The sequence below is a fragment of the Dromaius novaehollandiae genome, chromosome 1 (assembly GCF_036370855.1).
Source record: "Dromaius novaehollandiae isolate bDroNov1 chromosome 1, bDroNov1.hap1, whole genome shotgun sequence".
NCBI classification, from domain to species: Eukaryota; Metazoa; Chordata; class Aves; order Casuariiformes; family Dromaiidae; genus Dromaius; species Dromaius novaehollandiae.
Window position 1 is genome coordinate 111598954 of NC_088098.1, and position 144179 is coordinate 111743132.

Here is a 144179-nt window from a genome sequence, read left to right on the forward strand (position 1 = left end):
GTGAATTTTCTGCAAGAAGCTGAGAAGTCTAGGTGTCTATCTCTGTTTCACATTGGTTCAAATTTTGCTGTTGTTCCTTGAAGACTGAGAAGCTGTGTTTGTCTCCTCCACTTTTGCTTGGAAAAACTCATTAATGGAACATATTTAACATATTCAGGCAACTTCAACAATTTACAGCCTCATCCTACTCCGTATAAGGTATATTAGGGTTTTTTTATGCTATACATTTAGATTTTATCCTTTTGTATTTTATGCCCTGACTTGTGGACAGCAGTGTAGAGATTTTTCCCTTTAACTGTTCTAAAACAGGAGATTGCTGTAATAGTTCTAAAATATTTTGAACTAAGCTCTGAAGAAAGAATAAGTGATCTTTCAGCAGCTTGTCTCCTCCATTTCATGTAACAGTAAGGTGATCATGTAAATACAAACTTGATAAGTTTTTATTTTTCTTTTGAAGATGTTAAGTTTCATCTCAGCCCAGGTTTGGATTTGGAATGCAAAATATCATTTTTCTTTTAAGAAGTAATGCTTCTGTACATACTGTATGATAATCTGAGATCTCTTCGGTATCTTTTTTTCTGGTTTATTTGTTGCAAAAAAAAATGTTTTGTTTTGTCTTTGAGTCATTTTTAGAAACCCTTAATAATGAAATGTCATTGTATTCCAATTGTTTTTCAGCTGTACCACTTATAGTAAATATGTTTTATTTTTAAAAACATTTATTTTATTTAATCTAATTTATTTTTTCTCTCTCTGTTTTCTCTTCTAGACTTCTAATGGTTTCTTTCTGAAGCTTAGATTCACTTGAGATAAGCTGAGTTTTCTAACATTTTAGAGAACTAGTGACCAACCTAAAAAAATCTCAAACATTTGCCATGACTATCTTCTAACCATTTCAAGGAAACAATAAATACCTGGAGATGGTAGCAATGTGCTGAATTACTTTAAAAGATTGTCTTTTATTATTTAAAGTGCTCAATGAATTTTATTTCATGCTGCATTTAAAGACTATGGCACAGAGTCCTTAGTCATCTTTGAGGATAATTTCAGAAAGGAGGAATGACTCTTTCTCTTTCTTTTATTGTTACTTTGTATGTTTTAAAGTATGATCATAGTAGAGTTTGCAGAGGGTGTTTTTTAATTATTTTAAAGTGAACAAATAGCAAATGTCAGCAAAGGTAAGAGTAGACATCCAATATCATAAAAGTCATCCAAAACAGGAGCTGCTTATATAATGTCCACTATATTACAGTGAGAAAAATGTAAATTGCCCAAGTGGAAATATCTTCCTTCAGGGGAAAGCATGGCTTGGAAGGAATCATGCTTCTAACAATGGAATGATTTGTCCTTGCTTGTAATAACAGTCTTTAACCTGACTGCATCGATAGATACCTCAGCATCTAACTTTTTTGTATTCTACATGATGGTTTAGTGTATCTCACATGAGACTTTTTCCTAGTGAACTGAGATTATTCATTCACTTTTTCATCTTCCTGACTCTGTTTTGACACTTTTTTCCTTTATTCCATATCTTTTTATTATTTTGAGAACAAATCCCTTGGAAATAGAGTACACAGTTCTTCTTTTCTATTTCTCCAATATAAATTGTTCATTTGAAACAAGTTTTTCCTAGAGAGCGCCATCATTACTGATCCTGATGTTATTACTTGCTGCTGTCTGGCTTGCTGCAACTACTTATGCATCCCAAAAAGCTTTCCTCCACTTTCTTATAGCAGTGGGTGAAAACATCCTACTGTGTGACAGAAGGAAAGTGCAGCAGGAGGAAATCAATTCAGGCGTTTCTGATTACTGGAGAAAAAAAGCAGGGAGCCATAGATCATGACCTCAGCTTTTGCCTGGAAAGGAAAGCTTCAGTGACAAGAATGGAAATAAGTGGTGTGTAGAAGGTGAGAATGCAACTGAAGATGAGGTGATAAGGCAGAGTAGGGAAGAGATTAGCAGAGTTTAGTTTTCTTTAATAGACAGCAAAATCTTAAAAACTTTGCTTTGATTTCCAAAAAAAAAGCCATCTTTTTTCAGTTGGTACTATCCATTCTTCTCATCAATCATAAAGGATCTAACTGTGAAAGGAAACAAAGAGAAGAAAAAGATTAGTAGAAAAAGCGATTCTGCCAAGAAAATTCTGCAACAGGTATTTCCATGGTTTAATGATTATTTCCTTGTTTTATTCCTTCCCATTGCACTCTCACAAAATGCAGATGTTTTGATGTTTCACTTGTTATTGTTGACAAAAGGACAAGACACATTTATGATAACTTTTCCTGTTTTGATCAACAAAAAATGGGCACATGTAAAAACAGCTGTAACAGATGTAGCTACCCTGCCACTTCCCCAGCCAACTGTGCCATGCTCAGGAGCTAACGAGGGCAAAGTTCTAGTGTTAGCCTTCTAATAATTAGGTGAATATACACTTGAGGTTACATTAAGACCATCCATTTGCATCAATATCTCAAATTTAATAGTACACTCTCTATGTCCCATACCTGCTTGGAAGGCAATTATTTTGACAGTTATTAGAAGAGATTATAAATAATTCAGGGCATAATAATGCCAAATAAATCCACTAAGACCAAAGCAGTAGGGCAGAAAGCCTGGCTTTTGTGAAGTCTTGAACAAAACACTGTTCCTGGAGGCCGAGTTTCCTATCACGTGACTACATATGAGAAGAATGGCCACAAAAATAACAAGTTATAATCCTACATAGTAAATCCTATGTTTAACATTTTGCTAATATACATAGGGGATCTGTGATTCCAACATGCTCTGTAAGCAGAAGTATTCTCTTGGAAAACATCAGGTAAAGTAGGTAATGTTACTGAATCAAACCTGGAGACTCAACAGAGATAGGAGAGAAGGCTGAAGGAAGTGCCTGTTACACTATTGGAAGTCAGATGTGACTGTAGTTCAGCGTGCTGGAGACAAGATGGTCTGGAGTCCGCAGTCAGCTCTGTAACAGCTAGTGGAGATGATGGTTTACTGAATATATCTGGAGTGATCATTTCAACACTCTTTCAAGTGGCTTTAGGCTGCTGATTATAAAATGCTTGAATCAAGACAGTGAAACTTAGAAGGAAAAACAGCACCTACAGAACTACCCACAGCATAGTGCAGGGTTTTATTTGGAAGCGTTCTGTGTGGTGACCAAGTCAGGCTCTGTTTAGTTCGTATCTTGCAAGGCTTCAGTGTAAAATAGTATTACTGTTGACAGCACACAACAGAGGAAGACAATACTCGCTGGCATCTGATTTACCAATAATTTAGAGTATGGTTATTTGTGTGTTTTAGGAAGCCTTTATTTGATATAGTAAGGATCAGTAATAAAATAAGTTTTAATTGTTTAAGGAATAGTCTGATTAATGTAATAGCTGAAACGATTTGTATAAGATAGACAGTTGTTTCCATGTTGCCTGCAAAATCATTACAACCAAATATTGTCACATGCTTTTCTTTTGAATTGCTAAGAAACTTCACTCCTATTTTTAAAAGCTTCATGAAAAGCTTTGTGGTTGGAATCAGTCTGTGCCTCTTGGCCCTTATTCATATGGCACCCATACTTCATTTCCAGTACCTTTATGTTCTATGATAGCTTAGGTTCTGGGATACAATAAGTGGACACATATGGATGCTGATGAATATAGGGCATGTTTCCATTAAAAAATGTATATTGGAGAGACTGTTCATCAACAACTGACAGAGTATGGTTTCTAAAAAAAAAAAAAAATGAAAGGATTTGTGTTTCTCTAAGGCATGAAGAGAAACAATGCTACACTTTCTAGAGAGGAATTTTAAAAGATGACTTTATTTCAATTTGTCCCTTCCGTATTGTCAAAAATAGAAGAGGACATGTGGTCAAATCTTAATTAAGAATGATTAATTAAGTAGTATTTAGTATTTAGATGTACTTTGAGAATCTAGTTGCTGATTGTATTATTTGCCTTTTTTTGATTCACGAAATGTTGAATTCTAAACGCTGTATGTTAAGTATATGATAAATCATTGGTTCCTCTATACCCCAAAAAGGTGAAAATTATTATTTTTAAATTGTATGTCTCCATTAGTGTGAAAGAAAGGTGCTACTTTGCTCATAATTGCTACTACTTAACATATCTTAAATGGCTATACTTTTTTCCAGTGCATCTCCAGGCACTGGAGGTGATGGGCATGGAGGTGACTGGGAACAGCTCTGAGGGCAAGGGAAGAGCAGCAAATGTTATGTGCCTTGACTTTAGCAAGGTCTCCTATAGTATCCTTACCGCTGAATTGGTGAAGTGGACAATAAGGTGGGTGGAAAAGTGACTGACTGGATGGTCAGGTTCAAAGGATTGTAAGTGATACAAAGTCCAACTGGTAGTCATTAACAAGTGCTGTCCCTCAGGTAAGAATACTGGGACCAGTACCGTTTAATGTCTTTATTAACAATCTGGATGATGGGACAGAGCGCACCCTCGGCAAGTCTGCATGTGTTGCCAAATTGGGGAAGGGCTGCTATATAGGTGGACCTTGAGAGGCTGGAAAAATGAGCTGACAGGAATCTCATTAAGCTCAAAAAAGGGAAATATGAAGCCCTATATCAGGGATGGACTAAGCCCATGCGGCAGTACAAGCAGGGTGCCAACTGGATGGAAAACAGGGAAGTGATTATTCACCTCTAATTGGTACTTGTGAGGCCACATCTGGAGTATTGTGGCCAGTTTTGGGCTCCCCAGTACAAGAAAAAAATGGAGCAAGTTCTCTGGAGGACCGCTAAGGTTGTTAGAGGGCTAGAGCACATGGCATATGAGAAGATACTGAGATAGTTGACTTTGTTCATTCTTAAGTGGAGACTAAGGTGGGGAGGGTGAGTCTAATTGCTGTCTTCAGGCTGCCTAATGGGAAGACTGTCCATGGATTCAATTTATTTAAAGAGGAACTTGTTCGTACTTTGAAGAAAGACACATTACAAAACAAGCTAAGGAATCTTGTATCTTTGGAAAATGTTTGTCTTCTGACAAATACCTGAATGAGTGGTGCAAGATCGGTTGAAATTTACTAGAGTTCCTCTAATGACCCTTTGTTCATTTAAATTGGAATCAATCCAAATTAGACTTCATTCTGAGGACATTATAAAAGGAAATAAAATATCTCAGTGTCATTTTCCTGCAACCTTTGAAGTGGGTTTATCATATGGCCCTGACTTAGATTAAGCTTTATATGGGTTACATTTGATTTCTCATCATAACAGCTAAATTATAAGCAAAAATAAATATAAAAAACAAATAGTTTCTAATACTGAGATCAGGAGAATTAAAACAAGTAGTTTCCAATTTAATTTAACTACTATAGTTAAAGAAACACTGGACTGAAGGAAAAATGTCTAAGTGAAAATGTCTTACTCAATTGTTTAAAAGAGTTTCAGGATAATTTTGTCTTTGGCTCAGGTACTACATCCAGGATTTATACATGAGTTCTTTATTTGCTATTGACTTTTACAAGCCAGAGATAACCTCCTACTTTACATTAAAATGAGAGCAAACTGTGTTAGGCAAAACTAATGATAAATTCATCATCATACTTTGAACTACTTAAAGTCTGTGCTGGCTTGAGAAAGAATGATAAAGGAACATTAAAAAGGCATGTTCTATAAACAGTGAGTTTTCCAAACATGGGGAAAGTAGAAGTGTAAGTTCAAAATGTAGAGAAGAGAAACATACAGTTATGTAATGCAGTTATGAGTGAGCATTAAAAGTTCCCTTCTTTGTCAATCCTGAGAAGGTATGAGTTATTACACACTCCAGTGTTATGAAGGGAGAACAAGTACACCTGAACATGATGCTAGATTCAAGGGATCTCCATTCCCCCCCCCCCGCCCCCCCAGATTCAAATACTCTGTTTTTTATCAGAGGTGTGAAGCAGAGGCACACAACTGTTCTGCTGATCTGGAAGAGTTAACTTAGAAGCACTAAGCAAATGCTTTAATTTAAATTAATTACCTGTGTGTACTCAGGTTTGCCGGTTCTAGAGCATTTGGTCATTGACCTTATCAGAATTTTCTGTAGGGACACTTTCTCAGTTGGTTGACTTTAGCTAACGGAAAATACTTTTTTAACTACAAGGGGAAACACTTCATGGGCTGAAAAAAAAAAACTTCAAAGAACTTATATTTTTAAAGCGAAACACAAATATTTTTAAGACATATTTTTAACTACTTTTTAAAGAAAAACTTTTGAAAGAAAGAGTTCCTTTTCTTACTGTCTCCACATCAATGCCTTTTTCTGCCTCGTGGATAGGATTAATAATAAAACTAAGAGTTTTGAGCATTTCTCTCAAATTGAGCTGAAAAGTGAGTAGGGTTACAGTTTTAAATTGCTTCACAAAAAAGTGTAATGGAAAACTCTGAATGAAAATAATTTCTTGGACTGATTTTGAAAGTGGAGTGTGTGTGTGAGTATGTGTGTGTATTCAAATACAGACACAGGTTTTTATAGCTGTATGCTATTCAGATGCTAAGATAGGCTCTTATATTTGTGATAGGATGATAAGCTGTAGGTGATCCTGACTCCCCTTCCAGTGCAAATGATGTTGTATCTACTTAATTCTGCAGTGGAAAAGTCCCTTTAATTTCCATGGGCATCCAGTGGAGAACTTATGCGTTCAAACTAACTTTAAATAAAGCTTGAAGCATTACTTTATTTATTGACAGTGATAAAGTATTTAAGCAAGAGACATGTCTCTTAGCAGCATGAACAAGTTCTAAAATCATGGATTAAAATTCAAGTCATCTTGTATTCATGCATTGCAAAAGATTAAGGGGAAAACATATTCAAATTTGGCTAGACTAGGTCAAGTACTGAACTAAGTGTGTGTAATGTCATTTGCATTGCACAGTGATAAATAGGTACTGGAACTTGAAAAAAATCAGGTATGCCTATAAAGTTTCTATTTGCATTTCTGATTAAAAATGATCTATATTTTCTGGTGTCTAGAATGGGAGAATTGAATATTATGCCAAAAAGAATCTTGTAATCACCTAGCTAGAATCTTCGTGAATTTTATCTGAAGTATTTCATTTCCATACTAAAACCTCCTACAAGAACATTAACTTCTTAGCAATTAATTACAATGAGGAGAGTGGGCTCCATCTATATGAGTAATGTAAATGATCCTTGGTACCTGGGATGATTTTCTGCTGCTGAAGGCAATTGGCACAGTTACTGTCTAGTCTGTGGTACTGAATTTACTGTTGCCCATAATAAGTTGACCGTGTCCCAGCAGCAAGCTGGTGGCCTTGGCCTAAGCACAGAAAATATCCTACAGGCCTTTTCTCCTGTCAGCAACATACCTCTGGCACTGCAGACACACCATACCCTTCTCTCATCTGCCCTATGCAGGGCATGTTGTCCTGTCTGCAGCTGCTTAAAGTGGTTCAGCTCCATATGCTGCCAGACTGCAGCACTGACTGCTTGACAATCTGCCACTGTGCCTCTTACATCTGCCTTCATTGCATCTTAGGATTCTCAGTCTTCTGAGATTACTGCTATTTTGCTTATGTTTATGCTGTGATATTTCTCAGGTAATGTGATGTCTACCCCATTTCCCCAGCTTGATGCCAGCAAAGCCTTCAGTCTTGAGGCTCAGCATCATGATGGATCCGAGCATTTGCCTCTGGTACTAGTGGTACTGGTGAGCCTACTCTCAGAGCCCTCCCTGGCTGCTCCAGCACGGATATGGTAGGTAACGGGGTTCACAAACTGTTCCTCAGGTTATGTGCTCTTTCTGGTATGGAGAGGAGATTGCTGAAGAAACTGTATGTTTCTGATAGTATGGCACTGCACAATGAATGTGGCATTCCGCAGGAGCTAGTGCTGAACCTCAAATGCAAGAAAACCTTTTTTCCCTGGCATCACTTCCATGACCCCTTTATTGTGTGGAAAAGGAGTTGCCATTGTTCTTTTGAGCTTTTTTAGTCGGGGGCAATCAGTTTTGGGTCTTCAGCACCATGACAGGAGGACACAGAGGTGATCAGCCAGACCATTGACCCATAATTAGTGTCAGCAGTATTAATGAGGACTGCAGTCCTCTTTGCCTATTGCAGCCCCTGTAAATCTGTAGGACATTTGGTGGAATTCTAATTCTTCTTTCAGTGTTCTCTCATCAACTGTAGCGGCTATCAGTCCCTCCTGTGAACCCTCATGGGCACAGAACACCAACTAGCTGTACACTCTTTGAGTATGTCTGCTCTTTATGAGCAATCCAGAGGGGCATCCTCTTCATAATCTTTGGTGTCAGCTTGTATCAGGGGTGGAGTGCCTTATAGAAGATACCACTTCCCAGTTACAATTCTGATTTTGGCCAGTCTCTGGCAACAACCAGAAGCACCATGCTCACTTCAGTTGGGCCTTTCAGGATCTCATAAATTTGCATTCAGTTGTCTGTCAGGAAACATGCTGACACTCCCCTCCAGGTGTCAAACCTTGTGTGTGATCTCCTGCAGTGCTTTGCATAACCTGTGCAAGAACACTGGTGAGCAATTTGAAGTGAGACATCACAGCAGAGTTGAGTCCTTTGGCTCCTATATGCCAGGCTGCCCTTACAGCTATTTCCAGACCTGGTGGCAGAGAAATACATAAGGATATCTGTTCTTATGTGGCTTGGAACTGGTTTCAGCCCAGCACTCATGCATGTAGTAGCAGCAAGTGAAGAAATCCTTTCAGAGTTTGTATACTGATAGAAAGGGGAAAAAAAAAAAAAAAAAAAAAAAAAAAGATTTGGCTTCTCTCCCTCTAAACTTCTCATGGATGTAGCCTTTGCCAGCTCCCCAGCGCTCTCTTGTTCCATTTGTGCTCTCTCCTTAAGAGCTTCATGCTTCAGTTTATTCCTTTCTTTTTAGTTACAGATATCCCAGCTGAAACTCTCAGGGTGCATATAGGTCTCTGTTTCTTCTCTTGTTTCTTTTTGATCTTTCTTCATGTCTGTAATTTAGACAGATAGGTAGTCTTACAAGATGCCGTCTGTCCTATATAATGCTTTGTTTGCCATTCCTCCACAGTCAAAACATTCTCACCCCAAGTTTTTGGTTATTCTGACCTCCTTTCCTCCTCCTGCAATCCTATTTTGATGTCTGTAGCAGAAGTATTCCTAGGACATACAAACACCCGTAGGTTCTCTATCACACCTGCCAACAGCCTTTGCAACTTTCTTGACAGAAGCTAAGAAAAAAGGTGTGGCACTGTGGTGAGTTGCTCAGTCCCATAAGGAAAGAAGGCCTAATTGGAAAGGAACTCTGAACTGGACAGGTTGCCAAAATCTGGTGAACATGACAAGGAGTGGTGAGGATGGCAGTACAAGATGTGGAAGAGGAGTTCCTAGTGAGTGCCAGCAGGTCTTGCAGAAGTTGATTACTGCATCAACAGAGAAGGTGCAAGGCAGGTGCAGGAATACCATCTTTAGGCCCCTGGACAGCAAGGGGTTCCCTGGCACCTGAAGGTCTGTGTAGGCTGGTGGCTGGCATACAGCTGCAACTGTGCTGCAGTACAGGGGAATGATGATATGTATCCTTCCCTCTTAGTCATCCCATTTTGAGTTCTCGTTCTTGTTTGAGTTGCAGAACACAGTTACACTCTTCCTTCCATGTACATCCAAATGCCAGGCAGGTTGGGCATGTGGAGTGAGGGAGATCCAGCCAAAGCTGAGTTTACTCTGCTTCTGACCCCCTCCCACTCCAATGGCAATGACAGACATTCTCTTCTGAAGACACCCTGTTGTGAGTTGCACATATTTGTGGCAGTACATCATGAGATTGAATGCAAATTTTCTGTCTTCCAAGAGTGACGGTTCTGTAGCATGATGCCAGTGTGTGTGTGGCATGGCAGAGGGACATAGTTGTGAGCAGATGTGACACCTGCTGTGATACTGCTGGAGGACTAAGCCAAATGACTTCACATTAATAATTAACATTAATTTACATTAATAATGAGGAACTTTGCCTGGCATGTGCCAATTCCCTAACTATGTGCAAGACTTGTCTAAGAAACTGCTAGTTGACATAGGACAAAAGTCCTATGGCAGAAGCTACTTAAAAATTTAGTTTTATATAAAGTATCAGTGCCTGAGAATGCTTGAGTATTATCTAATTTACTAATACAGATATACTTTGTGATGCCTCCTGAACTTGGGTGTGAAGTGCTTTATTATATCTATATGGCCTTTAGAGGTATCTGGGCCTAGATGTTTGGGTTTCTTATTAGAGCTCTTGTTGATTAAAACTCCTGATTCAAGTATTTAAATTGTGCCTCAAATTAGTGTGAGAACATCCCCTATAATTTGCATTCCTCAAAGTATTAAAAAAAAGAAAACCAAATAAGTGAGCTATTGTAGAAGTACACAGAGAAGGAATAAGCTATATGTTAATTTCTGTATCAGAATATTGCTGCTCCAAATTAAGGGCTCCAGTTCTTTTTCTGCTATAAGTCAATTCTAATACACTTCTAAATGTTTCAGATAAAAAGGATTTGATCTTTTTTTAATGTGACTACTGAAGCAGACAATGATTCTAGCAATGATATATCTTACACCATATGAATAATTAATCCGTATTTCTATTTGGTATTCTCTTGCATATACTTCCAAAGACTGAGCTATTCCTCTTTACTAGCATTTGTAAAAGGAATGCTCTTTATTACAAGTCACTCGTAGCAGCATTCAGAGTTTGCAATCAGCTTGGTCCCTAAATCCTTTTCAGGATCATTTCATTCGAGAGTCCTATCTTTTATCTCCTATGATGTGTACACGCTTTGTTCCTAAATATGATTTGCATTTAACTGTATTAAAAATGCATATTGAAGTCTTTAATTTGAAACTTAATATATTTTGAAAAAAAATATGCTATGCTTTAAGCAATTGTTAGAGGCTTGTTGAAGAAACTGGATGATGTTATGGAACATTAAATTAGATTTTTATCTAGTACTTTCTGGCATAAGTATATTCATTGTGCTTTGTCATAACTGCACTTTATTTTCCCAAGAAACCTAATTTTTCTATCACTTGTTTTTTATCCTTTAACAGAAAATTCAAAAACAAAATCACTTTTTAGTTATTTTGGTTGTAAAAGCAATTTATAACTTTAAAATATTAACATTATTAGCCCACATCATTTCTTCTGTCATTGCATTTGTTTTTATTTACAAATTATTTATTTTTAGAGTAATGAATTCTGTGGCTTGTTTTCCTTAACACTCCTTCTATTTTTTCCCTCGACATAAAAGCATTATAAATTTTCACTTTCACAAAAATAAAAATGGAAGTATACCTTTTCCTTTTTCCACCATGACATTTTTTGTAGTATTCTAACTGCTCCAAATTTAGAGGAAAAAAACAAATCTGGTGTGTGTAAAGAAGATGCAGACATGGAAAGGAGATCATGAAACATCTTTTGATCATTAACCATCTAGGGTTAGAGTACAGAAAATAGAGTGAAAAACAGGTGGCATGAAATTTCCATTTTTTTTAATTACAGTAGAAAAATATTTAGCATATATATTCCATAAAATCATTGCATTAATGAATTAACATAATTTAAGAGCCCATTATGGATTGGGAATTTAGAAAAAATATTTTTTTCCTATTCATTTGTCATTTTAGTTACCACTTAGTGAGATCTTCAGATTAAAAAAGAGAATAAATTCTTGTCTTAGAGGACGAACCCGAAAAAATTAAACTTACTGAAAGCCTTTTATCAATGTGACATTCTAGATTTCCTTTTAAAACTGTAGGATGGCATAAAATCTGATGGGAAAAATCAGGCAATAGGCTGGTATAGCTATTTTCTATGAGGACCCTTGTAATTTCTGCAGAACGATTTTTCTTCACTAAATTAGACTTTACAGCTCTCATTTTACTTACTGAATTAATTCACTTCTTAGCATTCTTTTCTTTAAAATAAGCAGTCCTAATCTTTTCCGACCACAGGGAACATTTTCAGTGATTTCTAAGGTTCAGCTTTGAAAGAGTGGGCATTTGGTCCCCATTTAGTCATATTAAATATTCAATATACTTTGAGGTATTTGAGAACTTGAAAGACAGGTACTATTCTGGCTAGGCTACAAAACCAAAAATCCGAAGATGTAACTCAGCCTTTGTGAATGACTTTATATATTATAAAACACTCTTAGGAAATTATCACTTTAAATCATCCGTACATTTAGCAGGTTGTATTTCCTTGTGTGCTTATAGCATATATATTTTTTTAAAAAAATGTGCCAATTGCAGTTTAAAATAAATGTTAGAAACCTATGGGAGTGCTAAGACCGAGCAAGAATACACAAGCATTTGGAAGGGGCAAAAAGAATTTTTTATTTTCAATTTTATTGTGAGTCATTTTGTAAAAAAATACTCTTTTGGCAGCAAAACTGTTAAATTAAACAAAAAAAATCACAAATTGATCTATCTTAGACTTAAAGGGGAATTTATATCCTCTCTGGGTTCTTCTACAAAGTTTCACTGAAATAGCTGGAAAAAAAGATGAGGCTATTGTTTAAAATAGCTGCTAAGGAATAACAGATTCAGAACCTTAAAGAAAACAGACACCAATCAGTGATTCCAGTTATTGATAGTTTTTGGTCTGTGTGCATCTGTTCTTCATGGATGGTGAGCTTTACAGCAGAATTCTGCATATTTCACTCTTAATGATCCCAGAAAATAGCATGTTGCAATGAAGTAGTTTACGATTTGAATGGACAGCTGTTAAATTCATGACATATGGTACGAGGTGGCTTTTTTTAAAAAAGATATTTCTTATGTGTATTTACAAGTCATAAAACTCATAAAATGTGAAAAAAATCAAAGCAGATATTTATCTTTAACTGTGAGATGAAAAATTGCACATGCAGTGTTTGGGGAGGACCTGGCTTTCTGAAGCTGTGGTAAGGCAGCAATGTTTTTTTAATGGATTCTAAATTTATTTTTGAATTTTATAGTATTAAAATGTAGATAAACTTAGCCTTTCTAGCAGAGATAGAAATCCATATAAAGGAAAGTAAAGAAAAAAACCCCATAAAAATAGTCAGCAAGCAGACTGGCCAGGTTTGGCCAGTTTATGTTACAGTGACAGAATGAAGCATGTATTAGGAAGATACGAATATATTAAGACCAGTATATGTAGGAAATGTATGGCTGGTTGAAAATTTTACAGTGACATTCTTCTTTCAAAAATGGAAACCTTCCCTTTGGGCATGTCCCTTTTGAAAGATCTGAATATGAAAAATGTTTTGAAAACATTCAGTTTCTGCTTATTCAGGACTGGTGTGTTCCTTACCTCCCTCTTTTTTTTATGTAACTTGTTCAATATTTTTATTTTATTCTTTAGTTAGAAATATAAAAATAATATTTTATTAAAATAAAACCAAAAATGTTTCAGAATTTTAATTTAATAGAAGTATATTTTTAATTATGTTTTTTCCTGTTTGGAATGAAAATGCATCTGAAGCATCAGAAAATAGAAATTTTGTGTTCTGACAAAAAAAAGTTTCACTGGATCAATTGTTACTGTGTGCATATACATATACACATATATATATGTGTTTGCGGGGGTGTTTTGTAAAAATAATTAAAATAAACTTTACACAGATGAGGGTGGGGGAAAGTAATACCTTCTTTTTCTCAATAATTGAGGCTTCTTCCTGAAGCTGGAAGATGAGATTCTGATTTATCTCTATAGCTTAGCAGATGTAAATGCCCAGCCATATTTCCAATGTGAAAGATTGGGAGTGCACAGTTCTCAGCTTCTCACCATTTTTTTCATGTTGTGATGAACTGTTCACCAAAGCAGGGATTGAGACACTATTTTTTCCTAACCATCAGACCAAAATATCACTCTGACTGAGAGCCCTGAGCTTTGAAAGTAATATGTCTTTCCCCCAAAGCCCATTCCCCTAATCCCCAATTGTACTTTGGAAAGCAATTTTCATCATATAGTTAAGTGCAGAACATTATGATGTGTTATTTATATACCATTTCTATGAAAAAATATGTCACTAAATAAAGCACCTCAATGCTTATATTGCTAAATTAAAGTTGCATCTTCTGACATCTGATCAGGAACACTATAATGCTTTATGCTATTTAGCTTATTTGGTTTTCAGGAGCTGCATAAAATGCTTCCAACCTGGATTTTTTTTTTTTTACAATTTGTGTATCAGATTCTAAAATGTTCTTTTTCATCATTCAAATATTTTTGTGTAATTCGCTGCTCATATGAGACTTTTGGTTTTTTAGTACGTGATCTCTTCGTCACACATTCAGCTAATCCTTCATTTTAGATGTCTGTATTTCTTTCATTTTGTTAGCCAGCTTCAATGCAAGCCTTAATAGGCCAGTCAAAAAGTTCCATCAAAATTGGGAATACAATTTCTACGGAAAATCTTGTTTTCAATATAATGAACAATTTTAATGAGTAGTACATGCACTCCTCAGAAAACATCTCTTTGCTGGTGTTAGGAAGAAGAAAGTCTCCAAATTAAAATGTTTTGACAGATTAAGTACATTTTGATTTGCATATGTTTCCATGGGAATTGTAATTCATTTCCCTTTGCCTACTTGTTTTTCTTGGGCAAGCTTCCCAAAGAAGTGGGACAACACTTCCTGTAATGCATCATGCTGATGATTCACCATTATGCTTTTTCTAAGAGAAAATACAACAGTACCCTTTGGGAAATAGAATAAAATCAGATAACATGGCCTGAAGAGGAGTTTGAGAGCAAAACTAATCAAACTGCAATTCTCATAAGGCATAGCATTTTTTTTTTAATTGGAGTATTTTTGTATTTGGCATTTAGCCAAAAATAACAGGGTTTTCTGGGGCAAAATTAGACAAAAACATAATTCTATTAAAAAAAAAAGTTATTTTTATTTGTCTGCTGACACTTTTTTCACAAAAACAAATTGTACAGTGAATCCTAACTGAGTTTCACTGTAAAGCTCAGAAACCTTTTTATTCTAGATTTCTGAAAAAAAACAAAGGAGCAGTCCTCATGTCTACCTAAGTTTTCCTCAGTGGACAGCGCGAGGAGGGCTTACATCAGTCACAGACATCCCCAGCAGAGCATGTGAGACTGGATAGCACAAAACCTGCTAGGCTAGCTCATGGGCATTTCTGTGCCATAAGAATACTTAATGCTTCCAGTTTTTCCAGTACATTAGACTGCCAGATGTTTAACTGATTTAAATAATTATTACTTTTTTTTCTCATTTATTTGTCGTCTTTGAAGGATGAAAGGAAGCTAAGCATCCATTCTTTTTTCTTTTATATGTTTTTTCTGGTTAAAAGTTTCCTTTCAAATCAAATGTAGATGCATTGTTATTTGCCAGTTGGTATTAAAATTATTTCAAAAAAACCCTATTCTTGTTGATTATATTTACCAGAATAGTTTAAATTTGAGATATAGTCTTGCTGTGAATTACATAGCACTTTGTTCCAAAATTCTACTATCATATATGGAATAGACTTAGCCACATCTGCCAACTGCTGACTTTTTTCTGTTCTTGATCTTTAAATCAATGAAAAACTGTAAGTATTCAAGTCTATGCTATTCCATGCTGTTAAAAAAATGCACTTTTCCAAATCAGAAACTTACTTCAAGAAGTTTGTAAACTTAGGTCATATTTTATTAGCCTGAAAATAGTATTGCATTTTAAATAGGAATAAAACTGTTACATCTCTGTATGAGGTAATTTACTATACCAATTCTATCTGATTCCTCACTGAGAATTTCTAAAGGGAAATGTATTAATAAGATAAGCGTCGATGAGCCACTGTCTGGGTTACTACACTTGATGTTCCACTAACTTAGATTTAATAAGAGCGAACAAGGAAAGAAGTTAAGCATGGCAATCAGGATTTCAGTAAAATAAGTCTATCTATGTAATTCAGCAGCTGGCTTTCAGAAGTGAGGTGCTATTTTTATAAGCTTACATGTTCTGAAGTTTATTTGTTGGTGTCTGGCCTTCAGACTGCTAATGGTATAAGTCTTCTAAGTATATCACATAAGCACATTTCATTGAACCTTTATCGGTGGCTGGCAGATGTTTTTGCAGGATTGCTTTTGAGCATCTGTACTCTCACCATGCTTTCACCATGCCATACCATTTTTTCCCCTTCTTTTAGTGTTATAAAAGTTTTATAAATAGCAGGATAGGTAATATATAATATATTTTGTTTAGTAACTACTAGGATTAATGACAAGCTGTGTTATATTGGGAATTTCTTGGGACTTTCTTGAGAAAGAAACATCCTGCATTTACAGAGTGGGTGTTTCTTTGTCCTCTGTGCTCTGTTTGGACTACCAGTCTTGCAAAGAAGGCTGTTAAAAATGATCCAAGTGCGCACAGAAGATACCACCTAAATAAATGGCTGAACTGACATTTGACATAGAATCGTCCAAATCCCAGAAAGAATGTGTTTTTAAACAATACATTGTGTTGTCTAAAAGAAATGAAATTCCTTTGTTGAGGAAACTGAGATACTTTTAAGGAAACTGAGATCCTACTTTTCAAGAAAACCAGGATTGGCATCTTTTACAAGGAGATACTATCTGTGAATAAAACAGGGGCATTACATAAACATAATTCTTATGCACATATGAAATCCACACTCTGTACAGTCTTACGCAACAGGTTCCTATGTTTCATTAGAATGTGTACATACTTGAAGTAAACTTCAAGTTTATTCACTAAATTTAGAATAATAAAGCAAAATTCAGACAAAGTAATATGTGTTAGAGAATGCACTTTGTCCCTAAAATGATTATAAAAATATGCTCAGAATTTCTTAAAAGTTAGTTCCTAGCCAGGTTTTACACAGCAATTGCAAATAGCTGATTATATCAAAATTTCCTTTTAAAACCTGAGCAGCTTTTTATGAATCTGTCCAGAAATCATTTTGAGATTTTAGAAACAATAATCCTGAATTGGAATTAAAAGGCAAAAAGGTGGAAAAGTTACAAAAAAAAATATTTTGCATGTCTCAAGTCTTGATGCTTCTAGTTTTTATATACAAATTCAAATTGAAAGAGCTATGCAAAAGTAAATTAGAATGTCTTCTAATCTTTTTATAAATGAAAATCTGTTAGAATTGATATTTCTTAATTTCATAAATTTAAAAATGTATTTTCCTCTGGAAGATTGTCTTGATAATTTTTCAACTAGTTTTAACCAATTGTAAACTGTCAGCCCATTTTACACTTCCTCTATAAATGTTTCCTAACCTGTTTGAGTTTTAAATTCATTTGCTATTATGGCATTTAAAATCCATGTTACTCTGTTAGTTTTGAATATTTCTTTGGCTTGTTGGTCCCACACTCTTAAGTCATTTCTGTCCAAAGGTATGTTATTTACTTTTTGCGGTTAGATGGTCTATTCAATCTTTTGTTTCCATGAGTGAACAGAGATCTCTAACGCTCCCTTATAAGATCAACAGGCATAAATGAATTTCAAACTCATGATAAATAAAGGTAGAATTGCTCAGCTGTCCTGTCACTGCAAGATGGCAAAATGTTGTTTGGGACCAATATTTTTCATATTATGTCTGTAGTCTATGCCTTTCTGTTCCTCTCTCCACTTGGAATACCAGAAAACAAATAAGGAGGTGATAAATAAATTGTGTTGCTGGTAGATGCCTCTTACTTGATGTAAGCTGACTTAATATCTGACATTCTCAACTGAACTCAAACACAGATTAGAAACCACAGAAAACTTTTACTTATTTACTTTTAACAGAGAGGAAAAATGTCCAATAATTAGAGCACTAGTTGTGAATTTAGGAAAATAGGATTCAATTAAATATGTTGCCATTTCTATATGACCTTAGATAAATTACTTAGGTTAAAATTTTCAACAGTATTTTGGTAGTCAGTGTGGAATTCATCTCACTTAACTTTAACTATCAAAAATTAAAGCATTTAACCTAAGTGGTTGTATCAGATCTCTTTATAATCAATAATAAGGGAGACATATCCCTCCAGAGCAAATGTCATCCCACTTATCTCTTTCTGGTGTAGAGAGAGCCTATATAATTAGCTAAAACTAAATACGTTGCTCTTATAACTTTGTCCAGGATGAACTGATGATTTCTGTGACTTAGTTCTCTAATGAGTAGTACATTCCCTATTTCAGCGATCATGTGAAAAAAAGTGTGAGATGATACAATGAAATGGGAATGGGTGATGTAGTGTCTGTAAATGGAAACTTTAGATTCTTAAAATTTTCAAATGCCTGAGGAATCTACAACATTTAGAAACTGGGTAAATGGCAAGTTACTTAAAATACTCAGAATCTCCTTTGAGGATAGATGGTTATGTATGTAAGGGGTGTGTGTGTGTGTGTGTGTGTGTGTGTATGTGAGATGCATGCAGGCATATATACATGCACACACAAGAATGCAAATGAATATGGCTAACACATACACATTGATTTTTCTCTTGAACATGTGCTGCACTTGATTGCATATTTGTCACCTCAACAGAAGGACAACCCTGGATGGTTTTTTAACGACCAAAGGGAGAAAGTCTGAATTTTGAGTATGAACCTATGCTGAAAAGCTTGCAAATATTTTAGATATTCAATATAGTCAAAATAAAGCTAATGACTGAGTCAGGGGAAGAGGAAGAATGAGGCTGATGGGGCCTTATATAGCATAATGTGGCATCTGAAAAATTATATGTTGTGTACTTAATTACACAAATAAAAACTCTGCAAGATTATGATCACATGATTCCCCCATGTTTAAATTAGAAAATGAATAAAAGGACAAATAGAAATGCAATATATACACTGTTTACTAGCAGAAGTGGATATCTTTTCTCAACCATTTAATCATATTTTGTGTTTCACACTCAGTACAATTAATTTTATGAACATATTGCAAATTAATGTTATCTGGTTATTGATCTGCAAGTCCTAATGCTGTTTTGACATTGCAGTCCCCCCTTTGTGTTCTGCCTTTTTGGTTTTGTTTGCTTGTTTGCTTCGTAAGTGACTTTGACTTTGGTTCACTCTCTTCAGCCTAATTAAAAACTTACAATGGAAAAATTAGAACTATAACAGGAAAACAAGCTGGTGATTTTTTTCTTACAAATTTTTTTGGACTATCAAAAATCAGTATTTTGAACTGCATTTGATTTTGGCAAATAGAATTTTCAGCTTTTATTTGAGTATGCATGTAAGCAAAATAAAACCCTGCTCATATTTCATAAAATGCAATTCAGATATTTTGTAAGTTATGATTTTTTTCTGCAAACACTCCAGAAAATCTGTAGTTGGCTAAATGTTATTCATTAAATAAATCTGCCATTGAATAATAAGGAGTTCAGTCAATTTATTCACTAAATATTTTTGGCCTTTAACTGCATCTCCAGAGGTATCTTCCATGATTATATGATTCTGAATAAGAATAAATTAAATTCACCTCCGATTGGTCTGGGGGATAAATTTGAATGAGCTGCTAATTTGGATTTATAAAACCACATATTGCATTTCCTTTTTGTTGCTTCAATAAAGCACATATAATTTTCTAATTATCTTATGTATTAGAAAGAAGAAAGTATTAACATTAAATCAGAACTGGAATCAGAGAAGTTTCATTTGTGATTCTGCCAGTCTTGCAGAAGAGTTCATCAGCTGTACTTGAATGGGTGTTTACAGTGTAGTGCAAAATATGCTCATTTTTTTAAGTTTCAGTGGGAGTGGGATTCTCCCCTCTGAAAGTCCTGTAGTAAAAGTGACTGATAACATGCCTGAGAGAGGCAGTTTCTTTATTTCCTCATCTATTCAGTGGGGAAAATGCTACTCAAATTGTGTCTAGGATCTCTGACTAATTCTTTTTAATCATTTCGAGATTCTTTAACTGGCCTATGCAGCTGAATATATATCTGCTCTGAAGTTCAGTTTAACTTATTATACTTATGTAACTTATTATACATCACAGTGAGTGTGCATACCCTTTCCCTTTTCTCTTAAAGTGCAAGGAAGATGAACAGGCAGAAGGTCGTCTTTGGTATAATCAAGTAACAGCATGAAAAGGGTTTTGAATTGACAAGTGTTCATGCTTAATGCTTTATTCAAATAGTTGAATAGAAAGAGGAAGTCAAGAATGCAAGAGCTTTAAACAGCTGGCAATTGTGTTGTAACCCAGTAAACATGTTTTTTGCCATTACTGGGGGAGGCAGCAGGCTCTGGGGGTGCTCTGCCTGTGCAGGATCTCCGGTGGTGGCTGGGCTTGCCACGTCCCGAGCTGAGCTGGGCTGGGCTGACCAGGCGCCTCGTGGCCGAGTGCTGATTGCCCAGCCTGTCTGAGCTGCAGCTCAGTGAGTGCCGCTGGGGAAAGGTCTGACAGCCCCAGGCAGCCACTGTCCTGCAAACAGCCCCTGGGTCTGGGTCTGCAGGGCAGCTTCACCCCTTCACTGGCAACAGGGGGAAGGGAGCAAGCAAGAATAAGAAAATGTATCCAAGCAGACCCGAGACCAAGGAGGAAGAACATCTGCCTTCTACCCACCATGAGCATCACACTCCTGGAAAAGACATGAGCATGCTTAACATCTACTCTTGTTTTTCTTGAGGAAGACTAAAACAGTCAATGAAATGTGTCCTAAAGGTGTGCTGGAAGGGTGAGCATAAAACTAGTGGAAGATACTATGAAGGCTTTTTCTATAACAATTTTAACTCTATTATCAGTGAAGGTTTTCCCTACTAATTAGGTAATTTTGGCTATAAGATTGGTACATTAGTTGGACTGAGAGTAAATTCATGGTTTCATGACTTGTTACCATCTTCCCATAGGAAGACCTTCAGTATAATAATATTTCAATGCAAATGTGAATGCAAGCAATGTTGCTGTATGTTCTTATTTTGGTTGCACTTCCTATTACTTCTCTTTCTGCATTTATCTTTAGTATTGGTAGAAAATGGGCATTTCTGTGGTAAAATCCAAATTAATCAGCTTTCCAATGTCATGAATGTAAGACAGCTCTAGAAAGTATGCAAGCAGTAGTTGGGTTCTCCTGTGTTGCTGCCCACTTTGCAACATAAATGGGTAAGCCTACTTCACGTGTTAAAAGGTAGTGATGTGCACATCCTCCAACACATACTGTATTCAGATATCAGTGTTATGAAGCTGGTTATTACCCATGTGTTGATGCCATTTTCTAAATACCAAGATAGTAGATTGAATATAAGACATTAATTTTTCCTCTAAAATAAAATCTTTCTCAATTTCTAAGTTCAGAAGTTCACAAAAAAAAAATCAATTTTCAATACTGAGTCCTGCAGGTGCTGGGGTCAAAATACAGCTTTTTTAAAAGTATTTTTGAATTCAACCCATGTATTAAAATTTCTGCAGAGTAAATGTTACCCTCAATTATAGTATATCTAGTGGGTTTCACTAGAAATACTACAGTAAGTTTTGCTGAAGTATAACAGACAGATATCTTAATGGGCTCTGCAGGCATAAAAAGAAGAAGAGTGTTGTGATTTTTGTTAAATGATATGCTAGAAGTATTGTTTCTTTCAGTATTTCAAATACTAAATATTTTCAAGTTTAAGAAAAGAAGGTCCAAAGATTGCAATTCTTTAGGTAGTGCTTTCAAATAAATGGGATTTCAAGGAATTAATACAATGCTTACTAGCCTGACTCTTTTTCCAAGTTTGCCTGTAATTTTCATGTTTGTTATTCATCATTCCTTTCTCTTAAAGGTTTGAACTTATCATTAGCTTGCTGATCAAACCAGTAAGGTTTTAGGATATGCCCTTAAAAAATCACGGAATTTTGGTATTGTTGACACATGCTGTTTCAGTTGATAGAACTGCAAGATTTTTTTATTATTATTAGCTAAAATTCAGCTATTAAACAACAGGCTTTGTTAAAATGACTGAAATAGTCTCTTTTTTATCTTTTACTTGTTAGTGTCTATTACTCTAACTCATTCTGGCTTAATGAGTGTCCCATCAATAGGCACAAGATGATGCACTGAGGAAGCTTTGGGATGACTTTGAATTGAACTCCATAGGAATAATACAAATGGTTTATAACCACAGTCTTTTACAGAGTTTATAAGTACAGTCTTTTACTACATTATTACTTATATAGGAGCGTATGTATATAGACAGTGTATTTCCTGTACTAGAAAAGAGAATAGTACAAGAAAAAAGGACTTTTCTGAACCAACTGGTCTAATCTAGAAAATAATAGGACGCCAGAAGAATCTTCATGAGAACAAGTGCTTTCTGTGGTAGAAGGCAACACCCTGCGCAGGAAGAGAGAACAGCAGTTTGATAAGCAAACCTGAAATATGGCAGTGAATTGGTATGAGAAAAGACAAAGCACTCAGTGCTACCTGACTGTCGTTCTCAACTGGTATGAAATCATGAAATGGATCTGATTTAGTTGCAGCTTGCATCTGCTCCCTGTCTGCAATCTTCACTTCTTTTGTTTAACATCGTCATCCAAATTCTAGTTATATCATATTTGGACTGCTATGAAACCCTCCTCTTTATTCTTGGTCTGTCTTATGTCGTGCCCTGTGTCAGCAACATTTCTATGCTGTGGTCATGCCCGTTCCCAAGAGGTACCAACATTAAGCTAGGTTTTGTCAGCTGTTAGTCTCTTGGAGAAGTTCTGAAAAACAAAAAGATGATTAAGTTATCCTATTTATGATCATTACAGGCATTTTGAGTCTAGATGGTACCATGCAAAAATTAATGCATTTCTGAGGACAAGTCTGTACTCACCCTATTTGCCAAGGAGGCTGTAAGTAAATAAGAATATAGGCGAAGGTCCAGAGACCAGCTCCAGATGTTGTGTAAGTGTCATGACAGCATGTTAGCCTACTGAAACAGAGTTGCTTCTGGAGCTGAACAATATGAAAAGTTGCAATGAGTCAGATCATAAGTCGCCTTAGCCCTTGTCCTGTTCTGTGGTGTTTTGGTGCCTTCAGGGAGAAAGTTTTGTTTGTGTGTGTGCTTCACAATAATACCCTTTGATACCCTGTGGTACCATTTTTAACCAATTGATCACCACTCTCCCTTTTTTCCTTCATTTGTCATTCCCCCTTATTTGTTTGTTTTCTTCCCCATTTCTTCTCCAGCTTATTCATCCCCCTTCTTGAGGAGGATACCTAGGGAGGGAAACTGGATACCTAGGCAGAGTAAGATCACAGAGCATACGCCTTAGCAGTCTCCTAGCCTCCAACAACCTCTGGATAAGGAGGTCCCTGACCCAGGTGTGATTTCTATATATTAGCTAACCCCCAAATTATCTCTCTGTTTTGATCCCCTGTAAACCCTATCTAAAGTATTCTTTGACAATAGATTTCTGAGATTCACTTTCCATTGTCTGAAACTTGCCTCTTTGCTTTCTGAACCTGACTTAGACTAATGTTTATGTCCCTTACTTACTGTATTAAGTATCAGTCATTTACTTACTCCTGACAACACTCCCCATGCCACTAATGATTTTGTAGACCTCTATCTTACTCTGCCTAAGGTTTGTTTGGGTTTTTTTTCTTTTTTCCTAGGCTGAAGAGACATAACTTATACTGTCTTTCTCCAAGCAGAAGCCATTTTACTTCTTGGATCAACCTTGTTTCTCTCATCTGAATCTTTTCAAATGCTACTAGTCTCTTTTTGAGATGAGAGTGACTATACTATCTATAGGTGTAGGTAAACCATGCACTTGCAGTGGTGTGATGATGTCTTCAGTTTTGTTCTCTATCCATTTCTTAATAATTCCTAATATTTTGCTCACTATTTTCTTCCTGCTGCTACACTATGAGATGATGTTTACATCTGTCATAACCCCAAGGTCTCAGGCTTGAATGTTAATGGTCAGCTCAGAACCCATCGCTTTATATAGGAAATGAAGGCATGCTTTGTCCTACTTTCATCACTTATGTTTATCTACATCAAATTTCATCTGCCTTTTTATTGCTCAAGCACTCAGTCCTGTAAGTCCCTCTTTTGCAATTCTTCACAGTCATGATTTAACTCCCTGGATAACAATAACACCAGCAAACTTTCTCACCTCAGGTAACGAATACGTTGTGGATATTCAGATCTTATTTCAGCAGAGAGGCTGAAATTTGCATTCTCACAGGTTCCATCACAAATCTCCATGGTTTTCCACTCATGACCCCTCTATACTGCAAAAAATAGCCATTTATTCAAATTCTCTGTGTCCCATTTTGGCCAAGTCCTTATTCATGCACTGACCTTGCCTCCTATGCCATGGCTTTTTGGATTTCTTAACAAGACTTTTGGAAATCTAAGTATCAATCAGATTACATTATAAAGCTTAATCACATGCTTGCTGACTTCCTCAAATATCTCTAATGTTGTTGGAACTAAAGTGTGGGGAAATAGGAAGTTTTCCTCAATTTTCCTCAATTTTTTTACATATCTATGATTAAATTGGTAGCTATAAGTGAATGTCTCTATGTTCCTTCTTTTCTTTCTCTTCAAGTAATGTACTTCTGTGTGACTCTGCCTTCAGTCTTGCATTCTTTTGCTGTTGTTTTTAAACACCCTGTTTCCAGTGAGAGCTAGAGAAAAGATATTCAGGTAATGACTTATTAACAGTAGGTGGAAAAATACCTGTGGGTATATGAATGTTTGAAGGCTTCTGAGCTAGTTGGAGCCATTCTGAGAGCCTGCCTGTTCTTTTGGGGTCATTTTTTCTGATATTAGAAAGAATTCTAAAGAGCTCCTATCATCTTAACTATAGGAACATTATTTTTCATAGCAAAAGCAATCCCTCTGATCCACTGATGTCTTTCAGCTTGCCAGTCAATTGCTTTACACATTCTTCTTTCTTTTTTTTTCTTTTTCTTTTTTTGATTATTTAACTATTATTTTACCTGGTCGGACTTCATTTAAGTGGTGGTTTTGTTGTGACCAGTAATTCTATTACAATCTTAGTTAATGATGCTGAAGTATTATATAATGCCTGTCTTCTTAAGCCTGCTCAATGATCTCACTTCACTCAAAGGCTGTTATTCCTCACCGTTGTCCTTGTTGCAAGAAGCTGTTGAGAACAACAAGGTGAAAAAAAAAAAAAGGTCAGGGATCTGAAACTTGACAAAGTGACTCTGGAATGGTGCCTATCAATCAGGCCAGCATTGGCAAAGTGGGAGCACTTAAAAAGGCTTGGCACTCTCCAGAACTAACTACTTTGCTGCTACACAAACTACTAACAGAAGTTAGCTCTCTTTTCCAAATAATTCCTTAGAATTTAAATCTGATAATGTCAATGAAAAATATGCATGATTTTTATAGCTCATCATGATGACACACGACGAATCCATGCCACTTAAATTTCTCCATTTATTGTACTTTTCTCAGGACAAAAGAATGCCCTATCTTCCCTTTCAGCCACCTCAAGTATATCTGATTCCTAAGGTGGTACAAATTGATTTTGGATCCATGTAGCTATATGCAATGATCGGTAAATAAAAATTAAGTTTCATGGTAGCTAGGAAGAAGCATGTTAGTTTTAGAAGCTTTGTTAGGTCAGAAAAACGCAACATAAAAAGATGACTGAGGAGAGAATTTGTAACTTCAGTTTTGTACTGGTTTTACACTGGCTGAGCATATATAGTCATGAATCAGTAACTTTTCCAATATGTCACTACATATTTTAATATTTAAATTATTTTTATTCAATTATTAGCTAGTGAAAGAAATGCAATCATATTCTGACCGTATATTAAGAATTATTAAAGAATATCTTTTTTTTTACAAATTTAGTCTTGGCAATTAAATAAGTAGCTGGAGTGATAGAGAAGAAAAAGGTACCAAGTGTGGTATACTTCAAGGAGAGAAAGTAATCTTCCTGCAATGAGCAAAATCAATGAGTAGATGATACTCTGAAGATTGCTTTTATATACTCTCCGAGTCTGGTTATATGTATTGTTCTTTAAAGCATGCCTTTACTATTCTTTAGAATGATCCACACATTTTGCCTTCCAGGCAAATAATATCTGAGTTTTTTAGATGGAATACAGGTAATTTCTCACTTTTCCTGCAGTTTTCCTACTTCCTACTTCCTATGTAGCTCATCACATCAGCTATCACCATCAGAGATTCATTCATTTGGTATCAGAGATTTCATACTGCATACTTTAATCTTGTGTCCTTATCTAGCATCAAATCTAGCTAGACAGGTAATCTTTAAACATTTTCCCTTTTGTTTCATGATATCTTATTTATCCAAGAGTGACTAAGATGTTCTGTGCCACTTTACCTACTTAAAATCATAGAATATTTGTTGGACTATGGAAATTGCAGTAAATATTTACTTTGAGCTAATAAATTGCTCATTTTAGCAATATGGAAGGCAGAGATTGAGTGTAAGGGTATATTCTACCTATATAAAGTTGGATTTACTGCTAAATGGGAGAAAGGGTGCATAAAAGAGAAAGAGAGAGCAAAAGAAATAAATCTTTAGTGGCAATGTTGTGCTGACTGAAAAATTTTTAAAGGCTACTTTTGAGGTAAATCAGCGGTGACATCTTCACCTTAGAATTATTATTAACTTCTACTATTTATGGCATCTTCGTGTTTTCATTAATAGACACATTTTAATTGATTTATTTTTAATAGCTTTTAAATATTTTTCAATTTGGGATACAGGACAGACCAAATAGTTTTTGTAATAATACATGATTCTAGTGAGCTATCAGCAGTATCTGAGTTTAATTTTAGAGTATTACTGGACTACTGTAATTAAATTTTTATGCTTGGGAAAAATATATATATTTTTTATTTTTATGAGCACATATGTAGTGAGAAACACTAGAGTCTCTAAACTCAGTGTCATGCAGACATTTTAATATGTGGTACCAGGTCTATTAATAGCTTTTGGCTTATCCTGGTAAATGAGTATATCTTGTTTCCAAATTTCTTTCTTGTGGCTTCTGGTTTTTTGACTTTTTTATTTTAATCAATTTGCTCTTCTTTCAACTAGAATAATCAAACATTATTTAATATGATTCTCCAAATAGCAAATCAGTTATGCAGTGTATGGCTAAATTGTTCTCCTATCCTTTGTGTAAGATTACTAAATGGTTCTCTGTTTATAACTGTCTTAATCAGATCAAGATCAGTGTTTTTATTACCTCAAAGATGCACTGATGGAAACACTGAAGAAAAAACACAAATTAATACAAATCTCTATTGGTTTCATTACCTGATAGAACTTTTCATAATTCACATAGGCACACGTCCTGAAAATTTAATGACTAGAATACATTCACCTATTCTTTAAATGTTGGTAAATTATGTGCTTGCTTAAAAACCTGATTTCCAGAATAACTCTTTGACATCCTGTTCTTCATGAATGATTTGCCAGATTGTACCTTAGTGAGGTTCCTATTAAGCAAAATTCTCTTGCAGATTTGTTGGTGCATTCCACTGAAGCCACTGGAATTGCACTAGAATAAAGACAACAACAAAGCGTGTCTATAGATGTAGTATAATAATCTTATAATCAAGTAGCTTACTTATTATGTCTCTATTTACATTTACAATACATTAATAGCAAGAGTGGGTTTGCTCACTCACAGTTCGAATATCAGTTAAATTAGAAAATAGTGTTTACTTCCTCCAAAAATTTTGAGATTTTTAAAAAGCGCATTAGAATAGTGGAAAGATTCTGAATAGGCAGACAGCTTTATGAATCATCCTAAATATGCATGCACAAAAATGTAAGCCACTGATTTCCCTACTGTTTGTAAAATCTCCCTACTGTCGTAGGTAAGGGGCTGTTCATGTTTTTAACAGCCAAACTATTCAGATGTATGTGCACATGGGAAAATGTGTGGATTCTGTGGAAGGAAAAGGAGACCTATTATCCGGGTGTTTTCAGTATAGTGTCTCATTCTATGTATTCTGCTTGTGCTCACAGCTGGTGACCCGCAGTATTTTTAAGTGTCAAATTAGTTAGGAACAAATTAAGCAGACTTGTGAAACTGACTTTTAGAATGATGAATCCTTAAGTTAAATAAATATTATGTAACTTTCAAATTATTGATGATGAAAAATACTAATTGCCTGTGCTTTTCTAATCAATAAGGTTTATCATAAAGTGCTGGCTAACTCTTAAAGCTGTTCAGACCTTGCCTAAAACAGTTCATGAGCAATTTAACTGTAATATCTTTTTCTTTGAACATCTTAATCACAATAAGTTTGGCTTTCCTTTATGTACTAAGTTCAGAGCCACAAAACCCAATGAATTAATGTTTAATTGGTTAGTGCATCGAGATGCTATATTAGTGATAATTTCTATTATGTAGAACATCTTGTAAAAGTATAGAGTATTGTAAAATTAGTGGATGCAACAACATAAATAATACAGTAATCAAAAATTTTAGTAGAGATATTCATACATATGGACTGCAAAGGATCCTCCTGCTTGTCCTGGAGTACCACAGCCTGCTCATAAGTTTTTGTCAGTTAACAGAAAAAATAATGCTGGATGTGCCTCTGATATGGATCTGCTTTTCTTTCTTTGTGATGTTTCTTTCCCTCTCTCTTTTTAAAAGTCAGAGTATAAAGCTTTCTACACTGATCATATTACTATGTGTATGCCCTACAAGCACTCTGAGACCAGAGAAAATGATAGTACATATAATTTAATTCAGTGTTTAAGTCACCTGATACAAAGAAACATGTAAATAACTGCATGAAAATGTTATTAAAATTAGTTGAAATAAAATGAAAGTCCAATTTAAAAGTTGTCCTTAAGAATGCTGAAATGTTTGATGCTTCAGTAAAAATTCCTAATTTAAATATTTTGCTCTATGAAGAGGCGTTTTGCTTAAAATGCTCTTTTTTAATTGGATGGGGTTTTTTTGCTTTGTTTTCTTTTTCTGATGAAAATCCAGGTATATTTTCCTTGGTAAAAATCTTATTTCTGGGCAGGCATATTTGCTGTATGCAAAACCAAATGCTGTGAAAGTTATTGGTAATGCAAGTTAATAATGAGTTAGAACAAGATTATGACAATTAGTATTAATTAATTAGCAATTAATGCATTAGTACATTAATTAGTAATTAATACATTAATTGCTAATGAATATATTATAGCAAGATTATGACAAGAAGCTCAGCGTGAATTATTTTATTTTATTTTTCTCTGCTTATTTTAGTGTCACTGATGTTTTTGAAGGAAATCGTTTACTAGTTGGGATTAATTCAGGAAAAAAACAGAATTCTTCACAAAATAAAAACTGAAATTTGGTTATTTTATAGGGTATAACCCTATCAGGCCTTATTTCACCAGACGCCTTACTGAACAGAAAAATCTATTTGCCCTTTCAAAAACTGGTACAGTGTTACAATATTGTTGCCCTTATGTCATAGTAATTTTTTATTTTTTTTAGTAAATTGCAAAATCTTTCAGGGTTTTCTTTTATATGTACTTAGAAGAAACTTATTTTCTGGGATTAGGTAGCAGTTGCTTTTAATGCCTCTTTGTGAACTGTTCTGGAAGCTGCTGTTTTCAGCATATTTTTGAAAGTTTGAGAGAAAGACAGCTTTCCTTTCCTGCCTCTCCTTCTGCATTCATTTACTGTCTCTCACAACACTGATTCAGCTCGTCTGTCATCTTCAGCAATAGTTGGAGTTATTTTAGGTTCTGTCTGTCAGTTGGGGACTCACAAGCAAGCAGTCTATGCTAGATTTTCTTGAGTGATTTCTAATGTAAGTGTGGATTTTATGCTTTCTGACCTATTTTTGCGCGTACCTGCTTCTGAGTTAATGCCCAAATATTAATCTTTATATCCTACTAATTTACATTGTAGGTAATGCTTTTTTTGCAATATATACTTTAGCTAATAGAAATTCTCTTTGAATTGCTATGTCAATATGACCATCAAACACTAATGGGTAAGAACAGTAGTAGATGGGCCAATTTTAAGATATAAGTTACTTTTGAAGGATCAGTTTGTACATAATTAGTCTAAATACTTAACTTTGATATTAACATCAAAGCTCTCTGTTCAGTTCACTTCTCTGTGCTCTATAATGCATTTAAAAATAAATAATGTTTAATATTTTTACAGATGTGCTTGAATAGCAACAACTTGTTTAGGGTTAAATTAACTGAAGAAAGCACAAGTGGAAAGTGCTAATTAACAACAAATGATATTAGAAATAATTAAATACTTCTAAATGAAATTATGATTAGTTCATTAGCAAAGAATACTAACAATAGGAATATAATTATATATTTAAAGAGTTTTAATGTGCTTCAGGTTCCCTTGTGGCTCAGAATAGCTGTAGTTAGAGCCTGGAGCAAACTTTCACAGCTAGGGCCTGATCTTGAGCTTGGGTTTCATCTGAGGCATACGGCTGCTTGGACCTCCCAGCTTGGACTGACTGTCATCTTATTCAAGTAGATGTGTTTGTTTTCACAGCCAGCAGGAAGCCAGACAACCATTTTGTCACCATCATGAAGTTTCAGGAACCCAGGATTCTCCAGAAAAATACACAGTAAAAACAACTGTGAGGAAATAGGGCAAGTGCTTAGATAAAATGATAGATACTACACCAGTATTCATCAGTTGCTCTCTTGATTCCTGGGTGCCTTTTCTCCCAGTTTACCCGGTATAACAAGTTTTTTAACAACGGCTATGACATTTAGTCAGGATTACCTTCTACGGTCTTCTATTGTTAGGAGATGATTAATTCATTCTTCTTACTTGCAATGTATAATAATGGATAGTGCATCTTCTTCGTCAAAGCATTCTACTTGGGAGTAACCATAAACGTTATGCAGAAATCCTGATGAATGAACATATGGCAATCCTCCCTCTAGAGAACACAGGAAAAATAAAAGTTACTGCTCACTGCAGGTATCAAATAGGTTTCTAATCAACATGCATGGAAAGCTTTGATTTAAGATTTTTATTTCTAATTTCTCTAGTATAGAGGTCAGCTATCCTGGGAAATACTTAGTTCTTCACATCTCAGCAGGAGGACATACTTACCTGAGGAGTATTTTTGTCAGTGAAAACTCTTGTGGAGACTCTTATATAAAGAGTTCTTACTAATGAGGCTGGGATGATCCACAGTCTTGACATCTGTGAAGCAACATGCAAAACATATCTCCAATATTTTCTCAACCATGGAAGCCACAGACTTTGACAGAAAAAAAGAGAAAGATCTGATTAGGAAGTCCATTGCTCAGGTAAAAGAGGAAAAATATGATACTGTTCCTGCTGCTTAGTAGTATAATTCACAGATACTTTGGGTATTGACACCTTTGTAAACACATAGATAAATGACTGTTCCTTAAAAAAACCTGCCATGTGTAAACACATAGATAAATGACTGTTCCTTAAAAAAACCTGCCATGTGTAAATAAATTCTTTTATTTTATTGATAAGGTAGAAGGTGTTTTCATACCCGTGTTTCTGTATGGAGCAGGAAGAAACACCTTGGGAGAAGATGAGCATATAGTAATACGATGATTCTTCTCTGCACAGTATCTTGTGTAGGTTAACTTGACAAATGCTACTGCCACTGCCAGTAGTGATAACAGATTCAATACACTGCACCACTAAATTAAAATAAATGCTACATTTTCCAATTGCTGTAGTGAGGTACTGAGACTGAGATGCAGAGTCATGCCTTACTGGATACCTTTTACTATTGCAGTTCACCTTCCCTCTGTCCTTCAGAAGTAACAAACAAAAACTATACTTTGAGTATTTGCTCAGTTTGATTTTGCAAAGATAAAAATCTCAACAGGTTGAAATGCAGAAAATCAGTGGAAAATTATCATGTAAAATAGATTTTTTCTAAGAGCTGTAACAGAGTCTAAAAGGTGAAAGAGCTGGATAACCATCTTGGTTTCCCTGCCTGTTTTTATAGCCAACATTCCAAGAGCATTAAAATTTCATTAAGAATTTAAAATTATTTAAAATTAAATTAGAAACAACATGAATAATTATATTGTGCAGACTGTTCTAATTACCAAAGTTCTGATAGGAGGTAAATCAATTGACTCTTTATTTCAACATTATTCAAAGTTACATTTTTCACTAAATTAGCACCAGAAGGGGATTATGCCTATAATAATTGGTGTCACTGCAGCTGGCAGGAAAATAGCTGGTTTGAGAGTTTGGTGGAAGGCTGTGAACTTCTTGGATAATTTCCTCCCTGCTGTTCACTTTAAAGAAGAGTGGGAGGAAAGAAAGATGGAAAATATTCTCTTCACTCTAATGTCCACCAGTGTCAGAGTCTTGAACCTGTAATGAGGAGGTAATGTAAGCCACTGGGCTCCCAGTCAGGGTACAAAAATTACTCCCTGGACTTACTGTCAAAACTGCTTTGTTAACATTGGTACTCCTAGTGTATGATGAAAAAAGAAACACTGAGATAGGACAAAAAAGTAGAGAGGAAAGGAGAATAAAGGGTTTGTTAGCTTTCTTCTTTTACCACTTCATTTTTGTATTTACTCTGTCCTGACAGTATATACCAACATTTGCCTTTCTACTGTCTATCACATGATAACATAGGTGTCACCAGTTCTACAAAAGGTAGATATAGAAAGTCTTGTTTTCGTGTATGTATGACACACAGCATTTGATGCCCATAATCATGCATCTCATTGTGCAATAACTTATTTTGACAAATGGATCTCTTGAAAGAAGATACAGTAGTAGGATGGTGACTGAGGACAGACTAAATAGCATTGCTCTCATATTTTGATCATGAGTGCATGTTAATGCTACATATCTAAGTACTTTTTTGCCCATGCAAGGATAGCTTGATTACAAGAAAGAGCAGCATTCTCCAGTAACAAATGGGGAAAGGTAAACAGCTGTCTAAACATCTAATAGTGTCTGCAAAGAGTTGGTCAGAATTTTCAGCTCAGAAAGAACATGCTGACCTGTTTTGTTTTCTTTTTCCCACATAATTTGGGCAGTGAGCAATAGTTCTTTTTTAAAAGGATGATAAAGTGGAAAAAAAAAAGCCAAACAAACCCATCTCTTTTAGAACATGAATGTTTTCATTAAGAGCTTTAAAACAGCCAAACTTGCAGAGAATTTTTTTTTCATTCAGTGAGTAAAGAAAATAAAAGCAAAACCTGGATTTCTGTGTGATACACATCAATATGTTTGTCAGTTGTGGAAGAAGAGAGCAACACATAAAATCCATGCTGGATCTTTTCATAACTGTCATGTTTCAGATCCATTTTAGAAATACTTTCAATCAAGCACACCTGACATTGTCTAGCAGGTGGGTTTCTTGTAACTACTGATCAGGGTTATTCTATATCCTTCTCCCAAAATCCACAGTTACGGATACATCTCCTTTGCAGAAGGTGTATGGACATGAAGCATGCCTTAAACTTTTTCTGTTTGTTTTTCCGATTCTTACTCTTTTTGATTTACTGCTCTCAAATAGATTTAAAAATAAAATAGAAAGATTGCATTTTTTTTAAGTGTCTCTAGATTTTGGATAACAGTAGCAATGATAACTGTATCAATGCAGACATGAATGGAACTGTGGTGTTGGGAGACACTTTTCTGTTCTTTTCCTTCAGTACTTGCTTGTTTATTCAATCTGCTGACCTTTTGTCTTGAGAAAAAGCATGAATTATAGCTGTTACTTACATCCACGTAGGGTCAGACTCTTACATCTGTCATGAATAGTTAATATCATATAATTTAAAAGATAGCTTTCTCTTAGGCTGTTATATATTGCACCTAGCTCTAAGCAGGTCATGTTGAATTTTGCCAATAGTAATAACAAAATTAGTGAAGCAGACTTCTTTACTTTTCTGTGTCAGAAACTTCAAGTGACAATCCCCAATATATTCAGCTGTCCTTAGAAGCAAAATAAGAAAAAGAATAGGAGACAGGGGTATACACAGTTCAACACAGTTACCATCTTCATTACAAAACTAAGAATAGATGTACTAGCTCAGACACCTAGCTCTGTATCTTCTTTCTGATAGTGACCTACAACAAATGCTTAGGAAATGAACAAAAGAACGAGGTAAGTAGAGCATGATCCTTTCTCTGGCAATCCTCAAGTTCTGATAATCTTCAGCATATCATTACCTGAGCTGGATGTTATCGCACATAAGTCTTCTGTGAATTATTATTTTTTACTCCATTTGCAAGTTCCATGCCCAAAAAATCCTTCTATAAGGAGTTCAAGCTATTATATATAGTGTGGGGGAAAAAAAAGACTTCCTTGACTTTCTCTTAATTATATGTAATACCCCCTAGCTCTTCTATTATGAACAATAATAAATAATGATGTCCTATTAATGTTTTTCTATGGTCATAATTACTGTCATGGGCCCTTCCAGTTTCCACTTCTCTAAATTGAAGAGTCCTCATCTCTTTAACTTAACACCATATGAAATCCTGTCATCTTTGTGCTCCTTGCACCTTCTCAGTTCCACAATGCCCTTTTAGAGGACGAGGTTGATAGGTACTCTGTGCAGTTTTCAAGAAAACCGGTTATTTACTAGGATCATTATGTTTCTTAGTGCTGTTCTTTATTCCTTGCTGCCTAGCATTTCTACTTAACTTTCTGACTATTTCTGAGAATTCAGTTGCCATTTTCAGAGAATCATCCTCAATGACTTTTGTTCTGTAATTCTGTAATTGTGTTATTTAACTGAGTGGGGGAGGGGATAGCTTGTATACTTTTTTCCCCCCCCTTAATGTCCTGGGAAGGTCACCCCCTTGTATTGCTGCTGTTTTATTTCTGTTCTTCCCTCAGGAAATAGAGAGAAGATCAATATTCAGCTTGACTACTTTATTTGGATCCCATTTATCTGACATTTTTAGTCATTCTAGTCATTTTTTAGTCATTTAGGCATTTTAGTCATTTAGGCGTTCTAGTCATTTTAGTCATTTTTAATGAAAAAAAGGTCATTTATTATTCTTTACTTTGATTTCTGATTTCTTGTTTGTGCATCAAAACTATTTTCTTATTTTTAGTTAGTATTTCTACGGACGGTTAAAGCGTTGGATAGGCTACTAGTCCAGCCAGATGTAAGGAGAATGTTTGCACATTGTGTTCTGGAGTATACCTAGTTCCATTAAAGGAGCGTAGAGAAATCAAGATGGCCTTGTCCAAAACCCACTAAGGTCCAGTGTAGCTTGTTTACTCAAACTCTACTTAAAAGTAGCTGAACTACAGTCTGGCTGAGTAGTTTCACCAAGCAATGTAGCCATATTCACACAGAGTTGCCTGTACTAGTGTCCGTGGTATAGAAAATCTGCAACTTAGATGAACTGTTTGGTAATATATATTTTGCTAATAGATATTTCATGTAGGCTATTTTGTATAGCTAATAGTATGAGAATATTCCATGCTTGTAAGAAGTAATCTGGCTTTTGCTTTCTTTTTGAGGTATGTATTTAGAGATCCTACCAGTGAAGAAAGCACTATAGCAGTATATATAAAGAACTCTGATATTTTGTACCCATCCCCCCTATAAGTCATATGTCCTTTTTTCATGTTTCAAGTAGTTTTCTGCATGTTTATTTTTGGCAGTCTTTATTGTGATTCTTTATATAAAGAAAATCCTAGTCATGCACTTTGTTATTTTTTGACTTCTTAGGCTTCAAAGTTTTTAAGAATGTTGATCTCTCTATCAGTAGCATACTTCCAGCCTGTGTTACTGCTGATAGAGAACTTGTAAACAAAATGGAAGCCTTCACTTTGGTCCACTTAATTTCTGATTCTCTTATCTCAGGAAAATTGATGTCTGAAGGTTGCAAGCTTATTTGTCATTCACCTCAACAGTGTGAATGTTTTGCTGCTTGTTTTCATCTGTTTTTAGGGTTAAAGGACCTCACAAGACCATCTCCCACTACAGCTTTAGCTGGTGCTTTTTACCGTTACTTTGTGTGACTTCCCTTCAAAGCAATTGGAAGAAATAATTTTAACGATGTGATTCATTTCATTCTAAAGTAGATATCTGAAACAAATGAATCGTATCGTAGAAATATCTATTTCCCTCCATGTGTTATAAGGAAAGCCTTAGTGACTAGCTTATATGAGCCAAATCTCTCTCACCATCTGTATTTCATTGTTTTGGGGGGAGGAAAAGGTGAATTGCTTTCTCTCATAATTTGATAATAGCTGACTATGTTCAATTTTCTTAATAATAGAAACATGACCAAAGGCAATATCAGCAAGTTAGTGAGCACTGATGCATATTTCAGACTATATGCAAGTAGAGGACCATTCATTCTCCAGTCTTTATTTTTGTTTCTTTTTTTCATAGTGCTACTTAAATCTGTTCCTCAGATTACTGAAATTCTTTAGTAGAGAGCATTCCCTTTTTTGTTGTTGTGTTTTTTTTGTTTTTTGTTTTTTGGTTTTTTGTTTTTTTTTTTTTTTTTTACTTCTACTGCTTCTCATTCTTTCTTTCCCTTTCTGCTGTTACAAATGAAATCATAAGAAAGTGGAGGTGGAATGTTTTTTTAAGTGGTGACCTGTCAAGAAGGATTGAATAGACTGGGGTTAGTTAACTGAAGGAGCTGAAATATTGACAATCTTTAAACATGAAACATTGCTGGAAATATGTAATAAAAGCCTGTGCTCCCTGCTCATGATAATATGTGTGTTAAGTATTAAACTTAAATCACAACAAAAAAGATCCAATTTACAGAAATAAAAAATTCTGGTCAGGGACTAATTTCTGGTCAGGACTATGATGCTCAGGAATGTATTATCTAAGACTTCATTGATAGAGTTATTTTTAACACTGGCTTAAGGTCAAATATAGTTAATCCAGTCTTTGGGAAGACAGAGGGACTAAATAATTTCTTTAGATCTCTTCTAGTTCAGTTTTTATTTTTCTATAGCAATGATGCAGTTTTCATGTGGTTAATATATATAAAATGTATTTATACAAAACATTTAATGTATACTAAAAAGCATATGCCTAAAAAGCATATCCCGTACTTCATGGCCACATCATTTTTACTTTGCCTTTATTTTAAAGATGAGAACAGAGTTTTCCAGCTATCTCCGAGCTTAGTTTCTTCCTGTAGTGTTCAAAGGTTTGGGGTTTCCTGGAAGTGCAGAAGTACCTGTGAGGACTCTCATAACCTATGGATGATGTACTTTTCATTTGTTGGTCCTTTCTCTTTAGAGAAAAAGAAAACTCTTCAAGACCAGCATGACATATAATCACAGAAAAACAGAAGAAAATTGGTAAGTTGTCTAGTGTATTGCCTTGACACAAAACAGAATTAGCTCAATGTATGCCATGTCTTTCAGAAATTTATCTAGCCTGTGCTTAGTAATTTCCATTGATGTAACTCCAGCACCTCTCAACTCATCTTCTCCACTCCAGTCTTCTCTTCTTCTGGATAAATGACCTCTGATCTTCTAACCTTTAGCCTGTGGCTTCTTTTTTTCTACACCTCAGATGTAGAAAACCTCTTGTTGATGTTCTGTAGACTTTGGTGCTCGGTTTAATCCTTTGTCAACTTAGCTCAGTGCTGAGCAGAACAGAATAGAAAGATGTGTCCTCTACATCATATTCCGTTACTTAGTCATTAATATGATTGTGTTCATGCAACAGAATGATACAGTTGTGATTTCCAAGAAGCCTAGAACATTTTCTGAAGAAGTCTCACCCCTCTAATATCTGAGAAGCTGATTACTACTGCCTGTGTCCTAACTGAATTCCATACTATTTTCTGGCCTATTTTTGAAGTTCATAAAGCTAACTTTGAATTGCAATCCCATGCTCCAAGATATTTACTTCTCTTGCTTTGACTAGAACTGAAAACTACCATCATAGCAATCTGTCTTGTTCCCACAACTTTAAATCTATTACCACACAGTAATGAAATTTTCTTTCTTTTCCAAATCAGTTCCTCAATGCTTAGCTTATTTGCCTGTCTTACTGCAGTTGGTTGTCCAGCTCTCCATGCAGTCTGTTAATCTCTGTTCACTATTGATGCATTTCAAGATCTTAGTATTTTGCAAATTCAAGCTTAACATAATACCAGGCAGTTAGTTAGTCAGCCAGTCAGTTTGTCTCTCACTTTTTCTCTTGCTTGCTTGCTTGTTTTCACTTTCTTTTGCCTTTTCTCCATCCTTCCTTCCTTTCTTCCTTCCTCCCTCCATTTCTCTGTCCCTCCCTCCATTTCTCCCTTCCTCCTTCCCTGCCCCTTTGTTTTTTTAATGGTATGTTGTAATCTTGATAGTGGGTAATTACAGATTTCAAAGCAACAAGATAAATAGTCAAATCTCATTGGTGATACAATGTGTAACATTCTTCCAGTGGAATCTTAGGCAAGTAGAGAATCTTGTCATGCTTACCATCTAAGAATTAAATACAACTAAATTTATATTTAAGCTTTCCCTTCCCTTAAAAACAAATTTCCATTCCAGCTCTAACATATCTAGCTAAGGAAATTTCAGGAGTAAATAATTTCATCACTACAAACTTTTTTAATGACAAAGTAAGATATCTTTGATAGAACCAAGCTTCTAGCAGCTCATCGTTTATCTGTTAACTACCATCAAAATCATTAAAGGAAGTTTTTCTGTATATCTAGCAGTGAATTCTTTTCAAAAGCTTTTATTGTAATCCACACTCATGTGGAATAACAAAAACCCTACACAGTTAACTGCCTTTTCCTTCTAAGCCAACATATTTCAACTACTTATATAGGATAGGTAAATAACTTCTACCCACCTATTTGTATGAATAGTCTTTAACTTAAAAGGTGCAGTTAATGAAGATGTAGAGATACAATCTAGATAAGCAATGGCTAGTCATGAAAATAATGCTTCATGAGATGACAATTGTAAATATTATGTAGATGTACAGTTATAATTTACATTATTTACATTACAATTTACATTATTTATGTGTCAATATTTTGTAGGTGAAAGTTGCATTCAGATAGTTTTCTCACATTTTTATGTATCAGTTGGATAATGTAAGCCCAACTGTCTTTGCTAAGAGTCTGTCTTTGAATTTGTTACATAGTTTATTTCCCCTCTCTCTTTATTTCATAGTCAGCATAACCCTGTGTTTCACTGAAGCTCAGGGAAGTCTTCCATATGAATAAATTTTTCTTCCTAGGTGTATATAAGTAATAAGAACTCTGTAATCATTAGACATTACCAATCTTCACTGAAGATATTTCTGACTTTTGAGTCCTAAGGATCTGTTCTTTTGAGAAGTCTGATAAACATTAGGACAAGATTTACTGTTCATTGAGTATAAAATATTAAGGTATTCCATTTTTGCAAAAGAAAACTTTCTTGGCATATCTTTGTGAAAGATTGGTCACAATCTGAGAATGAGATAGCTAGCTGTGTCATATTGTTTTTTCTTTTTTTCCTCCTCTTTTAACGGTGACTATGCTGTGGAATTGAAAAGAAAAACAAAAAGAAGAAAAAAATGGTGGGAACTAAGGCTTTTGCATTGTACCATCACAAAACTGTCAACCTGAAAAATACGGTCAAAGAGCATTTATGGAAAATGACTGAAATCGCTGACTGCTAATAAAGTGTTTATTGGAATCATAATGCAGCCACATAGAGCAGCAGGTAGCAGGAGGCTAGAGAATGAAGTCATATTATGTTGCTCCAAGATCAAAATATGTGTAACTAATAGAGAGAGAAACTTCCAAACTGTACTTTATATTCTCCAAATGAAGCACTATAGAACCTGCAAAAGGACAGTGTTTGAAGAATACTATACTGTGTATGTCTCAGAATCTAAATCTTGGAAAGTAGGTCACTAGTACACTTATTCAGAAATGTAATGGTATAAATGTGAGTAGCTGTTCATCATGTCAATCAGCAGAGGTTTATTATTATTTATTATTATTTATAGCTTTAGATTTTGAATCAATATTCTTTAAATGTCTTTTGCAACTTTTAATTCTTTCTCTTTTTAAACATACATCAGAAAACATATCTCCAAAGATTTCAAAAAAAGCAATATTTTTCCCTGATAAAAACTGTTATTAAAAATTAATATCTTTACAGGTGAAAACAGGTGATGTTAAATTACTACTTACCAACTGCCAGATTCCTTAATTCTGTGTAACCAGAAAATCCCATCTAATTCATTAGATGCACAAGATGATGACAGCTCAGTAAGTTTAAGTTCAGCTAGTATTTCTGCAAGGTACAGAATACACCTAATTATTAGTACTTGATTAAATTATAGCAGAAGAAATGTGTGAGATAAACTCCTAGATAAAGGTTTCCATTAAGTTCATAATACTTTTATTATTATTATTATTATAAGTAGCTTTGAGGGGGAGAGTGGAGGGTGGGGGGGAATGAAAGGAATCATGGAGTATGCATAAAAGTCATAACCCAATAATTATTATGCAAACAGTATCTGAAGACCTCCTAAGGTATGAGGTTTGTGAAAACACTTCAAAAACTGAAAAATGATTTTTTATTATGTAGACTGAAAAATGATTTTTTTATTTAGGTAGGGAGTCCATGTTGCTAATTAGATTTCATTGAAAAAAAATTATACCTCTTACAAAATTATACTAGTAAAATGATTATCTAAAAATTGCAAACCTGAGACTAAGAGAAGATAATCCTATGTATCATATGTTAGCCTAAAAATGTGGCTATGAATGTACCTTTGTAGGCATAATATTTTAGCTATAAATCTGAAGACAAAGCTAGTTATAAAGGATTATAAAGTAATCTGTAATGCTAATCCTAGCATGAAGCACATACATTTAAACTGAATCCCTATAGGTTACTAATAAATTTTTCTTCTTAGAATTTTTCATTGCAGGCCTGCAGACACACATTTACAGATATTACTGAAATCAATTTTTAACTTATTACAGAACTGCAATTCCTATGAATAATCAAGTTTATTCACTCTAATTGTGTAAAATGTTGCTATTTGGGATATAGTGAGTATTTCTAAGAATCTGCAAGTAAATCTTCTGGTGAGCTTACAATAAAATTGATTTAGAAAATAATTCGTAATAAGCTGATTTTTTTTCCAAAGGTATTCCTACCATTCATTCGTACCATTAAAAAGATTCCTGTTCTACAGTAAGTAGTATTTGGGTTAAAAAGAGGAAAATACAGTATAGGAACTGTTTTCTAAAGATGATAAATAGAGCCTGTACAGCACTAAACACTATAACATCAGAGACATCTAATCATGCCTCATACTACTTAGTTACTTTGCATTCTACAATTTCTGGTTGAAATGAATCCACGGAATAAGCAGAGCACTATACCTACGGCAAGAGTGTTCTTCCTTGTAAGTCTACAAAACGTGTGCTAGGTAGATTTTGTAAGTGTAACCTATATGTAGCAGAGCAGCTACTGGTAACACAGAGGCATTTATTAATACTTCAGATATCCTCACCCAGTGACCATTGACTGTCCTCTCAGTCACTCTGTATATTTGACAATTTTAATTTTTCTTCACATATTAAATCACTTCCTCTCTCCACCATCACCTACATATTTATGTATAACCACATATGGAAGACATATTCTTTTCTTTCCCACATCTGTATTCCTATATCTCTGTTTAATACACAGTTCTGATTTCACACAGCAAATATTTCCCTTCTGCTCCAGTCTCATTGTTGACCATGTTTTTCTCTACACCTTCATGAATATTGCCTCTCATTTTCAGACTGGCCCCCTATCAGCCAGCCTGATCCTTCCTGGTCTTGAAGAGTCTACAGTACAAATCACAGAAAAGTGCAAACAGGCATTCAGTCAATCTGAAGTTTATCTGTAGCAATGCAATATTTGTATTGTTACTGGAAAAATGATTTAGCTTACATAAGCAGGAAAATAAGCTTCATGGGACTACTTCCAAAAATTACATATATTGTGATATTAAAATTCCATTCATCATAACTTGGTCCTCACTTTGGGGAGTGGAATTCAGACTATAATTCACCTTAACATCCCGTGCACAATGAATGAGAAAAGTTTGGAACCTAAGAATATGATTCACCACTGGCAGGCATGTTAATTGAGGTGGTATTTAAACTGACCAGCAGAAAACACTGAATAGAAATGTATGTTAGAAATCTCCCTCTCTATGTTTTTTTTTTTTCTCTCTCTCTCTAAATCAATCCCTGAGCCTCTGAGACACTTATAGACATGAGTCACAGGTTTTAGCAGCACTCTCTTGTATTTCAGTTGTAAATTTCAGCTAAGTTGTTCGAAGATTCCTTTGTCCTGTTTCACCCACACACATAAACAACCACCTCTTCCACCCTTGCCCCAACAGTTTTAGGATTGCAATTAAGAATTAGAAGATGCTATTCAAAAAGTCTTCAGTTCTTTGGGGAATCTATTCCAGAGCCTGTCTTTATACCTTTTAATTGATGTTTATTGTGCCAGAGAAGGAAACTGCTGATTACAGTCTTCGGTCCAGAGATTTAGTTTTTCTGAGACTAGATCTATCCTTTGAATATGTCAAAGTTCAGTGGTCTTCTTTGCTTCTTATCTGTTGGGTTTAGTGCATAGCTTCCCTATAAGTAGGAGTTGGAGCCTGGAACATGCTTTTGTTGCAGACAACAACTTGTAGCGTTTGATAACCTGTTCCCAAATTCTTTGGTCTCACTGAGAAAATTTCATCCATTGAGCCCAAAGAATGCTATAGGAAGAAAATGCAGTTCATGACAAGTGGGACTCTGACAGTAATATAAAATGTAATGTTAAGGCAGAGCGCTTTACCAGAAATTTCTACAAAGAGGCTGCTTGTGCTTCATTTGTTATTGTGATAATGAGATACAGGAATTCAAAGTCATGACATTTATTAGGAAGCTATGACAGAAGCAGAATTGAATTTTGCCCACCTTGAGGCTTGTTCCAAGAGTGATTTCAACAGTGAATTGGGGAGGGAATGCAGCTTTGTACCCAATGGCATTTATGACCATGTCATAGAATTAAAGAGCAGAGAATTTAAAGACTTGATAAATAGAGGGCATTGATGCTATTCTACTCGATAATTAGGCATGGGAGGATGAGGGTGAACAGGAAAATGATGACATGGCTGCACTTTGTATTTATTAGAATGTCCTTCCAATGATCTCTGCCTTGAGAAGGTGTGGTATTTACTTCGTCAAGTGAATTGATACTTGAGAGAATATCTTTCACACTGAAGGCATCATGAAGTACTGTACAATGAGTAGAGCATACTACAAAAATAGGGCAGCCACTATGTCCTCTGCATGTTTGTTGTTCTCTGTAAAGCTGCACAAATACACATCTTAAAATATTGAGCAATTTCTGATTTTTTTCACCAAACAAAGATTTCTTAAAACTTCAGTGTTCTGAAGGAAGCACTAGGAAGCCTGGAGTGGGTTTAAATGCATAAACTGTTGTTTCTAATACATATTTTTCTCTCTGTGGTCAAAATGCTGCAGTCCTTCAAAGTCAATAGAAAGCCTCTAAATGATTGGGATGTGCTTTGGATAAAGTGTAAAGAAATTTTCTTTCACCTAGCATCATATTGTTCTTAATTGATCTGGTTTAGCTAAATTAGCTGAAGTCTAGATTGAAAGGGGGTAGCTTGCCCTCTGGAAATTGATCCACTTCCTCTCCAGAAACCTAGGCCTTACTGATATACAAACTTTCAGGTGCAATTTTTGGTGTTGTGCAGTGTCTGGGAGTTTAGGGAAAGCAGCACAAAAAACAGGCAAATATTGTTTATCCTTCCTATTTCCAACAGTCGTCAGATGAAGAACCTTACAGGTTATTGCATTTACTGAGTTTCTTTTTCTAAATACTTTTTGAACACATATATTTTTGCTACTTCTATGAAAACCTCTAAAAGGTTTTAATTGTGTTATTGTGAAAAAGGACTTTCCTATTTTTAAACTCTTAATGCCCCCAAGTGCTTGGGTTGTTATGAAAAAGGAACAGTAATTCCCTACTTATTGTCTGTCTTCTATCTGTAACTTAAAATACTTTTTCTCTCTCCAGTGTGTCTTAAAGGAATTACTTTTCATACATGAAGAGAAGTAACACAATGGAAGAGCAAAAGAAATAATTTAGATCTGTAGTAACTACAGAGATAGTTAAGGATAGCCATTATTATGAAAAACTTTGAAGAACTGTCTCAAACTAAAATGTCAATAATTACAAGTAGTTTGTAAGCCTAATTTCCTATGGCACTTTGTCAGTGATAAGTCTGCAACTTGGTCCTCTCTTTCTTCAAACCCAGCTTTCCACGAGGCCCTAGGAGTTTTACACAGGAGGTTCTGGCAGTTGCCCTCCTGCTGCGGGTGACTCCGTGGTGTTTTTTCCTACCTGTGATCTCTATTATCACAGACGCTCAGATACCTTATGATGCTCTGTAAAGCATCTCTTCAATAGTTTTTGAGGCTTGCCCATCTCTGCATATGCCAGGCAAGTCATGAAGTGGTCCTCAACCAACAGTTCGTGCTCCAAATATTCAGTTTCCCTACTCAGACTATATAAAGATTCCCTATTGTCTGGACCTTAGAGTAGCTTTTTTATTGTTTTGTAAAGAGGTCATCATATTTAGGGAAAGTGGAAACCTGCCCTAACCACGAGACTAATCTAGACTGTCTCTTTTCTGCTTTGATCACGGTTTCTTCTGCAAACTTATTAAATTCTTCTTAACTCAGATTTTGAAAATTCAGCATATTTCTTTTATCAGTTTTCAACCCCCAAACTGGCATTTTCCAAAAATAATTTTGCCCTCAAATTTCCAGCCAATTACAATTTTGATTAATGAGGGGAATGAGGAAGAAAGATGATTAATTTCAGTGTTATCTAAATAGTCAGTAGTTTGATTGCACCTTAATGAATTGTGTTTATAGCACAATATATTTTTTATATTTGTCAAATGTTCTGAGGGTATTGCATAGGCACCTATGGGTTTGTTAGTATCAGAATAAGTAAGTAATGTTCAGGTGCTATCAATACAGTGGAAACATTTCCCTGCCCCACAGATCCAATCAATAGTCTAATTCTGGTCAAGTGAATGTTACAAATAATGAGAATGAACAGGAGTGATTGGTTAAAAAAATACAATGCTGGCAAATAAGAACAATCAATCAAAGGTTCATCAGAAGTGTGAAAGATGATCAACCTGTATTTTTTTTTGACAGCTGAAAAAGAAAGTAATATTTTAAGTACATATGAGGCATAATGATAGCATTGACAAAACATTTGATAAAATTCTCTTTCAGTAAATTCCTGAGGCTGTAGGATTTCTTCCCTGTAACACCTGGGCTTAGTTACTATTACTGTCTCCACAGTTCTTCTGGTTAGCATTGAAAAATAATTTCTCTTAACTTTCCAAGGTACAGTATAGTTCCAAATCAACATCATCATGGGACTAAAGGGCCTTTCTAGCCCTATAAGGACACAGATTTTTAAGATGCAGAATTTTATTCTTTTCTCATTCTAGAATAACTTTGCTGAAGTCCATGGAAGCCAGTGATAAACACGCTTGAGAATGAAGATGGTTTTAGGTTGGCCCACATGCTCATTATGCCATAGACTAATGTGACATAATCCAATATTCATAAATAATGAGCACTTGTGCTTAAAAAATCATTCTTAACAAAAAACACAGTGTTACTAGCAGCTACTAACTGGTTTTCACATAGTGGCCAAATTATTTGCAAATCTAGGGAAGTTGCTTAATTGCACATTTGTGCTACTTTGGTGTCACTTCAATAATGTGTACAACATCCCGTAATTTATTCTTAAATCACCAGAGATCATATTTCCTCTATGAGATTATTCTGCTGTCATAACCACAAAACTTTGCAATTTTGTAGTTTTCTTTTATCTGAACTTCACTGATACTTTGAAGTGAAAAATCTAATAGATGAATCCACTTCTTGCTTTAACCAGTTCTTTCAGTTTCTCTGCACTACTATGTTGCAGTACAATTGGTTGTTTTTTTTAATATAAGAAATCCCCACAGCATCTACATACAAAGGTATTCTACTGCACTTAAGACATAATACAGAAAGCTGTAATATGTCTGATTTGGGTCCTGTTTCTTCACTTTCCATGTATATCTGTATCTTGTCCAGCAACAAACCTCTCTCCCTAATAAAACCATTTTGCAATGACATGCTGCAAAGATGTCTTGCCTATTAAGATCTTATTGTGGCAATACAAGCTGTGTCATTGCACACAGCCAACTCCACTTCTTATCACTTTCAAATGTTTTCCTTGCAGAGAAACGTCCCCAAGGCATCCAGCTGAGCTTCCTCACTTTAGCTAAAGGATAGCTGAAAGTTTTCAGTCTGAGAATTATAGGGAAAAAAATTCACAGAAAGATTGCTATTTCCTGTTTGGGTTGCAGAGGTGAGATAGCAGAATGTTCCAAAACGGAAAGTGTAGAGTATTGCAAAGCAACAGACAATTTTTATCAGTCAAAATCAATGTAATATGCAGGTCACTCTTTTATTGTCAGAGACATTATTTGGCACAATAAGAGGCCTGTTGTGTCTTGTATTGCACTCTTGGTCAGAAGAATAAGGAAAGGCATTCTTTGGTATCCCTGGAATATTAAAGACTGTATTTCTGAATCCATGTTGGTAATTGTATGTACAACTGCAGGGGAGAAGTTTCCTTATTGTGAAGAATATCAGAGGCCTTTTGATAATATCTCACAATGATTCTATTAGCCACAGGAGGTAGAGTCAAAGGAAGAAACACACAAGAAATAAAGAATAGCAGCAATAAAATGCAGCTATAAAGAAATCCAAGGGCCTTTGAGGGCACAATGGAAATATATTGATTAGGAAACACCTCTGTTCATTTGCATTCCCTGTAATTAAAACCATGATAGCAGCTAAGTTTTCTGTCTTCAAAGGAATTAGATTGTCTAATAAATTCACATTTCACAGCTGGGATCACAGTACAGGCAATACAGTATTTGCATTTGTGCCTTATAGGAGATGTCAGCAGCAATTGACCTCATGGATGCATAGTTGCGGTGTAGAATGCCTGATCTCCTTGCTCATGTCAGGCATCAACAGGACCCCCCTGTGCTACTGGAAAGGTTGTAAATGGTAGAGAATGACAAATGGTTTCATATCATCCCTAGCATATGTCAATCACAGCTGGGGTAGAGACCATGGTCTGGTCAAATCTTTGGGCTTATTCTCCCTCACTACAGTTCACTAACAAAATAGATATAGTGAGAGTATGCAACTAACTTTATTGCAAGTCTAGTTTCTAAATTTCTTTGATTTCATTTCATTTCATTTTTATGCAGAGTCACATGTTAAAACTTTGAATAATATTTATAATGTTTTCAAGGCCTTTCAAACAAAACATGGAAATTAATGTTTGCTTCCCAGAACTAATCTGGTAATCCTAGTAGTGAAAGTGTTTACTAATCAATTGTTGACAGATACATAATGAACTCCTTCATGGTTTTATTGCTTTATTATCTTTTAAAACAAATGGAGCACACGAAGTAGTCATGCTGGAAGATACCTGATAAATTCCTGTGCAACACTAAGACCTGGGATCCACATCAATATTAGAATCTAGTAACAATAAAATGTGCTTCTCAGCTGGCCATACACATAGAATACAGTTTTACAAACTTGAATATATATTGCCAATAAGAATCACATCAGTCAGCTCACTGGAGGTTAAGACTTTGTCAAATAAACTTTTATAGGTTTGCCTTGAAAATATAAATTTAATTACTTTTTACTTCAACTTCTAGGTTTTGGCCTGGATAGACTAAATGAGACAGACTAAGATTAAGCTAGATTTCCTGTCTCTTGTGTGACTTCGAATGCAAAAGCAAACAGTAGATGCAGAGAAAAATTGGATACACAGCTCTGTCAAGCTAAAAAAAAAGATATTCTGGAAATACGGAATACTAGAAAAATGTAAACGTGGTTTATATAGAAACTGCATTACCAAATGCTTTAGAAGATAGCTACAATGGAATAGTAACTAACTTCAGATCCCTAGCTCAGAGCCAGAATCCAAAATTACCGCTTCCAATCTAATCATGCCTTACTTAATATGAAATAGAATAAAGGAATGGAGGAATAGAGTGGGTGGGAGGTGGAGGGGAGTGGTAGACATTGAGAAGAATGTCTTGTTTGAACCTCATGAATTATCTCTGTAAAAGCTGCAAGTCTTGGAAAAATAACCACAGTAAGCTGAAGAAAATAAGAACAGGAATTACTTTAGGGGCCAGTTGCAATGTCAAAGCATCCACAGTTCACAGAGTCTGAGTCCTTGGGTTGTTGGGAGATATTTTGACCAAACAGAAATAAGCAGAGGTATCTTAGGATATAAGTAAAGTAAATATTTTCAGTGAAAAATAGTCTGTTTTCTGCAGGGATGTACCAAGATCTGTGGAATAGACAGTATACTGGTATACTGCCTGTTCAGAATTTCAACTGGCTCAAGCAAATGCACATAAATGAACTTAAGTTAAAGTTCAAATTAAGTTTCAACTGTGTTTCAGATTAAAATTAACCACAGTAGTACCAAGGCCATTTTCTTATCTTGATGGAAATATCCATGTCAGCTATGATCAGAGGGCAATCAGAAAAGCCAACAATATTATAAAAATGAAATTTCAAATACCCAATAGCATCAGAAATTTAAAAGAATGTTTTCATATGAAATACTGTCAGATCTACTTATCACTCTATTTCTAAAAAGCTGACAGACTTATAGCTGCAACAGAATGAAGCTAGAAAACAATATGGGTCCAAAAAGGGTTGGAAATCAATTTATTAAAATGATTAACAGCATATGAAGTTAAATTGTATCATCCTATATATATTCTTTCTTCTACTACAAGAAAAAAAAATGGAGACATCAGTGAAATTAAAAGATAATAAATTAACAACTGAGAAACAAATGGGTAGTTTCATGGACAGAATATATTCCTGACGTTAAAGAACAGCAGCATTTCAAAATGAATTTAAAATCTGTGTGGCCAGTAACAGGGTTCACAGTTAAATATGATAACAACTTAACTCGAAGAAACTATTTCTGCATTTTCTTAACAAGAATGAATCTTTGTCAAAGTTTAAGAAGAAATTCGTGATACGGAGGTCATCATAGTTCTTTTTGTGGTCTTCTGGAGCAGCTGGTACTTGTTCAGTATGGGAGTCTGAACACCTGACAAATTTGTGGCAACTCTCATCAATCCTGGCAATTCTTATTACTTTAAGTGTTACTCTTAAAGATGTTTTCAAGAATCCACAACTCAATTATCAGAAGAGGGCACTGTAGGAATGTCTGCTAAAGAGTACCAAGATATTCTTCATCTGAAGCTTGTTGGTTACTTGTTCCTTTTTCATTTTCTTTTTCCATAAAAGTGGAATAAATAGTAAAAAAGCTAAGAGCATAGCAAGGTCTCACAGCTTCTGGTGAAGATGTTCAAGAATTTGTATAGCATAGTCAAAGCACTGTGTTATCACATTATAAATAGTTACCATCCTTTCCAAGCAGTATCTTTTTTTTCCAGCATGCTTTTTTCCCTGATACTGCTGGGCCAGTTCTCTGTTCTAAAGCTTATTTCTTCCACCCCCGTCTTGACCATATCATCTTTCTCATGACCAAATGTTTCTTTTACATGTTTAATAATATTTCTAAGGCTCTATATTTTGTTTATTAACACGAGCATAGCAGTGATGAATAGGAGCTGAAGTTCAAGTCTTGGCAGTAAAATGTTTCTGGCACAAACTTAAGATTTTTTTTTCTTTTATTATCACATTTCTAGAAAACAAATCTTTCCTTCTAGTTGCAACTAAAGCATCAACTTTTCAGATTTCACTGATCTAGGAGAGGAGAGAACTTCACTATTGCCTTCTGAAAGAAAAAAAAAGAGCTACAGAAATGACAACACAAAATATGATGGTTGGAACATCTGTTGGAAGGTGAGTCTGCAAATATTTTTTCATTTCCTGCAAAGATTTTTCTTTCAGCACCAACCTCTTTCAGTAAAAAACACAGCAAGATAACTGTCTTACAACCCACAAAGACTGAATGATGAAAGCCTTGTGATTTTCAGAAAATAATTCCTAATAATCTTTTCCCTCTTTCCACTCCTGCTCATGGGGATTCCTGCTGTTAAGACCTCACTTTTCCATAGAAAAGGCTGTGCATCTCAAAGTGTGCTTTGCAATGGATAATGTAACTATGTGAGTAATCATACTACATGCACACCTATATCTTAAAAAAAGATTCTCTCTACATTCTAAACATTCTATAGGACTTGGAGGATCTGTTTTTTTGAATGAGCAAGCTATGTTTAGGTTCCAAAGTTCAATCAGTTGGTTGGCTTTTAGTAGCAGAATAGAGTTATCATCTTTTTTCAGTTCCCCCACCCACCCACCCACTCCCTCTCTCTCTCTCAAATACATAACCTATAATATATATGTAATATATAAATATGTAATATATAAATATATATATATTTGTTTATGTCAACACTCAGACAAAAAATCCCAGCTAAAGCAGACAGTCAAAATTTACAATATTTTTTCTGAAATTCAAATGAAACCACAAGACCATCATTCTTTGCCTGAAATGTTTTGAAATGATATCATTCTGAAATTTCATAAGGTCCTGACATTCTGCATTTTTACTTTACTTTACTGTTCCAAAACCTTTATTACAATAATACTATTATTAGACACGATAAAGTAAAAATGAAAAATGTTCATCTCATAAGTATTAATTCTCCATGAAATTTTATTACATGTTTTGACTCCACCAAATTGACCTTTTTATAAAGGAAATCTGTTGCATCAGAAATATGTTGACTAGTTTTGATTACTAATGTAACCCAGCTAAAATTATTGAAAACTTCCTGAATCTTGTAAAAGGTAATGTTTTTTCTGGTTTGACTTTGCCTTACATCACCTTGTCTTTTGGACATACCCTAATTCAGTAGAGACTGTTTGCATGAGCAAGGATAGTTTTTACTTTTCTGTAGAAGAGCTGATGGCTTCCAGCTACTTTATTTTCTGCAAGAAATACAATCTCTATTCCTCTGTTCTAGATATCACAAGAATTCATAATATATCTTAACAATACCAACTAGCTAAAGAAAACAGAATTGCCCTTTTGTGAACATAAATTGAAATTTAATCTTCAATTTACAAATCCTATCTTATGTATTTTCACTTACACTCATAACTTCAGGGCTTCTTCAAAGCTGTAAGGGAAATGAAGACTTTGTAACTGGTTAATACTGCTCTCTTAAAATTAGGTGAAAGGCAGTTCTGTGTGCCTCCTCTTTCTTTGATGCTGCAAAAAAATTGCAGGGAAGTATAATTCGGGTTACACATGCCAATGCATCTTCTTTAATGCTACTTTTCAGTTTTTCTAAATGAGATAATTGAACATAGGTTTTAAAATGAAGCACGGTTTCTGCTAAGCTTCTTAAGAATAGTAAAATAGTGCTAGATTTAAGAAACTGCTGCAAACTCACATCATAAAAATAAACTTACGAAGGCAAGGAAACAGAAAGCCTGTGATTTCAAAATAGAATAAAAATCAATTTCCCAGTAGTACATATTCATGAACTGAGTTCAATCTTTTTGTTTTTCTGTCAGCTGCAAGAGATGCGTAATATACATTGTCTGTGCACATATTATTTTGCCAGATCAGTAGTTAAAAAATGGCTTACATTGTACTAACATTCATCACATTTCAAATGCATGTTTGTCTTCCAACTTTTAAGAGCCATATTATAAATCCTTTGATCAATTTGTGGCTTCAGCAAGTTTTACTTTCTACACAGGTCCTTTGATTGCAAGGGTCTTTCTCTGGCAAACTTTATTTGCTGTGTAGGGATTTTAGAATATGTGTTCCTCTCAAGCCACGGGCAATTTTGCAACTGCAAGTATGCAATAATTAAAAGGTTTGTATTAATACTGGGCAAATCTTGATCAGCTGTAATGGATAAAACCCTACTTTTGCAAATAAGCTGAGTCATTTACCAAAGTGGAACAGACTTCGGAATTGGGCGCTGTACTTTCAGTTCTTCATAAATGTTTGCACAGAAATATTTGTTATCCTGGCAGTCATAATTGATTTCCTCCATTAAAATCCATGTGAGAGGATTTGCCAGGTAAGCATTAACTGAGTGGGAGACTGGTGGTTGCTATAGTACCTTTCTACCTGTCTGAATTCTGCTACTGAAACACTTTTTCAGCTGCTGAGGTCTTTTCACTTATGTTTCAGTTCTCAAGAGTCTCCTAACAACACTCTAAAATGGAAGTTCTTTTATTCTTCTTAAGAACTTTACTTTTTCAAACATAGTTTCATTTCTGGGTCTTGAGTTTGAAAGAACATGGAAAAAGTCTGATAGCTTTTCATAAAATATACTTAATAATCTTGTACACTGAAAGCCAGCTGCTTTTTCCCACTACACGAAAGGAAATACACTGTAGTTCCAGAGACATGAGTTGCTGTAAAATGTATTGCAAATATGAGTATTCAGGTTGAAAGTTCTTGTGTACCAAGAGAAATTCTCTGATAAAGAGAGGAAAAAAAAGATTAATTAGAAGACCACTGAGGCAATTTTTGGTCATTAATTCGAATGTCCTAGGGCGGATTGCTTTAATAATAACAGTTTTTTATAACAAACGGTTCATAAGACAAGGCTTGCAAAAGTGGTTGGTTTCACACATGCAATAGTGTAAATAAACTATATCCTATAAACATACTGCTTCTTGTCTTGTCAGTGTTTCACTCACCAAACGATGACAATGAATCATTTCTATAATTACTAAATTTGAGGAAGGGCTTCCTCAGAAAGACTACAACAGTCTACTAACCCCAGGAAATATTAAAATTGAGGGCTGAATAACAGAGGCAGTGTTGTTACGTATTGATTTATGAAGTTTAATGTAGTAACAGAGAAAATATGTATGGGATATTAATCAGTATTGAACTCTTAAACTATGGAATATTGGAATTCCTGCTCTTGCGATAAAGAAAATAAGAAACAAGAACATAAGTTTAGTACAACTTACGCTTGGTAGCTTTGTAGCAAATGTATTGGAATATATGCATATATTGTTAGAATTGTTAGAAAGTAATTCTATGACCTTGGAAATGTCATTGCATTTTGGAATAATCAGGTGTAACAGCCAGTTGTTGATGTCTCACACATTGTTGCAAGACAAGTTTTTGTAAGCAAGTTCTGCACAGCAGTGGCAGGCCATGAAGGAGGAGTGCAAAAAACCATGGCACAGGGCTGCCCCTGCCTGGGAGAAGCTTCTGGAACCTGGCAGCTCAGCACAATTGGGCAATGCAGGACGCAGGGTGCCAGAGTGCACACAGTCCCACTTTCTGATTGGCCCTGGCATTGCAACGTTGGGGGCAGAGACCACCAGGGACCCTGAGAAGCCCCTAGACCATTTCTGGAAGGTTCCAGGAGGGCAGACTGCGCATGACACAACCACAAACACCAGCCACGTGCCCAGTGTTAAGGAAGCTATTGAACTGAAACTGTCTAGAGGTAGCCGCTTAGCACAACTTGTATAAAACTTGCTTAGCATGAGTAGCTAAATTTGCTGAAGGCTTAGGCTGTGCTCAGGGAACAGAAGGAACTTTCACCTAGTTCATTAAGAAAGGGCCCCAGAGCCAGTTCAAGCTGGAAAGGTAAGGGAGATGCAAGCAGTCTGCATTCCTGTGTCTCACACTCCAAAAGGGAGGATGTAAAAACTTTGAAATAAAGCCTGTGCACGGCATCAGGACCTTGGGAAACAAAGCCTCTTCTCACTGCTGGGGCAGCATTAATTGTGGTCTGGAATTACCACCTCCTTGTCAGGACCTTGAGAGACAACGGCAGGACCCAACAAGGAACGAAGACACATCAGTCAGCAGAAACCGCAACAGTAAAGATAAAGAGAGAAACAGCCTGCCTAGGGACAGTGATGAGACCCAATAAGGTGCAGGAGACCCCAAACCTGAATATTACTATTGGTCCGAACTACCGCGTGAAGGGTGAAGAACTTAGGTTGAAAACTTGTAATTACCCAGGGATTTCTTTGTCCGGGGTCCCTCGTCAGAAGCACCCAGCTAGAGCTGTAACTACTGCACGCCGGCCTAACACCAAAGGCCACCATGCCCATCATCAACACGGCAGGATCCAAGGGTGGTGGCTATCTCTTCCTCTCTTTTTGACTCCTTTTCTCTCTGTTTCTTCTTGTAAACATTTCAAGAGAACCCGTTGCCGACCAGGTTCAGGTTGCCTCCAAGTTAATGTTGTTTCTAAGTTCATGTTAATGAATAAAGCAGGTAACTGATCGTTTGGTGTCATTTCACCTTAATTTAGCCCAAGGGAATCATGAAACCTGGATCTCTATGACCTTGGGTCGTAATATCAGGGCATATGATATAACTTATGTAAAGAAACATAAGTTGGCAAGGCTCGCTGGAATCTTGAAGGCAACATGAAAACTGCTAGTACTGGCACAACACAGCACTAACAAATAGCATGGGCGGCTTGTATAAATCAGCTAGCTGCCATTGAGCTTGCTTTCCTTTCTGCAGATAGGCAAGTTGTATGTTTTTTCCTCAGCTGCAAAAAATAATGTTCTGCTATATTTTATTGTAATAGATATTTGAGGTTGAACAGGTGTGCAGCTTACTGCTGAGATTATAATACTCCTCATTATAAACTGCCACATACTTTCCCAAATTTTAACCACCTGGGCTAAATTTTTCTGTCAGATGTTTTAGTAAAGATTCTTATGTCAGTCACCCTTTCTCCAACCCGCCCCCCCACCACCACCCCACCAAACCCTTGAAATCATTTGAAACAACCCTGCATCTTCATACTTTGGAGTAGAGCCTTAAAATTTTGATTTAAAATAGCTTGCAGATGCTTGGTACAGATCTTTTAGAGCTTTGTTGCTTAATTCTTCAAAGATTCTCTTTCCATTGGCCCTACTCCAAGAATATTTCCTTTGCAATTACTGATCTTGAGTACTGAAGCAGTGTTAGTCTGGAGCTGGGCAGCAGAAAAAGGTTAAGTGACTTGTCCAGTCTGTGCTCCCTGTTCTCCCTTTTCCACACTTCCCTATGAAGGAGGAAGTAGGAGATAGAATATAAGTTTTATCCGCCAAGGTATGGATTACATAAAGGGGTGTGAAAGCGAGACACTGTATGCAGGAAGACAGGTAAGAATGGGGAACTGCAACAGAGACGTAGAGTGGCTTTGAAGGCTGAGGCTGTCTGGGAAGGTATATGAATATGGTGCAAGGAGTCTTTGACAGTTGGCAAGGCAAAAGAATTGAGAGTGTGTGGTGAGGTGAAGATGGCACACTTATAGAACAGTGTCATGGGTAAACAGTTTCAAGTTGGGGGATTTTATTTGGCTGCAAGTGGCTGGGTGAAAAGTCTGCTGCTGACAGGCTGAAGGAGGCTGAGACTGCGATAGAGAATCCAAAGGTATTAAATTTAAAATTCCTGGGAAAGACAGCAGTATATTTCACCAATACAGAACACAGTCATTCAATATCCTGTGTATGCTCTGCTCATCCTTTGTCAATCTCAGTAAATCTCTTCTATCATTCATATTTTGCTTGCTACATGTTATAAAGAGTATCAGCTTGTTACAAGCCTTGCACACATGTGCAGGGTGTCTACATAAACGCAGAAGTATATGTAAGGAGTGTTTCCCTAGCCTTGCAGTTGAATGGGGCACAATATACCTGGGCTATTCCTCAAACAAACAGGAGACACCATCGCAGTATGACTTACTCTGGTGAGCTGGACACAACAGAATAATGTCTACTCAGGCTAGTGAGAGAGATTTAGGTGCCATGAGTATATTTCAAGGTGTCTTACTCTGGCAGGTTTCTTCTTCCTTTCACCATATAGAGTACTCTTTTGCCTCCACCTTAGTATATTCCACATCCTTAAGACAATAGTGAGGCTTGATCTGCTCCTTGTGTTCCTCTGAGCCTTCAGGAAAAGTTGTAAGTGATTCAGATATGAATTCTACTGATTCAGTCTCACAGAGCAAAGATGCATGGTGCTGTGATTATATCAGCCAAAACTACCCTTCCCCCCCAAAAAAAACCCCAAAGACCATCAGATGATATACATCATGCTACTATCTTATCTTTAGGAGTTTCTCTGAAATAATCTTCTTAGGTATATAACCCTGTTACAATTTAGTATGGTAATATCTACTGATTTTTAGTTTTCAGAAGTGTTTTGTACAATGTGTTACATTAAAATAACACATAAATATTTGTCTGTATTTCTTTCACATGATTCCCATTTATATTGAGTTTTGGTCAGGGAACCACCATTTATATCAAGGACTGGATACACAGAGCAAGAAGAACAGCTGGATGGAAGTACTTCTGAGTCTGGAGCATGCAAAGATCTTCTAAAATGTATTTTCAAGTGTTTTCCAGAGGGCAGGATTTTAGCAGACTAAGTTCAGAGAGAACCATATGGTAAACTTTCTACCTTAATAAGAAAAATCTTGTTGTATTCGTCTACTCTCTGATTAATAACACATCAAAACAAATCCAGTAAAAGTTTTTCACAGAAATATTACGGTTTTTATGTTAGCAAACAGCATGTGAGAGTGCAGGAGATTCCCTTCTGGGTTTGCAAACGTCGTGCCATCTCCATTACTTGTTTCTGACAAGTAACACCCACTTCTCATGCAAAACTTGCCTTGAACTGCTTGCTCCAAAAAAAATCTTATTTTTCTAATACCATATCATAATTCTCTTTGTTGGCCTTGTCAGATTGCTTGAATGTCACTCTGGAGAAGTAATCATATAGTAATTAGCCCTGATTTCTTTAGAATGTTTGCTTTTTGTTGAGCTCGTCAGAGCAGCAATCCACTTACTTTTTAATTGGGGCACACCATTTCTTGTTCCCTTCCATAGTCCATGTTCTCTTCTTCTTCTTTTGCTTCCTCCCCACACAGGTGTGCATATGCACATCTGTCAGTGTATGCACACTCATAAACAGACAAGAATACATGCACAATTACTTTTCTTACTCACTGGTAGCTGTCACCAATCTAAATCCAGTATACACTGAGTGCAACATAACCACCACCTCAGCATAAGAGTTGTGCTCTTAGGAGTCAGCTAGCTCTGTCTAGCCCAACTGGTGCTCCACATCCTGCACTGCAGGTATTTTCTACACTGTCTCATGTTTAAATAATCCTAGGCCTGTTCTCCTTCCAAAATCCCTGCATTCTAGAGGTCGCTGTGGACTGCTCCCTTCCCTTTTGCTTAAAAATCTCTTTTCTAGCTGTAAATTTATTCTACAGAATATTTTAAAATGTCTTATTATGAACTGGAACCACCTATCGTGATTATTGGCTTTAACAAAGACAAAGATTATGATTTAAGGAATAAATGGTAAGCATCAACATGTTCTGACTAGAGCTGTTCACCTTTTAGTAACAGAGACAATAAAATAGGATAAAACTAAATATGGCTGCATTTTGTTATGAGACAAAAATTGCACTAGATAATTTAGCCATTTAGCATATTTAAAATAATTATCCTTAAATCTTAGACATGACTGAATGAAATCCAGATGGTGTAAGAAACAACAACATACTGTAACCACTGACTAGAAAAAAGACAAAATCCTCCATCAGAGGTATTACAGGTTATTTTTTGTCTGTTACATGAATTAGATGGGAAACAAGAATATTACCTGCTGTAATAAGGGGTCTTCCCAATGAAATCTATCTTTACATTTCATTCAAGTACAGCTAGTAAATATATAATTTTTTTATGAAAGATTTCAGAAAAAGATTTGAGGCTGTAAACCTGTAGATTGGTGGCCGCATCAGTCACATTTTCATCATTTTCAAGTGGTATATCACAAACACATTAGCAAAGAATTTCAATGAAGGAGATTCTTGTGGTAAATTCTCATATTTCAGAGTTTCAAAGGTCAAAGAAGACCTAACTGTAGGCTTACTAGCAGTTTAAGAACTAAAAAGGTATTTCACAGAGTTCCAAATAACAAACATCAGTTTTAACAGAAAGCAACAACGTAGATCAGGGCATGACACTTCTGTGCTTTGTTCTTTGGGCAGGAAGAGTGGTTCAAATAGTCACAAGTGAAAAATTCCTCTAATCAATATGAGAGAATATATTTTGATTTATTTTCAAATGCCATACTTCCTGCACTTTTTGTGATGTAGCACCATGCACAAAAATTAAATTCCTAATTTTTATTTTTCCATTTCCAGTTCTGAATTTAAATCTTACTAAAGATTCTCTTTTTCTTTTCATGTCAGTGCCACGCTCTGACCTTTTATTTTCCAAATTTCTGCTTGAAGCTCACTCTTTTCCTTACATTTTTTCCAGGATGTATCTATCTGGAACGTTTCATGAAACCCTTGTAGTATTGTACCATTTGGGTTTATATTAAAAAATCTACTCAATAGTTTGTGCATTGTGAAGGTCCAGCTCAGGTTGAAAATTTTGCAGATAATATGTATTACAGTGTTGCTTTTTGCTATTAGACTAAGAACATTGACTTACACATTCCTTTATAATCCATCCTCAAATCTGTTCTTTTTATGATAATTTCTGTCATACATGAGAGTATCTCTTTAGGGTTTAGTAGTTCCTATGGTTTGTGAATTAGGGGATTTGGCTTCTCTGAGATAAAGAGCATTTTAGCCTCCTGCTGTTTCTTACGGTCGTTCTAAATGGATTCCTTCGGTATTATTCTGTATGGAGGATTTCTATAGGGAATTATTTTCCTATAGAATAGCTCCATCACAGATTATTCCTATCCTTTACTGAGCCATTGCTATTTGATAACATGCTGTGTCATTTTCAGTTGGTTTGCCCTGTTCTGTCTACAGCACTTCTGCTCTAAGAAATGTATTTGGCTCAAACAGGTTGATAGCTCATAATGTCCTGAGTTCTCTTGCGGAACTACTCCAAAAGTTGGAGCTTGTTGGATTCTGAGTTTTTGATACATTTTGTATTGAAGTTATAAGATATGGATGTTGGTGCAAGAGGTTTTATCACCTTTCTCTAGAACAGAAATGAGCTGCTGCTGCCCTAGTGACCATAAACCTTCAGTGAAGGACTTGTTGAGGCTGTTACACATAGACAGGGCTTCACTAAGATTCTGCAACATCAGCTTGCAGCAGATTTCATGTAGAAATGTTGATGTAGCATTGAACAAACTCAAGTATAACTCTATCTTTGGAAAGCAAAAAATGACATTGTCTGCCATGGAACCATAATAAAGAGCTAAAGCATTAGTACAGCACAGACTGCATGTTGAACAGTCTTAGAACTATTAAATGCAGAGTCTGTGTCTTTAGTATGTCCATAAAGTTCACCAGAAAGCCATAACATCAGTGCGCCCTTGATGCTTTGTGTCAACAAAGTATTGCTTGAACACAAGAAGGTTTGATTTGACTGAGGTGTTACAGAGCCTACTCAGATCGTAAAAAGGGGTATAAGCTAATTCTTTCAGCCTTACAGTTATTCCTAGCATTAAAACTGGAAAAGTAATGCATTTTTCAGTTTAATGGCGGAGAAAAAACTCTATAGAGAAGAAGGACCAATGGCAATTGGTTTGAGCTGAAATGAAACAGAACTCTTCTGATGAAACCAAAAAATATTACCTTTTCAAAATTTGTCCTTCTTTCTCCTTTTTGGATAAAAACTTTTTGTGAAATACAGCCTGATTCTGTTGATAGTTTTGCTTCCTCTGTAACTGCTCTTAAATGATTTTCTCATATGTAAAGTAAACTGTAACTGACAGCAGGATCCTAGGCTTGTTATATCCTGAAGTCAAAACTCAAGACATAATGTCTTCAGCCTAAGATGCTGTTGCACTCTTCTGTGCGGTAGATTACTGTGCATAGCAGTCAGTTCATTGCAGCATAGCTGCAAGTCCATTTGTCATAAGGACAGCTGAGAGGATGACAAACATTACTCTATTGTCTCGGAGAGGCTGACTCAAAATTTGGTTGGTTTGGGGGGAATGAATTAAACAAAACTGCTGCCTAGAGCTTCAAGGCAAGTAATGCATCCTTCCATTCTCATAGTCCTAATAATATATTGTAGCTGAAAGAATATAATTAACACTGACTTATAAATCTGTTTTTGACATTAGCAAGCTTTAAAAATATTTCTTATTTTTATAAGAAATATTTACTACTTCTAATATTTTATTTTCTTATTTCTTATGTAAATGATTTTTTATGCTACCAATATAAAGAATCATCATAGTGTGACATCAGCACAAAAATTTTCATGCAGAAGTAAAGCGATGTTAGGGCAAGTTAGTGCTTTCGGTTCTGTATGCTGCTAATACACCTGAAGACCAATGCTTTTACAAACAGACAGTAGTGAGCAACCTTTTTATAGCCCTTTGGATGGCTTATGCTTCAGAACATTTAGAGTAGATCCTGATATATCCTTGGTCCTATCAAAGTTTTTCAACATCCAGGTTTTCGGTCTAGGTCCAGTGATAAATGTACTTACTCTGTAAAGCATCAGACAGTTCACAAGTCAATTACAGTCATCTCATGCATTAGGGAGTTTGCATGAGAGTCATAATGATCATGCATACATGCACAAATAGTACAGGTAGGTTAGTTGGTATGCTTTTATGGCAAAGTTTATGTAAATTCGTGGAGCTCCACTGATGCTATAGATATACAAGATGCAATTCTGTAGTATATGCTGAATTGAGCATATACTGTACACATTTGATTAAATATAATTAATTATGATAAATTCACACTTGAGTACATTTTTAATTGCTGAAGACACTAAAGAAATAGTGACTGAACATTTTTCTCACTTCCTACCTCCTCATCATGCTATATAGGAAGATGGAAATGGATATTTAGCAGAGTTCAAAATACTTTTCCCTTTTCAATCACAAGATTGACAAGCAAAGTCTTACTGTGATGGCACTGATTCTGTCTCATTCCATTCTGTAATATTCAAATTATATAATTGTTTGAAAGGAGTTAGTTGTATTACCCATTATCACAGGAATGTTAAGTTTTACCATGTAGAGCTTTATAAACCAAAATACTTCCAGTAACCTTTCTGAAACCTAGAATTTCTGTGTTTTCTCTGAGTGCAGTTACTTAAGATTCTAGCAGGAAAGTAGTTGTATGTTCTGATACCTTCTGTCCCTGAGGCTAAACTCTAAAATTGATTTTGGTAATCCATTTCTTTCAGATGACGCCTTGATGCATCTGATGTTACAGTACATAGTGTTCACTGTTACAATACTTTGTGTTAACCTGTACTGCTTTATCCACACAGACCATGGGTTCCCTCCACTGAGTAATCAGGGATATTTATATCATATACAGACTGATGGTAAAGGACAGTTCACTTTTATTGGAGGAGAAGGGAGATGAAGAAGAAATAGTAATTTTCTTAGAGTTAGGCACAGTCAAATAGAGATGATATTTTGATCTGTGGAAACTTCATTGGTTGTAAGTATGCACACATGTATGTTGAAAGCCTATCTGTTCTAAAATGGGGATTTACTTCTTTTCTAAAATCATTTAGACAGGTGAAAGCTGATATTTCCTAATCATACAAAATCATTAGAAGTATTAAAAGATACTCACATGAGAATAAGAACCTCTCATTTGACCTGTATATAAGATTCCCATGGACGAAAAGACAAATGAGCAATCAAAAAGTAGGGTTAGAAAACTCCTTGGACCTCACTAAAAGCTTATGCTAACATGACTGAAATTACTTCATTGAATTCAATGGTATAAACCAGCATAGACTTGATGGTACATGTGAGTGGGAGCAGAACCTTTTTTAAAACTTTTTTTGCTTAATCTATGGGAGCCAAAATATAAACAAATAGTATTGAGCACCTGAATTCATCTGCACATCAGAGGAACTGGATCTGTAGATGAATATGAAATACTGGCTAAAGACCTTTACCTAAGGAATTCTCTCACAGAACAGTCACCTCCTGCAACCACAGAAAAATTCAAGTTGTGAATAATTGATGGACACAATTTAGAGGAAGTACAGGCAAGAGGTTATTATTCAGATACTTATCAACAAATAAACAAGCCAAAAATTCAACATCTCTACACTTCAGTTAAGTATGTCAAATTGTAATTTGCCTGCATTAAACAGCAGAGAGATTATACTTTAATACCTGGCAGATTATATAATGTAATTGCATTAGCAATTTTTATGCAAGAAGTTACTATGCTAGAATAATCAAATATTTATTGTTTATAGCAAGATGTCAATAAAGCTTTGTTATTTTCCAAATATATTTGCTTAATGAATTTGATTGTGTGCTAAATATAATGTCACACAGTGAATATAGAAATGAAAGCAAGCTGCAAATATTTCTTTCCTTTCTTAGCCATCCATGTTACTCATATGCTTTTCCTTGGTTGAATTTTATATCTTTAAGTTAATTTAAACAAAGTTATTATTTAATAAATGAACTTTAAGTTCCCTTCCTCCTTCTATGAGTCTGGGTTTTTTTAAATCTTAGATATTCTCCCTGTTTATAATAGAATTAGCAAAGGTATTTCTCCTTCTAGTTAAGATTATAGCCTTCTTTTTCACTTTAAGAATGTTTTACAAGTTGTTTGTATAATTGTTTTTATGAAAACTTTCCAAGTTAAATCTGGCTTATGTTTTATTTGATTTTGTTTATTTAATTGTGGTTAATGATAATTCTAGTGTTTATGAAAATTAGACTGGGACTTTTATATATATATATATTTATTAAAGTAGTCTCATCTTGTGAAGAAGTTGCAGTAACTGTCTGTTTTGTAACAGGCAGTTGGCTTTGATGGAGGATGAAAGAGAAGAAGCTTCACACTCAAGGCAAGGAGATGCATTTGTTCATCTTTCCAAACTTTTAAAATATGTCCGTTTATGTATGTTTCCAAAGACTCTTGCTGTTTAACAATTAAATTTCTGCCCATATGAGGTTTGTTCTGTTCTCTCAGAGCCCCTTGACACAAAGGTAAGTGTGACTCTGTATCATCCTCGAAGAGTAAAACAGCTCAAATTCTTTCCTGCAACTGAAGAGGTTAGGTAGGTTTTACTGGTGATTATGCCCTCTAGCTGCCAAAGCAGAAGTGGTACAGAGCAGTAGGACTGAAGTCCAGGGAGCCTGTCTCCCATGTTTTCTGTACCTTACATAGGCAGTCAAATTTTGGCATGCTTTGTCTTTTGAGTAACATTTTCTTAATTTGTTTCCCCCACTCCTTTTGTATAAAACATTATTGAAAGATGTTACAATCTTACCCTTTTCTTCAGGATGCTGGAGGTGCTTTGGTTAAATTCAGCTAATGAATGAAGCATCAGCTTCTATATCTTCCTGCATAAGACAGATATACTTAATTGATAAGCATTTTTGTTCGGTTCTTTGTAAAGTTAAAAGTCTGATGAGTCAACAAGGAAAGATAAGTGTGCAACCATAAAAGCCGCCTTGTTTATGTGTACAGAAGAGATTTAGTATAAAAAGCTGATAATACACTTGTACTTTCAGTACCAAATTAATACATTGTAATTTAATATATTTCTGTAGTGTGTGTATATACACACAATATTCATCATATATAGGAATCCTGTTTGTTTTCATTTAACATTCTAGTCTACTAATTAAGAATCTTTTTGAAATTGAATTATTCTTCATAGTGATAATCTTTGTGGGGGAAAAAAATCCCCTTAACCAGTTTAACTTCATTCTGCCTTTGGGGAAAGAACAGCAGATGATGCCAACACCTACACATCAGTGCACAGATGCATGAAGGTTGTAAGGGTTGAATTCTGTTACCAAGGAAAAAATATCTTGTCCAAACTGCAGTAAGCTGATTATGGAAGGAATAGCCTGAGTAAAAATTACTGTCCCAGCAAATGCAATCTTTCTATGGGGCAGTTGCAGTCCCAAATCATTTGTGATTGAATAGCTTAAATCACAAGTAATCCTTGAATGTACTGAATAAGCTCTTTCCCACAAAATCTGTGATTGCCTTTTCTCCTAATTCTTCGGATATATTGACATAAATAAAGAGGAAGAAGTGTCAATATGTTTCATAGTTAAATGAGTGGACTCTGTTTCTTTTGTGATCTTGGTACAATCACTCCGAGTGAACTCTCTGCTCATCTGTTTAATTTCTATCTTCAGTACAATGAATTTCCTTCAGTTTGAAGAAAACTGAAACTCTCCATAGGTAAGCTGAGGAAGTGCAGGCTAGATGAGCAGACAGTGAGGTGAACTGAGAACTGGCTGAATGGCCAGTTGGCCAGAGGGTTGTGATTGGTGGCACAATGTCTAGTTGGAGGCCTGTAGCTAGTGGTGTCCCCCAAAGGGGGTCAATACTGGGTCCAATCCTGTACAACTTAATCATCAATGACGTGGATGAAGGGACAGAGTGCACCCTCAGCAAGTTTGCTGATGCTACAAAAGTGGGAGGAGCGGCTGATGCACGAGAGGGCTGTGCTGCCATTCAGAGGGACCTCGACAGGCTGAAGAGATAGGCAGAGAGGAACCTCGTGAAGTTTAACAAAGGGAAATGCAGGGTCATGCACCTCATGCGCCAGTACGGGCTGGGGGGTGACCTGTTGGAGAGCAGCTCTGCAGAGAAGGACCCGGGAGCCTTGGTGGACAGTGGACACCAAGTTGACCAGGAGCCAGCCATGTGCCTGTTTGGCCCAAAAGGCGAATGGTACCCTGGGCTGCATGAGAAAGAGCGTTGCCAGCAGGTCGAGGCAGGTGACCCTTCCCCTCTACTCAGCCTTGGTGAGGCCACACCTGGAGCAGTGTGTCCAGTTCTGGGCCCTCCACTACAAGAGAGACATGGAGCTACTGGAACGAGTCCAGTGAAGGGCTGCTAAGCTGATTAAGGGACTGGAGCATCTCTCCTATGAGGAAAGGCTGAGAGAGCTGGGCCTGTTCAGCCCAGAGAAGAGAAGACTGAGGGGGGACCTTATCAATGTGTATAAGTATCTGAAGGGAGGGTGTAAAAAGGATGGGGCCAGACTCTTTTCAGTGGTGCCCAGTGACAGGAAGAGAGGCAATGGGCACAAACTGAAACACAGGAAGTTTTGTCTGAGCATGAGGAGGAACTTTTTTACTGTGAGGGTGACTGAGCCCTGGAACAGGTTGCCCAGAGAGGTTGTGGATTTCCATCCTAGGAAATATTTGAAAGCCATCTGGACTCGATGCAGGGCAGCCTGCTCTAGGTGATGCTGCTTGGGAAGGGGACTAGATGACCTCCAGAGGTCCCTTCCAACCTCATCCATTCTCTAATTATGTGGTTTTTAAGTCTGTTGTTCTCTGTAAGTTTAAAATTGTGCTCTTGATTCTTCTTCTCAGCCAGTTGTTATATAACAGCTTGTAGTAGTTGATCACCCCTCTGCTCCAAAACACTTTCTCTGATCGGGTCAGGGTCTTCTGACTTCAAGTTTCTCAGCTTTGTTAGACATTCCTGCCTTCAGTGCTGCAGAAGTGAATTTCCCTTTTAAATTTTTAAGTGGTCTGATGTAAGAGGGAAAAATCCCTCTTTTACTTGATATTGAGTAACATGTATGAATTGTTTGAAATTGTTTCCCTCACAAGTGCTTGATGCTGTTAAAAATTAGATTTTTCTAGAAATGTAATTAAAATAGCATTTTGCCATTCAGTAAAAAGTACTGTTATAAGAGGTAGAAACATCAGTTTTCAAGCAATGCAGCAATCTGGAATCTGCATCTTAATTGAACACAAGTTCTTCTATTGTTCTTGTCTAGTCAGTTTTATGATTCTAAATTTGATGTACTTCCTTCACAATAAGACTACCAGAATAATTTAAAAGAAAAGCTGCACAGGGCAGAATAAAGTAGGATTTAAAAGAAGAGAGAGCTTACATAACAGGGACAGCATGCAAAGTGATAGAAAAGACTACATACAATATATTGATTCCAGTGGGGTGAAAATGCCACATCTTCACATATACAAAGTATGTGATTTTCCCAAGATGAAGAGGAATCCAGCTATATTGTAGCTTCACCTGTTCTATGCTCAAATACACACGTAGAACACAAATCAGTCATGAGTTTACAGTGCTTCAAATAGGAACGAACAGGAGGCCCAATCTAATGCTTGACATCTGTCTTGCAATAGCTCGGTGAAGTCTTATCAAAATACAGTATATCATTCCAAGGCTGTAAGTACTTTCTTGGCTTTTTCTTCCCTTTCTCTATCATTTCCATGCTACATTGATATTTTAATTTATTTTGCAACAATACCTATAACTTTTCCTTGAAAACTTTCACTGTTACCTTTTGTTCATTCCTTACTACAGCAGACTAGAGAACACTTGTTCCCTGATGTGGAACTAAATGAAAAGCAAATAGACAAGTTACTTTCTTATTTCCTTTTTTCTGAAAATGAATGTGGTTATTTCCTGACTATTCCTCCCATCATTCCTGTTTTATATTTTTTATCCTATTACTATTTTGAGATTTGTTAGGTTCCAAATACTTCATATTTACTTCTCTCACAGAGGTAAAGACCACTTCCACAAATAATCAAAAAAGCTTTTTTGTCTGTTTTCCTTTTCATTATCTTATTTCCACAATAATACCAATAGCAATGTAAAAGTCATGCTGTCTCAGTGTCTGTTCTTGCTTTTGGTTTCCACCTCTCTCTATAAATTTTAAGATGGCATGAGTTCCCAAATTCTGCTCTCTGTCAGCTAAAGTAGCTGGCTAGCTAGTATAGTGGGAAATTAATCTTGAGTTCCCTAACCTGTACAGTTAAGTATTATATGAACTGTACAGCACTGAATACTGAAAAAAAAATCTTTAAAAACATGTATTTCTTCTTTTGTCCAAGTTACTCTTCCCATAAGAAGAATATTCTAAGAAAAGCCTTTTAAGAAAGTGTACTAGAAAACAAAATTTGAAAACCAAAGCATTGTTTGCCTTGCATTAAATATATATATTGTTTTTGAAAGGTCAAAAGATTACATTTGTTACATAATATATTTTGTTTTCTGACTTGAAGTTTTATTTTTAATTAGTACCACTGCTGCTGGTCTTCACACATACAAAGTCTAAACAATAGAGCTGATATGTCCTGTTGTTTGTTCCTTTGCCTTGGGTTTCACCAGTGAACCAGCTGAGCCTCTGCAATGCACCATGGCTCCTTTACTCCATGCACATGTAAGGTTTCTTCCAGATAAAATCAAACCTAAATGTGCACAGGGAGATATCATACTTTCATTTCTCGTCCTAAAACTCACACGGATCTCATCTGACCAAGATCACCTTGACATAGATGCTGTAATGATTTTCTAAAGCCTTTTAGAAAATATGAAGCATGTCTATTAAGTTGTGTGTCTTCATACATAACACTATATTCTCATGTACATTTTTCTTTTTGCCACTAGCACCTTGGTGCTATTATGGTTGGGAAGAGAAGAGAGAGAAGGCTAAACAGCAAACAAGTATGCCTTGCGTAATAAAGCAAACAGCTTTAATTACATTAGAGTGTATACAAAGAAACACAATGCATTAGCATTCTGCTAGAATTATTCAGAACAATTATACCAATAGCTGAGAGAAATTTGTGAAAGAAAAATATTAATCAGTAGCTTCCCGATCTTAGACTCCAGTACTCTGCATGCCTGTGTTAATAATCCTGAAAATGAAGAGCTTCAAAATGAAGTGTGTTTTAAGTAAAAAAAAGACAAACACACAAAATCAAATAAAGATCAAACAGTAGGAACTAGTGTGTGAGCAGAACTGTACTAGAGGTGGCTTGGTCCAGTTCAGTAAGCTAACTGATAAAATCACAGCATTTTTCTGAAGAGCCTGTTTAAAACGTTCCTCTTCTTTCAGACTGTTTCTGAGGGACGACTACTAATGTGTCCAGGACCACTTCCCTGAATATAATATTCAACTGTACAGACAATAACTGTATCAGATTACTGTTGATGTGTTAATGGGTACATAAACTAAGTATATTTCCAATTTTGATTTTAAGTATTGGAGTGACCCACTGAAGTAAAGCAGTACTATTGTAGACAGTGAATGGATATGGAAGGTACATGAATGGATATAAAAATGGATAGGACAGATGCACAGTTAGTTGCTACATCAAGGCAAAAAGGAAGGAGAAATAGAAATTAAAAATTTGTTCGGGAATTGACTGCTGGGATGCTTTTATAATACATTTCCAATTATACTCTATTTTTCTACTCATTCTTTGGCATTTTCATTTTCCTAAAATAATAGAAAATATGTCAAAATAATACCTGTGTGAATGCTAAGCCATCTATTTCTAAAACTTCCATTGCTGATTTTGAGTGCCCCGAGCCTTGACTGCACAAATTTTTGCCCAGTGGGGTTGAATTAGAATTTTCCTAAATCTAACCAATGTTCTAGCTACATGCTTATTACTCTGAGCCAGCCTCTGCTCAAGCAATGACAAACCACCTGTGGGAATACCAGGCAAACACGAATCCCAGCCAGCTGTAACTACAGCAGGCAAGTTGCTGGTTCATTGGAATAGTCTACCTTTATTTATCTATCCCTAATTATAATACAAAGATTTTAGAAAATGAAATTATGGCTGTTAGTTGCAGGGCCAACCTCTCCCAGCTGAATATGTTCAAACTGTGTAGAAAAAGTTTATTTAAAATAATACTGTATCTCTCAAAGCTAACCTTCATCTGTGTAGATTGGCAATAAAGTGTTACTTAGAATTGTGATCCAAGAAGTATAAAAGGGCAAAAAAAAATCCCTGGAGAAGCAAATGTTCAGTCTTCTACCTTGAAATAAATGATCCAGACAGGAGACAGACTTGTGAATGCAAGCTTAACATACATTATATCAAATGAGTTCTTGCCATATACAATCTTAGGGATGAAAAGTTTATTTGAATAGTTTTATTCAATTTGAAATAGGCCATTGTAACATTGTAACATTGTAAAAATGGGCTTTTACAGTGCTTAATACATGTAAAATGAGTTGGCCCTTCAGGATCTGTTCTGAAATATTTATCAAATTCCCATATTAAATTTTAACACTGCACTCTGATGTACTCCACACAGTGTAATCAAAAATCCCAATATATTTTGTTTCTTTCCAATCTTAGATCTCTATAGAGAGCCTTCAGATGAAACACCCTTATGTGTTTCTATTGAAGATGATAGAAAATTTTGTATTGAGCTTTATATATAACAAATCATACTGCAAATCTCTAGTTGCATATTAATAAAGGCTATTTCATCTGCTGTGGCAGATATTTAAATTAAAAAAGAATATAAAACAAAAAATATGAAAGATCTACTAATACTGTATACAATTTGAAAACTCTATGAATCAAATTTTTCTACCAGTCCTTTTACTTTCCAAATATATATACATGCTTTGTTCTTGCTTCTTTTGTTTCAATTGTATTCAATTGCATTTGTATTAATAAAAAAAAAGCAAAGTGAAAGAAGTTCATTCCTCCACTCAGAACAATAATTTTTCTTATGGTTATTGTGCATGACTGGATAATATATTCTATTCTCAGCTCTGTCATATTTTAGTATAATTTTAAGTCAAGAGACCTAATGAATCTCCACCTTGTTTTTTTCACCTCTGAAACTGGGATGATAATTAGGCTCAGATCAGTCTTTATTGTCTGCATATTTGATAAAATAATTTTCCACTGCAAAAGTAGATTAACTGAAACTGCAGTAACTCATGATAACATACTGGTTTCAGCAGCAAAAATCTTTGTGTTTACATAGTAAAACTTTCAATCAGAACCCAAGAGAGAGCTCAACATTAGAATAGCTAGCAACTTGGTAGGCATAGCTCTTTTGGGCAGTTAGAGGCTTGAGCTGCCTATATAAGAGGGAGAGTTAACATATCTATTTCTCTTTCTGTACATAATTAGTTATTGAATGAAAGAGAAACAAATAAAATCTACAGGCAACCTTATAGCTAGGGCAATCCCCAGAGATAAGGAAGACCTAAATTCCTCATATAGTCATTGAAGTTACTCACAGAATTAGGAAATAGGTTTGAAGAGCAGACTTCTCTGTTTTTCTTAATTATTATTTTTTTCTTACTAGAGATCTGTAAGTTCCTCTTTTATCTTTAAAAAAAAAAAAACCACATTTCATTAAATAGAGTTATTTCTTTAGCTGATATTGTTTTAACTCTACACAAGTACAAATTAAATCATGTCCATGAACAACTGATTAGACTTTTTTATTTTGGTTTTAATGTAATTTACAGCACTGTTGTTAGGCAAAAAATTGGAAAAAGAGAAATAAATTGTTTCTTAAGGATAGTGACGCTTGCTGAATTCTTAAGTGATTGTGGCTATACGTTCTGTAACTCTATAGCAGTTCCACTTTCATGAACATTGGCTTAATATCCAATTAGTTCTTAGCAGTGCTAATGACTAGGTGCCAAAGAAATTATATTTCTGCAATGTTGCAATGATTACAGACTGAGCTTTAACAATGAACAAACAAACAAAAGAAATCCTAATCTCCACAGATCAGAGGCTGTTATTTAAATATCTTATTTTCAACAGTAAACCTGCTGAAGTAGTCAGTGATTTCTTTTATTGGTTTGATTAGCAGTTGCTGCAGTGAATTCATTGCCTTCTGTTCACTGATGATAAAAGCAAATCTTAGCATTGAAGTGCAGGTTGAACAAAGTTTCTGATACAAATTCAATTTCACTTATTTTTCAGTTTGAAGATAACACTGCTGAAAATTGTTCAGTTGTTCTCCTGGGCATTACATCAGCACATAAGCAATTTTCTATAAATAGAAATGAAAAGTGTAAAAGATAAAGAAGAAATCCACAGAAGTTCTCCTCATCTAAGACTGAGGATGATTTTTCAAAACAAAAAATGTTAGTGCTATTAATTAAGGAATATATAAACTAAACTGCTATAAATAAAAGAATTTTCCAACAACAATATAAAAGGAATGGTAGTAGAAATACATTTGTAGGCATGGTCAGTGATGACTCTTACTCACCTGTTTTTAGTAATGAATTCAAAATACTCCAAAATGTGCCCCAGAGGAAAAACTAGTATAAGGCAACAGATATCTTAAAAATTATCTCATTAATTCTTACAATAATTTAATGACGAAGATCACTGTTCACCAGATTATGAATTCTTCCTCATATTATGTAATTGATGACTATTCAACAATGTAGGGGCAGACAGCGAGGGATTGGACAAGATAGAGTTAAGGAGCCGAAAGCCTTGGGAGGAATAAATAGCAGTGTGTAGATAAGGTAGCAGCCGCACGGGATGAGAAGGAGTGATGATGGGAACTTGACCTTCGGGAAAGTACCGATCCGAGGTAGAGTTTATATAAAGGGCTTGCTTGCTTGAATAAAGTTGATTCTGATCCAGCACATCGGAGTCCATGAATCAGACCACCACAGAACAAAGGCACCCCTTATGTACTGGATGTTAGGAGGAGGTATTCAGAGTAAGCATTAATATATGCTTCCGACCAGAAATCTTTGATTTGATTACATCTTAAATACTGTGTATAGTTTTTTTTTTTTTTCCTAGATATAATGTAACTGAGAAAGTTCAAGCAAGGGCAGGAAGGATGAACAAGTATGGAACATGTGCCATGAAAAATGAAAAATGACTAGGTAAACCAGGAGTTTTCAGCCTAGGAAAAAAAAGATACTGGGGGAAGGGAGAGAGGTAGGGGGATATTTTAGAAGTCTATAATATCATGACATTCTGGCAGGAGATAAATTGGGATCTATTTCTCACTGGGTGTGGCTACGTTAGTATTTTAGATTGTATCAGGGGTGCTACTTAAAATTAATATTGTCTCCACATAAAGCTCTTTGCTTCGTATCAAGTCACATGCAAGCTGGATATTTTTCAGGTGAAAGTAGACCAAAAGATGTGCTTCAGGAGCCCATCTAGGTACTCCAGCTTCTAATGAATGTTCATTCCATGGATCCAGACTAGAGATGGCTTGAAACAAAACCTCAAAACATACATAATTTGGATGTCATGTGTAGAACCGTGTTGTTCTACAGTCCCAGTACTTGCTAATGAGGAATAGCCCCTCTCTTCCAAAAAAGTAGTAGCCAGATTTAATAAATACAGCTGGATCCTCTGGGAACATATAGATAAGCTTTGAAATTCTTTCGCGTAGGATGTTATGGATACTAAAACTTATAAGGAGCCAGAGGAAGGCTGGACAAGTTAATGAAAGTGAAATCCATTGACTGTTCTAAATACATAAAAGCCACATTTAGCTTATGAAATCTTGAGCTCCCTGGGGGCTGGAGCACTTGGGGAAGTATTACATGTACTTATCCTAATATGCACTTCCCTAGACAGCCACCTTTGTTACTAGGTTTGTACAGCCATTCTATTGTGTAATAAACATCTTTCCTTGAAACCATTAACTTTAAAAGGAGTATTAATCACTCCTAGTGGCTGGAGGTCTGCTGTCAAGGCTCTGAATGCAGCAACAGACCATAATGGCCCTGAGCAGCCTCACCTATACCCTCTGCCTTTGGCCCAGGGGCTCCATTTAAGCTTAGACCCAGGCACCTGGTCCTGCTCTAAGCTACGTTTTAGATTGCCTGTTCCCAGTGTTGTCTCTAACTGCTCTTGTCCTGTTGACTGGACTGGACTGGGTTGACCTTGGGCCTGACTTGTCACCTCATATTTGCCTTATGGTCACCAGGGAGTTGACAGAGCCTGTTGCTGCTATGGGAGCTGCTCTGCCCACCCCCACTCATGTTGGAGTCATCACCTTTAGCTTGCCTTCCTTCCTGGAGCAGCCTTGCTCTCAGTGCCCGCCCCCCCCAACATGCGTAATGAAAAACCATTTCTCTTTTATTTTCACTCTTTCTCCTCTTCCCCCTTTTTAAATTAAGCCTTCTTTTTCAGAAAGTCTACCACTTAAGTGAATAACTTGTATGTGGTGAGATGAAATGGAAATTCTTCCGCTTTTGATGGTGATGCTGAAGAGTAAGTAATGTGTAGAGCCTAAATAAGCCTTTTGTCCAGACCACAGAGGGCATAGATTTTCTCACTTTGGAAAGTTGTAGTAGGATTTATGTCAATAAGATGACTTCATTTGAAAAAAAAAGAGGGGGCAAGAGGGAACTGGACCACAACATCATTGCATTTAGGCCTGTTTGGAGAGAAGAGTTTTTATATAAAGTCCTGTGGAAACTGTAATATTCCATACATAATGTTACAGGCTCAAGTTTGGGGATTGTTTGCAAAATCAAGCAGTATGAGGCAGTCTGAGCCTAAGTGCAGTATTAAGTCCTAACTGAATTTGGTGGTGGAGGTATTTTCCCAAGAGATGATAGATGTGAAAGAGGAGTTCTGATAACTGTGATAATAGAGCAAAAGCACAAGCAAGTATGGAGGAAAGTGAGAAATATCACCTCTTTATTCATGTCTTTTTAGGTGTGTACTAGTTCAGCTGACACCCTGGTACAATCTTTCCAAATTTATTTCAGTCCCAATCAGTCTGTCTGTCATTTAGAGTAACAGCTGATCTTTGGGTAAAGATATTGAGAAATACCACTAAAATATTCAGTGGCCTGTGAAAAGATGAGAATATCTCTAATTTCCAGCACTGAAAAGACTAACTCTACACTATAAATGTCAAACTGGAACTAAATAAAACTCAAATATAAGCAAATTTTGGGCATGTTCTTTTATGTTCAAGAAATCCTACAGAATGCAATATCTAAATCTGAGATAAAAAACTTTTAACCTTTGAACTGACAGCTGATTTGTAACTTGCTCATAACAGCAAGTTAACATGATGAGAGATGATTGATAACTCTGCAGATAAATTCTGTGAATTTTCATCTTGTTATATAAAACATCTCTTGAGATGGTTTATTTTTTGGTTATTTGATAGCTTGGATTTTACTGGAGATTGGTGTTTTAAATGTATTCATTTTTCCATATTTATTTTACAGCTGAGATTTCTGAATTTTATTTTGGTTCTGCTGGGAACTAATTACCTACGGATTATTTTTAGATACCTCATTTAGAGAGATCTACTGTACTTTTCTAAATGTTTTGAAAATGTGCTGTGGCTTTTTAATAGTTTGTTCCTTTATATGGATTTAATGCACTTTGTTGCTTCTGAGTCTCTGTTGTAGAATGTTTCATTTCTACCCCTGTTAACTCTGACATTGCGCAATCTGCTATTCTTTTGTTTTCAATATGTTATAATTGGAAATGTGCTGAATAACAGGTGTCTAATTCTCCATGGGAACTCTTATGCAAAGTAGGAATCTGAAGAACATCTAAAGAGAGGAAGAGTTGCTTTGAAAATTTCTGTGAGTCCATATCCACTAACTAATGCTATTTTTTTTTGTATATGTACATATTTTAATTATAGCTATCTCAGATTTCTTCAACAGCTGCCTTCTTCAGTAATTTGGGTCCTCTTGTGGTGACTGGAGGAAAGACAAAGTACTTAAAATGTTTCATAATTACAAGAAGTAACCCCAAATCATTTCTTCTGGATCTAAATGAACCAAAGAATAAAACTTAGAACACCAGAGCAAACTTCTGTGACTTGCAGGTCATTTTTAACTAAAAATCAAGCAGTAGCACTACATAATAAGTATCTTTGCGTGTACAAATTTAGGGCCTGATTGTAGAATCTGTTTTGAAAACTGTTTGCTTATGAGAAAATCTGCACCAAAAAGTAGTATACAAAGAGTGTTCATATATTTGGCATTTATATGGCCAGTAACAGCCAAGGCTAAGGAAAAAAAAGGTAGGACTTAATGAGAATTAATCATTTACTTTACAAAATTAGATAGAATTAGTAAATGTTTCCTCCTTAACATAGTGCTGCTTCTTTAAGAAGTTGTTAGGAAGCTATAGAGATTTCTCAAACTCTACTGTATAGCAGTACATTGGAGGGTGAATATAGCCCAGAGTGATTCAGATATTTAGGTTATGGCAAAATGTCAGTGAAAAGACAAAGCAAAACTTTTTAATCTGTTTTGGTCTGTAGGCATATAGGTATGCATAGGTGTAAATAAAAGGGTTTTTTCTTAGCTGGATTTACTTTATGCAGCTTTCATTTAAAGTAGCCTTTGACATCTGTAGTTTGAGGCTTTAATTTCATATCAATAGCTCCCATGGTGCCCTTAGTATCGCGAACAACTTTTGAAATGGTGCTGTGCTTGTAATGCAGATTACTGCTGTTGTTAAAGTTGTAACACCTAAAGTTATAACACCACTAAACTGTTATATCATCTCCCTCCTCCATGTGTTAATGACTGAGAGCTTAACTAAAAGGCTCAAATTAGATTAGATTTGCTCAACATGAGATCTAAAGGTTGAATGATACCTGCTAGGGCAATATATCCAGCCTCTTGTAGCTTTCTTCCTCATCCAAAGCCTTTCATCAGTAAATGGTAGGTCAGGTAAGTTGTTCTGATGTTTACAATATCCTCACATCTGTTGTCTTGTCTCCAGGCCCAGTAACCCTTCCTTGTCCCCGGTAGCAAACTTATTATGCACATCCCATGTGCAATGAAACTTACACTTCCTCCAAGTGTCTTATCTAATGCTCAAAGCCAGTATAATTGATTTGTCTGTGTGAAATAAAACCAGTGCTTCAGGAATGTGAGCAAACCTACATGATCATAGAACCTGAGACTCAGAAGCTAAATTCCTCTCCTGGCATTGACAGAAAGCTGGAAAGGTTGAGTGTTCTTGATTTAGCTTATGAATAAAAAGATCCTGTAAATAAGTTACTATATCCTAGCCTCCTCTCCATCAGAAGTAGAATAATAGGTTTCTGAATGCCATATTTCAAGATGTTATTACAATTAGTTTGTACTCTTATATGCTGTCTTACATAAGGCATTAATTCCTTTAGAGCATAACTGCACTATGGTATGGTTTTTTAGCCCAAGGAGGACACATTTTTATCATGAAATGAATCATCAGATGTAGGCAGTTTTTACATACTAATGTAACTAAATCTTAAATATGTCCAAATTACTTGTTATTCTTTTAGTTTCAGGAACAATATACAACAGTTATTACAGGCACCATACCATTTAAAAAACTGTAAGATTTCATACTTTTAAACCTAGCTAGTAAATTTTACAATCACATTGTCTTTGTAATATAACTACTATGTGATAACTGTTGTATAAAGTTCTTAAAATCTACTCTGTAAAAAAGTCATCTGGAAGCAAGGTTAATAGACACACAATTAAATCTGAAAAAAATACAATATGTCTAGGTACCTAAATCTCCTAGTCCTTCAACACAGGGTAGCTACTTAATCCTCTTAAACATTTCTATGACTCTCAGGAAATGCATCTACTTTTCTCCAAATGCATGGAGTGTTATCTTAAACCTGGCACTAATTGACTAGGGAGGATGTAGGACTGTTCTGATACTTGAGAAAAAATAGGAAATGGAAAGTCTACTTTATTATGACATTTGAAAAACCTAAAAGATAAGTCCAGTGTTTGAAGTACAGAAGATATATCATACCTCCCATTAAAACCAGTTACGGATTCATAACATTCCTACAAATGAAGTGCATGCTTTCTTATAAATGCATCATTAAAATCTTTCATGTTGCCTACTGGTAACTTTCTAGGAAGAAAAAAATTGTATATGCATATAGTGTTAAATAAAAGGTTGTTTTCCATGTAGGGCAGCTATCAAAGCTCTAACTTCCTGTTAAAGCAGCAAGATACGGAATAAATATTCTGTGTCTGAGAGATGACCTGTTGGAACTACTGAGCTCATGAAAATTCCCTGAAAAGTATCAGCAGAAGAAATAAAGGATTTGAAATGTGACCTGAACTGTAATGATTAAAGTATGCATTTTCTTGGGAAAATCATAATGATAGGATGAAATAAATCATTTTTCAAAAGAAAGATCAGCTTTTAAGAGAGCCAATATTTTTTCCAGAAAGTTTCTCCACTTTAGTGTAAGGTATGATTTGCATCTGTATTTGAAAAACCCATTGTAGTAAATAAATATAATATTACGGAGGGCTTATAATGAGAGGAAAGTAGCTTGTGACAAAAAACAAGTCAAGAGGATGAAAGAATGCAACTTCTATTAGGCATCATTTTAACACCATATTCTGGTTTGCTGTAGTGTTGCAAGCTGTTTTTAGTCATTTAAAGTCTCAGGACATGTGGCTTTGTCAGTTCAAGCTTTTAAAAATTATTTTAATTCACGTTTATACAGCTTGCTTTCATGTAATTATATTAGTGTTTTTCATTAAGCTGGCAAAGAGTTTCAGTAATTATCTTCTGCCTATAAATTTACTCCTAATATTTCTTTACTGTGATTCTTGTGCATTTTGGTAACTCCCTCATCTGCTGTGACAGTGAACCTGAGAATAGCCAGATGTCTGACTGTGGTGGAAAATGCCCCAGTTTACTCCAAACTTTCTCTAAAATGATCCAACTAACATTCTCCTTCAAGTGACGACTTTGTGCCAACACATGAACAGGACTTCCTTGTTATGTTCTGGTTCCCTGAGATTTGAACTAATCCACTGATGGCTTATGTCTTGTACAAAGTCTTTGGCTTTGCATGGTTCTCAGTGAAGACATGATTCTGTGGCAAGAGCTGTCATAGTTTCCACGCTTCCACATTTTCTTGTGGAAGTATAATATCAGAATGCCTCTGAATATCCTTGAATATTTTTTTCTTCCCTGTGTGAAATAGCCTGTAGTCAGATCTGCTATCCTACTAAGCCTGCAGCAGAGAGCCCTTATGAGAGTCCCAGTGATAACCTATTCCAAAGACCACTGAAACCAATGACAAGGTGGAACTCTTGCTTTATATCATTTGCAGGTCTCAAGCTATGGATGCTATAGGTCTAAACTTCTTGAAGTCTGCTGAAGAGAGTCAAGCCTGAATCCTATGCAGATAAATTATTAGCGAATGCATGTCTAATTTTTATGTTTCTCTTTATTATTCATGTACCTTTACTATGCTCAGTGGACCAACTGAATAATCATTTTGTTTAGCATTAATTACTTTCACAATTTTAATAAAAATTATATCGTTACACCCTTTTTTAAAGATGAGCACTGAGCAGCAGCTGTGCAGTACCCTGACCCTAATATGATAATAAATCATGATTGTTATTGAAAGTCCATTTTCTATGTTAGATGTCAGGGAGAGATAAATCTACTAACGAATCAATATCTTCAAGAGAACTGTTATGATATTTGTTGGGAGTTTTGGATATGGGGAACTTTTTCTGCAGGAATTTTAACTGCCATTATTATACTCTCATCTTAGAATGACCTTGAGAGTAAGGCCTTAATCACCCAATTTTATAAGACTTGCTAGGAGAGGAAGACTTCAGTCTATGATTATACTGAGATAAAAATGGTTTGGTCTAATTTCAGAGCTGTATAACCAACACTTTCGCATTTTTCTCTCTGGCAACTGTCAGGAAACTATTCCAGCCTTTTCATAAGTTGTACGTAAGTCTTGATGTATTGAATGTTGTATTTAAATGCACAAAAGCTATTAGGAACATTTATTTTAAATCTAAGATAACCCCAAGGAACTCTGAAGATAAAGAATTCTATTGTGTTGAGTGCTAAATTATATAGCATATTTAAGAATTTTCACTGACTTGTGCTGCAATCTTTGTATAAAAGATTCATAGATAATAGAATGTTATATTCTTTCATTGAGTTTTGATATGTGATAGTGAAAGAGAAGTTTTATAACATTTATAACATTTATAACTGACCATGACATAAATGAAAGGATACACTTTACTTAGGGATGTCTGCATCCTCAGATATTAGACAAAAATTCCAAAATGTTCTAATACAGCTATGTTAAGAGAGCTGTAATGGCTGTGTACCATGGCATCAATTTCTATAGCTGCCTTAAGCTCACCACCATAATCATATAGATAGCATATTCATTTAATATATAATTTCATGGTTCTTCCTAAAGAATTCTGTGCTATTATGTCATTATTATTTCATCATGCTTGAAATATGCTTGAAATGACTTCAAAATCTGTTTCAAGAAAATCTAAGACTTTCTTCTCATCTCATGTATTCCCCTGCTACTCAGAATGCTTGTGACCATCTTGGGAAGGGGCAAGACTAGGAACACAGGCTGTCAGGAGGCAAGATTTACTTTCTTTCTTCATTTCTTTTGTAGAGATTTGATATTAAAATCAATTAGAACATTTGTTTGTCCTGCTTTTAATCATGAACTAGTCAGAGTGGTCGTGTAGCATAAAAAAGGTATTTCACTATGGAACCCCCCAAGACGGATAAGCCTTCAAAAGTTCTTGCCTGCTCTCCCTCTTTCTTAATGGTTGTTTTCAAGCTAAGGAGTTAGCTTAGGTATTGGGAAGCTCCTTCTGTCCTTACCCTAAAGGAAACTCAGGCTTTTGGAAAGGAAAAAGCTTCAGAAGTTCAAGTGAGCTGGGGTCAATTTAAACCAACACTGTTAAAAAGATGGTAATGTCTTGGACAAAGAGGAAGGATGAGGGCATTGAAGACTTTGACTTAACAACATGGGACAGCACCTCATTTCTTTCCAACATCAGTATCATCATTCTTCATCCCCATGTTTGTTCCTTATGTAATTCTCCCTTTATTCTCATTGTTCATTGTTGTCCTATCACACATACCAGGTGGCTGAAAAAAAGCACTTACTGCAACTCAGCTGCTAAGCCTGCCACTCATTTTATGAGTGTATCAGAACAAGCCAGAAAAATTACATTGACAGTTCTGTGCAGAAGACTAAGGCATCAATTTTTGACCAAAAAATAGCTCTTGCACACTCTGTCAGATAGGTGTGACTTAGAGGAGCTCAGAAAAGAGAGGATCAATCATCTCTCAGTCATACTCTCAATCATCTTTGAAAGGTCATGGTGATCAAGAGAGGTGCCCGAGGACTGGAAGAAAGCAAATGTCACTCCAGTCTTCAAAAAGGGCAAGAAGGAGGACCCAGGGAACTACAGGCTAGTCAGCCTTACCTTGATTCCTGGATGGAGCAGCTCATCTTGGATGCCATCTCTAAGCATGCGAAGTATAAGAAGGTGATCAGAAGTAGACAGCATGGATTCACAAAGGGGAAGTCAGGCTTAACCAACCTGATAATCTTCTATGATGGAATGACCAGCTGGGTAGATGAGGGGAGAGCAGTGGATGTTGTGTACCTTGACTTCAGTAAGGCTTAAAACACTGTCTCCCATAATATCCTCACAGGTAGCTGAGGAAGTGCAGGCTAGATGAGCAGACAGTGAGGTGAACTGAGAACTGGCTGAATGGCCAGTTGGCCAGAGGGTTGTGATTGGTGGCACAATGTCTAGTTGGAGGCCTGTAGCTAGTGGTGTCCCCCAAAGGGGGTCAATACTGGGTCCAATCCTGTACAACTTAATCATCAATGACGTGGATGAAGGGACAGAGTGCACCCTCAGCAAGTTTGCTGATGCTACAAAAGTGGGAGGAGCGGCTGATGCACGAGAGGGCTGTGCTGCCATTCAGAGGGACCTCGACAGGCTGAAGAGATAGGCAGAGAGGAACCTCGTGAAGTTTAACAAAGGGAAATGCAGGGTCATGCACCTCATGCGCCAGTACGGGCTGGGGGGTGACCTGTTGGAGAGCAGCTCTGCAGAGAAGGACCCGGGAGCCTTGGTGGACAGTGGACACCAAGTTGACCAGGAGCCAGCCATGTGCCTGTTTGGCCCAAAAGGCGAATGGTACCCTGGGCTGCATGAGAAAGAGCGTTGCCAGCAGGTCGAGGCAGGTGACCCTTCCCCTCTACTCAGCCTTGGTGAGGCCACACCTGGAGCAGTGTGTCCAGTTCTGGGCCCTCCACTACAAGAGAGACATGGAGCTACTGGAACGAGTCCAGTGAAGGGCTGCTAAGCTGATTAAGGGACTGGAGCATCTCTCCTATGAGGAAAGGCTGAGAGAGCTGGGCCTGTTCAGCCCAGAGAAGAGAAGACTGAGGGGGGACCTTATCAATGTGTATAAGTATCTGAAGGGAGGGTGTAAAAAGGATGGGGCCAGACTCTTTTCAGTGGTGCCCAGTGACAGGAAGAGAGGCAATGGGCACAAACTGAAACACAGGAAGTTTTGTCTGAGCATGAGGAGGAACTTTTTTACTGTGAGGGTGACTGAGCCCTGGAACAGGTTGCCCAGAGAGGTTGTGGATTTCCATCCTAGGAAATATTTGAAAGCCATCTGGACCCGATGCAGGGCAGCATGCTCTACGTGACACTGCTCGGGCAGAGGAGTTAGACTAGATGATCTCCATGGTAGAGTCAAATATGAAAAGACAAGATTTTTAAAGTTAGTTTGGCTAATGTGGAACGAGATTTTTTCAGTTGTTTTCCTCTTGTTTTATTAATTCATAAAAAAATTGTATTGTATATATGTATTTATATATATGTATGTATTTAAATATATATGTATGACATGTATGTACATGTCATTCCTGATTAACCATTGAGTTGCTCACTCTTTTTTCTTCTTTCTCCTTATGCCTAATAGCTCACCTAAATTACATATATCACAGTTTACCCTTGATAAAATAATTTTGAGGTAGTACTTTACAATTTTTATTTCCAATGATCATTGAGCAACAATAGTGTTCTTAATCATCAGGAGCCCTTGAAATATGTTCTCAGGACCATCACAGAGATGAAGGTAGCAAGTTAGAAAACTGCAAGCTATCAAAAAAATCATAGATAATAATATGCTTGACTCTATACTATTCTGGAATTTTCATTAATCGCTTACATTCTTAAAAATATTGAAGCCTCTTCTTTTTGAGTTTTAAAGCAGACTACATTTTCAAAATCAATGAGAGGGAAAGAAAGGTGATCTTACAGGAATCTGACATGCACTTACAAGTATTATTATTCACATCAGTAAGAAGTAAAATAAGTAATCCTCCCCCTTAATAAGTTATGATTTTTCCTTTCCTTTTTATACAATTTTCAAGTGAATATTGCTACCGAAACCTGAGGACATAGCCTTGATAAGGCTCTCTACTCCTCAAAAAAAGGTGCAGGGTGTAAGTTACAGTGAATCTTTCTCTGTGGACAGATCCAGAAAAGTGTTGGAGGTAGTATGTTTTCCTGCTCATTTAAACAAAATCCCTGTGGCAAAATCTATGTAATTTAATTTACAATTGTTATATAAAGATGAAATTCAAGTTTGCCCTATATTCTAATTTTGCTGTAGTGTCAGTTCCTTGAGTGGTCCAGGAACTCCCCAGCAAGTGTCTCATAGATAAGAAAAGCTGGGGTGATTTGAGACAATGGACCAACCTGAGACCAGGTGACTGACTGAACTCACAGCCACGGGCACAAAAAAGCACCCGAGTAATCCTCGTTGACAATGGATGGTTGATCAATATCCTGGGCTGTCTGAGGGACTTTCCCAGGTGGCTCCTGCTGTAGGTGAAGAGACTGACCAAATTTTATAGATAAATTTAAATAATCAGTAGAAACTGCTCCCACAAATGCTTAAGCAGTCAGGCAGGGTAGTCTTTTGCGCATAGTTCAGATGGTTAAGAGTTGTTTTGTACATAATTTAAGATAATCATTAGCTTTGCTCATTCATGTGTTACAATGGTCATATGGGACCACAGCCAGCTGGATTATAAGAATTTAGAAGAAAAATAGTTTGGTAATCTTACTCAATCCAGCCAAATATGCCGTTGTAAGTATTCTTTCTACAGAGACCCCTGTCACCATTTGGACAGCAGCTAACCATCCTGTTCGACATTCAGTTCTTCATGTAAGTGTTATTTTTTGCAACAAATGCTCTATCTACGAATGTCTGTGCAACAGCTCCTCTGTTAAGACCACTAGACAGGAGACAGTAATAATTCTCGTTTCTGTGAAATTCTGATGACTGCTCAGAGTCATGCTATTTTCTTGTTTCGGCTGTTCAGAGCCTCAGTTTGTACTGGTGATATATTAACACTATAAAAGCTGTTCCATCTTGTTGAAAGTCAGAGCACAGAACATAGAAAATAGAGATTGAATTCAAGCCACCTCAGAGACAGTATTTTTTTCTGAGCTGCCTCACAACAATTTCCCTGGGATGTATTTGCCAGCTCCTTAAGTCTGAATTTATAAGGCTAGCCTACAGAAGACTCAGAAGACAATTAGATTTTTCTTTCTCTGTTGTTCTGAAATGCAAATTCAAACTTGTCCTTTGGGTAGCTTGAATCTCTCTATTTTCCTTTTTCAATAAAAATCTTTTTTAAGATCTCTTGAACATCTAATTGGTGAGTCATTCATTTATAAGGTTTAGATAGCATTGTGTGCCCAAATGTTTAAGGTAATGCAGTTTATTCAAGGAGACACAAAAGATGCTTGTGAAGTGACGCAACAGTGATTTCCTCTTCCAGTAGTAACATAGAATTACGATCTTGGTAATGTTGTAATGTTGTAATTCTTTTTTGTGACACTTTTACAGATCTGTCAAACTGTATTTTTGAAACTACCAGAGGTCCACAATAATATCCTTGTGTTTGATAGTATATTATAGCTGTAGTTTATGGTACTATGACTAGACTAGTTGCAGCTACTACTTAGTATCCTTTAAATAGCTTTTGGACCCACTTCTTAGCAAAAAAAATCCCTCAGAAAATAAAATGACAGCAGCATAAGAACCCAGCAGAGCAACAATATATGTATGTAGGTGTTCCTGTGCATTGATATCTAGTTAATTGAAGTAATTGGTTGAAAACAGCTATTTCTATATTTTTCTCAATTTCTGTGGTAAAGAGATTAATAACAGAGTAGAAGTCAAGCAAGTGAAGGTTAACTTCCACTTTTGCAGTGAATGGAGTTGATATTTTGCTTTAGTAACAGTATAGAAAATCTGAACTAATTTGCAGTGATTTTGGTTTCTGTTATGTCTCCATTCCTAAACTAGAGTGGGTTTGGGGGAGGGGGGGTGTGGCAGACTGATGAATGAATTTTTTGCCTTAAACATTTCTTGGTGCATGGGGTGCAGGCAGGCCACAACGACTGAGCTGCTGCGACCCCTGAAAAGGTCTCCCTGCTACCACCCGGGACACACCGAGCCTGCACTGAACGAGACCGCAATCGGGCAGAGACTTTGGGATCTGGACTGTAAATTATTGTCCGTTTTTAGAACAACTTCTATAAAACCTGCTTGGCATGAGTGGCTAAATTTGCTGAAGCCTTAGGCCGCACTCCCTAGTACAGTGAGAAAGGGCCCCAGAGCTGGTGCAGGCGGGAATGATAAGGGCGTTACCAGCAATTTGCATTCCTGTGCACTGCTGAAACAGTGCTAATTGCTGGAGTTATCACCTTCTTTGTCAGGACCTTGAGAGCTAATGGCTGGACCTAAGAATGGAGACACACCTGTCAGCAGAAACGGCAACAGTAAACGGCCTACCTAGGGACAGTGATGAGACCCAATAAGGAGCAGGAGACCCCAGACCCAAATATTACTATTGGTCTGAACTACCACGTGAGGGGTGGGAAACTTAATTTGAAAAAGCTATAATTGCCGAGGGATTTCTTTGTTCGCCCCCCCCCCCCCCCCATCTCCTTCTCACTCCCTCTCTCGGCCCTCGCTCCTCGTCCCTCGTCGGAGGCACCCAGCTTGAGCTGTGATTCGAGCGGAGTCAGCGGAACATCATCGGCCTCGGAGTGGTGGTAGCTAGCTTCCTCTCTCCTTTTCCAACTTTTCTCTATCTTTTCCCCTTACCCTTGTTCCCTTTTTCCCTTCGCCTCCCCTTCGCCTTCCCCCCCCCCCCCCCCACACGCCTTTTCTCCCCAATTAGTGGAAAATAAAGGTAAAAGGTTGTACGATATTTGACCGGTTTTAGCGTCTTAATCTCGTCCTTGGGATCGTAACGAAATCCTCCCGATATTGGATCGGGACAGGGGGGGGAAGCAACAAATAGAAATATAGGGGAAGAATCTTTTAGAGAATCAGTATTTTATACTGAGCAACACTTCTCGTTCCCATTCTGATATGGAATGCTTTAAGAATATTAGCAAGTTTGGCATATTAGGCAAAACAATAGATGCATAGTATTCACGTTCAGCATGCAATTGATTACTAACATTTGTATTTTTTCATATAATTATGTGGCCTTTGACTTGGCAGGATTAAAAAAAAATTCTTGAGTGGGCTCAGATTTTGGAAGTCCTCCAGGAAAGAGTAAGGCAAATATGCCAATAACCAATTGCTTGCTAACCTGGGCTTTGTTTGTTTTTGTTTTAAGTTACTGGCAATTTTTCTTCTGAAGGCATTTGAAAAAATTATGAAGTAGCACTTCTTAGACATTTATTCTGGCCTGTATATTCATCCTCTTTTTTTTAATGCAAAGCTAAGTCAGGGAAAAAATGCAGCACTCCAGACTCACATATGACTACAAGGAGAAATAATAGAAGATAATCTTCCCAAACAGAAACTGTCAATATTGGGAGATAAAAAGCAGAGTGTATGCAAAGGGATGAGGCTATGTTTTACAAATGTAGAAATTCAAATTTATACCTGTCTATACTTGTATGACAGACACAATTCAAAAGCAGATAAAAGTGCTGACATTTGTGACATCTTTTCCCACCAAAATTGTGGGTTTTATAGAAAACCACAGTAACTTTTTCCTGTAAGTATGTATGAAGAGAAACTGACACTGTCATGTAACTGTGTATGTGTTCAACAGTCTATTATTTTTCTTGTAAACCATTGTTCTGTTAAGAATTTCATATAATTACTGTACTAATATAAGCAGCTTCAAAATAGTTTTGATTTCCATAGTGCTTGAGTCAAAATGGTTGTTGAAATCTGTTGATGGAGAGAAGGGCTGATGAAATGGATCTGGGTTCAGGCTGAATGATATTTGACAGTTTGTAGCATTCTAGTTCCCAAAACAGTGAAAGAAAACATTCTACAGTACTTGGTATCCCAAACACAGTTGTGTCAGTATCTCTGTTAAGAACATAATTCTGTGGGTGGAAGGTTTTAGAGAGTTCTTTTTTTGTTGTTGTTGTTGAGAGCGAGCTGGCAGTTATTCCTAAGTAAAGCTCAAGAGAGAATCATTTAACAGAAATAAAGATAAAAATCAGTGCTGTTATAGGATATTTTCTCTTTGAATGTATGTAGTTTGAGAATATTCTACATCTAAAATAAACATTAAAAAACAGTTAAGGATTTTACATGTAAAAGTAGATGCCATATCTAAGTATGGATACTTTCCAGGAGAAAGCTTTTCTGAGCTTGTACATACACATAGGCAATAGGAAGAATTTTTGGAGTGTTAATGAGACACAGCCAAAGTAACATTTTGTTTACTCTTCTAATTTATAAATCAATGTCTGATGTCAGTGAACTCTCACACAAAGGTTTTCAGCACTGGGTTGAGGATATAATCTTCTGCCAGAGAAAAAGAAGTTGGAACCCTCTGAGCAAATCATGTGGTGCCCTACCCATTGCCACTTCTGATGCCTGGAGAGCTTAGGACAGACTTTTTGCTCCTTCAGGTAAAGACAATTAGAATTTGTTCTAATTTGTTGCTCTTTCCTGCTGTGATCCCCTAGTGAGCTCAGCTCCTTCTGTGCTAGGCCAGTAGTTGCTTCTGCTGCTCTGTGCATTTTGAAATTAGCTGTCTGTCTCCAGGTACACTAGGGGCTTTCTCAGCCCATACCTCCTAAAGTGCAACACAGAAGCAAGCCAGACTCAAAGACACAGAGCAGCATTGCATTCCCCTGCGAGCACCATCCCCCCTAACAAAATGCCACCTGTTTTTGCTACTGGCTTAACTGTTTTTCAACACTGCTGCTTAAAGAGATCTGAGGATGTAGATTCTGCACGTTTTCTGGCTACATCTATAAATCAGTGAGATATTCACATGTGTTTAAGGGGTTTAGCAAAGACTTCTTGTAAATCCTGAACATTTCTGTGTAGGTCAGTTGTGTCTTTTATGTTTTATAAAACAATAAATTCTAATCCAATTTATAATATCAGGTAAGGTATAACATAGTTACAGTAAAACATAAAAAGTGACCTATTAAAGAAGCACCATATTATGTATGGCATAATGATAATGTTTTGATACTATAAATGCCCATGAAACTAAAACAGAAACAAACAGTCCCTAATGCAGATTTGACACCAAAATACATTCAAAATTTAAAACAGAACTGTTTTAAATCATGCAACAATTGATGGTGTGCCTTTTGGGATTTATTTTTTTCTTTTCATGAATCAGATTTTAGTTCTTACACTTTGAAAACTACCTCCTTTAAAGTTTTAATATTTCTTTTTCAGTATTTCAATACAATTTTTTATACTAATAATCTTACTGAGGGTGTCCCTTTAGCTAGGTTTTTGGAAGATCTTAACAGTGCATACACATGGCGAAGTAACTTTCTTGGCAGTACTAACATGTTTTACATGCAAAACACATACATTTGGAATGTGATTTAACCCAAGTAGTTGGCATTTGATAGGGTTGGTATTCTTTTTGAATAAGAACAAAGTTCCCTAATAACAAATAGTTTTTGGTGCACATTCAGATTCTAGGATTTTCTGCAGTTGTTAATTGCCCCTTAGGGGGAAAATTTTTCTGAAAAGCCAAGTATTGTCATCTGTATTTGTGAGATAGTCCACTTGGAGAACTTCAACCCATTTTGTTAGAATATGAATTACATCTGTAGCAGCACATTCGTAATTGTATGTTCTGTTATCAGCAAAATACAACAAATCCACCGTCCTAATATATGCTGAGCTCAAAGCTTTTGTAGGCACACATGATAAGTCAGGCATAGAAGCATCTTGTAGCAAACCACCACACAATTGCAAAATAATTAGCCTACAGTGCTCAGCTATAAAATATAAATTGCTGCTATTGTGGTGAACAACAAAATAAGATTTAAAGGATGTGCATGCACACAGACACATGTACAATACATACATGCAGGGTTTGCAGGTTCTGCATCACTCCCCTACTATGACAGCTGTCAACATAGGTCTCCATAGAAAATTGAAAAACTTGATTTTTTTTGGTTTAATTTTCATTAATAGCTCATACATAGTCTAAATTACAGTTACTTACTGAGTAAAGGATTATTACATGCATTTCTTCAAGAAAATTTTAGATAACCTAATAAATGAACTATGAGAACAAGGATCAGTGGGTTAGTAGACATTTGTCAAGAATGGAAGTATAAGGAATGCATATTTTATATAACATTGGTTGCTATTAAAGATACAAAACAGCTTTTACTAATTTCTGTAGTACTGTATCTTGCCATTCTGCCCATTTTTCAGGCTGGGCTTTTAATACATCCATATGAAATTTGATGTGAACAAATAAATATGATATAAGAATTACTATTTTCTGCCTTCTGAAAATTCAATGAGAGCAGCTAGTTATAATAGACTAATACCATAAATTATGTACCACCTTATTTTACCGCAAGATTTAACATTATACAGTCTTGAAGGACATAGTCCATTACTTATCACTGTTAGTTACTATTTGTATTATTGTAGAATTTACAGGTATCAATCAAGATAGCTTTTGCCAATCTTGGTTGCTGATGTAGGTGTTGACGAAATAAAAATAAATTACATAGGAACAAATACACTCGTATCTTAAAGATGGTATAGCTGAGTACCAGAAAAGCTGATGACCCACAAACTCTACAGGCTCTATGCCCTTGGAAGCTTTCATCCCAAGGAGAATGCATGCTAAAGATTCACATTGTAGGGGAAAATATGTCACATCTGAGGTACCAAGCACTCTACCAGAGGTAATGCTGGGCACCTTTCTTCCAAAGAGGACTGAATGCTGACCAAGAGCTGTTGACTATTTCATGCTTTCCATTTAGTATCTGATTGCCATGGTGATACATGCAACTCTGTGAATACTGTCATGTTCATTATTCTAATTACCTAAGAAACCGATAGCTTCATATATCCACCCCTGTTACCATCAAGATCTCTATCTTCTCTCCTTTTTCCAAAGAGCTCTGCCAAATTAATTATGTAGTTATTTCAACTTAACAACACATTCCTCAAAGTTTTTATAACGTTGTGAAGGGGGCACATTGAAGGTTTTTGATGGTAGTTTCTTACTCTAATATAAACTTTTAATGTAAAAGTGGGAAAACTGTATTGTTTCATGTGCTCCTTGCTCTTAATGTGGTAATTTACAAAATCTAAATAATAAATGTTTTCTTTTCCAGCTTGAGAATCATAGAACAGTATTCATAAATGTGTGGGACATATACAGCTCTTGTAAAGGTAGGGAATAAAAGTCATTGTATTCCATTTAAATCTGAATCCACTAAATGTAAATGCTAAATGTAAAATGTGTAGGAAGCATACAGGGGAGAGTTAAACAATGTTAGCATAGTTAAATAATGTTAAACGATTACTTTACTTGCTCTGCTCATCAGGGGCCTGATGAGTTTAATTTAAAGCCTAGTGTATGGACAGAAAACAAAGAGAAAGACTGATTCCAAATGTGAAATTATTAGTCTTTGTAAGCAAACTCTCTGGTTCTGAGAAAAGAAAATCTGACTGTGAAATAAGGCATTTTGTAATATTTTGGTGTTTAGAGAAGCTAAGCTAAAATTTCAGGAGACAATAACACTGTTTTGCCAGGGAATAAGCTGAAAACAATAGCTTTGATTAACTAATGGAAATTTATATGAATCTGCAAATAAGCATTCTTCCTCCTCCTCTTAGCTGAGAAATGTATAAAAAGTCAGTCTAAACAAAAATTGCAGGAAGGGATGAAAACCGAAGTCCTGACAGTCCTTTAAAAACAGACTACTACAAAATTCTAACATATAGCCCCCTATCTACAAAAGTATGTCAAGCTACCTTACTATCCTTATGACAAAAAATCAGATGTGATCCCAAGTTCTGAACTGGAAGCTACTAGTGACGATACATAGCTAATATTTGATTATGTTACTGGACCACATGCCGTTGCAGCTGGCAATGTTAGAATGTCGTTTTGGCTGGCTTATGGTCTAATTGAGTAAAATGTCAGATTACCAAACAGTTAAAAGGACTATTAAACTCAAATGAAAGCTAAATGCTAAAGCCAGCATTTTATGACATTTAAAAAAATCTTCAATAAAAAAAAGAAAGAAGATGCCACTGGCCTTTGGGAATTTTATGACAGAAGTAGTGTTGTAAACATACTTACTTACACTATTGAGATGAGACCCCACAAAAAATAAGCCACCAAATACAGAGCTGTGCCTTCTGTATTAGTTTCACTTCCTTCCTTCATTTGAAAAAACAAAATACAAAAGTAAAATCCCAGCAACTTTCGTCTATGCTTTTTCTGCTTCTTGTACTGTAACAAGGTTTCAGTCCCAAAGGCCATCTTTCCATTTTCTGCTTTCCCTAAGTTTGCAGCTTTAGATTAGCTTCAAATATGAAACTTTATCAAATGCTGTCAGAAAAATCTATGTACAATACGTGCTATAAATTCATCTCTACTGACTATAGGAAAAACATCCTCATGACCTTCCAATAGTTTATTGAGGGATTATATCTTGCTTAAAAACACAGTAATTATCACTTCAGTAACCAAACTTTTCATTTCCAAATTATTCCCCTCTTCTTCTTCAAGATTGTTCTGAAGACATCTTGTACAAATGACATTTCTTTGTGTTTCTATATAAATATTGATTATCTATTGCTGAAAATGAACATTTAGTTCCTAACCCATTGTTGCATCCATCCAGAAGACTCCTTCCTGAAAGAAATCTGTCTATTTTCAAAAGGAATTCCTTTAGAAACCAAGACCTGCCTATATGCAAAGGGTCACTTTGAATTTTTCAAAAAGAGGCATCCCACTGTTAGCCCTACACAAATTTACGTTTTATATTCTGTGTGTTCTAATGGATGAGATTTGCAATGGTGATTCAGAAGATGGTTTTCTTCACAGCTTTGGCAATACCTCGTCTGCATAACCTTAAGCAAATGGCTTCCTCTTTTGTCTGATTTTCTCATGTAAGAAGAATTTCGATGTCTGACTTAAAGAGCTAGAAGAGACAGAACTTTTTTGACTGTGTTGCATAGAAGCTGAATGTTTATATATTGGCTTATATAGATATATGTTCAGAAAAGTAAAATTTCAGCTGAAAAGTTAGAAATTAGTTGATAATCGCTGATTTTCCAGGTTCCCTCCTAATTTCTGTAACAAGCTAATTGTAATTTAACATTAAGTAGAACAGCAGCTATAGTCTAAGGTATGCAATGCCCAGTTAACTATGCTTTTGATATCCTAACTGTCTTGCCATTTTTTATGATTTAAAAAAAAATATCCCATGGATATTGGATGGAGTTCCATCAGGAATTTTTAGAATAAATGCAAATATAAATCTCGACACTTAGTCAAGCACTGATGTGTACTGTTAACTGCGAATGCCTGGTTAAGGTAGCCTATTCTATTTAACCTAACAGAAGTGATTATCAACTCTCTTTTTTTAACATTGTTGCATCCATATTGCATAAATGTGCATGTCTTGAAAGATGAAGTTTGTAAACACAGTTAGTATAGTTAATGGACCAATTAGTATGTTGGTCTAATTAGAAATATGACCTCTACCCACAAACTGTGTCCTTAAGAGTATCAGTCTTGCAGTAACAATGCCACTGTGGTAAAGCTAATGTCTGGACCAACAGAAACAAAATACTGTAATGAATGTTTAGTTAATTAAAAAGAAAAACAACAAGCAAAGAAAACAGTAAGTCTTATATAAGCAAATCTGTAAGTTTTAATGTGTTCACAGTCTATTAAAACAAATGATGGCAGAGAAGCTAGTTATTTCTGCATCTGTGACAGCAGGGTAAATACCTGAGTTTACCTATAACTGGTATAAAAGACAGGAAAGGACATCTTCAAGTTTAATATAATTAAAATGATCAGTATTTATTAAAGTAAGTAAGTTTTCCTGATCTAGATCTGCATTTAGCACCCTTTTCTGTCCCAAAACTGATTGCAGTAGATCCTACTTCCCCAATTATTTTTTCAGATTATTGGGAAATGCAAGATGATAGTGCTATGTTAAACTATAACCCTATGACATTTCTGAAGGTTATCTTTGTCAGCCTGCAGTCAGAGACTTAGTATTTCTTTTCCTGTTTTTGTTGTTGTTTTGTTTCTGAAGCACAATTATACAGTGTTTTAGGGGAAAAAACAACAGCAAAATAAAATTATTATTAACAATAAAACAGTAGCAATTTTCACAAATAAATAATCAGATCAGCCCCAAGTTTTAATAGTCAGCCCTGAATGATGCTGTTCTTTTAGTCTATTCCATATTCATATTAAAGTCCTAAGGAATTTTTATTAAAAATATTTATCATATTTAGTAGTTAATGATAACTTGATTTATCCCTATTTTCTACATGCACATTTTGGAGCAACATTCTTCAGCTCAGGTCACTGCCATTGTTTTATTTATATATCACTTTTCAATGGATTCTTCTTTGGCCCACTTTGAATGGTTATATGTTACCTGGCTGTTGGCCATCCTCCCCTTGTTTTTTCTTTTCTTCAAAAATTTTATTTTTTTTAAATTATGGTTTCACAGTTTTGTAATATTTCAGACTACTTGGAAATGTTGCCTTTAGTAACTGAAGAACAGATTTTGTTATTCTTATAGCAGTGAGTAGTACTAGCTGTTGTACCTCACTCTATATTATCCTTCTTATAGATGAGATGCTATTAAGAGAGGTCTGTGTGGCCCTACTTTATTTTTTAATTACCAAGTGCAAGGTAACTAGTAGAATTGTGTATTAAGGATATTTTTCTTTCCACAGCTATTCTCTAATTCTTCTGAAAGACCACACAAAATCTGGTTTTATTGCATTATCAGTTTTTTATAAGCCTCTAATCTTTAAACAATCAGTTTCAAAGTTATCTTCTGGCTTCCTAATTCATTATTTTTGTCTCTTGGCATTTGATTCCTGAATTATGCAGATATCATTCTTTCCATCTGAATAAATATCTGAACAGGACAGCTTAATATTATTGCTATTTCCTTATCTCCTTTCTGTAAATTCTGGTAGATTTCCTAGGAGGGATGATCTTTCTCTTCCCTTTGACATTTGTCTATTCTGTTCACACTTACATGCTTTTTCTTTTTTTTTTTATATTTCGTACTTTTTGATGATTTTCATTTTCACTTTAATCTCAAGAGGACAGCCATGTGTTGAGGCACATGCTGTAGCTATAGTACTTCTTAAAGCTTTAGTGTAGCATTTCTCAAACTGAAGTTCACAGAGGCAAGTAAAAGGGGCAACAAAATTAGATGGCAGAAGTCAGCAGCCATTCAGAGGTATCTGAGTCAGCAACTAGGTTAAAGAGGGAAACTAAGAGTGTATTTTTTGGCAGCAAAATCTTGCACAAGCTAACTGCCTTTAATTGTTGACAGCAATGCAGCTTCGCCAGTGAAGTGAGTGAGGGTAAATATCTGCATTTAGTAATTGCAGTGAGTTCTCACTGCAGTGCCTTAGAAGGAAATCTGTAGCATTCTTCAGAAAATGTAAACTGCTGGCTCCTAATTGTCATGTGGTAGAAGAGGCTGAGAGAATCAATGTTTAAAAAAGTGATCTATGGGTATCTTTACAGCTAAGGCTAAGTTTATCATGTTACCACAGTGTTAGCAGAAATGTTCTAGGACTCTGTTATATTTAAGTAGCATCCAAAGAAAGAAAAGTATTTATCCCTTAGTTCATGCAGGAAATGTAGTTTGTTTAGGTGATATTTGTACAGAATTCAGATGAAAATTGATATCGATCTTGCCTAAGGAGATCATGATTTGCCTCAAGATGGCAATGAGATGTTTTGTTGCCTCCAGTCTTTGTGAGTAGAGAGGTTCAGCAGAAACTGAGATTGAAAGAAAGGGTCAAGATCCATTGATGCTATTCATCACTCACATACATGTCAACCAGACTTCAGTTACAGTTTAGGTAACTCTCTATCTGACTTTTCCTTAGAGCAGACCTGCAGACAGGCACTCGTCTGTATTCCTGACCTACAGGACAACTTGAACCACCAAAGGGAAGCGATGATGCTGCTAAAATAATTTTGCCTGAGTCACTCCTTGATTTGTTGCTTATTTCACCCTTCTGAAACTTCAGCCAGACATTTTTTCCTATTCTTTCCCAAGCCTTTCTTCCTTTATTGAAATAATAGATAAGCTGCTGAAGAAAACACAAGAATCAGAGATAAGATGGGAGTCTGTATATAGTCAGTGAGCTAACATGACTTGCTATTGCTGATTGAATGGGTTTCAGACAGAACAGTTTAATTAAACAAATATAATAACATGTGAGAAGAGATTTTGTTTCAAGGAACACTGAATTCTTAGAATATGGAAGAAAGATACTTGCAGGACAGCAGAGAATGAGACACTTGAGAAAGAAAAAATATAGAGATTGTCGTCTAGGGATTTTTATTTTTTCCAAGTCAAACAAAGAAATACTGAGTGATTCACTTAGGACGCTGTCCTTTTTAGATAAACAGACTACAAAGATAAACAGATGAAGCTGTTCCGTGCTCTCAGAGGAAGAATACAGGCCAAATACAGCAGAAGGAAAGCAATTCATTTCAATTGTAGTAGACAAAAGCAAATACACAACTTAGACACAAAGCCAATCTTTTGAAGTACATTCACAGATTAGTTTGTTCTCCTTTCCACACGTGCCAATACGACTTAAAAGAGGATGCACTGAAATTTCTCCTTTTGTTAAGCTTCTAGTATTCTGTTTCCCTGCTTATATTCTAACTAACCCACTGGGAGGATAACATTCTAATTAAGTAGCCTATATGTAGACCTTCTTTATTCCTTTATGGGCATTTACATTTCCTAAACAAAATTTCCGGTCTTAGCTTTGTCATCACTATTATATCTCAGCCTACTACAAAATTAAAAATAGATGCTAAATAGTATGAGCCAAAACAGTTGAAGCAGCTTTTTCCCTTCAATTCATTGCAAGATGCACATTTTCTATATTTATTACAATGCACATCTTTGGACATGTTTCTAACATATATAAATCATGTTTTTTTAAAGATTTTTATTTTGTCTCCTTATTTCCAGAAGTATTATCTGAAGAGGTGCTTTGGTGAGGTTCAATTATGCCTTTTAATATTTCAGAATCCGAATAGCTAAGCATCATCTGTAATCATTGACTCCATTCAGAAAATATGCTTTGCACACCTGTGGTACCCTTCAGAAACCTTTCAGAAAACCATTTATTTTATCCTAGTTGTAGTTGTGAATGATTATGCTATTTGTGGTACATTTTATGTGAGGGAAAGTTTTTCTGATTAGTCTTTTATTAATCATATGGATAGCTTTTTACATTGGTTTATAATTGTGTTTCATTAACTTTCCTACTGAGGTTCTTAGGGGCTTTCCTTTAAAGATGCCTCTGTATTTCTAAAGCAATAATAAACATCATGAAGAATTAGATATCTGTTTTTACATCAGGGACTCCAAGTCTCTCAGTAGCTACTTAAATTTGTTCATAGTCCTGCTAATATTGTATCACTGCATTTCATATTAGCATTTTTTTCTGACCAAGGTCATAAACATCACAAAGACAGACATACAAAACACTAGGGGATAACAAAATGAAATCTTTCCTCATAGAATAGATGGTACGGAACTAGAAAATTATACTAGAAGTAAAGTATTCCCATCACACTACCCCCTGATCATACTGAGAAAGGCAATAGAAACTGTTTTTCAAATTAAGAGTTATAACTTCTGGTAAAAATGCATGCTGTGTTCAGAATTTTAAAATGCAGTAACAAATGGACACTCGTAATGTATTATCTATATGGTGCTGCCTGCTCAGACTTACTTGACAGGCTATACCTGTGTTTACTGTTAAAAAGCATTTAATAAGGATATACTTTCTGGTTTACAGTTTTAACTGCTAGTATTTCATTAAAACTTCAGTTTTGCTTATCCTGTGAACTTTTGGTTCTAAATATCTATCACCTATCTGAAAGTCAGTTCATGACTGAAATCTATTAATATGAATGGCTTTATTAAAAATTAAAAAGACAAAATGTGAAATTCTGGGCCCTGTTAAAATCCATGTCAGTTTCACCACTGACTTTAACAGACCCTGGAGTTTACCCTAGATATAAAAGATGTATGGATCTCTGCCTTGGGATACCTGGTATAGGACTTGGTCCTGCAGAACAGCTGTTATATGGGCCTTTTTACCCCTGGAATTTTGTGTCCAGAATCAGTAACTGATTTTTTTTAATTGTTTTCTTTATGCTTTTACTGTAATTTTTAAGTCATGGGATAGCATTACAAAACTTCCCAATGTTAATATTCCTATGTCTTTCCACATAGTTACTAGCAGCAAGTAACATCAGTAAAAATTTGAGTCATGAAACAATTACGTCAAAAACTAAGTAGGGTTGAGAGGGTTCTTTAAATGCCTTTCCAGATCACAAAGCACTGGAAACCCTCAGAAGTTATCAAGGAAGTTCTACGCATCATAGAAATTCATTCAGCCAATACCTTGGCTGGAAACAACACAGACGTTATACAACAGCCATGAATTTATGACCAGTTGTTCTGAACTACTGCTTATCTACAGACTGTGGTAGGAGGAACCACTGATTCTGGAAGCTGAAATCCAAATTATTTTCTGATTTATGTTTTTGACCCAGAGCTCCAATGATAATGATAGATGACAAAGCACGACTTTTTCAGATTCTTGGAGAAGGATCATTTTACTCAAACTGTGCAGAGGCAACAGGCAGAATAGGCATGTAGCATCAGCTTAATTAAATTATTTTGCCTTTGTTGAATTAAGTCAGACTCTTACCATTACTTAAAGTAATTTAAAGTAGTTTAATAGCTGTAAGTCAATCTATTCAAAGCACATTTTCTGGTTTCTTATTAAAAAAACAGTTGGATTAATTCTGGTCATTTCATTTTACATTATAATTCAACAGTGTCTAGCTTTAATTAGAAATGTCATACATATCAGTATACAAGACCTGATACATTTTAATTCTCAGAATTAAAATTGTGCACTGAATCTACCTTTTGCTAGTTTTACTAGAGGGGAAAATAGGAAAGGTTTGTCTTAAAAAAAATAGCTTGCACTTTCTGTGTTTCCCTTAGCTTTGCTGAACGCTAGCAAAAGATCAGTGTAGTTGTAATACAATCATTAAATACTTCTAAAACAAAGGGATGAATTCTGCTCTGTGTTCCATGAAATTTCAGTAGGATTCCAAGCAATGGAAGTCTAAGAGAAAGTGGTTGTATTTCACATACATAAGATGAAAGAGTTCAGGCTGAAAAATTGCCCTTAGCTGTGGAGGATTTTCTAGAGGAAAACGGACATGTGAGCAATCCAGCCCTAATGCTAATAGCAAGAGTGTGAAAGTAGGTTTTGCGGCCTACCGGTAAGGTTACTAGAGGGCATGCAATGTGGTAAGAAACTGTCCTTGGAATGAGAAAAACAACTCCCAGGAAAAACAACTCCCAGGTGTTCAGTAAGAAACTTATGGGCTTAGGTAATTTCTTTGCCTCCTTGGAAACAGTAAATGCTATCCAATCATATACTGTTTAGATGTGCGTGCTAAATGAACATGTACCAATCACTGTATAGTTTGATTCATGGGATCACTGTTAAGGCATATAAAAGACGCTATTCGGGCTTAATAAAGTGTCAGCATTTAATCATATTGATTGGTGTGCTGTCCGTTTATCTCCCACACTTATCTGCTTTGGTATGTCTAGCTTTAGTTCTCCTTATATGAAAATAGCTTTTATAAACAGATCAAGCTCACTGAAGGCTCTAGGAGTTATGCCTGCATGAACATTTAAGGATCAGGCCCATGTGGTGTGCTGTATGATATCATGCACTGCTTTGAAGACCCTCTAAAGAGCTATGAAAATATAAGTCAATAACTTAGAGCTTCTTTGGATTTTACTCGATAAATAATAATAATAACAACAAAAAGTCCCATATTTACTACTTCAGATTCATTAGGTTAATCCAAGCGGAACTTCTCTAAACTCACATTATTTGCTCCTCTGGAGCTTTTACAGTTTTATAAATCAATATTAAGGGATGCTTTGGCCCACCAGACAGTAAGAGCTCCTCAGAACCTATTAAAATCTATTCCACCATTGAGTACCAAGAGACCCTTAAAGCTCTTGGTTATGTGTCTTCTGAGAATATACACAATGGCTTAGAGTTTGGAATTTTTTATGAAATGTTTATTGAGAAATAGTTCAGGTTTATTTGCAATACTTTTCTAAATAAAATAACTTCTTTATGAGTTTTTTTCCCCTCTCGCAAATGCATATAGGCATTTACCCACAGGGCAAACCACAGACTCTACAGTTCAGCTCCAGCCAGTTATGCCAAGAGCTGCCAGCAGGAATCTTCTGTTAGAAGAAAGGAGTTAGGTGGTAAGACACAACTCATGTTCTATAGTGCTCTGTTGTCCAGCTATTTCTCCATGGAACATAACTCTCTTAACATTGCTTTTTCTGTTTGTAACTTCCTGATTTCATCTTGTCTTTCCTAAATTCCATTAGTCATGCAACTCAGAAAAAAGAAACAATATAAAACATTTATGTTTTCCAAAAGTAGGTGTAAGGTATGTATGCTACTCAGTAAATTTACTGTAAGTTTTTAAATCCCTTGGTTCATATATCCTGTTTAAGAAGGTAAAAAAATATATCTTTCTATTTATGTGAAAAATCTACGTTGACATTTAATTATATTGAGTAGCCTCCTTTTCTCCTTTCCTTAGAACTTCTTTGTCTATAGAGTAAAGGCCATGATTGTTATGTTATATAGTGTGACCTTCTGTAGATTACAAGCTAGTAAGCTTCATAATTATCCCTGGATGAGTCTGATAACTTGTGCTTTTCCCTGTGCAGGTGCATGAGGTTGTTTACCTCACAGACGGCTCCCGGGGGCACCAGCCCGGCATTGCCTGGCGCACCTCGGCAGCGGTGGCTCGGCGGCAGCAATGTCGAGACAAAACCGCATTTAGTACCGGTTCTCTACATATGCCCTAAAATTAGTGAAATAGCTACCTAAGGAACTGGATGATAGCCATGTATTAAATGATAATTCTTCAGGGATAAGTTACAATGATTTGATTAAGTTAATGGAGCCTGTGAGAAAATAATCAGAGAACCTCAATTCACAAAATAAATGTTTTGCCAGTGTTGGGGAAAGAGTAAACTTTCAGAATGCCATAAATTATGGTTATTCCTCTTTACCTTAATCCTCGACAATTTTACAGTATCTATTGAACTCTAATCTCTTCAGAGAATGAACTGCCTTATTCAAGGTCTAAATAGAGCTATTTGTATATCTGTAGTACTGTGTGAAGACTTAAAATGATACAAGTGTGGGTCCTCGTTAATGACAGTCTATTAAAATTAGATTTCACATTAAGAATATAAGAACAAAGAGAAATGACTCTTAATTTCATGCATACAGGATTCTGAAGAGGGAATATGACATTTTCAATCATGATTTTAATGGCACTATATTAATAAAGTGGTTTCATTATAAAGGACTACAGGTTTTAAAATATGAATGGAACTTCTACAGGAAATGTGTCATAAACAGTCAGTGAGGAGGGAACAGCAATTGAGTTTATGGATATAGTCAGGTACTATATAGTGTAGTCAAGGTATTTACATAGAAAGCCCAGAATCTCCAGAATATCACAACTACTTTTCACTGGTGTCTCTCTGTTGCCTTCATGCCTCTGGTTACAGATTTAATGTCCTAAGTATTGCTTGGGAGCTGCATTTGAAAGCATATTTATTATGTAGAACTGAATGCATATTGCAAGTTTTATGAACAAATTACATTATGTAACTGGAATGCCATTGTAATGGTTTTTTTCAAGAATGTATGGTTTCCTTTCCACTAATATTCTGTCTGTATGCAAAAACATTTACATGGTATTGAACATGGACATGAAGACAGATGTAAAAGTATGGTAAACAGAGCTTATTTTTTCCATGCACTTGTTTCTTTACCCCTAAAATACTATACCAAAAACAAAGTTTTGTTTATTTTCATTCCTCACAGTTTTTTGAAGTTCGTTTTTGCATCCACAATGTAGATCAACATGTTGTAGCTTTGTATTTTCATTCCAGGGTTATTAGGGGTCTTGGAAGAGGACATAAAACTAGTAGGGCTGGCTATATGCAGGGTGCAATAGTTCATAATATATTTTTAACGAACTGTGTCTTTTAGAGTTAAAAAGTATTCGGCAACTAAAGTATGGCAATTAAAATGAAGGAAATGCAACTGATGTGCACGCATGCGCACGCACACACACACACACACACACACACAGAGTGGCATATTTGTCAATTACATCATCACATACTTTTTGCTCACATAGGTTTCTCATTAAAGTCAATGCAGAAGACAGGGATTCCTGTAGCAAAACTGTATTGTAGTGCACATAAGCAGGGACATACTGCATCTGTAAAAAAGGCAGATATGATGCCGGAGTTTAGGTGTTACTTCTTTTTATATACAAAAACATACCTTTGTTCAAGGAACTACTGGGACTTTGTATGGAATATTGGCTTGTGTTTAGTCCACCTGTTTTCAAGATAGATGAATTTGAGGTGGAAGAGGCACAGAGGGTAATTAGGGGAGTGTAGGAACTTTTTTATGAGAAATGATTGAAAATGCTTGACTTGTTTAGCCTAGTACACTGCAAGCTGGTGAAGGATATGATTTTGCTCTATAAATATAAGGGAGAAGAGTTGAATATAGAGTAGAGGAAAATTGTTCTGGGACACAAGCAAATCAGTATAAAGATTGTGCTCAATACAGGATTCAACTGAGGTATGCTTCATAGGTTTCTTTAACAGGGACAGTGCTTGAAAAGTGAGGTAGTCTCTTCAGCCTTATGGTTTTTAAGCTTTTATAGGCATCTTTACTTTTAACAGCTTCCTTAGTTTTTAAATTCCATTCACCCTAACCATAAACACCATTCATAACTGCTTTCCTCTCTTCCAAATACTCTTTTGTCCCAGTTCCTGCTGCTCTCCAACCCATTTTAGGTTCAGGTCCCTCTTTGTTTCCATCCATCCCTCAGTACTGTTCTACTGATGCCCCTGTATTCTTTTACTTTCTGATCCAACCCATTTCCTACTTTGTGCTCCTCTCTTTCCATGCACTACCTGGCTTGTGTAATAGATCTCTTTCACTATTTAACATTCAGTTTTCTGCATTAAAAAGTCTTTTCCCTCCTTTTTTCCCTCCAATTCCCTTGCAGCTAGTCATCAGACATAGGCGAAGGGTCATCACTGGGAATGGAAGAGAGGATGTCTTTCTGCTTTTTCATGTGCCAAGTGCCACAACCAGCAAGAAGAACAAATCTGATTTATTTCCTTTGGCTCTAAAAAGCTTAGTTCAGAAGAATTCTTTGGACAAGTAAGCTACAAAACTCTAAAAAGACTATGGACATGTAGGAGTTGCTCTTTGTTTCTTTGTTTCCAAAGGTTAAAATTTAGATAGCTCTAAGGCAGATTTTCATCCCAGTGCTGACCACCTTTCTAAACTCTCCCCACTGCTCTAAAGACACAAGCCGGCATTCTATAAGAAAGCAATATAGCATTTTTTTCCCTTTTTAATATTTGTAAACTATTTATTCCCTAACCTTGTTCCAGAAATAGCGAGATGATTTTATGAGAAAATTTCCTAAAAGTCCACCACAAACTGTTTGGACATCCAGACTGAAAAATATCAATCTGAATAGTTGTTACTTGATAAAAGTAGTAGTGCTTTTCAACCTCCACCATAAGCTTAGGAGGGAATAGGAAGTTTCAGGCAATTTGAGGTACAAGCAGTGTTAACCAGCAACTCTTACAACAGCAACAACAACAACAAGAGTAGTGTTATCACATATAGCTTACTTAAAGTAATGAATACATTTTAAATAGCTCTCAGAGCTATTAAGGTATTTTGTCTGTCAGAGTTTCCCGTAAGTTTTTCTGTGATGGGTTGTGGCTAACCCTGGTCAACATTCTAGGCTAAAAGTATTTAAAGGTCTCCTTTAAGAAGCTGTAGGAGGGGAAAATATCTTGAAGTTCACCAAGTCTTATTAAAAGTCAACTTGTTGAATGGAAATCTCAAATGAAGAACAAGAGAGATTTTCTATGCAAAAATATGTGCAAAAAAATAAGTACTCTGTGACACTGTAAAAGGTGAACCACAGTACATAATAGTACTTCAGTTTATCAATTATTATAGCCAAATAAAATGTCAATGTACACAACATTTCAGTGGAAGAAAAGAAGGTAAATCAATAATGAATTTAGCTTTGAAAGAAGTGTGAAAAACTGCTAGTATTAATTATACAAAAATTCACTCCAATAATTGACTGAACTGGCATGTACTTCGAAGGTTACAGTATATGAGCTACTTTAAGAAAATATCAATAGTATTTTAAATGAAAGGCAGTTTAATTACTCTAAGAGATGTGAAATTTTCTGCCTTAAAATGGAAATTCTAGTCTTGACCTAAGCAGGAAGACAGAACTTGCATGATTATGTCAAAATGTATAGGAAGCAACAGTAATTAGAATGATTTGCATACCTAAATTAAAAGAAGAGTTTTTAAATACTAATGATTTAAAATCCCAAGTGAGTTTTGGATTGTAATTGTAATGAGTGTGGGTTACAGGAAAAGACAACAGTTCATCTTCCCCAGTGATCCATCTTACTGAAGACATAATTTTAATTTTGCACTTAATTACTGTTTAAAGGATATGCTACACAAGTGTCATCGTACATCTCTAGTTCTCTGAGGGGAAGGGATATTTTATATCATTTGAAAGACTATCTAAATCTTTGTTCACCTGCTTCCTGATAAATAGCAGTTTATGTTTAGAAGGAATATATACTGCATTTGAATGTATCCTTTGACAAGTGAAACTATTTTGACAAGTGTTTGGAATCTATATGATTCTATTGGTAGGATTCACCTCACCCTTATTTCAAGCATCTGCATCTGATCTAGTCTCTCTCAGCTTTCTTGGTAGTTAGCTGAGAGTAGAGATTTCATATCATTTGAGAGAAAATGTCTAAAATAGGCCATTGCTCCAAGAGTACCTATCTTTTTCCATTAAGGTAGCCTTAAAGGGTTTGTTGAGATGAAGAAATCTAGCATGTAAATGTCTGCATTTTATCAGATGAATCCCACCTTATATTCCCAAATATTGTCCATCATATTTGATTGCTACATATATTGTGCTTCCTCTCTCAGCAAATCTAGTCTGGAGTCTGAAACTGAGTAAATGTAGAGAAAATGCTTACAAAAGAGATGTATGGAGGCATGCGTATTAACAGGTAGTATAGAAACAAGTGATGCTGAAGAATATTCCACATTACACCTATTTTATGTGCAATAAAAGTCACTGCTGCTACACACTACTACAGAGATTCAATCTAGATACTAAAGATTGGCTACAGTCTTCAGCATCTGATGTTAGTGCTCTGCTAATGGTGTTGATGTCCACATTTTCACTGTGAATGTTATTTTATGTTCTTTAAGCCAAGAAAAGAAAAGAAATTATTTGAGGTTGTTAGGTCTTTTTAACAGAATAAACAAATAATTCTAGTACTACAAAACAATAGGCAGCTTTTTGGCATTATTTAGGGGACTTTCACAGAACTCTTTGTTAAGGTGTTGGGTATGACAGTAGGTCCCATGAAAAGTTTCTCAAATCACAGTGAAAGGATACTTCAGTTCTTACTAGTTCTGACAATAAAATGCCAGAAGTTACTACAAGAGTAGTGTGGAATATTAGTAGAGTAGCTACAATAATATTCTCACTGTGATATGATTCTGACTGGGGCCAGATTACACAAACTAGAAGCCTTATGTTTTGATGGAAACATTTCCGAGAATATGTGATACCTAAAATTAATATTATGTAGACTAAGTGTATCAGGAACTTGCAGATAAAGAAGACTCTGGGTTTTGATCTCTAAACCTGTTTGCTCAGTCCCTCATTAAATTTGTACAGAACAGATTAGTTTTTTCATCAGCCACCCTCATCTTTATTCATCAATGCAGATATCTTTTTTATTATTAAAAATTCTGTGACCTATTAAAAAGTACTTGCAGTATGATGAATATTTACAACTATCCACAAACTCCTGCATGCTGTAGATTTTATTTTCTGATTAAGTATAGATGTGTAGGCTATTACATTTCTACAGAAGAATTCACTGTGATTTGCCACCTCTCCATGCATATTATGTTCAGCACTGCAGTATTTTTCTGCCTTCTCCAGGTTTGTAAAATATCTTTGATATTAAAACAGTGTAAGAAAATAGAGTATCTGCTCTCATGCTTGAAAAAAAATGATTAAATTTTTTCCTTCTCTGCTAAGATTCTGTGGAAAATTTGTGTTTAGAGGAGTCTATGCAACCATTAAGAAAATGGAACATGATCTGCTGTCCCAATATCTGTATGGGATGAACTGTTTAGTAGAAATCATTAATAAGGTTTTATTTTGGTTTTGTTTTACTTAAATTCATTGCTATCCTATATTAATAAAGAACTACTTAAAAAAAAGAATCATTTAATATTCTAAAGAGCCCTGAAAGCTGAATCCCTTGCCCACTTTTGGTAAAGGCTAAGCAACTCAGAGAGCACAATATACATGTATGTAGTGTTAGAGAGATTTCCCTTTCCAGTATTCCTGTTCCTTGGTGCTCCAAACCAGGTAGCAGAAAGTGGATAGAATTAGTGTTACCCAAATTAGAAATGGGTGAACTCCATTTATTCAAGATATCTGGATACAAGGGAATCCGGATACAGCAGAGAAGGAGAGAAAGGACTTTGCAAGCTAAGTAAATGGCTCTTATAGAAGCAGTGCTCTCTTTCTGGCTTTTTCCAGAGACTCAAAGTAATACGATAAGCTCAGAAATGCACAGATGGCAGAAAAGGGGCCCCAGGAAATGTTCATGCCAGAGTAATTTCTTCAGCTTCCCTCTTATCAGGTCTAAGGAAAAGCAGAAATAAAGTGAAAAACATTCTGCTCACATGCCTAAAATTCCTTAAGTGATGACAATGATATGTTTATGACAGCAGGGGGCTGGAGGATTCAATGAACTAAAAATTGTTTAAAAATCAGATCATCTGTCCTGGTCTTAGTGAGAGTTACAAGAGCAGTGTAGTAGGAGTCAGTTTAAGGAAGCAAAAGTCAAAATCTTCATATGTCAATGACCATAATAGTATTAATAGTGAAATAGTAACCAAACATACTACTAAAAAATATCAAAAGCCTCAAAAATTTCTTCATTTATAGTGACTGTTTATTTTTAGAACTTAAAACGATTCATGGCACAAAAAGGTTTCAAAGGGCTCTCAAATAGAAAGTATTCTCAAGTGAAGTCCCTCTGCATTAACTCTCATAAAGCTAAATATAGGGCCTTATCCCAGGCTATTCTCAAAGCAGAAACTATACAGAAAGAATGAGAACAAGGTCTATGACTGTTCAATACTGTGTTTTACTAGATGTGTCCGATGAAAGAGAATACACTGAGAGGGTGATTCTTACGTTTATCCATAGCAGTTCACCAATAATGGGATTCTGGTTGCTTACAGACATCTGTTCATAAGCAGCATCAATGAGTGTCACTTGAGGACCATTCACACACCAGTCACATGAGCTATAAAGAAAAACAGCAAGAGCCTTTTAGATAGTACACTCCCATTGAACTTGATAGCAACTTCAGTATTCAGTTAAGTACACATATAGTCAAATCCCTAGTGTCTGCAAGGTAGGTTATCTCTCTTCCAAAGAGAAGACATTGCCACATGAAACAGGTTTTTGCAATGCTTTCATCTTTATTTGAAGAGTGAGAATGAGAGTGTCTGAAATCCAGAGGATTTAATAGAAATGTGTCTTGAAGTGCTCTAACAGAATTATTATAAGTTGTCTTTAGAGCAGAGGAGGATTTTTGTGACAGAGTGACTTTCCTAGAGAAAGATTAAGTGCCACATATCTCAGTCTTCCTTCTGTCTCCTTGCATTAGTTAGCCCATCATAGCACTTGAACATTTCTGGCTTGGGTATTTCTAAATAGTTGTTGTCACCATTAAATAACTTTTTCTATAGGAATCTTTCATGTCAAGATATGTATCCATATTCATCATGGATACCATGCATAGCAACTTTAAGATAATAGTTTGATTCTCAGTTATTAGAGCAGTGTAACTGTTATAAGACAGTCATTTTGTCTTTATACAATGGAAGATGGCTTTGGCAAGCTTGAAAACAGTTTTGCAGTTTAGTATCAAATGTCATTCATAAAGAAATTTAAAGCTCAATTCTGTACTTGATGCAGTAGACAAGAATTTTGCTACAAGCTTCAGTAGTATAGAAAAAGTCCCCAGTGCTTAGTTTTAAAATGATATTAAAATATTTATAGCAATATGAAATATTTCTGGAACACATTTTAAAATATTTTTAAATTATTTCATAACCAAACACATACTGTTCTGATGGCTTGATGGTTTAGATAGAAAATAACTTTTTTAATGAAGAAAGCAGAAAAAACCCACCTAGTTTGTATTTATACTTATTAAAAACACATAAATGATTGAATATACAACTAGGGCTAGAAATGAGTTATAGCTCTTCCTCTCCTACTAGATGTAGGGATTTTATATATGTATGATACATTTACTTTTTATATTTTACATAATTTCCTAGCTTTATGTTCTCAAGAATGTAATACATAAAGATGATTAGCTTTAAAAGAAAATTAGTTTGATTAGTGAAATGAAAACTTATGTTCAGACCTGTGTCTGATTATTAATTCTTCCCCTTACAGCTTTACAGTTTTAAAATTAAATAATTCTGTTATTGTCTTCAGAGAATTTTCACTGTTTCAGCAAGGATTTGCATTCTTCTCTGAAGCTGCAGCTCTGGTTTGTCTTTAGCCAGCGCCACAGGCACAATTTAGTGCCTTCTTTGTGTGAGAGGGGAGGGACTTCAGAACTGAATGAGCAGATGTCTGTACTTGGATATAACATGCTAAATGTCAATGAGAACAAATAATTAGCTGTCATGAGTAAGTATTCTGACACATTGAGATTATTGATCTTCGGAGCATGATTCTTTGGCATGCTGTCAGACTGTGAATGGATAATGTTTCATTATGTGGGGACCCAGGTAAAAATGAATCCACTTGATTCATGCTAGATATCTGACCCAAACACCCTTGGAGCAGCAATGGTAGTAACAGTACTGAACAGGGTTTCAAATACTCCCCAATGCCCCAGTTGGGTCCTGCAAGCTCTCAGCTCAGGGAAGAATGAGAATCAATTCATCAAGAGTTTTATCTCCAGGTAGAAGAAGAAAGAGTCTTCTGCTTTTTCTATCAGACGATCGGCATCTGCTGTGTTCAAGGTTAGGAAAAACTTCAGGAAGCTGAACAAGAATAAATAATATCAACATTTCACTGTGGTTTCTGAGATAACTCCTGGACTTGTAAAAGTGCTGTGAAACAGAAAAATGGTGTGTGAGGGGAGTATTTTTGGAACTAGAAGTTAAACTTGAGCTTAATTTTTATGAATTGCTTGCTTCTCTCCAAACATGTTTTTCCTGTTTTCTCTAATCCATCATAGGTCAAACTATAGCCAAGTCTCCATGTTTTGCAAAGCTGTTTGATTTCTTATTTATGATTCAAAATATTTCTATAATCCTTCTGGTGATAGAAATCATAAGAAAACTGCAGCATGTTTCAAATGTGTTAAAAAAAAAAAAAAAAAAAGCTTATCCCTGGCTTTACTTAAGTATTTTTTTCAGGACCTTGTGACAAATATGTTTAATGCTTCAATGAAATTCACTGAAAGTGATTTTTAAGTTAAGTGATGAACAAAAGCAATAAGTTGCTATGTGCTTTCCCTGACCTCCATGATAATTATGAAAGAAAAAAGGAAAAAAATCAATTTACTACACCTAACTAATAAACTTCTAACAGAATAATTTAAGATAATATTTTAAGCAAATTTTGTTACACTTAGATTTCTGCCATATAATAGGATAGCAGAAAGCTTACAAGACTGTAATATACTTTCTTCAGTTCTGAACCCCACTTTAGGCCGAGTAGTAATTTGCATATTTCAAATACTGACTTAATTTGAAAGATGTTACAATTGAGCAGAACAATGAACTACTAATTATGGCTTATTCTCTTTTTCTCTTTTGTCTTTTGTTCAATCATATACCCTCTCTCTATGTACTGCAGTACATTGTATCAGATTGTATCCTGCCAGTGACAACAGACAAATCATTTTAATTCCTCTGTATGGCTAATAACCCCTTGATTCATACACATCTGCTATACTGTATTCTTTCCTGGTTTCTTCTTTCTCAAAAAAGATTTTTCTTATTTTCTTCCATAGCTGGAAAGCTTTCTCTGTCCAATTTGTTTGGAGCTTGAATTTCATGTCATGTCTGTTTCAGAGTAAATGTCCTCTATTCTGCTGATGACAGCTGGGCAAAACTTTATGGATTCTTTTAATGCATTCTTTTTCTCCTACTACTTACTGTCTCACCAATTTTTTGCTTTTAAAAATCATTTTGTAAATTTTCAGTCAACATCCAGCTGTAGGAGCAGAGAAGAGAAAGAGAAAGAGAAGAATTTTCATTACTGACACTGATGCTTATGCACTTACGGAACAAAAGTAGATGAGAATGATTCCAAGTCAATCATATCGTGAATGTGTATTGTTGGAAACTTGCACGGGAGGAGCCGACGGAGGGAAGACCCAGACGCTCAATATGAGTGATCAGTGTACTTCAACTTTATTAGGTGTGGTCTTTCTTTATATAGCATAGGACTAATCAGGCTCATACATATTGCAAAAGCTGAGCTCCTTATTGGTAACAGCAATTTGGTTTACCCAGCAACTTCTGCATTACATCACCCGCAAGTTCCCAGGACTAATCATTGATAACACCTTGGAGCCAAGGACAATGTGTCCTTGGCTCTAGCTGTTTTTACTCTCGTACGGGACTTGGCTCACATCAACTGTGTACGATATATACTTAGTTCTGCTTCCTTTAGTTGTTCAGTCTTCACATGACCTCTGCCCTCAAGCCAGTCCTCCACAATTCCCCCGTTTTTATTTTGTGCGAGAAAGACCTTTTCAGTTAATTGTTCAAGCTTTTGTGTTAAGCAGCCAAAAATTACTCTTACAGCAATTAAAATTAATACAATTATGAATAGAATACGTAGCCCTTCTTTGATCAAGCTCAAAATCCAGGTACTCACATTACCAAACATCTTTCTAAACAGATCATCAAACCAATTATACTGTACGGTGATTCTCTGGGTGTGGTCCTTTAGCCATTTCAATTGCTCATGGATTGACTGTCCATGATCAGAAAGATTAAAACAACACATTCCTTCAAAATCCTCACACCCGCATCCCTGTGCCAAAAGCAGAAAGTCTATAGCTGCTCTATTTTGCAACACTGCATGTCTCAGGCTATCCATATCCTGTGACATTTCAGAGAGAATTTGTGTAGTAACATTTGATTGCTTAACAGCCCAACAAGCAAGTTTATTTAGATTAGACATGGCATGCGCAACTGCAACGTTAGGAGCTAAAGCTGCGGCAAAAAACCGTTCCGCAGGTCCCCATTTTTTCCCCCGTTTTTATTTTGTGTTGTGTAATGGCTCCCATTAGGTATTGTGGGCCACATAAAATAGTAAGATCAAGTGGCTGATTTTCCAGGCGCCGGTGCGTAGCACGCGTAGTAATTAGCGATGCAATTTCCTGGAGTACCCGTTGCTGTTCCTCTGTGAGCGTGACGGCAGCCGCTGGGTCAGTTCCCTTCAGCAAGGGGCGTAGCAGATTTAAAAGTTCATTAGGAATGCCGACAACCGGACAGATCCATTGGAGGTCTCCTAATAGTTTTTGAGCATCATTGAGTGTTCTTATGTCAGTCCTGATTGTCAATTTCTGTGGTCTGATGGTGGCATTCGAAATATGCCAACCTAGATACTGCCAGGGGCTGGATTCCTGTACCTTTTCCGGGGCCATCACAAGTTCCTTTTTCTTTAATTGTGTGATTAGATCAAATTTTTGTTCAGGAGAAAAAGGGGTTTTTTGTGCCAACAATATGTCGTCCATGTAGTGATATATCATGGTCTCTGGCCACTGTTGACGTAACGGTTGAAGTGCCGCATCGACATAGAGTTGACAGAGGGTTGGTGAGTTTCGCATACCCTGCGGTAGTACTGTCCATTCAAATCTTTGGTCTGGCCCCTCTCTATTGATAGCAGGGAGTGTAAATGCAAATCGCTGTTTATCATCTTCATGGAGGGCTATGGTAAAGAAACAGTCCTTTAAATCTACGATTAGCAGGTGCCAGCCTTCTGGGATCATTGCTGGGTTGGGTAACCCCGGTTGTAAAGCACCCATGTTATGCATCTGTCTGTTTACAGCACGTAGATCGTGTAAAAGTCTGTATTTGCCGGATTTTTTCTTGATCACAAATATTGGGGTATTCCAAGGGCTGGTAAATAGTCTTAGATGACCTTGTTTGTACTGTTCCTTTACTAGTTCATGTGCTTGAATGAGACTTTCCCGTTTAAGCGGCCATTGCTCTACCCACACAGGCTGATCAGTCCTCCAGCTGAGTGGGATTGGGAAAGTCCAGGCAATGGCCGGTGCTATAAAGGGTGTTCCGAGGTAAGCACCATACCCATCTGGGCAAGGATATCGCGCCCTATTAAGGCTTGCACTCCTTCAGGTAGGGGTAAAATGGAAACGGAGCAATTAACCACCTTGTTCCCTATAGTCCATTGTAGCATCGATGATTTCCGGGCGAGGGTGACCCCGCCTACTCCAGCTACCGTGGAGCTGGTCTCTCGGGTTGGCCAATGCTGGGGCCAAATCTTAGTGCTGATTATTGATACATCCGCTCCAGTGTCCAATAAGGCATTAGTGCGTATAGATTCTTCTTTATACCTTACAGTCACGGTTTGTCGGGGCCTTTGATGCATTCCGACAGTCAGTAATACTACACTTCCAGTGGAACCAAAAGCACCATAGCCTCGTGGTTGCTCTTTCGCTGGTGCCACCCCTACAGTCAGGTGGGGAAGCGGAATAAGCTGGGCTATTCTCGATCCTTGCGGTATGTGCATAGGTGGAAACATTGCTGAAACCACAATTTGTACTTCCCCGAAATAGTCCTTGTCGATCAGTCCTGTCAAAACTTGTAATCCTTTCATTGTAGCGGACGATCTTCCAATCAGTAAGGCACCTACTGGCACATGATTAATAATTACTGGTCCGTAGACATTCGTCCGGATTCTTGTTGGCTTTGTATCCAATAAGGTGGCGTCTACCGCTGTTGCCAAGTCCAGTCCGAGACTCCCTCTGGTGGCTGGTCGAAGACAAAGGGGTTCATGCCGTTCGGAGTGGAGCTGGGCGCCGGCTGAGGTGGTTGTGTTAACTGCGGGGGTTGCTGAGTTGTTGTGGTGAAGGCCGCCTTTTGTGTCGTCGCGGGGCGGCTCGTCCCGCTTCTCTGGGTGTTTCCCGAGCCAGCCTTCCAACAAGCCGCTCCATCATGTTTGTTGCTTTTGCAGTTGGGACACCATACTCTACTAGCTTGGCATTCTCTGCGAAGATGACCAACAACGCCGCATCGGTAGCAGTGTGCCGATCGTCGATTAGGGGGGATATTTCCGCCGGGATTTTGCAAAGGAGCAAGGGCAGCGAATACCTGACTTTGATTCTGTTGCATATTATCCCGCAACGCCTGTGCTTGCTCTCTCCTGCTCTCTCCTAATTGTTTCACCGCCTCTACTAGCATAGTTTGCGGTCCTACAGGTACCTGCGCCATTCTTTCTAGCCCCTCCTCAATAGTCCATGTTCCCGGGAGTGTGGCTAAAATACTACGCGTTGAAGGGTTACTATTCTGTATTGCACATTGTTTCAAGATAGTCCCTTTCAGGTAATCTGGTACCCCTGCTGCTTGTATAGCATTGGCTACTCTGTCAATAAACAAGCCGAAAGGCTCTTCCCGGCCCTGCTTTATTCCCATATAAGATGGGATACCCCCCTTTTTTTTTTTTCTTTTTTTTTCTTTTTTTTTTCTTTTTTTTTTCTTTTTTTTTTTCTTTTTTTTTTTCTTTTTTTTTTCCTTTATTATTTTTTTTTCAAACTGCTTTTATTAGTGGTTTCTGACCATTAATATCATAGAGAAAAACTTATTTCACATTGATAGCCTGAGATGGGTGTCCTCAGATAACTGTGGCCAAAGGAAGAGGAGAAGGAGGAGAGGAGAAAAAGGGGGGGGGGGAAGAGAGAGGGGGGAGAAGAGAGAGGGGGGAGAGAGAGAGGGGGGGAGAGGGGGGGGAGAGAGGGGGCGGAGAGAGGGGGGGGAGATGGGGGGGGAGGGGGGGGAGGGGGGGGGAGGGAGAGAGGGGGGAGGGGCTGAGGGAGGAGGGGGGATCTGCCACATGGTCAATGTTGCTCCTTTTGGCAGGCCTGTGTTCCCAGACCCTCCCTGGGCAATAGTAAAGGTTCGAGGGGGGTGATGGGTATGGGAACACAGGGGACACCTCTGCATGCGGGGGTTCCTTGAACCCATCGGGGCTTCCCAAATGCTCCGCGGCGGCGGCAGCTACCTTTTTTTCTTTTTTCTTTTTTCTTTTTTTTTTCCTTTTACTTTTTTTTCTTTTTTTTCTTTTTTTTTACTTTTTTTTTCTTTTTTCTTTTCTTTTTTTTTTTTTTCTTTGAGGTGCGAGAGCATTAGTAACTGCCCTCCACGGCTTCATCAGCTTTTTTGCTGTCTTGTTGTCACTTATTACTTCATCAAACAACTTGTCCCCAAATTTTTTCCATTCAGTTTGTTCAAACACGGTATCTGGGTTAACAAAACACCCCTTAGCCACTCCGTCAGCTAATAGCCCTGGGAGTTCCTTATCTGGGTTAACAAAACACCCCTTAGCCACTCCGTAAGCTAATAGCCCTGGGAGTTCCTTATGACATTCTATTCCTTGAGTACCTCGCTTTTCTAAAAAGCATCTTAATAAATAATAAGCCGCTTGTCGCGCCGTGGTTACTCACTTACCGTTGCAACCTTTGCAAGACCTGCGGCGAGACTTTCTGGCAGGACCCCGTCTCGTCCTGGGCATGGACCCCCTTTGTTTGTGTCCTCTCCACCTCCTCTGTAACTCTGGCACGTAGACCCCCTTTTGTGTCTCGTCGCCTTTAGCACAGCAGGACCAGCTGTCTCTAGCACTCTGTCGACTCCTGAGTTTTTAATCACCGAGTCCCTGACCGGCAGGGTCCCTGTTCGGGCGCCATTTGTTGGAAACTTGCACGGGAGGAGCCGACGGAGGGAAGACCCAGACGCTCAATATGAGTGATCAGTGTACTTCAACTTTATTAGGTGTGGTCTTTCTTTATATAGCATAGGACTAATCAGGCTCATACATATTGCAAAAGCTGAGCTCCTTATTGGTAACAGCAATTTGGTTTACCCAGCAACTTCTGCATTACATCACCCGCAAGTTCCCAGGACTAATCATTGATAACACCTTGGAGCCAAGGACAATGTGTCCTTGGCTCTAGCTGTTTTTACTCTCGTACGGGACTTGGCTCACATCAACTGTGTACGATATATACTTAGTTCTGCTTCCTTTAGTTGTTCAGTCTTCACATGACCTCTGCCCTCAAGCCAGTCCTCCACAGTGTATGACTTTCCCGGAGAAATTGGGACGTGCACAACTGACTGATGCTGCGACATACTCATAGCTTAGTGGAAGAATAGGTGCCTGGGCTGGTGATAAAGGTAAAGTTTTCACGCTCACTTGAACAGATTAGGATAATTTTCTATAACAATGAAGCAATGTAGTAGAATGAACTGTAACATGTAGAAAAATTTGTAAGATGTCTATTTTATTGCACAGCATCAACCAGAAGCCAGTGTAGTTAAGTTCACAAAACATGTTATATATAAATCATGATTATGATACTCCGATAAGTTATGGTAGCATTCACACCCTGGTACCTGCAAAATGTATTTTTTTAAAAGGGGAATCATTTAGCTGTATTTTGAGAAAGCCTATGTGAGCCTGGGAGTTTGGTTTTCAAGCATTTAAAGATTTATCTTTTTTTTTTTTAACTAATTAGACTAGAATAAAAATGAGACTTTTGGTTCAGGCAGTTTTGGATTATCAGCATCTTTGCCTAATTTTGGCAAGTGAAAATGAGCAAGTTGAAGATTTTTGCTGGGGTGGTCTTCATTAGAAAAAAATGTAAATCTGTGATTGATAGTTTGTTGGCAATATCCTCCAGCACTGGTTTCGTATTGTTAGCTTACTCCAGAGTGTTCTTATAAATTTTAACTTAGAAGATTATACCTGATTATTTGTTCACTTGTGAAAGCACCATCACTACCATGTAAACAGATGCTTTGTTGATGCCCTCAGTGGTGAGGGCATCTCCCCCTAATACTTCACTTAATCTGAAAAAGAGATTCCAAAGTCTAAGAGTGAAAGCAGGTGCCACTCATTTGCACTAACAAAAATGACTCTCCGCACCACTAGGTGGAAATAGAGGGCCAACAAAGGAGGAAAGTCTCAAGGCTATTTTTTCTCTCAAGGGTCTTAATTTGCAAGGCAGGCATGCACTGCTCCTCTAGACCACCAGGCAAGCAAAACGACTTGATTTTTTAATGAAAGTGCAACATTCCTGTACAGTGGGTCTCGTACTGTCAAAGTCACTGTCAACAAGATAAATGTTCAGTGAACTAATGCTAATGTGACTAAACTCCAAGATCCATCAATATACAGTCTACACTAGTATTACGTGTGATAGTTTTCCCATTGGAACTCCAAAGTGATCTAAATTTTATTTTTCACATAGTGTTCCTCAGTGAGAAAGTATTCAGTGGTGGAAATCATATCCAGCCATTTGAATTCAGACCAAGATGATAGCCCTGTAATACGGATGGCCAATGCTCAGGCTTATCTATAATATATTCCCTCATATTGTTTATAAATCTTAACAGGCTCGGACAAAGGGAGAAGAAATCTGAGTAAATTGGAAGCTTTGCTGTATTTTTGAGTCAGATGCTGAATTATTTTCAGTGGATATCAATGGTTTATGACAGCTTAGTACGTGAGCCATTGAGGGGGAGGTGTATAGATTATCTGCTTGGCTTCCTTATCTATTACGAATAATCTCTGTTTTTTTTCTTCTTTCTTTCTTTCTTGCATTTATAAGCATATATGTTTGTTCTGTGTTCATTTAAAGTATCCTAATAATATCATAAGATTAGACATAATGAAACACTACATTTATTATGGGGAGCTATACAAACTACAGATAGTGATAACAAGTATGTTGACATCTGAAAGAGCTCTTATATCTGGAAGATATTAAAAAGTGTCATAAAAAGCAGAAAAAAATAAAAATGTAGAAAACAAGGCAATACATATATAAGTAATTCTAGTATCTTGTTACCAGACTGATTTGTTACCAAAGCAAGCAGTTGCTACAGTAATGTAACAGGTAAGCTTCCTTAAAGCCTTCACAGTCTTATACCATTTTTCACAGAAATATGTCAATCTTTTCCTACTGTTATAAGCAGCCTAAATTCTGTGTTTGGCCATAAAGTGAATATGACCAGCTATCAAGACTGAGAGTCTACACTTCCAGTATGTAGCAGAACGCACTATTGTTGAATTTGTGACATTTCCTACTTCCCAGGTAAAGTTGCCTCATCAGAAAGTAGTTACATAGCATGCTAACTGCTTTCTCTCTACTTGGAAAAAATAAACCATTTAAAAACATACTTGCTGATTACTTCTGTTTGCAGGAAAAATGATCAAATAATAATGTTAATACATAAAATCTGGTCTGAAATTTCTAATGCCACATATTCTTTGAGATTCATCAGTAACCTAGGAGTTTGGAATAGAGAAATATCAACATAATAAGAATTATTTTTGAATGTTTTGAAAAAGATCCTGACTGTGATCCAGGGTCAGTTTTAGTTAAGGCAGATAAAATATTGATAATAATAACACAGAAGATTGGAAGCAATCAAATACATATTATCCTTTTAATGGAGAGAAGTTTGACTATTTTATTTCTTAATGGCTTAAGAAGAGAAGATTAATATTTGACTCAAGTATATTCTTCAGTACAATCTGGTGTCATTACGCAGAATGTTTAAATACAGTACAAACAAATGGCAGCAGGCAGTACTTTTGCCCAGAAATTTCATGTGATTTCCAGTGACTACTCCAAAATTTTTCTAATGACAGTTATTAGTGTTTTTACTGTGACAACGAATTAATTTGTACCTATCTATTAACATATTAAACAGTATTTATTAAAGATCAAATGTAAGATGCCCCACATCTTGGCCTGAAATGATTTAAAAAGCTGGCCTACAAGCAGTCTGTGGCACAGATTGCATTTCTAAATGTGTTTGGAAATCATCGGAAAGACCTCACCAGTGTAGAAAATAATCTGGCCCTAATATTTCAAAACATATGTGAGATGACTTGGGCAACATTTAAGCTAGTTAGCATGACATGGATCCTGGACAAAGTTGGTAAGGGACACAGCCATTAAATATTAAAAGATAATAATTAATGATGATGAAAATGGCTTTATGAAAATTAGATCTTTTCGATAAAACTGATACATTATTTTAGGAGATTATAACTTGCTCACTGTGCAAACCTGGCAAACTTAAGTCTTCTGAAAGACTATTTACTTAATGCCACATGATATGGTCAGAAGTTAGACTGTACAAAACCAAAATAGTTTATGTTCAGAGCTGGTTAACTAATCATAGAAAGAAAACTAAAATAACAATGGATTCACCAATAAAAAAATGCTGTTCTGCTGTGTTCCCATACAAAAGCATGATTGCCCACTTTATTACAAAGTATCAGACAATATGATTTAAGCAGCCCATCATATTGACTTTGACTAACAGGAACTTAAGGGAATATTAACTATGATCTCCAGATCCCACTTGTGTCAATTAAAGCTGAAAACAGTTTGATCTAGTACAGACATTTCATTGGGTGAGACCCAAATATCTAGAAGATGTAACAAGACAAACTCAAGTTGAGGAGAAGAACCGCATTTTCAACTCTGCAAATAATTATCTGTTGTAGCAGCTCAGCTGGGGGAATCATGCAATTTCAGTCTGTTCTAAAAATGCATGGGAGCTGTTTGGTGAGAGAATTACTGGTGAGCATTATATTGTTTTACCTGCCTAACACAAAAGATCAAAAGTGACAAATATGGGATACCATAAATGTGTAAATCACCAGTGTGTGAAATGTGATAGGCTTATAATGGTCATATCTGTTCCATTTTGTTTCTTTTTTTCTTCTCTTTTTATGTTGTCTTTTATCTCTCCATGTCACGTCCTCTTCTTTTCCATCTTCTTAATTTCCTACGCTAAACAGGATCCTGACTATGAAAACAGTGTTTATGTCAACAGTCCAGCTGACCTCAGGGAAACTGCCTGTATATTTGCAGACATGGCTTCCTGACTTGGTCTCTGTCTTTCTCAAGTTCAGTGGTAATTTGGGGTTAAACTGGGAACTGATATCAGTAACTATACATAACAGCTAATAGAGAGGAGTAGCATATTTTTCTCTCTCACATGCTGTAGAAGGTGTCTGGTATATCAAATCATGAGGAAAAATGAGAGGGCTCTTTCACTGAGCCACAGGGAGAAAGAAGCTCTAGCACTGAACTGAAGCCGTCAAATGTCGGGAATGGCATAATCAAAGGTGGCTACTCTAGCAATGGCTTTTTGAGTGTAGAGCCTGCCTAAAATTGCTCTAAAGCACTTGTAAAAAGATTTCTATACAGTCCTCAGTTTCTCAGTAGTTAGCTTGAGGCTGTGTATTTTAAAATTCTAGGACTCCATGTATGAGAAGAAGTACAGCAAATGTACAGGCTAGTAGTAGAAAATAAAGAATTGCATTTATCAGGATTTGTAGGCTTACAAATTAAAAAAAAATTCTCTTAGAAAAATTAAGTACAAAATGAACCATTCCTTTCTGGCTTCAGGGAGATGGGAAGCCTGAATTGAAGTCCTTATAGTCAGAAAGGAAACACAATACAGTTCTCTTACCAAACAAGTTCTCTGTAGTTAGTTCTGCAAGAGCTCACTGCTATCTAGAAATTGAAACAAAAGTGGTCTCATTCCTCTTCCAGCTAGACCTTAAAAGAAAAATTGTGGCATACAACAACACGGACCTCAGGTGGGGTAGTACAAAAGATCCTTTACTGAAAACACAATGGCTGGTTATATAGCAATCAAGCTCAGCCACTCCTCCAAGTATCTCCTTGGCTTTGTGGCATCTTGTGATAGGGAGGAAGACATCTTCTGATGCTTGGCAAGCGGGCAGGACAGTCCAGCAGGACAGGCCCACCGCAGCTGCTGGCACGTAGGCAGGAAGGCACACCGTGACTGCTGGCACGTAGGCAAGAAGGCACATGATCACTGGCAACTCACGTGCACACATTCTGGCCACAAATCATAGTTACCACGTCATTACTTTCTGCCTTAGAGATTCTCTGCTGTCTTACACAGCGTCATTCAATCTTGGTCCCCAACAAAAAAATCATCCCTTTTCAGGTTTTCAGAGGAAGACTACATGCATCTACTTTTAGGAGGGGCCTCCAAGAAGATGGAACAGAAGATCTAGATTTGAATAATCCCTGTTGCTTAATTCTCACTATTTGAAGTAAGTGGCTTTGTTATATCCCATTCTATTTAACTATCCCCGCAATTAGGTTCCTAATTCTATTTCAGAAGCCACCTCAACCTCATTGATGGGAGTAATCACTGTATCATATTCCCCAGAATAAACAGGAGGCAGAGTATAAATACTTTGTAGTGAATAAATACAGTGTTAGTATTTACATTAAGCACCAAGCAGTATACTAGCTAATAAAAATTTTATAACGCAACATATTTTTTCCTTTTAGTTAAAAAGTAGTATTTCCTTTAAAAAATTTCCAATGACTTATCTGCCTATGCTTTCATACGGTAACATAGACGTTCCTAGATTTAAGCAAAACTGTGCCCAATTCACAATCCCAGGATTTAAATAGAAAACAAGAAATTTCTCTTCTGGTGCATTCTAGGATAACATTTGCCTATTTCTTACAGTAATACATTAGCATGTTATAGTCACCCTGGGATGAAGCAATATATTAAATCGTTATCTGTCATTTCTACATGATGAGTACCCATCATAGATCAGAAATTCTTATTATTAGTTACAGTGCATAAATACTTTCTCTTATACTTTACATTTTATTCCATTGCTGTTACTCCAGGATTCAAGGTCATTCCTTCCTTCCTGTTCTCTGATCCTTCTGTGTATATTGATGATGTTTCCTATTAGCACATTTTACCATTGTGTGTGTGTGTGTGTATGGAGAGGAAGTAGACACACACACACACCTGCACATATATATTTTTTAGGCCAAGGACACTATTGAAAATATCAGCTAGTATTCATCACAGGATGACTTCTAGAGACATTATACTAATAATCTCCATCTCCTTTGATAGTTCTACTTTAAGTACAGCTTGCTGGCACTTTTGGCCATCTTATTCTCCAACTTCCTATGAGTTTCTGCTTTCTCTAGTTTGTCTCATGTATCTCATGTATCTCATATATCTCATGTAGCATCATATTATATACATTATTAACATTTAAATAGGTTAGATAAACAAAATTTCCTTTTTATAGAAAAAATATTCAAAAAAGGTGTCATAATAGTCTAGCGTGCTCTAAGTTCTGTATTTTTTTCCATTTCTTCCCATATTCCTCTATTTTTCTTTTGTTATTCTACTCTTATTTGTAGGGAACGGCGATCGGAAGATCTCGCAATGGCACGGAAAGAGGAAGGAAGAGGAAGGATATGACGTAGAGATAGCAGTATGCTTGTAGGTACATAAGCGAATACATGCGTACAATAAACGCCATTTGCAGCATCCTCATATTGGTGTCAGTGCTCATTGGCCCGGAGGCTGGGGGAGCCTCCGTGCCATCTCAGGCGAACGGGAGATTGTCGCATCAGAAGGCGACAAGTGGTGACCCCGACGTGATAGCTGAGACGGCGGACTGCAGGCGGTCGAGAGGATCTGGATCATGGACGCGGTAGTTAAGGTTGTACGCGTGGGTGCCCGGGAATGGGGGCTCTCTATGAGAGCGGATGCAGTAGCGAACTGCGTCGGGCGGCTCCTGAAAGATGGAGCGATAGTTAGAACAGGGGACATTTTTTCCCCTTCTAACTGGGAGAAGTGCACTCGAGCACTTGCTCAGAGAGCTATGGCCACTAAGAAGGCCGCAGAGCTTAAGACGTGGGGAGATATAACGATCATTTTAGAAAGGACTAGGGAGGAGCTTGAGACCTGGCAGGCTGCCCGCGCGGCGCTACACATGTCCGCGGAAATGGCAACACAGACAGCAGCGAACGCAGAGGAGCGAACGGAGGCGATAGAGGGAGAGACGATAGTAGGGGATGAAGTGAGAACGGAGAGTGTGGAAACAGACATAAAGGAGGAGGCGGTTAATCAAGAACCAGAGCGGGGAGAGGGGGAGGCAAAAACTCCAGAGGCTTACCCAATAACGCCCTCTTCTCCGCCTCCGCCACAGTATCCGTGGAAAGAAATGAGGGCGATGGAAGGGGGAGAACTAGGAGAACCAGGAGACCTTTGTGGAGACCCAGATATGAAAAAGCCAGAGGCGGGTAGAGGAAAAGAAAGCAAGGTGAAAGTGGAGGAGGCAGAAGAAAAGGAAAGACCGATTATAGTGGATGATCCCCGAGACTGGCTACCGGGGGCCATGATTCGGGTGCAGTGGGAGGACGAAAGAAGGGAAGAAGCAGGGGAAAGACCAGAAGCAGGGGAAAGACCGAGGGTGCCGCACCCGGGAAAAGATGGCGCTGGCCGAGAGAGGAGTGGGCGTCGACCAGCATTGCGGGAGGAGGAGACTGAAGACTCAGGTACAGACTCTGACTCCTTAGAAGGAATAACAACGAAGATGCAGCAACTAGGGCGGAGTTCCCCGCCGCAGTCAGAGGCGGGAGGAAAAAAGGGGAGGAAAGTCACAAGAGATATGGAGCAGATGTTTATGCTGCTTACAGCTCTGGAAGAAGAAATAGCTAAACAAAGAGGACTATTAGAGGCAACAGCTAAACAAAGAGGGCTATCAGAGGCAACAGCTAAACAAAGAGGGCTATCAGAGACAGCAGGTTCTGCCCAAGCGGGAGGGGGAAAAGAAATTCCCCTAACAGACTGGAAACTGATAGCGACGGAATGTGCCCTGAGTGGCCTCAAGTTTCGTGGGCCAATAGGGGCCTTCCCAGTACGAGTTGCCCCGGGGGGGGGGGCAGTGGAATGGATGCCCCTCGACCCAAAGACGGTACAACAGCTATTGAAAGCAGTGCAAGAACAGGGCCTGCGACACCCGGTGACACAGACGTTGCTGGACGCGGCGCACGCGGGAGGCCTAATACCGTGGGATTGTCGCGCCCTCGCGCGACTGGTTTTATCGCCCACGATGGTCCTTATGTGGAAAGAAGCGTGGACCTCGCGCTTGCAGCAGGCGTTGATGGCCGCGCAGGCAGACCCGCAGAACCCACTGGGCCAATCCACCCTAGCGCGGTTAAGAGGAAATGATGCGGCCATGGCTACACCCCAGCAGCAGGCAGCGGGCCTGAGACCTCGGGAGATACTGGTGGCAACAGAAGCATCTTGAAAGGCCTTTGATGATATTGGGCCACTGGTGCAGCAGGCAGACCCATGGACGACTGTGAAGCAGAGAGTGGGAGAGCCGTTTGACAAGTTTTGTGACAGGCTACAGGCAGCAGTAGAACTTGCATCTTTACCAGACGCTGCAAAAGGAGCGGTGATGTTGGAATGTATCAAACAGCAGGGCAACGAGTTGACAAAAGAAATCCTAAGAACAGCGCCTAAGGGAGCAAGTCTAGGGCAGACGATCAAGTACGTATTAGAACACCGGGACAAGACCACAGCCCTACAGATTGCTGCAGCAGTTATGGCAATGCCGGAGGTTAGAGCTAGAGGAGGTCCAAAAGGAGGCCCATGCTTTGGCTGCGGGCGAATGGGCCATTTGAGAGCACAGTGCACGAATAAGGGAAGTTACGCGCGCCCAACAAGGGGTATGGGGAGCCTTACATGCTGGGCCTGTGGAAAACCAGGACACAGAGCACGAGATTGTCGGCGGTCGGGAAACGAGAAGCGGGGAGGGCAACTAGGGGGCCACCCCTCCCCGGTGAGCCGGCCTCAAGTAGCCCCCGTCAACAACAACACACCGCTGATGGACAGCTCCAGCGACCAAACTCCGAAGGGAAACCCCGCGTGGCCCTGGTCTTAGGGTGTGAGAAGAGACCCCGAGTGAAAGCGCATCTGATAGGCCCACCAGGGGCGGGTCCTCCTAGCATCCCCTTAATAATGATGCTAGATACGGGGGCAGATGTTACATGTGTGCCCTCGTGGTTGTGGCCATCGAGTTGGCCAGCAAAAGTGGCAAGCTCGTTAGATGGAGTGGGAGGCAGGGCGGAGGCTATGATTTCTGAAACCGATATCACAATTGTATTGGAGGACCCGGATAGGCCTGCTCAGATCATCCGTGTGCGGCCGTACATAACTGCCATAGGGGAACCATTGTTAGGGCGAGATGCCTTATTGCAAAGCGGCTTTCACCTGACAAATTTAGGGTAAGGGCCACTGCCTACCTCCTCGGGGCTCATTTCGCTGTCCCGCTGACATGGTGCTCCAATGAGCCTGTGTGGGTAGAGCAGTGGCCATTGACAGGGGACAAATTGGCGGCTGCCCGACAAATAGTAAGTAGAGAATTAGAGCAGGGACACCTGGAGGAAAGCCACAGTCCCTGGAACACTCCTATATTTGTGATACACAAAAAGGATAAGTCTAAATTTCGATTACTGCATGACCTACGAGCGGTAAATCAGCAGATGGAAGCGATGGGTGCCCTCCAGCCGGGGTTGCCACTACCATCAGCAATACCAAAGAATTGGCCAGTGGTGGTGATGGATATCCAAGATTGCTTTTTCTCTATACCATTAGCCCCTCAGGACAAAGCTCGATTTGCCTTCACACTGCCCTCAGAGAATCTGCAGGAGCCAGCAGCGCGATATCAATGGACAGTCCTCCCGCAGGGCATGAAAAATTCACCTACGATTTGTCAGGCGGCAGTAGCTAAGGTATTGCAGCCGGTAAGAGCGCAGCTCCCGCGCGCGCTTATCATCCATTACATGGACGACCTCCTAATAGCTGCAGAGACCCAGCAAGAAACCGATCAGGCAGAACAGGCAGTAATTAACTGCCTAAATGAAGCGGGATTGTACGTTCAGAAAGCAAAGACGCAAAGGGGAGAATCTGTCGACTATCTGGGAACCACCATCCTCCCCAGAGCTGTGGTCCCACAGCCGATAAAGCTCAATAGAGAGATACGGACGTTGCATGATGTACAGCAATTGGTTGGAGCTCTCCAATGGCTGCGAGGGCTGACAGGTATTCCCAAGGAGTGGATGGAGCCACTGTTCGAGTTGCTCAAGGGCCACAAACCATGGGAACCGAGGCAGATGACACCGAACGCGTTAGAAGCCCTCCAAAAAATAGAAGATCTCATGACAAAGGGCGGAGTAACGAGATACGACCCGGCCAGACCTATCAATCTGTACGTGGCAGTTACAAGAACAGGAGCCATAGGCGTTCTAGGATAAGGGACGCCGGAGCGTCCGGAAGTCGTATGGTGGATAGTGTCAAACCAAATAAGTACGGCATACGTCACAATCGTAACAGCGTTGGCACAGATGATACAGAAGGGACGAACCGCCACCGTTCGGCACTTCACGAAGGAGCCTGAGTCCATTTACCTGCCGGTAAAAAGGAGTCAATGGGACAGCGTGGTCCAGAAACAAGATAGCATAGCAATAGCTTTAGAAGGATTCCCAGGAACAATCAGATTATCGCCTGTGCTGGAGATGTATACACACCTCTCCGTCCTTCGGCCCCATCTGAAAGCCCGAGTGCTACAGCGACCTGCACCAGGGCGCACAGTGTTCACCGACGCGTCATCGGTGACCAGGGCAGCGGTTGTTGTGTGGCAAGATCAAAAGGCCCAATGGCACCGAGTGAAGATCAGCGAGCCGGACAGTAGCGTACAGCATCTAGAGGCCCGAGCTGTGGCGCAGGCATTGCAAATGTGGCCAGAAGAGCATTTGAATGTAGTGACAGACTCCATGTTCGTCTTTAAATTGTTACACAACATGTCGTATCCCGGATGGGCCGGATCGCCCATTGCGCTAATGCTAGAAGAAGCCCTACAACAACGGCGGGCCACTGCCTCTGTTATTCATGTTCGGAGTCATGAGGCAATCCAAGGAGTGTACCAAGAAGGCAACAATAAAGCCGATCAAGCGGCCAAAGGTGTGTGGACAGTCGCAGAAGCAAGGCAGGTGCACGACCTTCTCCATGTTGGTGCAAAAGCACTGGCAAAAAGCTGCAACATCCCCCTCACCACGGCTCGTGAAGTGGTTGCGGCTTGCCCGTATTGCCAAAAAACCCCCCTGTGGGGCGCCGGCATCAACCCCAGGGGGCTGAAAGGAAACCAAATATGGCAAACGGACTTCACAATGTGCCAGCGACTTCGACCACGGCCCTGGCTGGCTGTCACAGTGGACACACACAGCGGTATCATCGTTGCGACCCAACATAAACGAGTCACAGCGCGGGCGGCACAGTTGCATTGGCACACGGCAATGGCCTGGCTGGGTGCCCCAGAAACTATTAAAACAGACAACGGCACGTGTTTCACAGGGCAAAGCACGAGAGAATGGGCCGTACGGTGGGGAATTAAGCTAGTGCACGGTATTGCCTATAATAGCACAGGTCAAGCCATCGTCGAGCGAGCAAACCGCACTTTAAAGCAAAGGATCGAGATTCTTGGGGAGGGGGAGGGATATACACAAAGAATCCCCGCGCACAAACAATCAGAAATAATTATGCGCGCCTTATTCGGTCTGAATCAGTTCATCGGGGGGAGGAGAACAAGACGCCAGCGGAAAAGCATTGGGCGGTCCGAGCAATGCACGAGGGACCAGACGTAAAGGTTCGAATCCCGGAAAAAGGGGAATGGGAAGAGGGGTGGCAGCTGGTAACCCAAGGACGAGGGTATGCAGCGGTCAGGCAGGGAGAAATGGTAAGATGGGTCCCTGTGAAGTGGGTGCGCCCAGACCTCAGGGCAAGGACAAGACAGGAAGCAGAGAGTCAGGTGAATTAATGAATGTCTGAGTTTTATTGCAGGGGAGGACCACCCTGAAAAGCTGATGATCCCTTCTAGCAGCAAAGACAGCAGACAGGAGAAGAAGAACAGATGAGAAAGGGCGCGTGAAACCACAAGAAGAACGCGTAACCAGAAAACCCGAGAAGATGGCAGGGGGAGCAACCCAAGTAGCTCTCCTCGTAGCGATGCTGGGACTGGGACTCCAAGGGGTGAAAGGCGAACCAATGTTAGCGAAATGGGGTAGTAACAATCTATGGCTCACCTGGCAAACCGGACAGGAAATAAGCAATTTTGCCTGACGTTGGCGGGTGCGGGGCAGCCTTTTAAGACATGCTTAATAGGGGTCCCATTGAATTTGACCGTAGACCTACCAAAGCTGAGAGAGCATTGCACAAACACAAGCAATATTAGTAACTGCTAGAACACGCTGAATGCATCATTGCCCTGGGACCCGCAAGAGCTTGACCTTCTGGGTTCAGTAGTGGTAATTGGCTTGGGCTAGGACCATGGGCCAGGCAATTACTAATAGAAGAGTTGCACCTGCTGCTGATGCTCGTGCTAGGCATATTAGTATGTAGACTAGTGTTTAGATGCTTGGTAAGACAACTGCTAGAAAAGGGGTGGTCCCACCCACACCCACACTATGAACGCTTAACCCGCGACACGGCAATTTAAAGCAAATAGCATAGCCAAAGCATGGGGAGGGGGAGATGTAGGGAACGGCGATCGGAAGATCTCGCAATGGCACGGAAAGAGGAAGGAAGAGGAAGGATATGACGTAGAGATAGCAGTATGCTTGTAGGTACATAAGCGAATACATGCGTACAATAAACGCCATTTGCAGCATCCTCATATTGGTGTCAGTGCTCATTGGCCCGGAGGCTGGGGGAGCCTCCGTGCCATCTCAGGCGAACGGGAGATTGTCGCATCAGAAGGCGACACTTATTTCTATTTAAAGTTGTTCAAAATCTCACTTATTACTGAGGTAAGGTTAATGTGGCTTTGGTTCCTTCCTTATCTTCAGCACTATGCTCCATCCCTTTCCAAAAAGCTGAGATACCAGCTTTGCAATATTATGTCTCAATTCTTATTTTTACTTCAGAGTGGGCATTACATGTGTGCTTAGCCTGCCAAAATTCAGTTGAGTTTCATTCCCAACTTGATGCTGTAACTGCATTCATGTAGTGTTTGTGCCACAGTTCGTTATCTTTAAAACTTTGCATCCTCACTACGTAGAGGGTCCGTAGCATCTTTTAATAATATTTCTACTTACAATTTAATAAATTCACACATTTTATTTTTAATTTATTTTATGTCATGCTATGTAATGTTTTGTTTGTGTTTGTTTTTTCGTTCCTACAAAAGATTTTTAAACTAATCAAAGGCCCAAAATAGGGAAATAGTCACTACTGTTTCTGGTTTTTTTTTTTTTTTTTTTTTTTTTCACTAAAGGACTCAACAGTGTAAAATGGATATAGTTTCCCTAGCAACAAGAATGAATACTTAAATACATTTTCTTTTCAACATAGCTATCTATACTGCATATACTAAGCAATGGCCTGCAAAGCAGGACATCTAGAGCCCTGTCCATATGAAATCTTTATCTTTTTGCTGGTGGATTTTCTTTTCATTCTAACAGTAAATCATGTTGATTTTCTGAAAACATTTAGCCAACTTAGGATCATCAAATGTTATTTTAAAACAAAAGTAAATTTTATAAAGCTGTTTGGTGTTAGGAGAAGCAACAGGCAAATCTGTCAGACTGGTGGAGCTACAAAGCACTGATAGAGCACTGACAGAACTACAAAATGCCAAAGTTTGCACCATACCCTGTTTGCCACCTGAATCCAAATTCTAACTGCACAATATCTGGAATGACTAAACTAGTCATATACAAGCCTAAATTTATGAATGGCTTAATTATGATTAAGCTCAGTTCCGTACAGAATAGCACAAAGTCTATGTACCGATTAAGTCCTATTCAGTAGCTTAACTACAGTTTGCTAAAAAAAGAAATCTTTGAAGGTCTTGTTGTTTTTTTATGCTTTTTGTTTCCTTGTGACAGATGTTCTTGTGATTTCTCTCATGCTAGAACTAATTCCTCTTATCACTTGCACAATTGCACTGAAGTCATGCACCCGATGGTTACAACTTGCCTGTCAAATACTGTTCAAATTCAACTTGTCTGTTTTCCATAGCTTATAATTTATCCCTCTTTTTTTTTAATTTTGGTAAGTGCTGTGTCTTGTTGCCCAGTGTCTTTGACCCTTACCAATAAAATTGTTCTGTCCTTGTAACCACTAGTTCAGTTAACACAAAGTGGGAGGGAATGCAGCGCAGCAAAATCATTAATGTGACTCCTAACTCTTAGAAATCTTTTTGTTTACTTTAAAACTTATTTTTGATTTCTTTGAAGTGTTCAAGAACATCACTAATGGAGGTGATATTAACTCAGACTGAAAGTGGGTTGATTCTTCTAGTAAATTCTGGGATACCAAGCATAACGCTTATTGAGGTTTAATTAGTTGACTTGAAACTGGTTTACGCTTGTGGCCTGTTCTGCTTTACCTTTCATGTAGGGATGGTTCAAACTGTATTGTAGGTCACGAGAGAAGATAAAGGCCAAACAGAACAGGGAACAATTCTGTTAAAAACAGCTAAGTTTGGTTCATGGCCTTAGATGAGATTTGAATTTATCTCGGTGATGATATACTGGGTTTTCTCTATCTTTTGTTTTTTCCAAGATAGGCTGGAAATGGGAATCCATGAAGCTTTTTGAATGACTCGATGCAGAAAAAAAAATTACTGTTGTTTACATTTCAGTAAATTTGAGTGAAAATATAGCTAAATTTTTTTTAGCAACAGCTAAAAATTTGAGTAAATCTCTCTCTCTCTGTCTTGCTCTACAACTCATTGTCTTAGAGCTATCATTCACAATGTCACATTTTGCCTTGGGGAGGCCATGGCTTAAATGTAGTGAAAAAAAGATACCTCACTGTTCCTTAAGTTAGATATAGGGCTTTCAGTGTCACTGCTATCAGGTTGCAGTAATAAAATAAGAGAATATTTCTGTTTAAAATTCTAAGTTTACTGCCACCCAAATTGTTTTTAAGAGTTAGTAGCATTTTTTTGTTGATGACCCCTATAAATAACAATTGCAAAATATTTGAAAGGACCCAGTCTAAACAGTGACATATTCTGTTTAAATAAAAAAGCAAAAAAATTACACATTGTCCAAAGCACATCTATTTGTTTGTATAATTATTTTGTTACTGACAATCATATATATGAGAAAATAATAGTTTGCACTTCTGTTCAGTGACAATCTAGCTTAGAAATTTCACAGCAAAACCTTGTTTTTTGACACCATATAAACCAGCTGCTTCTGCATTACGATGGAATAGAAGAGATAAAGCAGTCATTGAGATGGAGACTGGTTTGGAAGGATGGAAACTGCATTTTAAAGTGTTCTCAACAAGCAGTAGTGGGTTTCAGCTTTTAATCTAAATGTACATTTATCTTTCTCTCATACAAAAGATGGTACTCACATAGGAGGATGTTTTGTATTTCTGAGTACCTGTTAAATTGAAGAAGTAACCTATTTTATACTGTATTTAAAACACTATTACTGAAAGCATGGAGAAGTGATTGAGAAGGGATTTTAAAACTCATTTGTTTTCTCATCTAAAAATGAAATTTGTTCAGGAGCATATTTATTAAACTAATTTATTAAGATAGCCCATTAGTAATTTCCTTTCAAATACTTGACCTTGTCAACCGCTATTTCGTATTGTCAGTATGTATATTTTGTCTATTAGATTGTAAGTTATCTAATTAACCATTTGCTACCCTCTCTAACAAGAAACTTACTTATATATTATAATGGCTGACAAGAAAGAATCAGATTTAGATTGAAAAAATGAGGTTTCAGTTTGCTCCAAAAATGAATTCAAAATTTAAAAAATATTTAATCAAGAGACTCCCACAATAGCTAATTTTTAAGTGAATATTTAAATAAAAAATTATACTTGACAAACTACTAACATTTCATAATTAATATTGGGCTTTCAGGAAGTAAGAGGGGTGCAGCTTGTCAAAACCAGGCTAGTGCCACTTATATCTTTGTTTCTTACATCTGTTTGACTGTCTGTAGCACTAGACTACTGTCTATATTGTCATGGTCTATCAGATTCTGAATTCTGTTCATGACTAGAAGACACATAAGTTTGAAATTCATAATTATTAAAAGAGAAGAACATTGTTTTCTGGAATTGGTATGTTTATGGAAAATGTTATGTAAAATATGTAACTAATTTATATCTTTCTTTGGGTCAAAATAAAGAAGTAATCTTATGTTCCTTTTGTACTATTTTAAATTTCTCTGTTATATGAAATATCATATAACTGTGACATTACTTATGGCCCCTGCTTCAGGAAAGCCAAAATGAGGAAAGCACTTGCTAAATACATTCCTAGATCAATGCCCTTCACAACATGAAGGCATTGCTGCCTCTACAAGAAATCGCTTTCTGTTGTGAGGCTTTTTTTTGCTTCCCAAACCATAGAAGGACAGCGGGGAGGAACATCTCCGTCCCTCATTGTTTCCTTCAGTGCATAAGAGCTACGGGGGCACCTGCTGAGACCGTGGTCTGGCCAACAACAGTGACCAAAGAAGTGTAAGGAGTGGGTTGGGGCAGAGGGAATGCAGGGATGAGTCACGGGCAGTCAGCAGAGACTGAGGAGTGAGAACCCATCTAGGAAGAGAGCAGATAACGGAAGCTCTGAAAGAGCTGCAAGGAGTAACAGCCGGAGGGGGGGACACTTAAAGATCCAAACTTGCTTGCTACAAATCTGTTTCTCCTTGCCAAACTTCAGTCTATCTTCAGGAGTGCTAAATGTCTGGTCATGAAGCAATATGCTCTTAATAAGGAGCATGCTTCTTTACCGACAAAAATTGCCATAGGTATGTCTAATTTGAAAAAAGTACTGACATAATTTATTTTAATATATCTATTGGCATATTTATTGAATTAAAATTTATTTATTGAATTAAAATCTTCAAATAAGCTCAAACCCTGGTCCTCATCATATAAGCAGTAATAACCTGCAGCCGCATATTCAGAAGATTGTGGATAGCTATCATGAAGAAGGATTTTCACAAATCTGGTCCCAAGAAACTCTCAATGTTAATGGTAAAAATAGTCTTTCCAGGTGACAAAGTGCTTTCATAGCCTCAAATGAATCTGAAGAGGAGCTGAAAAATCATCACAAACATCACCTCCTCCGAGAGTTCTGTCTTCAGACTTGTTCTTTGTAAACAAGACTGCAAGGCAAGTATTAAAAATCAAGCAAAATCTACAATTCTGTCCCATTAAAAATGGCAAAACAGGAAGAAAAGACTGACAACATTCTTCTCTGCACTGTAGCACAGTGTGTGCAGCATGTACAATGTGTGTATTCGGCCTGTCAAAGGTTAACAAATAAGCCCTTTATTGAAGATATCGACATTCTCCGCACTGGTATGTTTATGAGCAGTTTGTATGCTTAGGGTTTTTCACTATTAAGGTACTATTTATGCAACTGTTAATCTCAACTCTGAGCTAGAGAGAGTAAGCCATGGTAAATTTAAAAGCATATGGGTAGTTAGATTGCCATGAAATGTCCTTGACGAACTGGATAGAGCTATCTTTCTGAAGAGTACTACAGTGAAGAAAACACTGGGTTATTAACTTTTTATGATCAGTAACCACAGATGTGAGGAGAGTTTGGATTTTTTGTAGTGCTGAGTTCAAACAGAATTTTCAGTGCTTGTTGGTCCTGTTATTCTTACTGATGTAAACTGTGTCTTAGCCTGTTAATCTTACTGAGATAAACGGTGTCTTATCATGTTAATTGAATGAATATAAGGATTCTGAGTGCTGTAAGCTTATTCACTAATAGCTGAATTGTTTAGCTGGAAATTGTTTAGAAGGGCTTCTTGACTCTTTATAATTAATTTCATTGCTCCTTTTGAAAACTAAGTTTCTGTTTGGAGTCAAGTTAATTTGGAATCATTTCTTGGATGGAAAACAAACAGGTGCTGTCACCCAAGGTCTCAGTCTTGGAGGTAGAAAAGCCACAGCATTTCCTTGTATAAAAATGCTTAAAGGCATATTCAAAGACATAGAATGACAGCTACATCTTCAACAAAATCTGGTAAATCTCTGAGAATGAAACAATTTTTAATCCAGCATCTATATATCATGCTGTCAGTGCAGGGAATGACACCAAAAGCTTAAGTAATGACTTCCAGAAGAGGTAGTGAGCTATGGAAGTGAGGAATGCTAGTGTCTGTGCTCTACTTTTTGACTCTGCCTCATCCCATAGCATAAGGGGGAAAAAAAAAGAAAAGAACAATGGAAAAGCTCTCTAATAGAAACAGTCTTTATTTAGAGTTTGGATGAAAATGTGTTAGAAAATATGAGGGTTGTCCCAAGTGTCTTATATAAGAAAATAAAATTACCTAGGGGTCCATATTTTAAATTTATTATGTGTGGCTTTGCTTTTATTTTCTTAAATTATGCATTCTTTCATTATATTTGAATAAGATGAACCCATAAATCATATGCGTAACACATTAGCAGCAACCTTTGTATATAAATAGTCTGTATAAGCTGAAATAAATATTTTCTACATAGTTTATAAAACATTGATCAATAGTTTGTATGTGCATTAAACACAATACAGATATGCATATTATGCAAGATAGAATATAAACATATGTACAGAAGGTGTTACAGGAAGTTATAAGTAGAGCTGAAACTTAACCTGTATGTTGATCTAAAATTTGAATAAGTACTGTATTATAGAAAATGGCAGATAATCCATAACCTTTATAATCCTTTATAACCTATAAAGGTGACATTGATAGAAATATAATTCCTCTAAATCAGAGACCAGAGGATAAAATACTCCTAAACAGTATTAATCTATTGGTATTAGAGTTATTTCCAAGAAATCATCTTAACCAAGAGCAGGTTAAAAAAATAAGAGCAAGGAGGAAGGGAAACTAGAACACAAAAGATCGATCAAACTAGACTTGATTTTGACCTTTTTACAAAGTTCAGATGCATTTAGCATAACCAGTCCCAACCTGCTTACTATTTTTAGAAATGAATCAAGTGGAGTTATTAATGCTATGCCAATAAGTGTGAAGCCATATGCCAGAGCCATGCTTCTTTCTTTTTGCAGTTAATACCACAGTATCTCTTGTTGCCCATCTGGTCAGCTGGTTGGTTATTTCACTAATTTTCTAACCATCTTTGTTTTCTACACAAGAGGAGAGTACACAAATGCCTTCACTGTATCTGCACAATTGTGGGTCATATTTTACCATCAGTTGTTTAAATCTGAAATCTTCTAAGCCTTCAGTTACAGGTTTTCGTTTTAAAATTGGGGCATAATGATATGTGGTGTTCTTGACTATATGTGCTTAAACATACTTGTGTGTCAAGAAACCAAATACGCACTTGAATTGGTTGTCATTATTGTTATTTACTTTTATTGTAGTAGCATTTAACTAACCCCAAACACAGTATACCTAGGGATTGTAGAGATGGATTGTACAAAAAATTTTTCATATCCTGATGAATTCACAGTACAAGTAACAATATGTGAAATACTAGATATTCAAAGAATAATGGTAACTCCATTTAAAACCACAGGAACTCTTTGCTGCAAAGGGTGAACTTTAACTTTTAAAGTTTGTATCAAAGATTTTTGTATTGAAATTTGTCAGTTTAGATCCAGAACTCTTTCTAAAACATGAAATTGAGCAGGATATGGTTTTATTAACAATCCAAAATGATTATGGCATCAAAGACATAAATCACATTGAGAAGTAAGGAAAATTGGCCTTTTCAATCAGTGTTTTGACCTAATAGTCACCTGCGAGCACATTAGAAGGCATTCAGACACCATTCCATGCTTTTCATTCTTACTTTGAGCCTCCAAATTATGCTTTAAAACTTTTGCAACTCTGTCGTTTCTATCTGATTGCACTGCTACAGCAAGACTCAAAAGAATATATTCTTCAGTTTACTCATATTGCTTTGTTAAAGCAGATGTTTTGCCTTGATGGGATATTGATTTTTAACATAACATTAGTTAGTGATTATCCATATTAGTACACCAATAAATAACTGCATTTAGATGTCTGACAGGTAAAAGGAGATCAATTGCTGATACATTCACCAGCTCATGAAAATCCATGCTATTATGGAATTTGACAAGAAATGCAGGCATGCACTTGCTTAACCAAACAATAAACTAAGGGTTTTCTTTTTTCCCTATTGGTCAGAAAATACTTTGTAACTTGTCATTGACTGTGGGAGCAAATTTGTAAGTTTTCACCTACAGGTATAAATATCTGTTTTTCAAATTGTCTCATTCCTGAACCTCTGAAATTCTCACTGCAGGTTTTAGGTCTAAGTTATTGACAGCTTACCACATGATAAACTTCTTCTTTTCCCTTTTTTTTTAAAAAAAAACAGACACTGATGAATATTGATAAGTTGTTAACAGATAATATGCTCCATTCTGTTTAGCTAATAGTGAAATTACTCCCACCAGTGTAGTACCTCAGAAGCTCTCTACTTTTATGAAAATAGAAATATCAGTATATTTTCTTTCATAGTTTTAAAAAGACACAGACTGACATTTTTATAGTGGATAGTAAGGTAAACTGTGGAAATGAGTTGTGCTTTCAGTTATTATATCTTGGAGCTTGGACCTGAGATCCATAGTTCCTGTCTACCACGATAATAAAGCTTACTAAACTAAAAGTTCCATTGGAATATTGCAGTCAGTGGCTGCAGAATGAGAAGCCTTTTGGTGTTGTTGTTGTTTGGGCCAAACAAATACAAAGATATTGTGAAGGATGTTGGTTTCAAGTTGAACTCTGTATGCAAGAATTCTGCCTAATACAATCATAAGCACAATGAATTCAGGGTAAATGGAACCGTGTGTTTATTTTCATTCTTCATTCTTCAATATGAGCTGTAGTATTTACTTTAATGTTTAAGATAAATTTAAATCTTGAAGCTACGTAGAGAAGAAAGTGGTTTTTCTGTTTCAATTTTTGAGTATTCAAGAATGTGAACAAATTTAATTTCAAAGAGGTGACTTCCATATGACCACATAAAAAATAAAATGGAAGTTCCTTCTCCAGTTCATTCTCTTAACCCAATTGTTAATTACAGCTAAATATTTTCAGAAGTAAGAAATGGTGTGGTGTGTTGGACCAAGTATCAGTCCTGGTGTCTGCTGCATAGTATTGTTGCCTCTACATGTGGGTCATCAACTATATTATCAGTGGTTTCATGAAATAAAGAAAAAAAAGCATCTTGATGAAATGCATAGGTTTTAAACTGGGGCAAAAATTATCTGCACTGACTGCAATGGTTCCATTTCAGAATAAAACACCACAATTTCAGATCACTTCTGCTCACATTTTTGGCTTCTTAAAGGTATTTGTCTATACTAGCAAATGTTTGGGTCTCCCACTAGGCTGACTAATGCTGAATTCACTTTCTTACACTAAGAATGTAGGCACGCTTCAGAGTAGGGTTACAAATCCTTGTCATGTCTATATCCCATCACTCCAGCAAATTCTTATGTATTTCTTTTAATTGCAGATTTCCCAAAGGTGAAAGCTACTAAAACAACACTGAAAATGCTAGCTAGGAAGAAGAGGAAGAAAGAATATTCACAAGGTACTGACAATAAGTGCATTTGCTGATTTTGACACCAGTGTCATACATAGGTTCATCATGATTGCATTATACTACTAGGAGTTATATCTGTCTAAAACATTAAGTTCTCGGTAAATAATTAACAATGCTTTTCTGTTTACCAGTGTTTTTTGGTAGAGAAATTAAGTATGTTAAAAAAAAAATCTGATTGGAAAGATTTATTACAATGTCACACATTCTTTTTTTGTGCTCCAGTTAAAATTCAATGCCTATTGCCTGTAATAACTTCTTGCTTTTAGGTGTTCATAACACCAGAAAAACATTGATAATGTTAGAGTGAATTCAGAAAGGAACAACAAAAATGATTAATGACTTGGTGGGACTGACTTACAGAGAAAAACTTAACTAACTCAGTCCAAAAAACTTTGATAAACAATTACTGCATACAAGAGAGAGTTCTTCACATGTTTTTTGCGTGTGAACACTGAGACAACTGTGTAACTTCTACTTTGATTATCAGGCAACTTAGTCTACTATAAAGTTCGAATGACCAAACTTCAAGGGAAGTAGTGTTCCCCTGCTGGTATCATTTTATAGTAGACTTAAGGAAGGTATATAAATCCATTTTATGGCACTTTACATTAGTACCACTTGCCTGGGTAATATTTAGGAGCTGTTTTATCTATTTTTGTATCACTTCTGTCTTGGAAAAAAGCCCTAAAATAGACACAATTATCCTTTAGGGAATGTAGGGGGTGATTTTGCTTATAGGTTATTTTTCCCAGATAACCAGCATAATCTCAACCAGCCAGTGTGGGGTGAAAAAGCACTATTTGTTTGCTGCTTCCATTATACTTACACTAAATAGATGTAACATACTGTATCTATACAGACAAGGACAATAGACCATGTAGAAAAAAGTAGGCTTCTAAACATCTAAAATAAAATACTCTAAAGAGAAACACCTCATGCTTCATATGATTTTATTCCTTGAAAATATCATCTGATATTTTTTCTTCTGAACTCATTGATACTCAGGTACTGAATCTTCTGGAAGTTCTCAGAGATAGAAATTAGATTATACAATCTGACATATTTTACCATTGCATAAATTCTATGAGTCTATGCTAACTTTGGCATACATAATTCTGTATGAAATTTATTTTTACTGAGTCCAGGTGAGATGTATGCTTGTTTGTTTTTTCACTAAATTTGACAGTTTTATTTTTGAGTGCCCATTCAGGAGAAAAAAAAATTAAGACTGGCACCTTATATTCAGATCAATCAATTAGTTTATTCAGAAAAAAGAAAATCCACCCTTTTTAGTTGTCATTATTTCTTTCTAAGAAAGTCACTTCTTTTTTTTTTTTTTTTTTAACATTGAATAGGATTTTGTTTGGGGCAAACTTTTGTTGCCCATTCTGAGTTCTGCAATGATCCTAATATTTTTATAATGTTATCTGAATATGAAAATTGCATGACTCCTGGAAGTATTCATTGGTCTGAATTATGTTAAATGATATTTCTATTTACGTTTTCTGAGGTTCATATACCACGGATTTCATTTTGATGTGTGTGTTTGATTTACCCCCTGCCTCCAATTCTTAATTAAACATGTCAAAAACAATGGGAAATTCTGCAAATTGCTTTAGTATTGTTTTCCCATATTTTCTTTGTGGTGGTCTGCAGTGAGTTTAAGTAGCTAACTTCTGGCAGCTGGACAAAAATGTACAGGATGCTAGCACTGTTAGAGATAGTTCATTCAGATCTGCTTTTAGTACTTTGCCCCAAGATGCTCTTAGTCATTTCTGTGCAAACTGCCATGATTTTCCTGTCTTGCACCAATGGAAAAGGAAAATGTCATTTCTCATATTCTAATTTAGCAAAGCAGAGTTTACTTCCTTCTAAAACTCAACAGAAATAGAGTTTTTAATTTACTGATATGCAAAGATCTGCACCATGGGTAATGCTGGCATTCCTTTGCACTAATGTCACTTTGTCTCCTGAGTTACTCAGTACTTTTTAATATCCCATTCTATTTGCTTGCTACTATGCCTTCGCAAGTACCTGAGATAACACCAGAGGCTCAGAATTTCTGGGTTAAAGGATTAGAAATTTGTCTTTATTTAATCTATATTTATCAAAGCAGACTGTTGTTCTCAACAAGGTAGAATGAGAAAGTGAAGCAGAGGCTGATCCTGTTCTATTTAGAGTTTAGGAGTTCAGATAATAAACTTGACTTTCATTGAATGTTTGGAATAAACTTTTTTTAGTGGCAATTTCAATCTGATATACTAAAATTCTCAGTAATAGCTTTAATTATAATATAAAAAGTTCATTTATTGTCTTTTTTCAAAAAGTACAGTATATTTCTATAATTGATCCTAAATAGAAATATTTATGAAATACATATTTCCTGTCCACAGAGCAACACAAAACCACACACACAAAGACACACACAGACATACATACACAATATAGAAGTCTCAGCTCACTTAACTCCCTAACCTTGTATTCATTTCTAACTCCCTAGCATCAGCACAATACCATGTACAGAGAAAAAAAAGTCTGAAATTTTTGATAGCATTTTCGTTTGCTTTTACTCTTGTGAAGCTCCATAGCTGCAAGGCAAAGTGGTGGCTGTAATATTTATAAAACTGACATTACAGCAAAATGCAACACAAAGAGGATTACTGTTGGAACAGAGTTTTGTAGATGATAGGACTTCGGCTGCCTGAGGCTTCCACTGAAGCCTCCTGTGTGCTAAAGTGCTAGGATAATCTTCATTTTTTTTGTAGGCTAACAACAACAGCACAATAAAAAACCCACTCCAAGACTGCGTATCAATATTACCCATGAAGTCCAATGGAAATCATATGGGCAATGATACTCATTATAGTCAGTCATTCGGTGACACTTGACACTACTATTGATTTTCATTTCATAAGCTCATAGCTGGAGATCCTTAATATTGTTCACCTTTGTAACTCAATACACATACCACCAAAATGCTGATGAATCATTTTTTCAGTTTACAGACCAATCTATTTTACTGGATTACAATAAGAAAAAGTTAGAGGACAGACCTGGATATGAGTTGCTTTCTTTGCTTGGGTTAAGTGGTAAAATATGAATAGCCAAGGAATACAACAACTGAGTATAAAGTATGTCACCAATGCAGAAAACAAATAAGATGACTAGAAAAATATGGATAATTGTGGACTAAGACATACGGTAGGGGGGCAGAACACAGCATCCTTTTTTGTGAGCAATCTTTAAGTCAAGAAGGAATCCCCACTGATTGTGCCACCTGTCCTTCTTCTGTCTTATGATTGACCACACCTCTTTATGATTCTGAATGTGAATTTCACAAAGTAAAATGCACTTTTATTAAAAGGCTTCAAGGTATGGGGAACCTATCCAATCCCAAGGAAAAATATTTCAGATTAATTACTATGATGGTTAAATTTTGGCATGTTATTTCTACTGTGAATGTCTACATCCTCAGCATCCAGCCATTAGAACTTCCATTTCTTTTTCTTTCTTTCTTTCTCTCTTTTTCTTTCTCTCTCTCTCTCTCTCTCTTTCTTTCTTTCTTCTTAAATTGAAGTACTTTCTATTACTTTTTGACAATTTTTTTTTTGTAGGTGACTCTCCTCAAATGTTTTGGGATTTGTTTGTCTGTTTGTTGGACAAATATAAATGTGTTGGAAATAAAAGTTTCAGAACAAGCATTCCATCCAACATAAAAAGAAACCAGTTAATGTTGGTAATTTTTAAGCTTTTGAAAATAAGCTTCGGCAATTGATACTATTTTTAAAATATATACTCATGATTATTTTTTAAGTAGAACAATTGATTGTATGTTTATTTATTCTGTTTTGGTATACTATACATATCTTTCTGGTAGGAAGAAGTTGTGTTCCAAGAAGACTGTTTAGCACTGAATGGGCATAGTTTTAGGGTATCATAGCAATTGCTTCATAAAGCACTCTTGAAAAAATGAAATAGCTTGATCTATTTTGTTTATTCACAGTGGGCAGATTTCCCAGACCTCAGACCTCTCTTGTATTTATTTTTTCTGAATCATTTTAATTTGTCAATATTTTTTAAGGTATGTGAATACCCTGGTGTTATTTGAATGATTTCTCTACAGTCTTACACAGCTATAAGAAACCTTCTTTTATTTCATAAATTTGAGTTGATTAACAGTAATGATCTCTATGTCTATTTCAAATCCAAGGATTCATTTGTAAGTTTTTATGGTAGGCTCTGCCTCATACGTCCCCACAGCGGAACCCACATCTCACATTGCAGCACGTCTCATGCACCAGGTTACAAAATGCTGAGGTCTTCCTTTCTTTGGTCATTAAAAACAAGCAAACAAACAAGACCCTATAGTTGACTGTCTTTTTCTTTAGATATGACTTTTCGTTTGGTTTTATAAAATGGCTTTCTATTGCTATTGTATGTGTTCACCTTGTATGGGGAAGTTAGGAGATCAGCTTAATCGGATGTAATACCAGAGGCACTGTATCAAACTTTGATGTCATCACAACATGTCTAACTTTGGGCTGATGAAAGTCCACTCTATGGCATGTTAAATAGTTGCCATATATTTTTTGGACCCAGTAATAGCTGTAGAGGATTGAAGCTGAGTCTGGAAGACATGTTACTGGAAAAATAACTAGTCTGTAGATCCTTCTCATTCCAAAAGTGATCTCAAAAAGTGAATCATTCTGATTTTAAACACAGGAGTTTTTAATTAAGAACTGTAAAACTTGTTATTTTCTCTACTATCTTGTCTTTTGAAAATACGTAATTTAACATCTGCATGGAGATGAAAGTTAGAGAGTGGTGCTGTATTTTTCCTCCACTTTTTATTTCTCATCTTTCCTTCTCTTTCGTTTTTGTGTCCAGGAAAAAAGTGGTATGGATGGGAAAGGAAAAAGGGGAGAAGATAGCATACTCAAAATAAATATATATTTGGGGGATTTTTTTTTCCCTAGGGGGAAACATGAAAACATAATGTAATTTTGCCATAACAAATTAAAAAAAAAAGTTTGCTTTTTCATTCGCTCAATTTGTAGGACTGTGGAAAGAAATGAGGTAAATAACATAAGCTGAGAATATTAAAATAACAAAATAATATATAGCTCTAAAAGGGGGACCATATATAAAGAAAAGAACCTCAAAAGTCTTCTCTCAGCTCACACCCTTGACTGTGCTGAAGCTGCCTTTTTCTTCTTTGAAAAAGAATTACATTGTATAAAAGCACTTATCCTAGTTGAGTTTAAATATGTCTGTAGCCTGTCAGAGCCAATCAGGGATAATTCTGATTCAAAACTACAAGGCCCAGGTAAGCCACGTTGCAACTATATGAGGAGACATTGTATTGTCAGTAATATTCTTCTCTTATCAAAATAAGATTTATGTTGTTTTCCCTTATGACATGAAATTTTCTGTTTGTTTTGTGCTATTATTGAAGAAAAGTGGTAGTTTTACTGTCCTTTCCCTCAAAAATTTAATGTTCTCTAAGGCATTTTAAAATTTCTGACATTTCACTCTCTTCCTGTTTAAAAATAAAGTAGGAATGTGTGGAATGCTGAAAAAAATGAAAGTTCTGGTTCTTAAACTGTTCTCCACATCTGGTGTCGTGCCCTCAGAGAGGATGTACGTTATGAGAGCAGCGGCACTGTCAGGGCCTCAGGGGCCCCAGCAGGTCCGCGCTGTCCCGACCGAGAGGCAGCCTGAGCGCAGGCTGGCCCCAGCTGGCCCCAGCTCCCTCCCTGGGCTCCTGGGCAGGAGCTTTAGTAATGACTAAAGCTTAAAAATGGAAAGGATTCCTGTAGGGTTTGCACCTTCCAGCTGCACCGCCCAGTGCAGCGTCTGTTCCCCCTTTTCTTTTTCTCTTTCCTCCTCTGCCAGTTGTCTTTACCCATCTTGTGTTAAAGCATGCGGGTGGATGACGGGGCCTCAGCCTGGGGTTTTAGCTAAGCAAACAGAAGACGATAAATAAGTGAAAACAACATGAGAAATTGCTATGCCTTAAAAGTGTGGGAAGGTGACAACTTGCAGGTAATGCTGCAGGGAGTGGCTGGGATTTTACCAGTGTTTAAGGTGTAGCTATGCAAGAAACGGCTTAAGGTGTAGCTATTCAAGAAACGGCTAAGCTTCCTCGCTAATTGGAAGGGAGTCTTGGGGACCTTCTGGGGAGTACAGCCTTGCAAGGACAACAGTACCTGGGTATCCTTATCAGTGATATTGTATAAAGCTGAGATTGCCTACGTAATAGTATCAGAAATACAAAAGCTGTGTATGACTGTAGCACAGCTGGGTCCAGCGGTGTGGGTTGTTTTTTTGGGGAGGGGACAATGTCTGAGAAAGGAAGGGATCGAGGTGGCTAGGGCAAGAACAATCATGTGAAAATGGAGGTGTGGGGGTAAAAAGGGCCAGTCACATATCCACAAGCTGCTGGTTGCTATGACTGACTGGCCAAGCCCTTTTGCTGATCTCTAAGGTGTACATATACCCGAGCTAGAGAACCTCAAGCTGAACCAGCCCGCAAAGAGGAGGGCACTCGCACCTGGGAAGACGCAAGGTCTGAACTGGTGGTTGGCTAGGAGGTCTGTGATCCAGGCACCAGAGATTAGATAGACATAAAGTCTATGCTAATTTTCAAGGGATCCGTGAATGTGGGCTTGTTTGTGAATCACACAGGCATGTGTCACTAGTGAACTTCAATTCTGATAGCCAGAAAGGAGGAAATAGGGTGAGCTGTCTCTGTTGTTCACGTCTATGTGAGTGTGTTTATCTGGATGCCAGTAAAGGCACTGCTCTGTGTCTGTGTCAGTGTGTGTGTCTGTATTTGGGTGGGTGTGCACGTGCATGAGTGTGTGTGCCTGTGTGTTCCCTGTGAATGGGAAGAGCAGCAGTTGCATATATTGGGCTGGGATTGGAGGAATCCCCAGGTTCCCTAAGGCCACCAAATGTGGCTTTCCTGAAGTAACATCATTCTCTTCTGGCAGGTCACATGGCATTTTTGCACCTGTGCTATCTCCTTCTCTTCCCAGACCATATGTTGCACAAGGGGAGACAAAGGAACCATGATGCTGCTCAGTGAAATGAAATAAACAAACAAAAAGTTCCAGAGCCTAAATTGTGGGCTGTCCTCCTCATCCTGACAGAACAGGCTGCAAGCAGAAGAAGCCATGGCCAATGAGAGGGGATATACCTTCAGCTGGCACTAAAATCGCACACTATGACCTAGCTCACTTTTAAAAGTTTTATTTTCAGTGTCTGGACAGAAACACTTTAAGTAATAAGCTCTAGATAAAGATCTGAGAACTTAATTGCTCTAAAGTACTATTTCTCCATTGAAAATCATGGAAGTGAAGAATTACTTTATTTCCTAGGTTTTTTAAGATCATATTAAGGTTTATAGCTTTTGTTCCTGAAATTAGTTTTCATGTTTTGCTGGCTCTGCTGGACGTTATGTAATTATGTTAAGAGTTCCTGTGGCTCTCATTATTCTTTCTTGCTTGCTGTTGGTACATATAAATAAATTTCACTCTTCCCTTGTGGCCTACACTGTTTACAGCCAAACTATTCTTGGCAGGATTATATTAGGAAGGATACAATGAGTCCTGTTCTAGTGAGCCCATGCAGAATGCAGCTGTATTCTCTTGGATGTTCTCAAGGGATGGAAAAAAGTGCATTGGGCACTGCTGTTAATTTTTGTGACTTCACTGAGGTTGCAGGAGGGTACAGCATAAGTATGATCTTGACTTTCTGTAGTTGGGATCCCAGAGTGGTATTTCACCAAGACAATGGCAACTGCCATTCTGAAAGTTACCTATTAAAATGAGTTCAGTTGGCATAAACCGCTTCCCACGGTCTTGGAGGCGTTAAGAATTCTAATCATAGCATCTCAGCTTGTGCAGCTCAGCACAAGATCTTTCTCTTCACTAAACACTCCATGGTACATATGCTCATAACTTAACCATTTGCTGTTATGAACAGCAAGAAAGAAATAAGGTGCCTACCTGGAAATCACCCTTGAAAACCCAATACAACTAAATATATGATGTAGAGGCCTTGGCCTTGTGCTTCAAACCAGGACAAAGGATCCTTTTTATTTTTAAGATTTTCCCATGCATCTGGAAATCTGAGTGAAAAAGAGCACCTTGAAAAGGCTTAAAATCTTTCAATGACTAGAGGAAGCTATGTCTGGCAGTGAATGGAATTCTTGAGGAGACATCTCTAATAGCCAAGCATTTTAATCTTTTTCTGTGATCCAAGTGAGCAACGTAAAACTGCGCAGAAAATAGTGACAAACATGCTAGTGAGCAATAAAGAAAAAAAAGAAGAGGCAAATGCCCTTTAAATAACCTTAAATAACCATGACCTGATGTAGAAATCTGACAAATCACTGGTAAGACTCTGGTGAAGTGTAGGAAAGATTATGTCACTTATCCCTGCTATGTGAACCTTACAGATAGAATAGATAGAGAAAAAGGAAGGGAAGCATAAAAAAAGCTAATGCATTGACTCAGTAGAATGTTATGTTGTATGCTGGATTGTATTACTTATTAAATCTGACAACATTTTGGTGATATGAGAGTATTACAGGATTATCTTTGGAATATCTTTATTGCTCATACATTGCTCAGTATGCAAACAATTATGCCTCTAAGTAGCTGAGTACAAGATGTATTCATCATCTGTATAATTATTCATGTTTGTATCAACAGCATTGAGGTTATAACCGTGGTTATAAAGAAAGAAATAGTGTTTTTAATAATATTTTTACTATGGAATCTGAATAGCGACAGTTATATGATAGTTTTAACTTTTTTTAACCTCAAACTTTCTGCTAGAACTCTAGGACTTCAGAGTTATGAGCAAGAAGTTAGCATTTATTCTTCCAAAGTACAATATTTTTCTGCTTTATGTATTAATAGGAAGTACACATTGCT